The sequence below is a fragment of the Beta vulgaris genome, chromosome 3 (genome assembly GCF_026745355.1).
Source record: "Beta vulgaris subsp. vulgaris cultivar EL10 chromosome 3, EL10.2, whole genome shotgun sequence".
Classification (NCBI taxonomy): domain Eukaryota; kingdom Viridiplantae; phylum Streptophyta; class Magnoliopsida; order Caryophyllales; family Amaranthaceae; genus Beta; species Beta vulgaris.
The window spans coordinates 5,116,332-5,260,510 of NC_079204.1; the positions used below are offsets into that span (position 1 = coordinate 5,116,332).

The 144,179-nt window shown below is 33.3% G+C and overlaps 10 protein-coding genes across 12 annotated transcripts; 5 read left to right on the forward strand and 5 right to left on the reverse strand.

Annotated features, from left to right (window-relative positions):
• Positions 1–288: 288 nt before the first annotated feature.
• On the reverse strand, positions 289–4,530 carry LOC104888293 (transcription factor SPEECHLESS). The gene is made up of 3 exons (XM_010673214.4): positions 3,870–4,530; positions 2,145–2,675; positions 289–751 (listed from the first exon to the last, which is right to left on the reverse strand). The coding sequence occupies exons 1-3, from the start codon at positions 4,290–4,292 to the stop codon at positions 668–670; spliced, it is 1,038 nt and encodes a 345-aa protein (XP_010671516.2). The 5' UTR covers positions 4,293–4,530; the 3' UTR covers positions 289–667.
• A 23,398-nt stretch (positions 4,531–27,928) lies between these two features.
• Positions 27,929–35,143, reverse strand: LOC104888294 (dihydrofolate synthetase). Of its 3 annotated transcripts, none has more exons than XM_010673217.4 (11): positions 34,918–35,143; positions 33,785–34,262; positions 32,913–33,010; positions 32,451–32,601; positions 31,439–31,501; positions 31,178–31,339; positions 30,503–30,694; positions 30,297–30,396; positions 29,643–29,774; positions 29,102–29,233; positions 27,929–28,382 (listed from the first exon to the last, which is right to left on the reverse strand). In XM_010673217.4, the coding sequence occupies exons 2-11, from the start codon at positions 34,061–34,063 to the stop codon at positions 28,072–28,074; spliced, it is 1,620 nt and encodes a 539-aa protein (XP_010671519.1). In that variant the 5' UTR covers positions 34,064–34,262; positions 34,918–35,143; the 3' UTR covers positions 27,929–28,071. The 3 variants fall into 3 exon arrangements, with proteins under 3 accessions (XP_010671519.1, XP_010671517.1, XP_048496840.1); XM_010673215.3 differs by having other exon boundaries at positions 27,929–28,427; positions 34,918–35,142; XM_048640883.2 differs by lacking the exon at positions 34,918–35,143 and adding an exon at positions 33,173–33,259 and having other exon boundaries at positions 27,929–28,427; positions 33,785–33,926.
• A 2,400-nt stretch (positions 35,144–37,543) lies between these two features.
• On the forward strand, positions 37,544–40,932 carry LOC104888295 (hypothetical protein). The gene is made up of 4 exons (XM_010673218.4): positions 37,544–37,700; positions 37,881–38,591; positions 39,178–40,243; positions 40,383–40,932. The coding sequence occupies exons 2-4, from the start codon at positions 37,973–37,975 to the stop codon at positions 40,561–40,563; spliced, it is 1,866 nt and encodes a 621-aa protein (XP_010671520.2). The 5' UTR covers positions 37,544–37,700; positions 37,881–37,972; the 3' UTR covers positions 40,564–40,932.
• Positions 40,933–41,087: 155 nt separating this feature from the next.
• Positions 41,088–41,840, reverse strand: LOC104888588 (egg cell-secreted protein 1.1). The gene has a single exon (XM_010673611.3). The coding sequence runs from the start codon at positions 41,803–41,805 to the stop codon at positions 41,386–41,388; it is 420 nt and encodes a 139-aa protein (XP_010671913.3). The 5' UTR covers positions 41,806–41,840; the 3' UTR covers positions 41,088–41,385.
• A 1,453-nt stretch (positions 41,841–43,293) lies between these two features.
• Positions 43,294–45,555, forward strand: LOC104888296 (stress-response A/B barrel domain-containing protein HS1). Its single transcript, XM_010673221.3, has 3 exons — positions 43,294–43,471; positions 44,051–44,240; positions 45,358–45,555. Exons 1-2 carry the CDS (start codon positions 43,335–43,337, stop codon positions 44,229–44,231), a joined length of 318 nt encoding a protein of 105 aa, XP_010671523.1. The 5' UTR covers positions 43,294–43,334; the 3' UTR covers positions 44,232–44,240; positions 45,358–45,555.
• An 11,588-nt stretch (positions 45,556–57,143) lies between these two features.
• On the forward strand, positions 57,144–59,311 carry LOC104888297 (arabinogalactan protein 41). The gene is made up of 2 exons (XM_010673222.4): positions 57,144–57,663; positions 58,933–59,311. Exons 1-2 carry the CDS (start codon positions 57,558–57,560, stop codon positions 59,004–59,006), a joined length of 180 nt encoding a protein of 59 aa, XP_010671524.1. The 5' UTR covers positions 57,144–57,557; the 3' UTR covers positions 59,007–59,311.
• A 2,612-nt stretch (positions 59,312–61,923) lies between these two features.
• On the reverse strand, positions 61,924–66,552 carry LOC104888298 (mitochondrial carrier protein MTM1). The gene is made up of 11 exons (XM_048640884.2): positions 66,393–66,552; positions 65,803–66,122; positions 64,597–64,686; positions 64,352–64,480; positions 63,959–64,018; positions 63,707–63,877; positions 63,489–63,585; positions 63,105–63,196; positions 62,880–63,029; positions 62,643–62,701; positions 61,924–62,513 (listed from the first exon to the last, which is right to left on the reverse strand). The coding sequence occupies exons 2-11, from the start codon at positions 66,082–66,084 to the stop codon at positions 62,381–62,383; spliced, it is 1,263 nt and encodes a 420-aa protein (XP_048496841.1). The 5' UTR covers positions 66,085–66,122; positions 66,393–66,552; the 3' UTR covers positions 61,924–62,380.
• Positions 66,553–106,987: 40,435 nt separating this feature from the next.
• Positions 106,988–111,954, forward strand: LOC104888299 (plastid division protein PDV1). Its single transcript, XM_010673224.4, has 2 exons — positions 106,988–107,574; positions 111,116–111,954. Exons 1-2 carry the CDS (start codon positions 107,230–107,232, stop codon positions 111,611–111,613), a joined length of 843 nt encoding a protein of 280 aa, XP_010671526.1. The 5' UTR covers positions 106,988–107,229; the 3' UTR covers positions 111,614–111,954.
• A 680-nt stretch (positions 111,955–112,634) lies between these two features.
• LOC104888300 (lipoyl synthase 2, mitochondrial) lies at positions 112,635–117,934 on the forward strand. Its single transcript, XM_010673226.4, has 4 exons — positions 112,635–113,143; positions 115,618–115,829; positions 117,160–117,539; positions 117,623–117,934. Exons 1-4 carry the CDS (start codon positions 112,698–112,700, stop codon positions 117,743–117,745), a joined length of 1,161 nt encoding a protein of 386 aa, XP_010671528.1. The 5' UTR covers positions 112,635–112,697; the 3' UTR covers positions 117,746–117,934.
• Positions 117,935–135,675: 17,741 nt separating this feature from the next.
• Positions 135,676–137,655, reverse strand: LOC104888301 (ethylene-responsive transcription factor CRF4). Its single transcript, XM_010673227.4, has one exon. The coding sequence runs from the start codon at positions 137,222–137,224 to the stop codon at positions 136,049–136,051; it is 1,176 nt and encodes a 391-aa protein (XP_010671529.1). The 5' UTR covers positions 137,225–137,655; the 3' UTR covers positions 135,676–136,048.
• Positions 137,656–144,179: the final 6,524 nt, after the last annotated feature.

Sequence of the window (144,179 nt, forward strand, 5' to 3'; positions counted from 1 at the left end):
GAACGAGTTCGCGCGACCAAAGCACCCTCCGACGATAGGCCACCTGACGCTCTCGTGGTCCGTCGGGTTCTGCCGGGTCTGCTGTCCGTGGTCGATCTTCCACCGATCGACCTGTTTGTTCTCACTGTCATAAGGTTGGGCACGAGGTTTCTAAATGTTGGTCTCTTCGTGTTTGTGCTCATTGTAAAAAAACCGGGTCACGAAATCTCCAAATGCATATTGTAATTCGTTTCAGACATTCAGAATTATTTGAAAATGAAAAGTTCATTGTTGGATGTTGCCCAAAAGTAAAAAAAAGTTCATTGTTGGAATTCAAAACTTTAGCAACATGGTATCTGTACGTGTACCACAACTACTCAAGATTACACAAGGTTAAAAAAAAAAAAGGGTTACACTACTTTCTGTCAACAAACAATAATGACAACAAAAGTTACAGTTTTTACCCCAAAAAAAAACCAAATGAGAATGAAGAGAAATTAAAACTACAGTTACATGATCAGTAAATTAAATTATGAGACGGTAAATGCACTTGCTTCTCCCAAACTGTTTATTGTTGCAGAATCAGGTCAGAGAGCACGGTTATATTAATTATTATTTCAGTAATTTAATTTTTCATTGAAGTACATTTTTTTTTTTTGGAGGATATTGATTTTGTAGGGTTTATCAATTAATTTAAAAGTGGAAAAGAGCAGAATGTTTGTTGGATTTGGTGAGCAAGTTCTTCAGCACTGAGCTGACATTCAATTCCAATCTGCAAAAAAGACAAAAAAACAATTAACTTTGAATACTTTCAATTATTTAATGTAATTTTTTTGTAGGGAAACAATAGAAAAAGTGGTCAAATTTTAATTTGTTTTTTACAGCTTATGAGACTTGGCAGAGTACAGGAGTACTTGAAGAGTAGAGATGACAATACTCCATCAAAATTCAAAGCATGTGTAAGTCAACTATAATGATTTAAATGGTATGAAGTAACTTATGTGAAAGTCAAAATAGATTAAGATAATTGTTAATGATCACAAGTTTACTATAGTTTTAATTATAATTAACATTAAACGAACTATATGTTGTGTAAAGTAACTTATAATTGAATTAAATTGAATTGAAGTAAAATTACGAGAAAAAAGTAGCTGAATTGAACTGCAAAACTGTACCCAGAGTAACAGGACCAAGTACTATACTTTGTCATGCCAAAAACACTTTTGCCATTTTTTGGTTCAAATAATGACTTAACATACATGTCTAGGTATATTATTAAGGGGAGCAAGTTGTAGGGCAGTGGTAATTAAGCTTCTCGAATTATGACTTAACATCATATCATTTACTCCCTGAAGTTCGTTCTAATACTTCTAGTGGCACACTTTGAAGAGTTTTTGTTCATTTGATGGGATAATTGTCTTTAGACTTATATGATTTTGTCAAAAATAAAGAGAGATATGCTAACCATTTCCATGTAAGTATGTAACAAAAAAAGTTGTTGGAACCTAATAAATTTACCAAACAATACAAAATACTTATGTAGTTACATAAGCTAATGAATTTTCTTCTTATTATTTTTATAATCAATCACAATTGTTTTATCCCTTCAGATGAAAATAAAAAGTTAAAATGAAAATAAATTTTATGAAAATAAAGAATATATAGCACTAAATCATATGATGAGCTAGAAGTAGCCAATTTCATTTTGGGTTAGTCACTTAGGGGGAAAAAGAATTTTAACTTAAAATTACTGTGAGATCAGAAAAGAGAAAATTGTCAAACTTTTTTAACAATTCTACATTTCCTAAAGTAAAGTCTTAATTAACTTATATCGATACAAATATATTAAAAGGCGTGCGAAAACATGAAAAGTACATATACTAAAGTTTTAACCACTAGGCTAAGTTATATTTAGTGTTACTATAATAAAGTATTATATTAATAAATGAAATTTTTTCTTACCCGGGGCATACCCCGGGCCTAATAACTAGTTATTATTAAAAATGAGGGAGTAATTTAGAAAGATTGTTTCACATGAAATAATTGCTCTAGTTTATATTGAACTAATTAATTAATTAATAGGTCTTAGAAAAGGTAATATAACATGCAAAAAAGAAAAGAAAAGAAGGTGCACCATAAACTTATTAGCTTTGAGTTATATGTACCTTGATGGTAAAGGAGTTAAGCATAGTGTCTTCCATGGTGATAATGTTGATATCAAGAATCTCAAGGGATAGATCTTCAAGAGTGGAAATGATTTTCACAACTTGTCCTGGAATTCTTGGAGAAACCGTCTTAAGGAGGAGATTTGGGCCGGAAAACTTAACTTCTACCTCGGCCACCGGAGATCTAGAGTTAGCTACAAGCTCATTGGCAGAATCATTAAGGGAGGAGCTTGAAGAAGACGGCGTCGGCGAAAGGTCGATCGGAGTAGACATTGTAGGAGATATTAGCCTTGGTCTATAAGGGCTGCTTGGTTGAGGGGTTCTTGGACTAATTGGTAGGTTAAGTCTAGGGCTTAATGGTGGTTTTCTAGGGCTAAGTACTTGAGGTGAAGGTCTTGGACTTGAAATAACTCTAGGACTAAGTACATCACTATAAACTTTTCTTTGCTTCTTGGCTTCAAGTGATTGAAGAAGTTGTTGCAACTCATTGATATAATCCACAACTCCACCTATTATTGATGCTTGATCTCCCTAATAAGTTCAAAAACAAGCATGTTAATTATATATATATATTAGAGAATTAACTTGATTAATAAAATTACAATTAATACTTCCTCCATTTTGTATTACTCGAGATACTTCTCAAATCACAGAAACTTGAGCAATTTTTGGAGAAAAGAGAGGTAGAGAGTAAAAAGAAAAGGGACTGAGAGATATAGAGAGAGTTTATTGCTCAAAAAGGAAGTGTAGCAAATAATGTGATAATTTCCATAATGAAAAATGTAGCGAGTATTATGAAACGGAAGAAATATTATGAGTGTGCTCAATAATGTAAGTATCTAGCAATTAGCAACCTGTAAATGGTGAAATATGTCCCACCATGCATCGCATATTGGTAGAGTATAAACTAAAGTCGTACCAAACATAAATGTGCCATAGTTGGGTTACTATAGAGTATCATAAGAAAACAGGCAACACTTATTTTAAAAGGACCAAAAATCTAGCCTTGGATTTTTTTAATTTTTGCATTCAGGATAAAACAGTAGTACTTTTGATATCAAAAGCTACTAAATGCTTGTTTTACATGTTATTAGTTAGGCAGAATCAATAGTACTGAGAAGTAAAGAATATCATAGTTGGGTTGTTGTGTAATTAAGAAATCATAAAGTAAAACATTGTAATCTAATTTCTGCTCCTGTTAATAAATAAAAAAAAAAGTAAAACGTTGCAACAATATCGAAAAAAAAAAGTCCAAAGTACATAATTATGATATAGAAAATGCAAAACAAAAATATTTATAATTTGTAACCTCTGAAACCTAAATATGATTTTCTCAATTATGGACAATACTCCACTCTAAGATTATTCTCGTTTTTAAAACATTTCCATTTCCAAACACCCGGTCATTTCCTTGTTATATAACTAAAATTCACTATCGCATTATAAATTAGAAAATCTTAAGATGATAACACAATAATCATAGTAATCAAAGTTACTAGAAATCTCTATTATATAAGACAATGCATGGGAGACACCAACAAATCGAAAAAGGAAAAAAGAAAAGGTTAACAACCTGCTTTAATGGGAAAAAAAAAAAAACTAAGATAAAGATATCTCTATCACAACTATATATGAAATTTTTTATATGTTCTCGCAATCATAGCGTGCATATAAAACTAGTATTTACTAAGAGAGGAAACGAAAATCTTAGCTTAATTAACTTACTCTCTTGACATAGAAGCAAGGCATAAGAGAACGCAAGACAGAAAGATGATCATTCATTTGCTTCCTTCTATTCCTTTCAACTGTTATATGAGAAACCTTACTTCCTTCTTGTCCAATTTCTTTTTCTTCTGAAGTTGCTATTTTAGCCCTCTTACTCTTAGGTAGTAATTCATTATCACCTAACTCAGCTTCAAGTGCATCAAGCTCATCACTCTCACACAAATCTTGAAACATAAAACTCTTTCTTGTTGCATCTTCATCCCCACCACCGGAAGTTGTTGTTGTTGTCGTCGTCGTCGCATCTTTTAAACCTTCTAAGGCATCAAAGATGCTAAAGAGATCTTCCGGCGACGTCGGAAAGCCTGAGAAACTTGGATCTCTAAAGTCTTGATCTTCAAAAAAACTTGATATGCTATCATCCATGTTATTTTTCTTTCTTTTTTCTACTCGATCTTCTAGGGTTTTTTTGTTTGTTTTGTATTTTATCCTTCTCTTGGATATTGTTGGAAGAAGAAATGAATGAATCTTTCTAGGAAAACCTAGAGAGAAAAAATTTGGAAGATGAAATGAGAAGGAACATGTGTATTCTCACAAATGGGGGAAGAAAGACAAGATATGCTATTAGTAGTAATGGCATAGAGGACATTTCTGGGTCCACGCGATTTTCTTTCCATCTTCCTTTCAATTTATTTTTCTCTTCTTATTATTTTATGAAATATATTAAAAAGTGTATGTGATAATGTATACACGTCATGTGGCACCTCTGTTACTCTACTACCTCTTGCTATTATGCATGATACAGTTACCATCTCAACCAACTTTTAATAATGTTTTAAATATCCATATTATTATATTTGTATCTCTTAAACATTGAGTTTTCTTTAATATATTTTAACGGAAATGGAAAAAAATGCATATCAAGTTTGGAAAACAATATTAATACCAACTTGAGATAACGTCCGGAATTCATATACTAGTTATTTTTTAAAAATATGTAGGAGTAACTTTTTCTTGAGTTGGTAAGCATTTAATGTCTTCCTTAAAAAACTTACTATGTTTGTGGTACTATTTTCTTTTCTTGAGTATATAATTTTATAATATTGTGGTATTTTTTGTAGCTAGTTGATTTATCATTCTTAAGATTAAATGGCTATCTACAACAAAATAAGACAGTCAATAAAGATCTATTAGATCACTTGTAGTACTTTTAGCTCCCTCTGTTTCAAATTATAAGGCATTTAAGCTAAAAAATTTTGTTTCACAATATAAGGCGTTTTACATTACCAATGTAAAATTAAATGCAATTTTATACTATCAAGATAAGATTATAGGTTATTTTCTATTATCAACACAATATTTAATGTCAATTCTTATTACCTATGCAAATCTAACTAAAACTAACTAAATTCTTAATATGCGTAAAAGTGGTTTACATGCCTTATAATTTGAAACGGAGGGAGTATTTATTAGGTAGTGAACAATGCCTAAGTTATTATTAAATGTTTAAGTAGTTTAAATTTTTATTCAAAAAGTAAATTACTGAACGTTGAGTTTTTTGGTTTATACTTTGTTTTTTGAAATAAAATAATATCAAAAAGGAGTAATATTAGTATATATAAATTCAATTGTCACTAATTTTCAAATGGAGAGGATATTATTATAAGAGCATTTTTAATGATAGAACTAATAATATCCATATTCCATATATTAGCTTAGAGTGAAGCATAATATTCTCTAGCTAATTAATAAGTCCTTCCAAGCAAGAAACTATCCATGGTAAGCTAATATAATGTTTCTAATGCTCGCTATTTCTGACTTGGATAGGTTCTAATAAGGAAAAGTAGGTCGAGATTAATCTCCAAGAGTCAAAAAAATTAAAGCCTAACTAAATCACTAAACTAAACAGATCTAGTGTTGGCAAGTAAACTAAGAGTCATTCTTCCTCAAGAAATTGTATGATTGCTGTTGATTTAAACAATAAGTTAGACCGAAAAAATGTCGAAGATGTCAGCTACCATCTAAGGGCTATTAATCCAAACTAAGTACCAAAGATCAAACAAGATTAGGGAAAGGGGATCAAACACCAACATAATAATGATATAAGCAATTACAAGAGTGAAACATAAAGGAAAGAAAAACAAACAACTAACTCTCTCTCAAGGGCGCATAAATCCACCTAATTAAATCGAATAATTAAGTCATTCTCATGGTGTCAGCAAACATACAACTAATTAGGGAAAAAGCACAATGTATGTCAATCCATAAAACCCTTACTAAAATCTCAGTCTCATGATTCATGAATAATTAAGCAAGATAAAAGCGTAAATGTCAATCTTAATATCTAGTTATACACTTTTCTTTTTTCTGACACATATTTCAAATCCACCTAATTAAATCGAATAATTAAGTCATTCTCATGGTCTCAAACATACAACTAATTAGGGAAAAAGCACAATGTATGTCAATCCATAAAACCCTTACTAAAATCTCAGTCTCATGATTCATGAATAATTAAGCAAGATAAAAGCGTAAATGTCAATCTTAATCTCTAGTTACACACTTTTCTTTTTTTCTGACCCATATTTCAACTTTTCTTCACAGTATTTTTTGACTTGGCGAATCAGCTCTATAGAACAAATTAACTTGGCACAACCCAACTCAAAAAAGCATTTTAAAACTTAGAATAAAAGTAGCTAACAAGTCTATGGTCTTCCATTTGAGATGCTTGAAGTGGACATATTTTATGAATTGAAAGAAAAACAATGAAATTGCTTCTCTTATTAGGGGCTAGCTAGGGCTTAGGTTGAGAATGGAAAAAATATGAAAATGTTGGATAAGTTGTTGTTTGTAGTCATTTTTGGGAATCTTTTGTAATTTGTACGTACAATGGGTTTAGAGAGATAGAGAGAGAAAGCGAGGCCATTGAAGTGATGGTTGAAGCAGACCATAAATGTGACAAGATATCCTTTTTAGGGGCTGCAATGAATCAATAATGATTTCAACGGTCGGCCTTCAATTTCAACGTCTTTGCCTCTTGTCAGCTTATCAACCACATGCATGCAGTCTTTTTGGGGAACGAACTGAAAACTATGCACTGTAAATTTTTAGTGTGTATTACTGTAATTTATTTACTGTGTGTACGTTCATAGGTTATTCCATAATCATATGGAGTCCAGTACAGTATATAACTCTAATATGCTTATGATTACTATACATTATTAATTAGTCTTTAATGTATGAATATCATTGCACTTGAGTTGTTAATTTTAAGGTTTCAAAGGTTGTCTGATCAACTGCATACAATCATCATATCAAGATTTTCATGCTAGGTGTGCCATGTATGTCATTTCCTACTTTTTTTTTTTTGGTAAATTTCCGATCGGTTTAGATAGACCGCTTAGCCTCACTCATCTTCAACTTCAGAGTTGTAGTAAATTTTGAATATTGAATATGACCTTTGATGTGAAAAAAGTGCTCCCTTCGTTTTTTTTCTCTCTCCCCTTTTTAATATTTATGGTCAAATTAAACTTTTCTAACTTTGATGAAACATAAACACCAATATATAAGAAACGCGTTAAATAATGACTTTGTCAAATTCCGTCTCGATGTGTATTTTCAAAATACTGATTTTAAGAAATATTTTTTTGGTCTAACTTGTGTAAGAACAAACAAATGACGGCCAAACAAACAAAACAAAGAGTATATATCTTTATAATATTATAGTTATTCAACCAAAAAAAGGTCAGTTTCCATTCTCATGATCGATTGTCAAAAACAAAAATCATCCGTTTAAATTTGTCCCGGCCCGTAAACTTAGTAAGAACTGTCCAAGGCTATTATTCACAAAAATTATTGCCGGAGTTCCCTCCACGACCTCCTTAAACCTCCACAACCAGCTGTAATGGATCCACACTAGACTCATCGGGCCACCACTTGATGTAATCTTTAACTTATAAATGTTTTACCTAGCTAGCTAGTTCTATGATAGAAATTTACTACATATATTCCCTTTTGTCCTTTAAGATCAGAAGAGAAGCAATTGAACAGTTCTGTAGATATATGAAACACATTAAAGATGTCACGAGCCCCACTTGACAAGTACATATATGTATGTAATTTGCTTGTGATTGGAGACTTAGCTTCCACTTTGTTATGGGTTGCATGCAGTTTTATAATTTTATGGTTTCATGCATATAATCTACCTATATATATCCCCGCCAGCCACGTTCCTTTACGTTAGGCATATTGTTAATTAATATCATGCAAATTGTGATAGAGAGAAATTGTAGTAGGTTAGGTATTTCTTTTTAATTAAAAAAAAGAACAAATTATTAATTATGGTGTTGAGGAGTAGTTAGGGATGACAATCCAATTCGGATCTGGATTTAGTAAGCTCTGATTCAAAGGAAAAAGTTCGAGTTGACTCCGACAAAATAATAATTTGAATCCGACTTCGTTTAAAAAGTTCGACTCCGAGTCGTAGGAAGGTCGGAGGAGGATCCCACAAAAAATACGAAATCTGAATCCGACTCCGATTTTAAGGCAATTAATCCTTTTACGGTATGTTCTCCCCAACTTATTTTCAGTTCAGTTCAGGTTAGTTCACCGATTTTAAGGCAATTAATCCTTTTACGGTCTGTTCTCCCCAACTTGTTTTCAGTTCAGTTTAGTTCAACTCCAATCAGCATTTTGTCCTCACTCATGCGCACCCTGAGAAACTTCCTAGGAGGTCACCCATCCCTGGACTACTCCCAGCCAAGCACACTTAATTATGGAGTAACTAAGGAAATGAGTTCCCTAAAAGAAAGATGCATCTTGTTGGAATGAATAGCCTGCTAAATCACTTTAAAGCAATCATGAGGGGTATTACAAGTTCAGTTCAGCTCTATTCTTTTATAACCATTTTGTTAAATATTATTGTTATGTTGGTATAGTTTATTTTACTAATTATTATTATTATTCATTATTATTACTTATCATTATAATTATTATTTAATATTCATATTAATATTGTTTAAAATATTATTTATATATTTATTACATTCAATTTAATTTAATTCAATTCAATTCAATCAGTTCAGTTCAGTTCGGTTCAGCTCCAATAAGTTCAGCTTCAATAAGTTCAGTTCAGTTCAGCTCCAATAAGGTTAGTTCAGTTCAGCTATTTTATGCCGAAGAGAACGGACCCTTATTATATGTATTATGTATGTATAATCTGACTCTAACTTTAAAGCAATTGTACTCCTTCCATTTCAAAATAAAGGCATTCACATACACTTTACGAAAATTTGCTTTGATCACAAATATTGTCTCTCATAATATGATAAATAAAAATTATAAAAATTATACCGTTGGATCCATCTTGAAAAATACTATAATAACATTAAATTTTAGAATGAATTTATTATCCACATACGTTATTGAGAGTAATTGACGATCAAAGTTCGACTTCGAACATCGTGCGTGTCTTATATTTTAATTTGAAACAGAGGGATTATTATTTTAGTTTTTTCCGTTGAATAAATGATTGTTTAAATAATAGTAATACTTAGATTATTTGTACTATGTATGATTATCATTTGATTATTAAAAAAATAGTAATAGTTAGATTATTTGTATCATAGAAGAGTTTTCTATTAAAAAGTGGGGAGGAAAAAAGTCGGATCAGAGTCGGGTGTTGAGTATTTTGAAAATGGAAAAATAATTATAATTCCCATTACAGATGCATCCCCTAGCTATTAGAGATCAAAATTTTATTTTGATGGGTAGTTAATGGCCTAAACTTCAATAAAAACATTATTACACTCATTTCACAAAAAAACTATTTTACTGTCCAATATTTAAATGTTTGCTCTCATAATCATATTGAACAAGTTTTTAGGTCCGGGCAATTGCCCAGGTAATTATATCTTTTATTTATTTATATTTTTTAAAAAATTATAACATCAAACATTACTTGCTTTAGTGTTGGTTAAAACTTTAGTATATAAGATTAAAGTCATCGGATCAAATCTTATAACATGTATCTTTTAATTTCTTTTATTGCATGTGTGTTTAGTTGAAGTAAACACTCCAAGTAATGGAGCCACGTGTTACAATTTCTTGTTTAGAAATGTCTTTATTATATTTGTATAAATGGTGGTCACTGCATGTAAAGTTATCAATGAATTGAACCTTATTAAAAATGAAATATTATTAAAATCAATCATCCCAAAGTGAGTCTTTATAATCCATAATTATTGATAATACTAACACTTCATTATAAGTACTGATTCACTTGACCAGCGACGTACAGGTTCTTTCATATGACATGGGAAAATAGTTAAAAAGATAGAGAACTTAGATACAAGTTTCAAATTTTTATAGTAATAATTCTTAACATTGATGAATATGTAACTTGCACTATTGATAAAAGAATTCTTTTTGTATTTACCAAAATAAATTTCCTTTGCATTATTGATATGATAATTTTAATTTCCCTAGTGATTTACAGTAGGTTTATTGATGAACCTACAACTTACAATTTTATACACTTTTCAGTTTGTACAAGAGTTTCTTTAGTGAACCCTTTAGATAAATAATTTTATAAACAATATTTTTAATTCTCAAAAAGGTTATAGAATTGATTGCATTTAGTAATATAAATTCAAATGCTCAATAATGAACCTTAAACGTACGACATACATTCGTTATACTACAGATCAATACAATATATATTGATCTGGAAGTAGTTGTTGACTTGCGTAATGTCGCAGATCAATTACCAATATGAATTTGAAGTGTTAAATCAAACACTTGATAGAAGTGAAAAAAAGAATTATATACATTAGATTGTACTCGTGAAATAGTCTTCCAGATCCTTTTAATTTTTTTTTACATGGTAAATTATAATATTGTTCAATATAACTCTCGTTTTCAAGAGACTACATATATATAATTACAAAGAGTATAATACAATTTTATTTTTGAAATTTAGCTTAATGTGTAAGAATATAACCGGTGCAAATTAAATAAATAGTATTAGTGGTATTAATTTGGGAGGTTTTAAAAAATTCAATAGCTTTTCTTTTAATTTAATAATACTGAAAGTTTAGAACACGCTACCATTAGTATATGATTAATAAATTAATATATACATATGTTGGTTAGTGCATTTGTATTTCAAATTAGAGGTTATGGGTTAAGTCTTATTGCTCGCCTTTTTATTATTTATAACTACTATGTCGCATTTGATTGTGTGAGGTAAGAGGGAGTACATGTGACAATATTATAACATGTTTTTACCTTGGATTTTAGATATATATAAATAGATTTATTTTCATATGAATAGTAATTGGTAAGTTCATGAATGAGTCCCAATTATATTTATTTTCTCAATTATATTGATTGTGTGAGGTAAGAGGGAGTACACGTGACAACATTATAACATGTTTGTTATGCACATATTTCCTCCGTTTCATTTTAATGTACACACTTACACTTTTCACGCATGCCAATGCAAAATTTTGTGGAAATATATCTTTAGTTTTGTATTTGTAAAAATTATAAAAAGTACATATTAATAAAATACAGGTTATGATGAATCTAACAAGATTACACATGACTATGTTCTCATCCGTGTATAAATCACAGAGGATAGTCAAAGTGAAATATGTGATTAGTGTAAAATATCAAAGTGTAACAATTAAATGAAATGGAGGGAGTATGAGTTATCCCATATTAGAGAATGAAGTAGAAGAGAAAATAACTATCATCGTAACCAGCTTGAGAGCTCCTCGTCCAATTGTTAATTGATTTCAGGATGAATTAAGCTTATAATTGGTTCAAACTCTCCTTCTCGTCGGACATCGAGTCTCATTTCAATTATCCATTAAATTTAAGAGATCAAAAAAATAATTACAAAATGAGAAAAGTTGTATGTAAAACGAAAAGGAAATAGTTTGACATTAAAGAACAAAGTAGTCTAGGTGCATCCTTCAAGAACTCTCCTACGTCCTTGCTTTCAATGCGCAGACACGGCATCTTCGTGTCTACGATGATGATCCTGCGTTCGTTCACTCTAATTTCCTTCATTACTCGCTATTTAATGTGGCCAATTAGGTATTTCTTTTTCTTCTTTCTGTCGAGGAGTGATTGAGTGACGATAAAGGTTGTCAACCATTTCATTGTTGAATTTTCATTGGTTAGTAATATATTAAAACATTATTTTTATGCCACTTTTCTCTTCAATTTATTGCATATATATCAATATTTCATTCTAATGTGTCTAATAGGGTTGGCAACCCTAAAGGTTACTCAAACATTTTTCCTTTTTGAAGAGATTAAGAACTGAAAAAAGATTTTTTTTTGGTTGAACAAGGAATCAAATAACAATATTAATATAATCAGCACAAATCATAAATCCTTCATAGTGATCCGGGAAACACCTAGAACTATGTGCTCGATAAAGTTAACAATTTGGACGAAAGAGATCTCCCTCTGTCTGAAATTTACACACACAAAAATCAAAAGAAAGGTAATTATGCACGTATAACCATCAAAAAATAAGAAAAATTGGTTGTTCTGGTCTATGTATATTATAATGAGCTAATAAGTAGGTAATTATGGAATGTATTATGCAAACAGTACGTTAACTTTTTTATTATTAGGTAAAATTGGTCTCAACATCCTGAACTATATATCATGTACATGAAGGCACACAACCCCAAATACGGCTTATAGCCAGAACATCCCAAAGTACGGACCTAAGTACAGTCCATACTACATACAATAAATGATGTTTGTGCCCAGAATTCTCACTGGATTCTCTCCCCTTTCTTACTTTCTTCTTTTTTCACCCTAATTTTTTTTACTTAAACAAAAAAAGACACGTGTTTTCATTTTCTTCTTCCTCAACTGTACACAAAGACTTCTTCCGCAAACTCCCTCTCACTTCCCCCAAATTCCCTCTTTCTTCCCAAATGAACCCTAAATTCTGAAAGAGGAAAATTCGCATAACATCAATGAGCTCAACTTCATATTCAAGTTTCAAGAATAATTCAAATACCAGTTTAGGTAATGGTAGGCTGTCGACATTGATTGCATGCATTAGTCCAAACTACTTGAAAGTTCAAGCACAATCAAGGAAAACGCTTCTATAATTGCCCAATATCTAGCACTCGACTTATACCCGGTGAGAATTTCAGTCATCGACCTCATGTATGCTATGAACTGCACCCAGGTTTGTACTTTGCAATCTTTTGGCTATAAGTCATAGTTGGGGCTATTTGGTGCACCCGCGCTATAATTCAGTGTGTTGAGGCCAATTTTGCCTTGTTATTATTATTAATAAATAAGTTAGCATTTTTTCCATCCTACAAGAGTTTTTTTAATTTTATATCAATTTATCAACTATCCATATTTATTTAGGTGAAACCCTAGATAGTACACTGAAATAAGCAGACACTTAACAAAGACCCTACCTGAAATTAATTAAAGATGTGGTTGAAACCTAGTATAAGTGGACTAACAACATTCAAGTGATCAAAAACCATCTGAGTACACTAGCTGCTAGTGTTAGTTGACACCATTAATTTGAGTATCAGTACATGAGAAAACATGCATTAATATAACAAACAATCAAACATTACATACTTCATAGATGGCCCATTAAATAATTATTAAGGGACTTTATCCACTGTTTTTATCATTATATTCTATTATTCCATAGCTTACAAAAATATAAAGTGGTATTTTGTGATTATCGTTTTGAATTAATGCTACAGAATTTATGTCTTATTCGACTGTCGAACTACAGTTTTTTGTTATTATTAAATTGCATTATCACACCATATAGATATGCTGTTACGTGTACTATTATTTATACTCTTGAAAATTTTCCCAAATCTGTAAATAAAATTACAGTTTTTATCTTCTCTTATCCAAACTTTCCCTCCTACTTTACCCACCCCCAGACGCCCACACAAATGGATCTTCTTTAGTATTTGTAGGAATATATACAAGGAAAATCTTTAAGAAACGGAGAGAGTATAATTATGAATCGAGACTTGAGATGATGAGAACTGGCAGCGTTGAGTACTTGAGTTGGGAAAGAAAGAGGAGTGATGGCAACAAATTAGAGGCCCCGGAAAGACTGCACTTCATCAGTTTTAGGCTCTGTTTGGGGAAGCATTTCAGGTGACTTAAATGATAAGGTGCTACAATTTTAAGTCACCTTATATGATTAGTGGTGTTTGGTGGAGGAACTTAAATAAAATTTAAGTCCAAAATTTGACTGAAATTGAGTTGGAGTAAAATATAGCTTCTAAGATCAGGTGCTGAAATTTTATTATTATTATTATTTTCTGTTTATCTTTTTAAGCCTAAAAAGATATTTTCTTTTTTATGTTTTTAAATCTAAAAATAAATTTCAGCTACAGTCATAAATTATATTACCAAACATGTTATGCAATCAACTAGCTTATCAGTTTCAGCACCTTAACAGTTTCAGCTGCTACCTAATCAGTTTCAGTCACCTTATCAGTTTCAGCTCCATTTCAGTCAGTTTTGCCAAACATAACCTTAGTGAGTGCGGTTATTTAAAATATGCAACTCTTTAACAAAAACCTAATCCCCACCATCAAATAATAATCAAGAAAATATTGTCATTTGTATCATATTAACGAGTTCATTCATCATATATTCGGGTGTACTATGTATATGATACACTCACTGTTTAATTTCAAATTAGTAATGAGTAAAAAATAGCTTTTATAATACCATGCACATGGTACACCATGGTGTATGATAAAATTTATAAATACTAAAGTATTAATCAATTATTATTTATTTATTTATTTATATAACGTACATAGAAGAACTCTAAAATCTCTCAATCAATCATTGTTTATTGATCCATCATTTAAAGATGTACTCACTTATTAACATTCAAATAATCCAAGACTTCTCAAATTTAAGCTAAGATATGACTTTTACCAAATATGACCAAACGTTGCTTGGTAGTATACGTAGGCTATGGATGACAAAGGGTCGGATTTGGATTGGGTTCTCAAAGATCTAGATTCAAATCCGTTTCTAGAGACTTGATTAGAATCCGCCTCCGAATTCGACTGGTGTAGAAAACTAGGACCCGGATCACAATACTGCTAATCCTACAAATCCAAGTCCATAACAAATGTATGTGTTTTTGCATTATTTTGCCTACTCAACCGCAAAATCAAGCAGCTAAACCACAAATTCTACAAAATTTAAGCATATAAACCACAAAATCAATCATGAAATACAACAATAGTAGGACGAGTTCAATTACTTCCTCCGTTTTTTTTTTATTTGCAATACTTTTTTTTCATCAACTCCAATGCAAAATTTGGGTAGGAGAGAGGTAAAGAGGAAAAAAAAAGAGGGTTCCATGTGATTGGAGAGAGATAAAGAGAAAGGAAAAACAAAGTAGAAAGTGTTGCAAGTAATTAATTAATTATTTTCCTTTTTTAGAAAAGTGTTGCAAGTAAAAATAACGAAGAAAGTAAATAAATTCAGCAACAAAATGACATCCTATTAAAGCAAATTAGAAAAGGTAAATGAACAAAATTCACTTCTTCCTAACGTGAAAGTTGTTGTGGTGGCCAAAAATATAATGGTCGATGGCGTTGGGCGATGTCAGGTGGCTTTGGGTGTTGGTGGGTGGTCCGTGGGCTGGAGTCTGGAGAGAGAGAAGGGTGTGTGGTGGCGTTAGGAGTTTAGGGAGAGCGGGAGATAAGGGTGAAGCGTGATTGATTTTCGCCGTTACTTTTGGCTTTAACCCGTTAGAGTCGAGTTAAAGTCTTAGAGATAGAGAACTTGGAGCCCAACCCATCTATTTTTTTTTAAAAAAAAAAAACGGATATGTGGATAGATCCATATTCGGATCTTGGTTTAGATTTGGACCCGGATCCAAGGGGTGAAATTTTAGAATCCGGATTCGATAAAAAGGCTCCGAGTCGTGTTCTGGATCCATTACCATCCCCAACGTAGACCATTAATATGTTGCTTCGGATCCTTTGCCAATTAACATCCTTAGCAAGTTCAAATACATAAAGTATCCTTTTTTATCATAATTCTTTATCATAAGGTTGGGACGTCAAGTGTAATGTAATATCATTTAAGTTAGGTAAGATAAAAGATCATACTAAACTGATATTTCGCTCAGGTTTAACCAGTCAGGTTTGCATAGGCCAATAAGGAAAACCTCACACCCAAAGAACCCAACCCCTTAATGGGTTTGACCTCATTAGATTAAAGTAATTAATGATGCCAAACCTTTACCACTAAGAGGTCAAACCTTGCTTGGTACGTGGAGTATAATATGGCCAACTTGATTAAAGTTTATGTACATTTTTATTACTTATAAATTATAAGCATGGTAAAAATTCACATGCATATCAATATAAAACAACAAATATTGTATGTATTAGGTGTACGATAAATATATTGTGTGACTCGTTCATTTTTAGTCAGTATGGGTCAAGTTTTAAGTAAAACGGCTACTTTTAACTAATTAAAAGGGGATTCTTTTTTAAGTAAGATTTTCATCGCAGTCGTACCCTAGCCTCCTCTTCTTTCTTTTTCTCTCTAAAACCCTAGCCTTCCCTACTCCTTCTTCATTAGTTAGAGGCTGCCATGGATGATTTCATCCATGGTAAGCCCCCTTTTCCCTTTTATTTTCCGTTTTTAATTTATTTTCTTGTTTTGTTGAATAAATTAGTATCTCTTTATGAGATTTCTTCAAACCCTGTTATGGGGTTTTTAGTCTCTGTTGTGGAGATCTCCTTCTCCCCTATGGGAGTTATGAGTGTGGTTGTTTTGTTTTTAGGTATGAGAAATTGTTCTTATTGGTTGAAATTCAAGAGTCTACATGAAGGTATTGGAATCTCGGATGCAGTTAACATGGCTCGATCAAGAATGTTCTTCCCAAACTATGTCAGAATGATAGACTTCCTCATCAATAATTGTTTGATTCAGCAAATACAAGGGGGTTGCGCTGTATTGCTCGATCTGGTTCATTATAGTTTCTTCGAAGACGAATTTGATTTAACCTTGTTTAATTATATCTTGTTTTTCTTTATTATCTATTGTAGATGTCGTTTGGCCTTCAATCAATAAAATTTCTCTTTCAAAAAAAAAAACTAATTAAAAAGGTAACTTTCTTTAAATGTTTCATATCTCTATTATATAAGGGAAGGGGGGGAGCAATGGTGTCCTTTTTTGAAACGCCTATTTTGCCCTCCTTCTCTTTCTAAATTACAAAAGGAATGTCAAAATCAAAATACCGAATATAAATTTACAACACTCACTCACATATCACTTAAAAGAAGAAACTTTATAAATCACCCATAAAATTGAGAAAATCATGTTATAAAAATCACGCAAATCACTCAAATAATCAGGAAACTTTATTAAAACTTAAAAATTAATATACAAACTAAAACTAATAACATAGAACGTCAATACATACAAAAACATTTAAAAAAATTTACTTATAAATCACTATTCTCAAGAACCATTCACAATTAATGGTGGGTCATGATAAAAATTAGAGGTGTATTTGTAGTGAAATCAGAATTTAGAAATTAGACAAGGAAAAAAAGTATTTACTTTTTTATACGGTTTCCTATATATAATGAAACTTTTACATATATTTGGACGTATTTTTTTCTATTATATAATAGCGATAAATTATCAAGGTAAAAAGGTTTATATAAAATATCATTCAAGAATTAAAGTACAACATATCTCTATTATATAAGGGAAGGGGGAAACTATGGTGTTCCCGAATGAAGAGACTATCTTACCCCCTTCCCATGCTAAATTACAAATTCACTTACAAATCAAAGGGGGCTTCAAACAAAAATATCAAAAATATAATTATAATAATCACTCACAAGTCAATTAAAATCATAAAATTGCATAATTTACGTTATGCAAATCACTAAAATGAGAAAACTTTACAAAATTTCAAAATTTTACTTACAAACTACAAACTATGAAAAAATTGACTGGAAATCAAATTGTCTACTTTCTTTACAATTTATGAAGTACTGTACTTAATTCAAAAATCAACTTAAAAATTATAATATTAGAAATCATAAATAAATTCAAAAAAAATTCTATTTTTTTCATAGAATTTAACTTTGAAAAGTAAAAAAAAAAAAAAAAAAAAAAAAAAAAAAAAAAAAAAAAAAAAAAAACTGGTGAGAGACTTAAGTGACAGAAACTAAACCAATCAAATTTTGCAACTAATAATAATTATACTTCGTATGTCTAATGTTCAAATTTTAACTCTTATAACGAAGAAAATTGAGTTTCTGTTCGAAAAAATTCAAGCACGCATCGCGTGCAAAAAATTCTAATTTAAATAAATGAAAGTAGAATCGTACAGGACCCCCACCCAAAGGCCCATTACAAGCCAGACGCCCTCCAATCCCCTTCCCTTTTCAATCCCAAGCAAATGATTGGGTAGGAATTGAACCCTAAACCTCACTAGGAAAAATAGGAAGATGGGAAAACTGCCCACTTGAACCGATCCCAATTCCTCTTACCACTAGTAGCTTGCACCAAGAAAGAAAATGCAATTAAATATAGGACAAAAGTTTAATACACTAGTTTAATTATTTTAGTTTATTTATATATTTATTACAATTTGTTGCTGATTGGTAGGGTCTCTGGTTTCAGGCTTCAATAACTTCTTACATTTTCTGATACACAATTTATTAGCACCACGCAAATTTTGAGTGAGACATTACTCCACATTTAAACGTACCACCATTATGACTTTATTATTTAAAGAAAAGTGAAATATACAAAAAGAAAGAACAAGAAGGAGGGAGTGAAGGAAATAGAGGGTGAAAACTCCAGTTATGGAGCTATTTGGCAAAATTAGGTGTTTCAATATGACATATTTATTTGTAGATTTTACCTTTTCACTAGTTATTATTTATGCTTTCATCAGGATATATGATATTTTTTTATATCAAATTTAACTCATACTATCAAATTTAACTCATATATATGGCCTGTTTGGGAATAGTCATATCATTTGATTTGGAATCTAAAACTCTTAGATTTGGAATAGGGCCAATTTTATGGACTTATTAAAAACAGGCCATTATTGGAATTTCTAAATACCAACTAGAAACTTCGCAAATAAGTACATGTATGTACTTGGGGTTTTTTAGGGTTAATGACTAGCAGAGTTAACTGTCATTAGTTATTAAGTGGCATTCTAATATATTTTCAAGAAACTTAATGGTATATAGTGAATTTTGAAAAAAAGTAAAGATATTTAGTGAATAAAAAAATATGTTAGAAGTATATGGTGAAAAAACCAAATAAAACAAGATTTAAATTTACACTCATATTTACCTTTGGGTATCCACTATTATTAAGTAGTTAAAATATTTCTCTTTCAAAAAAAAAAAAATAAGTAGTTAAAATATAGCTTGTTACTCCACGAGGCGTGGACTTGGATAGTACCGAGTACTGACTGACATTGTCATTGAATAATTGTGGTATGTTTGTAATAGTGGGCCTAGCAATTGTTAAAACTCCTTCAACCTTTTTTGATTGTTTTTGTGATGAGTGGAAGTTATTGTGTGGGGATTATGTGCAAATAAGCTAAGAATATGAACTGTATATTTTGCAAATTTGTTGTTCATTCTTGTTTGAATTTTCATATCATATATTCTTATTTTAAGAACTTGTTATTTTTATTTTCAATTTTGACTTAAGAGAACAGACATAAATGATTTAGATCCGACAAACAAAAATGACTCATATCAAACTAAATTAAATAAAACTTTGAATCTTTTATACCATACCACCTTATTACAGAGGAATATGGCCTAATTTCGGTTGCAAACGATTATGAAAGAATATGCAAATTATTTCTGATGGAATGTTTTCACTTTAATACGTTGAATTTTTTTTATTTCATAGAAAGTGTAAACATTGATTATTAGCTATCAGAAAGGAGTGACTAGGATATCAGTTGTAACTATTTTTTTTTTGGTTTACATAGAACCACATGAACAAATAATGCAGACAAGATTTGATCTCAGGTCTTGAACACCACCTCTCAAGACTTTATCGGTTATTACTAACCTAAATATACTGTATTAGCTTTTTGAACCTTTTTATATTGCATTGGCTAAAAAAATATGTTTTCAGTAATAGTATACTTCTACTCCTACCAAGTACAAAGTAATTAAAAATTTCCGAGTGCAATAAATTTTAAACAGGTAGATAGTGTAAATAATCGAGGATGCAAATGTTCAAATAAAATGCCCGGATTCGGCTGAATCTGCAAATGGGCCCAATTGTAGTATGTGGGCCCCATATACTTGATTGCAATAGTCAGATAGAGAAAAGAGGCCCACAAAAAGAGTATAGTGTATTGTGAAAGCTGTTTATTGAAGCCCACAACACAATATCATCCATGTCTAGGGGTAAGGGTTTTCCATTTCATTAATTATACCATAATGATCAACAAATCAACAAAATCTGCTTCAAATCTTATTGAATTTAATGAAATAGACATAGTCGTTTGTACCATCACATTCACATTCACACCATATCATATCCCACTATCACGATATGGACTACGTTGACAATCATTAGTACCCTTCTTTTTATTGTTAAACAAATGAAATTCAAGTTTGTGCACAAAGCAAATTCAAACAACATAGCATACTGATTTAGGTAAGGTTAAGAGTGAGCAACTATGTCTAAACTTTTCCTCGGACTAGACCTGAGCATAGGTCGGGCCGGACTTGTTTATGGGCTCAGTTCGCGGGCTTGAGGTACCTGAGCCCATGAGTGGTGGTTTGTACCGGGCAAGCCCTGAAATTTTCAGGTTTTGACTACGGCCTAACCTGTGTTTTATGTTCTTTTTGGATTTTTAGCAACTTGAGACTAAAAACTAAATAGAATGGGCGTTCGGCTCACGGCGGGTCATATAGGTGAGGCCCGAAATATATATTTCTTGATCGTGGCAGTCCCAAGGCTCACGTAGGGGACAACGGGTCGGGCCTCAAGCAGGCTCAGGCGAGGATGGGCCCAAACCATAATGGGTGGGGTTGTCCCTCGGTCGGCCCAGCCCATGTCCACCTCTACTTTTCCATTGGTTTTTTCATCAAATACCACTGAGTATGTTTTTTTTCACCGAATACTCTCCAACCTTTGAATATTCGCCAATTATCTTTCAATTTTGTCAAAATTCACCATACATCCTACATTACTAATGACATTTGATGTTTCTAATCACTAAGAGACTAACCCCTAATTATATTACTAAATCCTAATTAATTCTTACTTGAATCATCTACCCTCATAGATCACCATTAAAATACCCCTACGACCAAAAAGGTGAAAAGATCGATAGTTACATAGGAAAAGAGAGAAAATGGGTCATAGATCAAGATGTTCAATGGTTGTCAATTAAGCTAAACAGGTCAAATATGGGTTAATTAGGATTTGATAGTAAAATTAGAAATTAATAACTTGAAAAAGTTAAAAGTCGTTAGTCATTAAGGACATATGAAGATAGAGCTAGCATCAATGACAATGTGCATTATTTAAGCATCACAACCATTTTAAATACACGATCAGTTTAGGGAAACAATTTTCTAAATTGTTTGATGGAGAAAGATAGTTAGAAATTTAAACTGACAATGTTATACGATTCTATTCAATTGTCAATTTTATTGGTCCATACTAACAATTCTCAGAAGAGAAAATGAAAAATTGATCAGTCATGAATGCATGGGGCTGTCCCCATTAGTTCTAGATGAGGCAGATTAATATTAGAAGACAAAAGTAGAAGAGCTTTTGCTGCTATATAACTGATGAACTTAAAAGTGTTGATGGTGACAATTGAGACACCATTTCTGTTGGGGGACAGAAATATATACTAAGTATATTTATTTTGCAAATGCCATGTTAACTTTACCACTAATTATCCTTCGAGGAATTTTATTATTGCTCCCAAAGAATGTTCCCCTTGAAAAAGATGATCTTGTTATATAGTGATAGAGCATAGATCTATTCGTGGGTCCTTAACCATTAGTTCAATTAAGCTTTTTGTTGAGGCCCTACGAATAGATCTATATTCTACTACCTCCGTTTTCTTTTAGTTGCAACATTTGACAAATTGCACTATTCATGTTCTCTTATTTGACCACATTTATTGATTTATATGTTAAACAAAATATAGTCATGTGAGGTCTTGTTTGATTCGTTTCGATGTAAGCTTTCATAATATCAAATTTTTATAATTTTTACTTACATACAGTTAGAGATAAAACGATTTGAAATTGTACATTGGTAAGCGTGAAAGTCAAAACGTTGCAACTAAATAAAAACAGAGGTAGTATTAACTTAAACTTTTGGTTGAGTTGGTCCCTTGACATGGTACCAGAGCTAGCGTGACAAAAAAGTCACAGGTTCGAATCTCATCCACCCAAGGCTGCATCCACACTTCAAGCCCAAAGGGCTCTTTCATTAGGAGGCGTGATAGGGTATAGATCTATTCGTGGGGCCTAAACCATCAGCTTAAGCTTTTGGATGAGTGATTCAAGTTTCATATCACTCTGACTGTAATCGTTATATACATTTCTTTCGAGAAACAAACAGAGCAGCATATTGATAGTTTGATACTACATATAATTTTTATTGGTTATCCTACTCAAATCCTCCGTCTTTTTATTAGTTTATCCCTATATACATTTTCAAGGTCAAAGCATAACTATCAAGTGAGATCTTATAAGACGTTTAAGTGTGTAGAGAAATTAAAAATCTAATCTTTGATAATTTTTATTAATACATACTAAGAAGTATTAATGATCGAAGATGTATCTTAGTAACCATATAACGACAGTGAAAGGGGGGCCAGCTTTATAAGATGAATGTTCTCGAGAAAAAGCTGTTTCAAAATCTGGCAATAAATCATTCATTCGCAACTGTTAAAAGTCCTGTACATACACACAACACACAAGAGTACAGCTCTATTCACTAAATTTCACAGTATCTGAGTAATGGCAGAATGTTAGTTAAGAAAACAGCATGCAGAAAGAGCACATAAAAATGGCAATGATGATGGTAAAAGACAGCTGCATTTAACTATGTTAGCCCCAAAAAAAGAGTATTAGGGTGACATGAAGGAGGAGGAGTTACTATCATGGTGGAAATTAAAGCAGCTTCCCTTACAATTTACTGCTACATCAAGTTATAGTAACTTATGATCGATTAACATCAAAGATGCAGACAGCAAATTTCGCCAGTGAAGGTGAAGTAGTGGTTGTATGTAATTAACATGAATGAATGTATACACAAATCTACTGCACTTTGATCAAATTGTGCGTGCACTCTTCCAACTACCCCAACTTTCAAAGGTATCATGTATGTATATATTTGTTTTGAAAGGTAAGAAAAGAACATTAGGCTACCCTGAACGTGAGGGGAAGACCTAACGTGTCGGATATAAGAATGAAAGTAAGAGAAGAGTTATTACAAGGAGAAATATCAAAACTATATATTACTAGGTGCCCTACATTGGATATATAATCAACAACGCGATTTGCTTCTTTGAATACATGTCTGACTTGGCAAGAGGCAAACTGAGTGAGCATGAGCTTACAATCAGCAATAATATTAGCAATCTTTCGAGGGGAGCAAATATTATTAGTGACGTTGATGACTAAGAGGTTATCCCCTTCAATGATGATGTTGTGAAGACCCGATTGTAGAGCTAACTTGATACATTGCTGCAGCGCAATGGCTTCGGCAATAAGGACCGAAGTGTGGCCAAGATTAAAGTCTTTGGTGTGAAGAAGATAGTCATCATGATTACAGATGATGACACCGGTAGCTGCATCCAAATCACGAACCGAACCATCGAAGTTTAATTTGTAGAATGAGTGAGATGGAGGATCCCAGGCTACAAGAGTAGATATAGATACATAAACTACTTCTATGGTTCTTTTTTATTTCTAACGCTTTGATTTCTGTACTACTTACGTGCTTTTTAACCATATAAAATACAATATATTTACATATACATATGTTGTCAAATTTGTTTCAATATATATTCAAAATCTGAGCTTAAAAAGTTATGATCTACTACTGTAAACTAGTCTAAATCTTTTTTTTGGCTCAATTGCCTTGTTAGACAAATAGCATTTGTCCCCTCTTTTTTGTTCTAAGGATCTTGTGTACATCATGCATAGGATTAGTTTCTTCAAATCACTTTAAAGTGGATGTCATAAAGGAGCCTTGCTTCATAGTTACAGACAATGCATATACTGTACCGTTGTATACAAGTTTTACATACGTTGTTGTGGCTTGTGGGAGTTTGATTAATAAGAAGCTTAAGCCACATGAATTACTTTGTAAGACTTTAACTGATTGATATAATTTCGGCTTTTTCCCGAGATTAACGTTATGTTTGGAACGAAAGGAATGTAATGGGTAGTGCTTATTACACGGTGTAACTGTTAGGAAATATTGTATAGAATATGTTTCCTTATGTATAGAGTCTTTTGTTTATATGGTTTCCTACTTTGATGTACTATATTATGATTAAGATCAACAAAAAAAGGCAAGCAATTAAACCCTAAACACTTCTTTACAGTATCCAAGAGCATAGAGATGTGTGAAACCATAAAACATGCACCCTATGCACGGGGGAGTGTACTGGTGCACTGGTGTACTGGTGCACTGGTGCTCATGTATGTGAATGCATACAGCTCCGCATACAAGTGCATGTATATTTGACCTCAAATATGGGGAAAGTAATAGCATAATTTATTCTCAGAACAAAATATAAAGGGAGCATACTCTCCTAAATATGGGGTAACTGGTTCCCCTTTGCGTCTTTGCCCTCTCAGAATTTAAACCCAAAATTCCTTCAGACATGTTACTACAACTAAACCTAACAAAGCTGACATGACTATCTACTCAACTTCAACCCAAAAATGTAAAATGAGAATAAACTCCAATCCCTTAACGGCTCGTTTGATAGTCGTTAATAAATTGCGATGATGGAAATGAAATATAAGTAAAATATTATTAGGAAAGCACTCTTAAAATCTTCATGGGGATGCATTTATTTTCTATGGGCAATCTATCTCACCCCTAAACTTGTGTTTTTGTCTCCAAGAGGAAGCAATTTTTATTACCCACTCATTACCACCTACAAGGTGGTATTAGATGGAAATGAAAATTCAAGAATGAAAGTGAACACTTTAAGATAAATTAACAGTACTATGGGAATGGACAATGATTCTTCACAAATTTACACATAAACTCATTCTTCTTACCACCATTTATATCCAACTACCAAACAGGCCATAATTGTCACTATTCAAGTCACTACTTCATATTCGGGTGGAATCTTGCAAATATATTGTATTATTCTATAAGTGTCATTATTCAAGTGTTTTTTACGTTCATTTATCAAAACTTCGATATCAATCTTTGAGCTTTGAGAGTCATTTTTCAAGTGTTAGTGTCATTTTTATACATGTCCTTAAAAGTTATGAATTATTTCTGTACGTATCAATTTTTCAATGTCATTTCTACAAAAGTACTACAATATCATTTTTCAATAAAGATGACGAACTCCCGAAAGGAGGATCATAATAGAAGAACCAGAAAAGGAACAGACCCAAACTCGACCCGAACAAGCCAATTGCCACTATTAACCACAGCCAACTCCATACATCTACTGCCTCCTGATTAATCCCATAACTAAAGAACTATCACTCGCTAACTGAATCTCTTTATTTCAAAGGTGGCTCATGCTGCTGAAGGAAGGGTGCATTTAGTATACAGTCCATACAATTCAAAAAAGACATGTATACATCATCTGCTATATCAATGTCAGAAATTGCAACATGACAATGTCACCACATTCAACTAGATAGTGACATCTGCTGCTGCAACTTGCGGCTGCCAAAAAATATTAACTTATGAAAACTGTGACTGCAATAACTAAACATCAATACTGGAGGGCTACATGGTTAAATGTGATTCAATACAAGACACTAGAAACAAAATTATAATCCTTTCACTCTTTTGCACCCCAAGTGGATATTAAAATTTGATTCATACAATAAATTCCCAGATATTAACACATACACATATGAGATATCACAATTACAACTATGGCAAATTTAAGGATCGCGTATAACGGTATTGGCCTCAAAGTTACAATGTGGCTACTTTCAGACAACCATGTTCTTGTTTCGGCTTAGTGCATGTTTGGTTCAAATCATGGAATGGAACGGGAAGAAACCTATAAACGAAATGAATGATAACATAACTTGTTATCTTCATATGGTATTTGGTTCCGTCGTGGAAAGGATATACTTGAAAGTATGTTGAAGAGGGTAATATAATGTGGGTTTGAGGAGAGTAATAACTGGTGGAAATAATGACCACCCATCAAACCAAACAACATGTAACATACTGGTTTCTTGTATTCGTTTCAAACAAGTAAATATATATCATACCAAACATGCATCAGTCCAAGGTGTCTAAGACTCTTTAACTTGATGCACAACCTACTCCACATCCACACCCAGACCCTCGATAAAAAGGGACCGACAGATGAAGCATCTGGCTGGGTGAACAACACAACGAAAAAGCTAGCCAATGAGCTCCATTTCCGATGACCCCGAGTTCAAACCCTAGAAGATCAGAATTTCTCCACTGTCTGGAGGTTTGAAAGAAATAAACCCAAGCAAGACAGTAAAATCTGTACTTGATACGTCATTTTTAATTAAAGGGTCTTGCACCAGCAAGTACTAATGACTGACAAAATGAATAGAAACACAGAAAAAGAGTAAGACAAACATGCAGTGAAAACAAATATGAAGTACAGTTGAACTCTCAAAGATTGAAATTGAATAGTATAAGAGTTTGTCGGAAAGTTAAATTTAAGTTTCTCTCCTCACTTTAAAAGGGCATCAAATGAGATAAATGAGAATACTGCAACTACTGATGTTAACACAGTGATAACAGAACCACCAATATCTTCTAAAACTAATTAGACAAAAGGGTGCAGTGACATATTAGTAGCTATAGAGGATCTAGGCCCCGTTCTTTTGGACGGAGAGAAAACTGAAGATGAGAGAATGTCTGAACTGAACTGAACTGAAATTGTAATGAAACTAAACTAACTAAACTGAAGTGAAAAAAAATAATAACAGGGGCCTAGTCAGACAAATTAAAGGCGTGCCTTGTAAAAAGTTAAAAACTCTTGTAAAAGAAAAAATATAGTATCCATGGAAATAAATTTTCCAACTATGAATCATACAAACTGCACTTAGCAATAATTGCACTCAGCAAATTCTGGGGAGCAGGACAACTTGTTTTAACATTATAGATCCTGAAATATTTTTAGTCCTTCCATGCTCTACAGTGCTGTATGATAAGGCAATCAAAACATCACAAGACCCAAACCCAAATGTTAAAAAATGAATGGAATCAGAGTATCAGACGCAGATCCTCGTTTCAAACCTTGCAAGTGTCCAACTGTCCAGCTAGACTATTTACTTTTATGATTTTCGCCCAAAATGACATGTCGAAGTGCCCATACCCATGTCAGAGTGTCAAGGATCTAACAAGGGTACTTGAGGTAAAACAAAGAGTTTACGTAGCATAGAAAATACTAGACTATCATCATGATCTAGCTCTAGTAAAAATAAATTACTTTTGAGCAAATTGCAATTCTGGCACTTTACCTCCATAGAAAATGTAGCCTAATGCCAAAACATGAAGACAAGTTTAATCTCAAAATATTGAAGATCTAACTAGATGTAAATAGCACAGTAACATCAGTAGCATTTGTCTCAAGATAAATCCTTATGTTAACTAATGTCTTAAATATAAACGTTTGAATATGAAGTACTTTTTATGGCCAGTGTTTCTGGATCAACGTCAATACAACTGCAATTGTAGTCTCTAAGGGGGAAATTTGAATAACTGAAGATCTTGTTAAAACAATTGTTCATTTCACAACTGTTCAATAAGCTGAAAAAAAGTAATTTATAGAGGTTTCAAGAATAATAATATAACATTAGTAGCATCTATTTAAACTTACAAAACAATTTAACATCGCATCACAGATTTGAAAAGGACAGCAAAATGAAGCTAATAAGATACCCATTCTTCATGGAAACTTAGCCTGAATAGTTGCTAACATAGACGAAACAATATGTAAAGATCCAGTAACTACAACTATACCTGGTTGTTCTCCAACTCTTGCTTTGAGAATTCTATTACCAGCCTTCAAGCAATTTGTTATTGAACTTTCAGCAGTGATGGTCATTTTGTTTGATTTTCCAATAGAATGAACCGATGCATCTAATTGTTTTAGATATTCAACACTATCTTTGTAAATATATTCGGTACCAAGTTCCTTGCATGTTTTTGTCCATACATCTTTCAAAAATAACGCAGATGCACTTCGGGATTTATCTCCTGCAATATCTACTTCTGTCAGGAAAACAGCTTCGAAATGTAGGCCTGAAACATAAAAATTGAGTAAGGCTAGATAGCTAACAATGTTATTATCCAACACTTAATTAGATCATCAAAAGGTAAGTCTTTTCTCTGTCCTTTGACCCTGCATTAGTATTTACTTAGTTTAGTGACAATTTTGTCAATTTACTAGGCCTTAGATATCAAACATGTAAAGGCTTGTTTGTTATCTCGTTTTGTTTCCAGTCTCTTTTTTTTTTAAAAAAAAAAAAACACAAGAACCGAAATATGAAAACCCGAAAATTTTGCCTGTTTCTAATATTACATGACTAGAATGAGCATCCCTACTTTTGAGTCAATTATATACTTTCTATTACATGACTCTTGAAATCTTAAAAGCAAAGATTCAAAACTTGCAATATACCTAACAGGCACTTAATTATTTGATAGTCCACTTTTGGGCCCTCCAGTAAGAATTTGAAAGTTGAACATGAACAGAAAACCACAGGCACAATAAAACCTTTAACAACATTGTCAGTTCCATTGAAAACAAAAAGAAACCTTCCCAGATAAATCCATCAGAATCTTAACTAATAATAAAACATAACCTGAATGCAAAAGCTTAAAAGATAAATAATTTGGCGTCCAACTTTCATTTGTAAGCCATCAATCTCAATCAAGTTGGAATCCATCCATCTACAGGGATATAAGAGACTAACCCATAAGGAGTTCCTTGGCAAAACCACTGTGATCTTTGTCACTTGCCATTGCAACCACAAGGACCAACCTAGAGTTTTGGCATACCGTAGAAATTGTATTTGCCAATGCTTTAGCAGATTCTTGGGTGTGGGCTGAATTCACAAACAAAAAAGAAAAAAATAAGTACACTGGAAGCTGTTAGTAAGATTATAGAACAATCTGAATGACCCTTAAACCAAGAAGTGGCTTCCAAGATAATAAGCTTAATTATCTTACTACATCAACTATGTCCAATATTCATTTCCACATTGGATACTGTTAGTAAGATCGTGTCATTTTTAATATTCATTACCAATGGAACTCCTTCATGCCATGTCTTTATGAATGCAAGTTCAGCAAGCTGCCATGCAGTTCTTGCTTCTCTTGGAAACCCTTAATCAGTAGCAAGGCATGGCAAACAGAACTTCCTGAACTCCACTAATGATAGAGTAATTCGAGTACTGCCTACAACTATTATTATTTCACAGACTTCATAAGCGGGGAAGACTACAACAAATAAACCTCCATCAAGCAATGCCATTGATCCAGGAAGTCCTAGCGCCTCAGTTTCCTCTTTCTTCAAAAACTGGCTTCTCCCAAGCAATTGTGTGCTCTCCAACCCACTACGAATGGATCCATCAGCAATTCTCCACCCTGACACAACAACAGATCTAATAAGGGTAAACAAAATTAAGTGGAAGAAAAGTGGCACTCCAACCACATACTAGATACATGACAGCATGAGGCAGAGATTCAAACCCCATTTGCAGAATGCTGCGCTCCTCTCTCCAGTACAACCCATCTCCCCCCCCCCCCCCCAATTCCAACCCCAAAAAATAAAATGCAGACAAGTAATAAGGCAAAAAGACAAAAGCAAGCAACACTAATCAAAATAGAAACTTTATAAACCTATAATCCAGAATATTTGGGATTTTGGGGTGATCTAAGTAACATGTTTGTGCAAGTCCTAGAGTAAATAGTTTGCAGGTACCAATACCACAAAAAAAGGGACATTTATTTACACCTTAGCAAAGATCTGACTAAGATATCATCAAACAAGATGATCTCTGACATACTTGAAAACAGAACTGTTGGCTACATAATTCATGTATAACTGAAACTACAGAAAGAAAGGAAAAGACAAGAAAAAATAGAAATATGAAAGTAAATTCTCACCCTGATTACGGAGGCATAATGCAGCACAAGTTGCAGTCACAGCATTCTGAAGTTGGTGATACCCAATCATAGATATATTCACATCCTTCAGATTAATGTACTACATGAAACAAACCATATGATTTAGTTAATAGACATAAACACTTAAAGAAGTACACACGCAACAGCGAAGATCAAGCACGGGCATCTGTCAGTGGAGTGCATACTAATGGCATGTCCTTCTCAATATGAAGCCGTATATCACAAGTTTGGTGTGGTTCACCATTGATGATGCCAAGACCATTCATGACGCTTCTGTTTCCAAAGTCACACGCAGATACCACCGGTGAACAATTTGATAGAGCTTTATCGCGCATAATTTGTTCAATGTGAGGAAGAAATGGCCCCCCAAGAATTACCTGAGAAGTTGAACCAAGTACTAGGTCAAGAACATAGCATAAACATTAGCAAACAGGTAAGAAACGAAGAGATCATCAGATAGCACAACAGCAATCTATAAACAAAGATCTTGCTTCTCAGATACTGAAGTCACACTCGTAAAAGCCAAATTTTGCAGCGCTTGGTAACAAGCTTATCATCTCTAAGATTTCCCACAGCCACTAGCATGCAAGATAACAAAGTCCGAAAAAGGCTCAAAAATATTGAGCACACATGCAGATAACATGGATGTTTAAAACTGCCAAGGACTGCCACAAACATCCCAAACTCATAACTAACTTCAGATCGAAGCTAAACTCCATTCTGCATTTTACAGAATCCAAATTGCACAGAAACATACTTTAGATCCTGGATTGATGCTTACTAATAAATACTAAAACATGTCACTAATCATGTTCATTCCTCTTGTATAGGTAAGTACAACGAAGGAAGAAGCGCTAAACTGGGCAGCCATGTTTGATGATCCCTGACTTTGCCAATGCTATGCTTTCCAAGGAACCCCCAAGAGCAGCCAGATGTTCCCTTCCTATAGTTGTTATCACCGCTGCAGCAAGCTCAGAACTTGATATTATGTTTGTAGCATCACGTGCTCCTCCTAAACCGGCCTGCCATTAGCCCACATAGTCAAGAAAAAAATACTTGCACAGGTAAACACGTTAAAATAAATAAATGTGTGCATGAAAACTGCAGAGCTAAGAAATTACCTCGATAACTGCAATGTCAACATTCTGATCAGCAAATAGAGTAAATGCTATAGCTGTAAGGACCTGTAAGTTTTTCAATACTCATTAGAGAGAAGAAAATTGTAATGCAACTCAAGCTTATTACAGCTGTACAAAAAGATAAAATGCCACATCCAAAATAATACAAGTACTTGTCAGTTGTCACTCTTAATGTCCATTTTCCTTATTAAACCTGTGTCATGGATAAAATATACAAGGCCAAAACACTAGGAAGATACCAAGTAATGCAGTGAAGAATGGTTTCTACAGCATGAGAAACAAGAATTAATAATAACTAAAGGAAATTCTAGTTTCTTAACCACACAATGAGTCATGGAGAATATGTCTTCAAGCAGCCAATCCACTCAAAGGATCAGCTTTTACACAATCCACCCTCCAAACCAAGGCAATAGACTGTTTTAGATGTCCCCAAGGGAGAAATGATAAAGTAGGTAAGGAGAGCCCTCACCCAGTCTCTAATAGGATGATATTTGCTTAGCCACAAAATAGGTCACTGAAAGGGTATGTCTTAAGGTGGACAATCCACTCAGATCTCAATGGATCAACTATTACACGATTGCCTCCAAAGTGCAAGAAACTGTTTCAGTCGAGCCTGGAGAGGGGAGGTGATAAGGTAGGTAAAGAGAGCCCTAACCCAGTCTTTACTACGGCAAAACAAGGGGTAACTACCTTGAACTACTGGGGCACACCAAATTTGTAAACCCAGCCTCATGGTGGAAGGCACGGAGCTCAAGTGCTCTACTGATTAGCTAAAATCTGATTACTGAAGGTAAAATTATTATAAGCATATTAATGTATATAGAGTTTCTAATATTAGCACGGTAGAAACAAAACTTATATCGAGAAAGACTTGAACATAAGTCTTACAATATTTATCCTATACTCAATCGCCACTGAAGAGAAATAGGTTCCTTCCCCACAAAAGTCTACCTTTTTCTAATAACTTTTGACATACTATAACACAAGTAAATACCTCAAAATGACTTAGCAGTCCAGACTCATGAGCGACGGCCTGGTCAAGGAACTTCCTGATCCTAAGAAAAAGAGAGTACAACATATCTGCTGGTACTGGCTCATTTTGTGTTCCCACAGACAAACGCTCCCTAATAGTTCGGATATGAGGGCTGTACAAACAGGGAGATCAATGGTGAGGAAAATTTAGCTAGAGATGGGGAACCTGAGCATAACTTGTGAAAATGTTAATTATTTGATCTCAACATATTTCACACAAAATTTGACATTATACGGATATCTTTGGAGCCTTAATAAAAAGTTATAATGCTTGATTCATATAAGATTGATATAAAAGAATTTTCAAGAAAAACTCTAAGTGCTACAATTGCTCGACTGAATGGGCTATGGTCTATCTACAAACAAAGAAATGCACTGGATTAAATAAATTCACCTAGATGCAACAGAAAACAATAAACCATACCTTGTATAGCAACCCACACGATATCCCTCTGCTCGCAAAATATTAGACAAGAATGCAGCAGTTGAGCCCTTGCCTTTGGTCCCAGCAACATGAACTATCTGAATCAAGTATTAGGCAGCCAAACCACATCTTTAGATCAGAAGGCAAATAAATCATGAGACCCACAAAAAGTAATAATTTCCATTTTGGGAAACTACAAAGACAGCAAAAGCCTGATGGTAGGAAAGTATGCTTTCGTCATCATATAGATCCATACACACCATAAATTCATATAATTTGCATTGATATCCATTTTTATCTTCAAAATCATTTTTAACGGCATGTCAGCAAATTTATGCACACCACGACTACAAAAAAAAAATGAAAATGTTAAGGTAACAATTTTAGATCATTATGAGTCTATGATGCTGGATGGGATTAAAAAAAATTAGAAAAAAAAACCCAACTAGTACTCTTTCCTAAAAAAAAAGCCTAATTTGATTATTGAGACTAGAAGCTGAATAAAAGATGTACCGATTCAGAAGATAATCACGAGAACATTGACAAGGAAGGTATGAGGCATGCCTCATAAAAAGATGTATTTTGAATCATCCACCTCTAGGATGCATTAAACAATTCGCCTTTGACAAGAAGTCGAATTTAAATCATGTATCTGTTCGTAAACTCTAATGCAGTGAACAACTCTGTGAACATTATGCTCTAGACACTAGTGCTAACTAATGAACGAAATGCTTTTATTACCCAAAAAAAGAAATAGCGAAAGAAGCATAATCGCTAATAAAGTAACAATATTCATGGTATTGTGAGATAAAGATCTACTACATCAATACATAACAAGTAACAACTGCTTAAAGATAGGCGGGAAAAAGAACCTTGTACTTTGATTGTGGATTTCCAAGGCGGTCCATCAAGCGCTTCATACGACCCAAATCAAAGCCATCATCAGTTTCAGTGCCAGCATTTTCTGGTACTCCTGATCTCTCAAAATTCTTTAGTCTATCCAAGTAATCTACCAACTCTTGCGTCTCTGAGCATATAGAGGTCAAACACAAAGTTCTACTGCACCCTGCATTTGGGATCATAGCAGAAAAATCCAAATTTGTGTGCCGGGACAGTATAGTACGTCTGTAAAATGAAGTAAATGCTTTCATTTTGCTATCCCCAATTACACCAAATAAGGAAAGATCTCATATCTAAGTGGTATGTTGAACACTAATGTTGCCTTGACTATAACGGTTTACAACGAAAAACTTCTGCTCAGGGATGATTATGCTATATCTAGCCTGAAATTCCGTTTTTCCCGTCTAAATTAGGGGAAATTCGCAGCCGATCATACTCAAGAATAAAGACCTGCCAAGCAAAAGATTATATCAACTTGTCAGGACAAATTCAGATTGAGCAATTATTTAAATTATGTTATCCCATTTTCATTGAAGCTCAGTTGGTGATGCATACATGGACAATGGAGCCAGATAAACAATAACTCCCAAATCCCATCATCTAAACAATAAAGCAATTCCTCAAGCTTTAACTCATTGCGGATTCGAGAAACTTTAAAATGGGGATTCAAAAATCAAAGCAAATAAATCGATTACATGAAACAAAAACACACCTAACATAGTCCAATTCGTAAATTACAATTTGCAATTCAATACAATCTCTTCTAATCATCTTCATCTTCCACACTCTAGCATTTCCCCACATCATAACAATAAATGTAAAAACGACCCACAAATAACTAAATAACTTGAATAATAACTTGAATAAGCATAATGTCAAAACAACAACAAAATGCAACATCACCAAATATTAGAGCAGGAAAATTAAATATAACAAACAAAGAAGACGCAGTAAAATTGAATTGAATCAAAGCTAAATTAGATAGTAAACCCAGAAAAATTTAACTGCAAAAGTAGAAAACATAAACTTCACAATAAAAAACCCAACTTTAGGCTTAATTAAAAAAATTAATTAGATATGAAGTTGTAGAATAAAATCAACTTACAATTGAGTGGATTGAGAAGAACAATCTACTAGCTGTGCTTCCACTGTATGATGGAAAACAGTTTCAGGTACTACGCAAAAATGGCGCTTTCGTAGTTTCGTTGCTTGGGTGTTATTGCAGTTTTATAATTCGACTTTGCCAGAGAGTGTGGGGGAGAGAGAGGAGAGCAAACATGTAAGAGGAAATAGTAGTTCGTCACCTTGTTCCTTGATGGATTGGTTGTGGCCTTGTGGGTTCGATCCTTAATATTTTGGAATGGAAAGAAGTTCTTGACCGGCCCTTTACCTTAAGTGGAGCATCTAGGGTTAGGAGATTAGATACGGCTATCAGTGATGGATACTTTGATTGTTAAAAAAAACATATAAGAAAAAATGCCGACTTATCCAGATTGTAGATGTAAAAACTTTCAACATTAAATATCATTTTTGTATATAAAATGTTATAAATATTAAGTTATATAGGTTAAATACTATATTGTGATTTTTTTAATAAATTTTTTAAAAAATGAAAATCACGACTTAATATGTAGTTCATAGTACGACTTAATGTTAGTAACATTTATTTACAATAATGACACTTGATGTATAAAGTTTGTACATTTCAGAAATGAACCGTCAACGGTGCTCCTACAAGATATCATCACCACAATGTGGAGAGTTTGGTGTCAATATAAGATACCTTTATTGCCTTTTAGAGAGTTTGGAAGACTTTTATTCATGTTTTTATAATTTGAAGCATGCATTGAATGTATTTATGTATTTGAATCTGATTTTTACGCCGCAAATTGTCTAATTTTATTTTCATTAGGTTATAGAGTACTTGAATCCATGGCCATAATTGATGAACTTATGTAACAAAGAAACATTTTTTTTGTCTTTGTTTTTTAGGTTAAACAAAAAAAAATGTATACCAGACACCTGAAAATCCAAAATTATTTGAATATACGTTCTAATTTTCATATAAAATTAGACAAATTCAAACTTTAATTTTTCTAACAAATCCAACCCATTTTACTCTAACCCAACACTATCCTAGTCATCTCATCTCTTCTCCTTTCTTTGTTTTCTTATTGATTCTCGAATTACAACATAATTTTTTAAAAAATATCTCGACTTTCTTATCGAACGGATTAAACTAGTTACTAAATGGGTTAAATAATGTCATTAGTCATTACTAGGGATGGCAACGGGTCGGACTTGGACCGTATTATGCATAATTCGACTCCGACCCTACAGGAAGTCGGATTTTAAATTTGAGTCCGACTCCGACATCCAACTCCGAAAATCCGACTCCGACATGACGTATAACCCGGGCATCCGACTCCGACTCCGAATCTGATCCGACTTATTTTTTACCCATTTTTTATAATAGAATAGTCTTCTATAATACAATAATTTAATCATTACAATTTATTCTAATAATCATATGGAAATCTTATATAGTACAAATAATCAAAATATTATTATTATTTTTAATTTCTTCAATGGGAAAATCATATATAATATAATTGGATGAAAGTCGAAGTCAGTTTATACATAAATAATACATTAACATAAATAAAAAAAAGGATTGATTGACTAAAAGTCGGAGTCGGATTATTTTTGAGATCTGACTCTGACCCTCCTCCGACTCGAAGTCGGACTTTTTAAACGGAGTCGGAGTCGGATTACTTTTTCGGAGTCAACTCGAATTTTTTCCTTCGGATCGGATCGGACTAGGGTCGGATTCGGACTGGATTGCCATCCCTAGTCATTACTGAATAGATTAAGCTGGTCATGAAATAGGTTAAACTAGTCCCTAAATAAATTAAACTAATCACTATATTAAAAAACGGTGACATATTCTCTTTTTAAAATTAAAAGTAGACATTCTTTTATAAGACCAACTCTATAAAAATTTACAAGTCTTAAGTGAAAAAGCAAAACTCCCACAATGGTTAGTCAATATACTTGTGTTTGAGTATGTCTCATTTAAAGTAAGATAGTAGTTTTTTTTAGAGAATAATATAAAAATTGTTCACCAAAATTCCCACAAGGACCCACAACTTTAGCTCAATCAAATTAGCTTAAATAAAGTACATTGGCTAGCAAATGAATTTTCGGCTACTCACTTCAATAATTGGGCTAATTGCTTAACTTTTTATTTATTTGCTAGCAAGAATCCTAATACTCATCATTGGAGTTGCTCTAAAGCATAAGAGCAACTCCAATGGTGCACATTAGGGACTTGCTAGCAAATAAATAAAAAGTTAAGCAATTAGCCCAACCATTGGAGTGAGTAGCTAAGAATTCATTTGCTAGCCAATGTAGCTTAACTAAGCCAATTGGCTTGAGCTAAAATTGTGGGCCCATGTGGGAATTTTGTGAATAATTTCTATACTTTTTTCTACATAAAAAAAATTATCTTACTTCAAGTGGGACCTAGTCATATTGGCTTACCATTAGGGGAGTTTTGGCTTAAAGTGAAATTTGCTAGAAAAATCTATGTGGCACTCTAAGCCAATTTTCATTTTGCTCTACCATTGGAGTTGCTCTAAAGTAGTTGTCTTTTTGAGTAATAACGGCAAAAGTAAGGATATAAATATAAATAATATGTAGATACCACGTACTAAAGTAGAAATATTTGGCAAATATTGGCATGTAGCAACTAGAAGAGGGACTAAAACCTCAATTTTCTAAAACCCAAACCCAAGAAGATTCTAAAAGCGAACTCTTTATTTAAGGAATCTGCAATATCTTTGTGAGTTTAGGCGTCAGCCGTGCTGGGGAAGCTGCAATATCTTTGTGAGTATTTTTTTTTTTTTTTATAAAAATGAATAGTTTCTGTCTTTTTTATAAATACCCTAATTAGGTTTTCGAATGTTTTCAAGTTTGATTACTTGAGAAGTTTCAACTATCAATTCAGTTGCATTTGTGAATACTATTAATATCCTAGGTATTAATTGTGATTTTTGGATGTTTTAGGTATTATCTGGGTTCAATTTGTGTGGTGTTTATGCTGTATGGGTAGAATTTAGAACTGAATTGTAGTGAATTTATCTGGGTTTTGATTAATTATGGATTTAAACGAAGTACCCAGTGATCAAATGGTAAACAGAGTGAAAATTGAGGAGAAAAAGGTGGTGAATTTTAATGGTGTAGTAAATAAAGAATTGCAAGATTCTAAAATCAAGCATACTGGGATAGAAGAGGAGATTTTCGCCTTTGAATTAGAAATTCAGAATAAAGCCGCGAATTTGGAAGCAATTGAGGGTAAAATTAGGGTTTTGGGAGGTGAGAAACTGAGAGTTGAAGAGGAAATAAAGGTATTGAGGAAGAAGAAGGCCGCGCTTGAAAGGGCGGTAGTGGATGGTGAGTTTTCCTTGGATGAGTGTAAGGTGGAGAGTGAGGAAGTGTTTAATGTTGGTGAATTGATGGTTGAGAATAAAGATTCGGAATGCGAGAAGAATGTCATTGTTCAGGAAGTGGAAGATTGGAAGCGGAAATGCAAGGAGTTGGAGTCACGCGTGCTTGAATTGGAGGGAAGGTTTGCGTGTGAAGTCAAAGATGGCATCTCGATTGGAATACAGGGAGCTACTTCCATGAATTGTGATGATGTTTGTGCTCCAAGATGTTTTGGTTCTTCATCTCGTTTACCGGGTGCAATACATGTAGATGTACTAAGGCCTATGGAAGGTAATGAATGAATATGTTACATTGCTTCTGCATTACTATTTGTTTGCTACAACGCTTATGTTTTTATTGTCTTCCTGGTGGGAATGTTTATGGTCTCTAATGCACGTCTTTGACCATTTATATATACGTGGGATTTCATAAGCTATTTTTTGTTGAAGTGTGGAGGTTATATTTTCAAAGTATCGAAAATGTATTGAGTTGTATGGTGAAGTTTAGAAGTTTTTTATTGAATATTGATGATGAATTTGGTTGACATTTGACATGTAAAATAAGCAAATTTCTTGAGAGGTTGACAGTATTTTGGTTTATGTCTGCTAGTGTTCATACCTGTATGGCTGTGCTGCTACGTACAGCAGATGTATAGTCAGTCATTGGGGTACTGCCGCTGTACAATTGTTCTCTATCTATCATTTGAGATTTCAGTGTTTTAATCTTTAGTTGAAAACTGGTATTGTATTTTGATAAGCTTATCTTGTTTTCACTACAATAGCTAAACCACAATTTTTTTTTTTTCTCATTTATTAGAGCAAGTATAATTAATTGTCGTCTCTGATAATATGTTGATTTTACTAATTACCTTTTGTAGACACACCACCAGACAAACAATCTGTACTTACTGAGGATATTCCAACTAATAAAGGGCATGTCAAGAGACGACTTGTTTATCAAATTGAGAGAACTTACAATGAGAAAATCGCTCCACTGACTCAGGCTGGACCAAGGCCTTCCTATTCTGCTGTTATTGATATAAATGACAGTGATAATGAGTGTGATGTCCAGGCTAGACACAGGCCTACTTCGCTGAGTGAGGGAATGCCTCGTATGATGTCGGATCATGGTGTTCACCTAACAGATGGAATCATGGATGGGGTTCACTATGGGGAAGAACAGAGTTGTGACAGGGGAAGTGCCCCTTCTAACATGACCCCAAAGACTAAGAGAAAGCGAGACCTTATGGTGTTTATGAGTGATGATGAGTGTGAGGATCACGATTGTATGCCCAGTAGACGAGCACTTAAATTAGAGAACAGTGACAATGAGGGTGAAGAAGTTGATATCACACCAATAAGGCGAGTTCCGAACAGGGTTACTAGTGATAGTGAGAATGACGATGATGATGATAATATTCCAATTAGTCAACTCAAGAGGATTGGTGTTCGAGGTTCTAATCAACCCGCTGGCGCTCTGAATTCAACTCGTCCAAGGAGACGTCTGGTTAAGTATGGACAAGGTGAACAAAAGAATCCTGATACCCTGACAACTGAAAAGGTTGCAGGCATTGATGAGTCATCAGAAGATGAGTCAGATAGTAGTGTTAAGAGCTTAAGTAGTTTTATTGTCGATGACTCTGATGAGGATGTGGAAGATGATGATATGTCGAAAGAAGATGATGGAGATGATTCTTATGATCCCGAAGACATGTCGGATAGTAATCTTGATTTTGAAGACATAATCTCTAGACTTCAGAGTAGAAGACATCCTGACTCTAAATGGGTTCTGGAAGCTGATATGCTCTCTGATTTTGGTAAAAATCCTGAATTATGCATGAGGGCTGTATGTGCTCTTTATCGCCAGCAAACAAATGAGGAAAAGGCATGCAAAGCAAGCCTCATCCCTAATGGACGAGGGTTTAGCAAATTTGATGCGACAAGGTAAATTTTATTAAAGATATTAGTCTCTTCACCTATCAATTTAAATGTTCGTTAGATTGCTTTTTTCTTTTTTTGTCCATCACTTTGGTGTTTGTCAAAGAGCTAATTCTACTAATTGAGCTGTTCATTCATGTGCTAGGGGATCGTTCTTAGGAGATTTTCTAACTGACGGAGATCCAAATGGCGATTTGGTGAAATCTGTAGAGGAGTTGCAAGAGCATGATCCTTATGGAGTTGAAGAATGCCGCAAATTAGCAACACACTATTCTAAGCAACTGTTCAATATCTATGAAAGTGGAGAAGATCCTTTTTTCCCATAATCCCTTCTACTTCAATCATCGGCATCTCTCTTATGGTTTCCAGTGCTTCGGCTGATTCTGTAGGTTTAAGTTTATCAGCTGTCTTAGAGATTGTGGATTTTGTACTCTTGATCCTTGCCAAACTGACCTAGTATTTTGCGGCTTTTGATCGTTGCCAACTGATCCTGTGTAAATCGGGAGATCTGATATTAGATATTAAGTTAAATCTGAACCAGTTAATGTTTTATAAGTATGACTAGGAGTAGTTTCATTTCCAGGGTAAACCTGTGTAAATCATGAGATTTAACAGTAGTACAATTCTGTGTATATTTTGGACGATGAAAATCCCCTGTACTATCTATATATTACTATACATAGGTTTTCTACGCACTTGATCGATCTTGTTAGTCTATGAGTACACGTGAATGTCAAACTGTTTGGTGGTGAACAAGGTTATGAAAGGACAATACTGAGCGTATCGATGTCTTTTCGTAACCTTGCTTAGCGCCTAACGGTTGCTGTTGCTCTGAAATTGAGAGCTACGGCTTGCTGTTCTGTTGTTCCTCTCAAATTCGGAGCTCTTTTCAGTGACATTTTGAAATATTTTCGAACTTACATTTTTTTTTTTTTTTTTGAAAAATCAGCCCTAGTGAAGATGAGTGAGATGTTTTTTGTTTGATCAATGCATTTTACTGAACAAAGGACAATACATTGAAGAAGACATCAGGTATATTTAGTACCACTAAAATTAAGCTTTCATTTGCCTTTTCTCAAACCTGAACATAAGAACATTACTCGTGGAATTTAAACCACTTATTCATTAATTACTAAGACCCTTGTCATTTAGTTCCCAGTTTGCTGATCTTCCTCAGAGTCACAGTAACCTTGAAGGATATCCCCTTCTTCAGAAGTGAACCCAAGAGTAATCAGCATGTTAGGCCAGCAATGGTGCTCAATGACTCGAATAGCACGACAACAACCCGGTCCAAGGTAAGTCTCACCATCATAGAAGAACTGGATCACCTCGCCAGTGCACGATTGTAGCTCGAACATTGAGGCCCAGCAGTTGACAGATGAAGTTGCTCCAGGTTCGTCGTTAAGCTTCAGCCTTTCGAACATCGAGTGGACATTCGAGGTTATGATGGTAGTAGTGTTTGATATTGGGATTGGCCTTGAAGATGTTGTGGTCATGTTGGTTGAGCATGTTAGGATGAGTACTAAGAGAAGATTGAACTTGGACGTGACCATAATGTAAGAAGCCATGATATATGATAAAATAAGTTATACAATGTAGAATAAGTGATCAAGTATGTGTGTATATATATAGGGAGGATGATAGAGAATAATAAGTGTTACACATTAAGTACATTTATAATGAGGGAGTTCAAGAGAGTGTAATATAACTTCAGTAATGACTAAGATGGATATGGAGAGACTAATGGGAGGTTTTGGTTTGTCTTCCCTGATTAAAGAAGAGAATGTAATAATAGATGATCTCTTTCATAATCAACGTAATTATAGTCTCGTCATGTTGCACCAATTATTGCAGCTAACATCGTTACATTCTAATTCTATCATAAGTTCATAACATATTCTGTAACGCTTGACTTCATCCAATTAAAATCTAGAAGAACATCATTCACAATTTGAGTATTGTTGGGTCTATGTGTGAGTGGCAATGTGCGAGGGCAATCCATTCAAACACACTCACTATATCATTCAAACACACATACTATATCATATAGAAACTCACTATATCATTCAGACACATGACTATATCATACGTAAACTGACTATATCATGCAGAAACTCACTATATCATTCAAACACACACTATATCAAGCAGAAACTCACTATATCATTCAGACACTTATTATATCATGCAGAAATTAAATCATTGCACATATTAGAAACATGTGTCATGATATATACTATGCAACTTAGATCTTCTTGTATGTTAAAACATTTTAATTAATTCATCTATTATATTGCATATAATTTCACATTATGTTTTTCGTTAATAAAATATATTATATTGTATAGTTCACTATATCTCTGTAGAATTCACTATATGAAGTTAATATCTTACCAACCCGGTGAACACTATGTTAGTGTGCACCGGGTCCATTTGAGTTTTTTTAGACCTAATAATCTTCGAATGATATAAATAAGCTCTTACATAGATTACACCATATATCTGGGTTTTCCCTAAACTAAAAGGGATTGTTTAGTTCAATTAAGTTAATATTCATAATAGCATATCCTATTATTAACACGATTATACCATTTCATTGCATCGGTTGTATTCTTACGTACACATCAACCTACGTTAAAAAAAATTGTATTATATCTTTTATATTTAATATATATGTGCTCTCTTAAAATCAAGGTTACATTGATAAATATTTCATATTATAATTTACAACGTAAATTTTAAAAAGAACTCGAAGATCATTTAATTTCCTAAGCATAATACAATGTGTATAACTCTTTTTCCACTTTTCTCACGTGTTTGATTTAAGAATTCAAATTCATATTGATAAATGATTAGGGATATTGCCCGAGCCAACAACTAGTTAGTAAAGTAAATCTCATTCCAACTAGAGAATATCAAGTAATCAATAATAAACCCATGTGAGAATCAATATTGTTACTCATCAAACACACCCGCGTCGTGTGTTGCGGTAACATGAATGCACGTCGAAGGCAGTCAACTATAATCGTTACTCCTACTACAAAAAAAACTTTCATCATCTAACTCCAAAATAAGAAGAGATTAGGAGAGGAGAGAAATGGAGGCAAAGCTAGTGGTAAAGCATGTATTGCTAGCAAAGTTCAAAGATGATGTCTCACTTGAGAAGATTGAGGAGCTCATTCAAGGCTATGCTAACCTCGTCAATTACATTGAACCCATGAAGGCCTTCCAGTGGTACGTACTCTTTGACCACTAATATCTATAATTATCTTTTATTTTTGTCGAGTATATATAAGGTATGAGTTGGACCATGGTAAGGTCCAAGCTAATTTTGAACTCTACTCGGGTCCTTTTCCCTCTTCGACTACAACCATCATAGAAAGTGCGACTTCCTAGGCTTGAACTCGGTTCTTTCCTCGGAAGAATAAAGAGTTCCACTAAAGCTAAGATTCTTTGGTATATCCAGTACAAATTATGCGAAATAGGTATATCAACGATGTACATTAAGACTGATACTAATAACATAATACTACTGTTTTTTCTCTTTAATCAATACAGTTTGACTTTCATGTTTGCTAACGCAAGAATTTAACCATCAATATCTTATTTACTATATATAAAGTTGGTATTTAGAAAATATATAAATTTAATATATGCTTAGATGAGTCTACCAAAATCTCAGAATATACTTTTGATTATATATAAATCACGTACAAATGATGGTTAAAGTGAAATTTGTAAATATTGTCAAAGTATAAAAGTATGTAGATTAAAAAGAACGAAGATATGTAAATGATGTATATGATGGTGCAGGGGCAAGGACGTGAGCATCGAGAACCTACATCAGGGTTTCACCCATATCTTTGAGTCCACGTTTGCGAGCACTGAAGGAATTGCAGAGTATATTTCACACCCAAAGCATGTTGAATTTGCAAATCTCTTCCTTGATCACTTGGACAAGGTCCTTATTATTGACTACAAACCCAATTGTTAGCTGTTGAATGTAAGCATTTGTGCAATTGAGGAATTTCACAGCTGCTGTATTATCTTCCTATATTTTTTTTAGAGTTTTTCTATGAGATATACCTGCATTATCTAATTCTACAATATATCTCTTATAAATTTTTATTCTACATAGTACGATTAGCTTTTTAAATTTTCTCTGTAATACTTCTCCAACAAGTCAACATTAAGTTCACACTTTCTCTTTATTTCCCAACAATTGAAGGGAAGATTTCCCACCAAAATTCGACCTATAGGTTCATTACTACTTTAAATCTGAGATCTTTGCAAAAATTTCTTTAGAAGATGAAAGGATTTGGAAGCAGAAGTTTGGTGTAATACCTCTCATGATTGCTTTAAGGGGATTTAGCAGGCTACTCATTCCAACAAGATGCATCTTTCTTTTAGGAAGCTTAATTCCTTAGTTACTCCGCAGTTAAGCGTGCTTGGCTGGGAATAGTCTTGGGACGGGTGACCTCCTGGGAAGTTTCTCAAGGTGGGCACGAGTGAGGACAAAATGCGTCGGAAGAACTTGGGTTGGTTATTGAGGACAGTTGTTGGCCCTGGATGCGCATTGGTGACAATATACTCGACTCGTATGGGTCGGGGTGTTACAAATGGTATCAGAACATGCCAACCACCTAGGTTGCGATTTAGGGGTATTACCTGGGTTAATTGTTGTCGTCCGAGAGGTTGGGAAGTACTGAGCTGGGTACTATCTTGCATCGGGAGTTTGGCCATTCTTAGACACAGGCAGTAGGGAACGTAACCCATAGGCTGTCTGGAGATTCCGATCTGACAAACCTTAGGAAGTGGGTTGCGATCCACTGGCGTTCTGTTCTTTCTCAAAAGCTATTTATATTATTTTGTTATATTATTATGGAGGCTTATATTATTGATCTTGTATGATTACATTAAGTTTACTATTCATGATTTACATTATTTAAGCATGTTAAACAGTCAGCCGTCGTTTTGTTGTTATTTGGTTCAGTTGATATTTTATGTTGATTGAGACTTATTTATTAATGCTTAATAACTCCTATGTGGATCCTAATTGAGCTGGGAGAGCTGTTAATTACTCTCCACTGATTGTGGATATTTGTTGTATATTTTTGCAGGTTATGTTGATGACAATCTTATTTGGTTTGGGCTCGGGTTGAGATGTGAGCATTAAAATGTTAAATGTTTTAGGTTTAACTCTTATATTAATTTAAGAGTTAGTTTTCTCTTTTGGTTGTCAATTTAATTTATTTATACTATTTATTATGTTGGTTTTATCACTTAGATATTTAAACGCATTTCTTGTAGTAGTGACATTCCCAGAAGAATGTTTCCGCCATCGTCCTATACTTCTATTATTATTATTATTTCTTTTGTTTTCTGCTTTTGAAATTCTGGGGTGTTACAGATGGTATCAGAGCAACCCTATGACCGCGTGTTGGGGCGACCCTAAGGCCGTCAGGCCGTAGGAGTCCTCGGATGCCTAGTGAGGGAGGATTTTGGGGCTGCATTGTCATTAGGAGCGACCCAGAGGTCGTCAGACCGAATATCTGGAGTTTCGGCGATCAATTTCCAGGCTGGGGCGACCAACAGGTCATTGTGGCCGAATATGTGGAGTCCTCCGGCGCAACGAAGGTGTTGTTGTTCTCAAATGGGGGTGTATGTAATACCCCTCATGATTGCTTTGAGAGGATTTAGCAGACTACTCATTCCAACAAGATGCATCTTTCTTTTAGGAAGCTTAATTCCTTAGTTACTCCGCAGTTAAGCGTGCTTGGTTGGGAGTAGTCTTGGGATGGGTGACCTCATGGGAAGTTTCTCAGGGTGCGCACAAGTGAGGACAAAATGCGTCGGAAGAACTTGTGTTAGTTATTGAGGACAGTTGGTTGCCCTGGATGTGCATTGGTGACAATATACTCGACTCCCTATGGGTCGGGGTGTTACATTCGTAATGAAGGATATATTAGAGGTATTGTCTAGTAAACCCAAGGACAAGGAAATTACTTGCTATAATCAAAGAGCAATAGTGAATTAAGATAAAATAAAATATTTAAGGTAGGACTATTTAATTCAAAAGCCCGAATTGGTCACCTATAAGTTTTATGTCAGTACTCAAATTTAATTGCATTTTGGTCTTACTTCTTATAAAGTTGAACCAATTTGAATATATTTTTTTTTTATTTAGAGATAATTTTGACTTCATTTTCACATCTCAAAATTACAATATACCAAAAACTTTCCTAAAACCCAATCATCAAATAAAAATTCCAAAACCCCTCCACGTGGACCAAAAACGACATATAAGCTCCACGCGTATCATAGCTTGCAGGACATTAATAACAACTATTGTACGCATTTTTTCTAGGCGCATGATAGCTTGCAACACAATGATTACAGCTATTGTACGCGTATCCTACGCGTATTATAGCTAGTATCACGATAATTCACTACGCTACCCGTTGACAGTTGGTTCAAAATCACATTAATAATGTCATTCAAATAACACATTTTAGACAAAATCACATACAAAATCCAATAAGTAAAAACAACCAAAAAGAGTATAATTTGATCATGAGAGTGAAATACCCTAATGACAATTAAAACCCCCAACAAAGACAAAAACAAAAACAAAAACAAAAAACTAGTAGGCAGTAAACCACCCAAGTAAGTTCATCAACCCAAAAAAATTGGAATTTCGGAAAATTATAAAAAAAAAGCTAAAACCATACATAACCCTGAATCATTTAATAAAAGTGGTAGAAGAACTCACAAAAAGTCTTGAATTTAGAAATCCAGAAAAATTTCCTCTTAGAATCAAAACTCAGAAATTTTTTTTGGAAGTTTGAGGAATAAACACAAAATTATTAGCGTGCGAATATATTAAGAAGGGTAAACACGTAGCGTAATGATATTAGCTATATTACGCGTAGGATGACGCGTAAATTAGATGTAATCAATCTGTTGCAATCTATCATGCGCGTAAAAAGATGCGTACAATAGCGGTTACTAATCTGCTGCATGCTATGATATGCGTGGAGGGGTTTTGGAATTTTTTTTATTTGATAATTGGGTTTTGGGAAAGTTTTTGATATATTGTAATTTTGAGATGTGAAAATGAAGTCAAGATTTTTTCTAAATAGAAAAAAATAGATTCAATTGGTTTAAGTTTATATGGAGGAAGACCAAAATGCAATTAAATTTGAGTAATGACATAAAATTTAGATCTATTCAATTCAGGCCCGATTCGATTTTTTTTGCTTTCAGACGGCATTTGGACAAGTTAAAAATGGCTTGTTAGTCTATTTTTTTGGCCCAAAATAGCGTGCTTTGGCCACAAAATGTTGACTCGACGCGACCAATAGGCAATTTTTTTAGCCGCGGCCCGACCCAGTCCATTATTACTTCTAATATAACATTATATTTGTAGACCAATAACATAAGTTATTGTTAATCGACACATAACACTCTACCGTAAAAACTTTAAATTAAATGATTTAATAAAGTAATCTAATACTATATGTTAGTGAGACGGAACATCATGCATTTGTTGTGTTTTGAGATCAGGGGTTCGATGACTATATGTTTCTTTGTTCACAATTTTGCAGATTTTTGATGCATTGCTGTCTTGGCATCTTGCTGAAATGCTACACAAATTCTTTTAATGAAACATGTTGTATGATCTTCTACTCTAGCTTTCTAATAGAAGGAAAGTATAGTTCATAACCATTTTTTCATAATATTTTTGATCAATTGTTGTATTGTCTAATTATTTCTTTCTATTACTTTATTAAAAAATTTAAAATTAGAAGTATTATTTACTGCAACAACAAAAAAATCATACTTATACTTCTTATATAATACATTATCTTCACCCTTTTATCACACGAGTTACGAGTCTTGTATAGTTTTGCATATTCTGCGAAAACATAATCATTAAACATATCTTTTAGCAATATAGTTTACTGATTGTTTTAAGTTAACAATTGTAACATAAAAATATAAACTGGCCATACAATTAAGAATTTACTTCTACTTGCTCCGTCTCATAATTTAGTTTTTGTTTCCTTTTTGGGTTTTTCAAAATATAATAATTGTTTCTATTTCTTATTATATATCTTTCCTTGATTTTTCTAGAAAAGCTTTGCCATCATCATTTATTTGCTTCTTGAAATAAGCTTTTTTTTTTCCATGACGTGATGGAGGGAGCATTATTTTTGTGCATCCTTGATTATATTGTGAGATGCATTAAAGCATATCCTTGTAAGGGTTACGAATTTATGATGAAATAACCTTTACGAGTTATTGATTTATTTATATTGGTAATAAATCTGTATCCCCATTACTCAGTTTCTGGGTCCGCCGCTGCCTCTCTCCTCGTCCACGTGTGAGTGTTGTGTGTGTCATGTCTTAGGGTGTTGAGAGTGCTGGAGTGAAGCGTCCTCGTGGTATGCAGTCTACAGTCAAGTTCTCATCGTCAAAGGTCCTATGTTGGTTAGGATATGTTTTTGTTTCAATATTAGTTTAGTTCTTTTCAGATCCAATTATCCTTGCCATGTACCATGATGGGCATGGTTGCGCTAGGGTGGTATTTAGTAAAGCTAGGTGGACAATAGGAGGATCTTGATTTCTTGTGACAAGGAATGATCTAGAAAATCCGATCCATTAAAAAGTGGCTCTTGGAGTTTGCTATTGTTTATATACGCAACTTTTGGAGTTCGAGTGTTGGGTAAGATGAGATGTGGCTCTCAAGTTAGGTCATAAACTATTTATGTTGTGGTTCGATCTTTTAGATTCAGGATTATTGCAGGATATGATCTTCAGATCCTCAAGATGGGTGAAGTAAATCAATTTCCTTCACCCTAATCGTATGTGACAACTTGTAGTATCATCACACTTCAAAATTGCATCTTGTACGAGGCCCTCCAATTTGATTTGGGGCAAGTTTTGACCTCCACACATTTTGAGTATCTGCGCTGTAAGGAAAAACTCTATATACCCTCACATCAAGGTTGAAAGTCACAAGTCACCAAAGGTTGTGACTTCATTATTTGATTGATCAATAGAATCCGAAGAAGATTTTTCTGCTCATGAACCTTGGTATTTATCAGCTTGTGAAAAAATGATTCTTCAAGATGAACAAAGACAATCTATTTATGAGGATCGTATGGGTTTAGCATCGGAATAGACCAACAACTTCCATCTCATTAAGTTGGTTTTTCTTTGTAGGGAATGTAAGAGCTAGTTAAGCTCACCTTAGTGTTTCTTTGCTTTCTTTTTCATGTTTGATTGTAATAGCTTTAGGTTGTAATTCCATTTTTTAGTTAATGCAAGTTTTAATGATATAAAAAGACACATCATTAGTTTGAACTAGTGATAAGAAAATCACTAGGGGAAAAAATAGAAAGGGCTGCGCTTTTCCTAAAAAAGCGCAGCCTTACATAGCAGAACGGCTGCGCTTTTTCCTAAAAGCGCAGCCCTTCACTTAGTAGGGTTGCGCTTTTTAAAAAAGCGCAGCCCTTCTGCTATGTAGGGCTACGCTTTTTAAAAAATGTACAGCCCTTCCTGAAAAAATTTGAAATAAAAAAGTTCGCGGGCTTCAAATATTAAGCGGGATTCGTCAAATATATTATCCCTCATTCTCTCTCCTCTCTCACGTCCCTCATTATTCCTTTCCTCCTTCTCTCTCATCCTCTCTTCTCTCTCATCCTCTCTTCTCTCTCAAAAACTCCCATAAACATTTGCGACAAAAACCCTGAAATGATTTGCACTAATCATGCCGACGGAGTCCGATTGCCTATTGTGATACCTTTTCGGAAGCGGAACGGGCTAACGAGTCAAACTCACCGTTATGCCGTGACGTTTAGGCTTTTTAAGCCATTCGAGTTCGTTTAAGCCTCCAAATAGCCATTTTAAGTTTTTCCAAATTTTTTTTCCTTAATTATGTATTAGGGTTTTGTTTTATGTATTTTAACATTATTAGGTTAATGTTTGGAGGTAGTTCTTGTATTTTCAGATCTATAATGTTCTTGTATACTTCTCTTTGTTTTGATTAATGTTCTTGCATTGTATACTTCTCTTTGTTTTGATTAATGTTCTTGTATACTTCTCTTTGTTTTGATTTAATGTTCTTGTATACTTCTCTTTGTTTTGATTAATGTTCTTGTATTTTCATCTTCGTTTTGATTAATGTTCTTGCATTGTATACTTCTCTTTGTTTTCATTTTCGTTTCGTTCTTTTTTTTTGTTTTGGGTTTATTTTCGTTTAGTTTATCTTCTCTTCTGTATAATTTCAGAAAATGTGAGATTATGAGTAAAAAATGTAAAAAAAAATAAAATAAAATAATTTGGTAGGAAGGGCTGCGCTTTTCTAGCGCAGCCCTACTTAAAATGTGAAGGGCTGCTATTGAAAGGGCTGCTGTCAAAAAGCGCCGCCCTACATGCCTTTTTCAGCACAGCCCTTCTTCATTTTTCCACTAGTGAATCGAAAATTATAATCAGGTCATTATTTTTTTTATTACCAAATAATGTAGTGAGGTCAGGTCGGACCATGGGCGGATCTAGAGGGGGTACAAGGGGTACAGCTGTACCCCCATTATTTATGGAAAATAATGAAAATAAATCAATAAGTTGAGGTTTGTCTTGTTGGTAGCAAAAGGGAAAAGAAAGATCCATGAATTTATGAGGAGGTCTTGAGTTCAAATCCCCACAAAGTTCTTTTTATGCTTTTAATTACTTACCCTTTGACTCATGTTTAATTTATCTTCAACACTTCTACTATATACTACTCTCTATGGGCCTATGACTATTAGTTATTTAAATACTATATACTTACCCTTTGAACAACTTATTTCTAAAGATCTTGTTATTTAAATTGAAACATTGAACACTTAAATAGTTAGCAATTATATCTAAGTTCTTACTTAAACTTAGGGAGAAAAAAAATGTTAACAAAGCTTTATTTTGAAAAAAAAAAATTAACGAGTCTAATTACTTACGTATTCGTACCCCCATGAGTAAATTCCTAGATACGCCACTGGGTCGGACCCTACTGACAGGTGAAACCCCCAACCCAACTAAATCCAAATCCCTTTTTATGTTTTCCCACTCCATCCTTATTGCTCTGAAGGATCAAATAAACAAGGTGTCGTCCTTAGAAGACAATAAGGGTACCACTAGAGCGAGGCTCGTGTGGTTATTACATTAGTCTTCTTGCTTATGCGAGGCAATTGATATGCACTAATAAGATTCTTGCATGTATCAAAGTACTTAATTCCTATATTGATCATTGAAGGTTTTTCGATTATAAAAAAGTTCGCATTTGCCTTTGCCCTTGTGAGGTTGATTGGTGAAATATTGGTATTACGAGAATAATTTTGCAAGAACCTACTCTTTCGAGGTATACAAAATTTCCTTATAATAGTTGGGGTCACTTAATTTATGTGCGTGTAGAACTTTGAGATGTCTTATTAATATGATTTACTAATCAGTATATATTGAATGGAAAGGGAAAGCTTTTTTCAAATCATTTTAAAATTAAATTATTAATAGATAAAAAATATAAGTACTCGGTGTATAACATGGACCTAGAAACTAATTAGAACTTAAAACTAGTTGTTGATTAATTTCTTTGGTCTGATATTCTATTTTATCTTAATTCTATTGCTTTATATACCATGTGGACTAAAAATTCGAGCTGAAACTTTTTTCTTCTATAAAAGTTCTTTGTTGTTGGGCCTATTTCCGGGCCTTTACATTTCAATCTCTACTGTCATTAAAAAAAAAAAGAAGAATTTGTAGTTGATTAGTAGGCCAATCCCGCAATTAGCCCAAGCTCTTGGTAAGACAAAGACACTGGGCCTATAATCAACCCAATGATTAAAGAGGAGGATGCCAGATGGGCCATAGAAGATCAGATGGAAGCGTGATTTAAGGGATTTGAAGAACATTTGAAAAACTTGTCATCAAAAGTAGACCTTGTCACTAAATAGGGAACATTGTTGTTTAGGCTATGTATCGACAAGTCACAAGATTTAGTTTAATATAAAAGTAGACCTTGTCACTAAATATATTAAACTAGTCATCAAAAGAACCTTACTGGGCTAATTCTCTTTTAATTACTGAGCTTACTATTGTCTAATTTAAATTTAAAAGTAGGCAGTCTTTTATAAAACAAACTCTATTAACTCATTAATTTTTTTTAAAAAATTATCGAAGAGAAAAAAAGGCAAAAGATTAATGACTGCAATAATGTTAGCATATTTCATGTATCCCTTGTCCAAAAAAAAACTCATGTAGCTAGAGTAATGTTAGGACGTTACAAGTTTTTTTAAAGGGAGTCGTTACACGAATTTTGACTTTTAAATTCAAAAAATCAAGTTTAAAACTTTGTAAGAGAGGGATTATGGAGTAGGTAACATATCAAGCTTGAATTTCTTCCAAAGGTAGCAATATTAATATTAATCATATAAGATCACGATGTTTCACTTTTTTAAAGTAGATATCCAAATCGTTTAAATGATTATTAATCTGATGTATAAAGTAGTAAGTGAAAAAAAAAAAGAGTTTAAAAAGTAATTTACAAAAGTCGAAACATAGTAAGTAGTTGTCAAAATTTTCTTTATATATTTATGATATGGTCTCAAAATATTAAAAATAAGGAGTATTAAATATGATATATAAGTCTTTCTAGCTAAAATATTGTCAATAAAGAATGTAAAAATTAAACTTATAAATAATAAATAATGCAAATTCAAATTATGAATTATATTTCAATTTTTAACGTTGCTCAACTTTTGACTTGGTTCCCAAGCTAAGAAGAGATTGTTGAAACCACTAATTTGAATTATGTGGATCAAACTTTTGATTCATAATTTCAAATTTTTCCTTTTGATTTTTTTTATTCATATAAGCCACGAAGGCAATACAAAGTACAAAGAAGGAAAAAGAAAATTTAAAACTGTAACTTATCGTTTACAACATCTCATTCTTAACCACTAGATCAAGACATCATTGATTTAAAATTTCGCCTTTGAGTTGTAAAATGGTCCAAATAAAGAAGGAATCCATCCTGGAGACAACAAAGCAAAAGAGAATTTAGTTAATTCTATGAAAGAGAGAGAAAAGGCCATTTAGCCGTTGCCAAAATAAAAAATCCAAAGAAAAACGTTAGCAATGGAAGGAAGGGTCACATGGCCCAAAGTCCTTATCACATGTCCTTGCAATTTGCTTCTGGCGATTCTTGCTTTTTTGCTTCTTTGGATACCACATGCCTCTCTCTCACCAATCATCATTAGTGGAGTATCTTAATTAATTTTTCTAGGTATAATTAGAGTTAGGTGTATCTATGGCATATTTTTAGTCATATGTTGGGATTGCTTCAAATGAGCAATATGGTTAAGCAAATATTTGGACTATGTTCGGCAATATTGGCTGAAATGGAGTTGAAATTGACAAGGTTACTGAAACTGATTAGGTAGCAGTTGAAACTGTTAAAGTGCTGAAACTGATAAGTTAGCTGATTACATAACCTGTTTGGTAAAATGACTGTAGTTGAAATATCTTTTTAGGTTTAAAAAGATAAAAAAGAAAATATATTTTTAGGCTTAAAAAGATAAAAAGAAAATAAAAAAATAAAAAATTTCAGCACCTGATCTCAAACGCTATATTTTACTCCAACTTGATTTCAGTCAAATTTTGGACCTAAATTTTATTTAAGTTCCTCTACCAAACATCACTAATCATATAAGGTGATTTAAAACTGTAGCACCTTATTAGTTAAGTAACCTACTATTAAAAAAAAAAAAAAGTAACCTGAAATATTTCCCCAAACAGAGCCTTTGTCTAATGTGAGTCTTGGACTAGTGTTAAGTTTTACCTACTTCCCGCGTACTGAAATAAATAAAACACTTACATTTTAGAACGTTTCAAAATAAATGAAACGTTAGTTCATTTGGTATTTACTTATCTTTATCTCTTTCAGACTTTCTTAATCATATGGGTCCCTTTTTTCTTTCTTTGTACCTCTCTTCACTCTGATAACTTAATTACGATAAGGAACACTATAACTTCAAAAAAAAAAATGTATTTAACTAGGCCATGGTGAGTCTGGAGAAGTTGTTTTTATAATATTTAAACTAATTATGAGTCGAAAGGTTGCCATTTAGGCCCTGCTAGCTTTATCCGAGAACGTAATAAATATGCTGCTAAAACTATGTCATGTCATCGTATTATGATTATTAACGGAAACAAAAAGAATTTGCATCTTATCAAAATAAATAAATAAAATTGCTAAAATATGGTTCATTTAACTATTGTATATAACATTATAGCGTTGAATCATTTGCCAAAGGAATGTATCACGTAGCGCTAAATCACTCGTAATGTGGAGATATGATGCGGCAAATTTTGTAAATTACATTATCTATGTATTTCCTTTACAAAAAATGAACTTCAACAAGTAACTTTTACTGTTTTATGACCTTATCAATGTATTTTGAGAGAAATTAAAACAACAATTAAGTTTTACATTATAGAAAATTCAAAGATATAAAGATTTAGAAATTGAGGTAGTGTCCCACAAAGTTCAGTATTGTGTTTGTGAGTTGTACATATACTTAGATAAGTGAAAGGAATCGGTTGCTTTACTGGCAAATGACAGAACTACAAAGGTTACCACTTTTTGGCATCCTTTCCCTCAAACACCTTGTCAATTGCTAGTCTTCTCAATGTTGAGGACATTCTTTTCTAACAATACGGTTCTTGGATTTTGGATACAAATCTAAAAAGTTTATTTGAGTTAGCCGGTAGCTGCAATGCGCAAATTAGATCCTGCACCGAGGTGTAGGATGAGCATCCTACACCTTGTCCATGTGGCTGACTTTTGGCAATATTTTTGAAAGTGGGTCAGCTCTTTCTCTCTCATCACGTGAAATAATTTTTTTAATGTACAAATGCATATGGTTTGGTGCACAATAATCTACGAGTGTACATTAAGGGATTTTCAGTGATCAAAGCAATGACCATCAATGTACATTGTGATTTTATTGAATTTCAGTATGAGAATGTAATTGTACATATTGAATTTCATTAGTGAACAAACATCAAACACACCAGTGTACAAAGAATAGAAATTACTCACTTGACATATTTCGGTATGGGACTGTAATTGTACATATTGAATTTCATTACTGAACAAATATCAACACACCCAGTGTACAAAGATTGCAAATTACTCACTTGACATCAACTTCATGAATTGGGTTACTTTCAGCTGGGGGATTGTCATTGTACATTTTGATTTTATTAATGAACAACCATAAAGCCAAGGATGTACAAGGAGGTTGAGTGTGGAAAAGAGAGAAGTGGTGAATTTCGGTATGAGACTGTAATTGTACATATTGAATTTCATTAGTGAACAAACATCAACACACCTAGTGTACAAAGATTGCAAATTACTCACTTAACATCAGCTTCAGGAATTGGGTTACTTTCAGCTGGGGGGCTGTCATTGTACATTTTGATTTTGTTAATGAACAACCACGAAGCCAAGAATGTACAAGGAGGTTGAGTGTGGAAAAAAGAGAAGTGGTGAACAGTATATGGGGGGACATCAAATCAGTTATTAAATGGTGAACAGTAAATGTCAAATCATTTACTTTTTGAATTTTCGATTTTGTACATTGGATGTAAGGGGAATGTACATTGGCTGTCAAATCAATTACTTTTTGCATGTTGAATTGTGTGTTTTATTCTTCTTGCCTTGCGTTTTGGACAAGGTGCAGGATGCTCATCCTACACCTTGGTGCACCATCTACGCATTGAGCTGCAATGTGGTCCATTATCATGAGTTTATCTTGTAAAAGACCGTTTATTTTTAAATCAAAATTAGACAATAGTAAGCTCAATATTTAAAACAGAATTAGTCTAATAGTGACTAGGTTAATTTATTTCGGTGACTAATTTAATCCATTTAATGACTAGGTCTACTTTTATATAGAAATTAGACCGTCTCTTTTAATAATTTTTGCGTTATCATATTTTTGGTGTTATAAGAAGTTCATTAAGAAAATAATTCAGTTTAGCAAAAAAAATTAGTATATAAAAATATTCGAGCTTGGCTATAATTAATTGAGGTAAACACAAAGCTTACTTGAAAAATCAATAGATACAAGTATGCAAAATATTACTCTAAGTCTTAATGCATGTAATATCAAGTTCATCCAAACTTGAATCCGACACACATCAGTCATCAAAGCTATATGCATTACACAGTCAAAGTGCTGTGAATAGGGATGTGCACAAACCGGTTCAGAGCGGAGGTTCCAATCCGATCACCGGTCCGCCGTTTAATCAGGAATCCGATCGATCGGTCCGGTCCAAACCCGAAAATTTTCAGTCCGAACTAGTTGGACCAGAATTTCGATTATTTTATTAAAAAAAAAGCTTATATGCTAGATAAAAATTAAAAGGTAGAAAGTTAGAAACTTAAAAACCTACTATTTATTCTTTTAGTATTATCCTTATTTAAATTATTAATGTTTAATATATATAATTTATAAATATATTTAAGTAAAATAAAAAAGTAAATCCGGTCCAAGAGGTCCCGGACCGGAAAAATTCCGATCCAGAATTATTTCGGTCCCAATCCAAGAAAATCCTGGATTCTGATCCACCCTTCTAGCCAGTTCTGATCCACCGTTCCAACCGATTTCGATCCGGTCCGGTGCATACTCCTAGCTGTGAACAATAGGTTACAGGTTTGACTTTCCCATTCCCTTCTTCATATTTCGTAGTGCTTTCATGACTCATATAGATAAAAAAAAATACTATATACCACCAAACCAAAAACCATGAAATAAAACTATTTATCTACAAATAGAAAGCATAGTGACACTATAAAATTTCCTAACCCATTGAAATAGCAATGGATCTCCACAAATTTCTCCCCTCTTGCCTCTCTTAACCCTCCAAATAAAATAAAAAAATACAAACATTTCTAAAATTTGAAAAAATATGATTAGTGGCCTCCCCGTAAAAAAGCCGACGCAACAACACAAGAGACAATTATAAGACCCCTCTACCATACACAGCACATGCTGCTCTGCCTCTTTCTTCATTGACGCATTTCATCAAACACTTTGTGTGCTTCTTTTTTCCTCCATTTTTTCTCCCTCTACATCCTCTCTCTCTCTGGGTCAGCTCTCTTTCTTTATTTTTTAAGAGAGAGAGAGGCTGTAGAGATCATCTTGCATAATTTTCAGCAATAGAGGGAAAAAAATCAAACAACAGAAAACAAAAAAAGTTTCAGAAATAAACAACAATGGAGGTTGTTAAAGCTTCATTCATTGTTTTAGTTGTTTTCTCTCTCATCTTTTCATTGGCTCAGGCTCAAGCTGCGGGTCCCGCACCTGCCCCAACTAGTGATGGTACTTTTTTTCTTTGGGTTTTTATTATTTTTTAAATTTATGTAAATTTGGTTGAGTTTTCAATGAATTTTGTTTGAATGAAAATGGGTATGTTTGGTTTTTGCATTTCCAAGAATTAGGGAGAAAATGCGATAATGGGTTGTTTTTAGATCCAAGAAATATTGTTGGTTTGCATTGAGGCATTTCATCATACATCTAGAATGCATTTACAAAAATTAAGCATTGTTGGTTAGTATTTTTCTAGATCTATGTCATTCTGGGTAAGACTTGGGAAAATGCCCAGAATTTGAATTTGTAGAAGGAAAGTTTTGATTTTTTTCCTCTTAAAAGATCAAAGTAATGATTTTTCTTGTGAAGCATAATGCAATAATAGGTATAGAATAAAGGGAAAGATTTGAAAAGGACAAAAGATATGGGTAATTTATGGAAAATCTTGACTCAAAAAGTTAAGTACTCCAATTGTTAGTGGAATCATAAAAAGTTCTTATTTTCTTTGTTTTGATTTGTTCCCAAAATATTGAAAAAAAGTTTCCCTGTTAGTAACTTATAATCCCAGGTTTTAGCTGCTGAAGATCATCTTGTATTATGTTACTATCTCTCTGCTAAACTTGTCTTATGCTATGTATTTGGTGATTGTTAGATTTTAATTTTTTGTATTCATTTGAGCCACAAAGGTCGTATAAAGTACAAAGAAGAAGTCATACAAAGTACAAAGAAGGGGAGGGGGATTCAAATATGTGAGCTATCGTTCACAGTATCTCAATTTTAACCACTAGGCTAAGACATTCTTGGTTGGTAATTGTTAGATTGATATAGACGTATATACTAATTTGAAGTAAAGTGTGTGGTTAGTATGTTATTCAAATTTTAGAGATTTAAGTAATGATGGTGAAGTAATTGATGGAATATCTGTCAAAGGTGGTTGATTTGGATAAGATCTATCTGCTTTATACCTTTGCTTAAATTGTTTCAACAAATGAAAATGACTATAATCATAGTGCTAATTCATAGTGTTACAGCTGCATTTTGCAATATTCTCACTCTTTCCAGGATGTGTTTACTCTTTACATTGTGTTGTTATATTCTAATGGAAATCAATCAAACATACTCAAATTACGCTTATCTTGTTCATTGGCTCATCATTCAACTTATTTCGACTTATCTGAACTTGTTCTCATTACTTGTTTAAACTTTTGTAGTTACGATTTGTGATTATTTACTTATTATACATAGATGATTGATCATTGTTCATCAATTGATGACTTTCAGGGACAAGTATTGATCAAGGGATAGCATATGTATTAATGCTGGTCGCCTTGGCGCTTACGTACCTCATCCATTAAGCAGAAGTGCAACAATGGAGGCCTCATCATCAACAACATCGCCGCACTTAAAACCAGAAAGTGCTCGTGATTTTTGGTGTCCTTTTTCTTTTAAATGATTATAATTGTGAGATCAGTGGATTAGTGTTACTATTCCCAATTTGCTTAATTGATGCTTAAAAGAGAGTATGATTGATTGTGATTGACTAGGAAGAGGTAAAATTTGAGCCCTTTTAGACATGGTGGTGTACATCTAATTTGTATTAGATGAGTTATCATGAGTTTTTTGCACATATATTTATCTCATCTAGTATTGTTGTGGCCTCGTATCGCTTTCCGTCTCTTTCTCTCCTCTGCCCTTTTCTCGTGGCTATACGTCGCATGTAATCACAAATCACGAGCATTTGTAAGATTTTAACGACTAAACTAGCTGAGAAATAACTTTATCTACTCGATGGTTGATAAAACACCATCAAAATGATGGAGACAGTCCTGAAGTACATTGTGTACTTCTTGACAAGAAGAGAATTAACTATGAAGGGTGATCTTTGTGCACCAACCCACTATTTATTACTCCTATCTGAATGAAAGGAGAACTTATTGTATTCCAATTTCTCAAGCATCCTTCCCTTTAGCTTCATCTGCGTGACTGCATTCAACAACCAACCGTTTAGAATGTTGGATGAAACTAATGCACTCAACAACCAAATGAGTAGAATGTTGGATGAAACTAATGGTTGGAACCCTAAAACTAGAGATATATATAGAAAAGCAGAACTACATAATCTACTAATTTTGACTTGGTTTGTTTGTTATTGGTTGAAAAGTTAATATATACTTAGTTTTCGTTCGACATTACTGTTAGTTTCCGATTTTTGGTTTTATGAACATAAATAGGATTCTTTGTAGGGAAGGACCAATTGAAATAGGGTTTTTGTGAGAAACACCACTTAAATTTTTTTGGAGGGAATGACCAATTAAAATACTTTTGTGGGTAATTTAACACCACATTACGATTTTCTGGTCAAATTGTTAACTTTCCGGTGTTGACTTATTTTTCCGTCCAAAACATCAACTTTTTGGTTTCTCATCTATGTCATCTCCTTCGACGCCGTTCTTTCAGGGAGGCAAAAGTTAATCTTGCGTTCTGAAAGGGGATAGATATTTCAAATATCAAATTAGGGCAAGTTTATCGCACAAGACCAATAGCATTTTGGCGATAAAGTAAGGTAAAGACTTGCAAAGTCTTGAAAAGAGTCTTTAAATACCGAAATCTACTCAAGACTATGGTATTGTTTCAAAGAAAATTTTACTTTTCTTTGCCCAACCAAAAAAAGTCACTCATCTCTTTATTTAATGTTAATGTAATGTGTAGTGAGGTCTAGAGAGAGTATGACCGATAAAGGCCTTGTTTGGTTGACAAAACAAATCATGGGAAGTGCAAATTCCTAGGAAGTAGAAGTATATGAAGTTGTTTGGTTGGCAAAACCATGGGAATTTGCACTTCCTAGGAAGTTCTAATTCCTCCAAAATGGAGGAAGTTACTTACCTAGGTCCCCCTAGGTAAGTAGAACTTTCCATAGGAAGTTCTACTTCTCATTATCAACCAAATACAATTTTACACTTCCTAGGAATTTCAAATACATGGAAAAAATAACTTCCTAGGAAGTATGACTTCCTATATACAACCAAACAAGGCCAAAGTACTTGAAATGAGTCTGAAGCGAGTTGGTAAAATTAAAATTTAGTAGAAAGCTAATGTGACATAGTCCGAACTTTTAGGTAATACGAGGGATAAACATAGGACTAAGGTCTAATAGCACACCTATACGTTTAACGTGACTTTTTCTAAAAAAAAAAAAAGGTCGCAATACATTATGGAAGTCCAAATCTAGAGAGGGAGGCGTGAACCAAGCCGATTAAACATCCTATAGGAAAATAAAACCACCATGAATCATTGCAACATTTCCAACACAGGACTCAGCAGTGACTTTGTTTTAGTTTATTTGGCTGTTTTCTTTTTATTCTCAAAGGATCAAAATGCTAACGTTTCTCAAAAGAACCTTAGGAAAAAGTATACATCAAGTTTCTTCGGCAACGATTTTTCCAAACAAGATGCAAGAGAGGCAATGAAATTGTCTCAGCACTTAGACATACTCTGCCATTATATAGAAGTAATACCGACTGGAGTTGATGTAACTACTGGTTAAGAACCTCTTGGCTCTTGCTTCTTAACCAAGGTCTCGAGTTCGAGCCTTGGGTATAAAAAAAAATCCCAACCAGGAGGGATGCTACCCTTTAAGGTACCCATGCAAACTCTCGTAGGAGATTAGTCCACTCGCCAAAAGCGATGAAAAACTCCACGTGGTAGGACATATATATATATATATATATATATATATATATAGTAACAAGTCAGCAAAGATATGAATTGTGAACATTAGACTTTTATGGAGTTCTCCTAAAGAATTTCTGTAAGACTTTAACCCTAGGTATCACACAAAAGCTATAATTTGGTAGAATATTCAAACCCCTACATGGATCACCCATGCTAAAGCTTGGGTCATTAGAAGAACTAGACATACTTAGGACACGTTTAATATAAAACAAGGGTGACTTTTGTAGAATTTGGATATATTAGGTCCCTTCTCTTTTTTTTTTTAGAGGAGAACATATTAGGTGACTTTTTCTAGTTTTTACTAAGAAATGAAGAGTATTTTCTATCTTATTAACATACCTTAAAGAAGAGACTGATCATTTCTCGTGTAATAAGTAATAACACACAAAGGCATCGACACGATCACTAGAACTAAAAATTATCACACCAAGACACCGAAAACAAACCGTTTTACAAGATTGAGAGTGGTGTTGTTGCATCCAAGGTTCGTATAATACACATACAACAAAATTAAGTGGTGTTAACAAGCCAAACCATGTCTGAGAATGCAATTGCTCAGCTCGAGTTAATAACACTTGTAAGCTTTCTCGAACTTGTCAAGTTAAAAAATTTCATGTTCAAGTTACTGTAAAGCTCAGATGGGCAGGGTAAACGAGCAACACAAAAAGGGTATGACTTACGACGGACAAAATGTACACGCAAAACTGAGACAAGCTCTCAGCAAAAAAAAAAAAGTTTTCATTGTTCTAAGAAGCTATACTTGGACAAAATTTTGCTCAACCTTGAGAAACAGAAGTAACCTGACCATAATCTAATCCTGCACCAACTCACCTCAAAAGATTATATTTCAAGGTGAGATTCATTAGCTATGTGCATTATTTATATAACTTAGAAGTTAGAAGATTGTAATCTTGGAACTTGGAAGCCAGGTCACCAAAAACTGTATTCATTTGATGAGCTCGATCTAAAACCTAGTTGTGTTAGCTGCCAACTAAAATCAAGGATTGGCAAACCTTGTATGAAGGACATATTTTACTACTTCGTAGAATGAAACCACAATCCCGACTGAAGGCCCGGCACGAGCAACACGAGGACCAACACCTGCAAAGAGGCCTCTAGTTCCTCCATCCCTATTTTGAATATAAGAACACATCCATGAGTAACTGCCGTAACATTGGTTTGAAATACACATTCGTTTATAGAAATATTACAGAAAGGAAAACAAGGAGAAGCATAAATGAAAAGGGCAGAGGAACTACCTCCAGATCTCAATTAGAGTCTTCCTTGTGGTCATCCTGAGTGCCTTGAGAGGATCTTTCTGGAGTTTCAGAAGAAATAGCATTGAGAAACTGATACGTTAAAAGAACATTAAACTATCCAAATACATACTACTAAAAATAAGAAACAACTTAGGGGAAGTCCACTGAAAAAGAGCCGATATAAACTGAAGTCTTAATACAGGTACATCCAATGGAGGAAAATTTAGCATCTCTCACCTCTATTTGTCTGCGTGTTCTAGCTACATCCAAGGGACAAGTAGCACCAGCAGCTAAACTTCCAGCCACAAACCCAGAAGCAAAATTTGACCCAAGAACAGTGATAGCACTTGCTTCATCTCCTGTAAGAGTACCAAGTTTCCTCCTCATCTGTTATGACAAGGTACACATTAGCAACAGGATACAGCTCAATTAAGCACTCTACAGAACAAAATAAGATCTTACAGGTTCCAGGGTTGCCCAACAGATTGCTGAAAAGGGAACGTCACGGGCAAGTTGTGCTCCAAGGCCAGTCCAGAGAGCACGACAACGTTGCACTGTCCACGGTAGTATATGTCACATACTCAAAAAACCACAAATTGATAAGCTGAACAAAAGAACAGCCACAGATTCTATGATCTAAGCTTCTTAATTCTTATTATAATATTATGTACAGGATACAAGTAAAATCCATAATCACCAGTATAAAATTTCAAACTATCATTGCAATTAGCAAGCAAGCATTTGATAACTTCGAGAAGAACTACAGAAAATCTACTAATTAGCAAGTAGAGCTTGTAAAAAGAGACCAAATTGATTATACGACAGCCAACAAAAGGATGAACTTACAGTTGCTTTGAAAGGTGGTGGTATTATTGGCATTTGAAACGATCCCAATTAGGGTCTTCAATACTCCAGGAGGCTTCTTCCCAGTCTCCTTGAATGCCTAACATAAAAGAAAACAGCAAATTCAGAATTGACAGCAGTCAACCTACAAGCAATACACAATAAATGCAACTAAAGATGAAAAAAGTTCCTAAACGAGCAAGACAGAGAAGGATAGGCACCTGCATTCGTGTTCGAGCAAGTTCAATAGGATAGCATGTAGTACAAGCCAGTGAGCGTGCCAAAGCACCAGCGACAAGTGGGACATATGGCTCTACACTTGGAGAATTTTCAGCTGCATACTCCTCCATGCGAATGCGGAATACATCGTAAAAGGGAAGATAAATTCCAACCTAAGATGCAGACCAGTACTTAAATTAATCAAATTACCCACTTAGGTTGGTAATTTGAAATCACTATTGCAAGAAGCTTACCATTGGTATAGCCAGTGCCAAGCCAGCATTTGTCCCTCTCCATAGTCTTGTGACTCCTTCCTGCATGTCACTTTATTGTTAAAATTCCCTACATTTAAACAATGTAGACGAGGAAAAATAGAAAAATACATTTATACCACACCCATTTCCTTAGCACTTATAAGTTTATAACTACGACGACTTGGGCAGACAGATCAAACACAGACAACTATTATCTCTGAAATGTTGTTCTATTGTTAGTTGTGACTTGTGACAAAAGATTGAAGTTTGAGCCCTGTTGAGATATGCAAATTAGAAGGACCATCACCAACTTCCAATGTCGTATTACATATTGAGTGGATAAATTGAAGACCAAATCCCTGTTATAAGATAGAATGAATTTAAAACACTGACCTGTCTGACAATTTTGTACATAACATCAAGCGTTCCTTTGTAATGAAAACAGTCAGGTGGACAAATTGATACTGTTCCCTGAATACCAGCCCGTGCACATGAGGGGGAACACCTCAAGTCTGCAAACATCTGCAATCAATATATACGATGAGGAAAGACTTCAGAAATTCAGCGAAAAAGCAAAATTGTTACATTACAAGACACTACATTTGCACTGTTAAGTCAGTTTGACTATGGACACATACCATATTTGGTCCAAATACGGCCATGCGACTAAGGGCATTACTCAATGGATGCGCATATGCAGCTCCTGCAGCTTGTGCTTGCAACCTTGTCTGCCAAACATGACCAATGCAAATGAGGACAATGTCACACTAATAAATTTCAACCAATTCAAAGACAATGTCACACATTCAAATTGACATTTCCCGGTACCAATAGAAATAATGTGCATCAATGGGACATGACACCAGGTCATTTATGGCATAAATGAAGATTATCAAGAAGTCTAATCCCATATCATGGTATCACCTCCTTCATATACAAAGAAAACTGATCAAGAGGTCCCCCCAATTAGAAATTGTATTCGCTTACCGGGAACAGTAGGCTAATATGTAAGACATTGACATATCTTGTCCGGCAAATCGACAATCTAAAACAGATGAATTCCTACATCTAAAGTATAGCAATCGAATACACGCCAGCTACAGTTATGCCTTACAGGTAAAGTGCCTGTAAAGCCTCCTTAAACCCCTACATGTGAAGTACATGTAACTCTGTAAGGCCTCTATGAACCCTAAATGCAAAGTGTCTGTAAAGTCTCTATAAACCCCTCCAGAAGCACTCACCAGTACACTCTCTAACCCTCATCTTACCTATTCATAAAGATACTGACTTGCGTATCAAATAAATATAATTGTTGAAGAGTCTGTACTTGGAAGAAGGTAAATATAACCCAAATCCAAACATAACTTTGAAGAGTCCTTGTACTACTTCTAAGCAATCTGCCAAGATGAACAACAACGATCATACTAGAGCAAATTCAGCCAAACCAAACTTGCTCCATTCTGAATCTAGGGGAACCTACATTGAGGCAAGGGGGTGTCGGTTAACACACCAACTTCGTCCACCTTTTCATTCGAACATTTATAAAATACTTCTTTCTTTTCAAAAAAAAGTTAGCTAGTCGATTTCACAACAAAATCCAAAGCAGCACCCCAAAACTAAAATCCTGGGTCCACCACTAGCTCCACTACTTGGTGTTGCCTTTGCCTACATGAATAACAGCTACAAATAACAGCAGCCAGCAATGATAAACCTAGGATGCTACCAAAAACATGACAATCTAATTGACTACAAACATCATATAAGATAACCAAAATCTACTATAATCCTAATAATTTCAATTCATACAAACATATAGGGGATTCAAAAAAAGAAAAAGAGCAAACCTTAGCAACATCAAGAGGGTTAACAATGATAGCAGACAGAAAAGCAGCACCAGCAGCCGAAAGCGCATTCGCAGCGAAACTAATTGCATTTGTATCACTTGAACATTTCTTCAAAGGTTGAGATTGTGATTGAGGCTTCAATAACATCTCATGAATCACAGGTTCTGACATCAAAAACCTATTAATTTCTTCCTGACTCAAAAACTCGTTTCCATCTTCATTTGATTCCTCAGGCCTCATCCAATGCTTATCATGGAGGTGGGTTTTATCAGATTCCACCATATATACAATATATGATATCAACCACTTCTAATTTTGTTCTACAATCCCAAAAACAGCAAATGGGTCACTCTCAATTCCGAAAATAATGACACCCAGAAAACTAAATTTCAGGGAGAATACATAAAGAAGAATAAAACTAATGGAATTTATGCAAAGGTTTGATATTTATAGAAATTTATGTAAAATTCATAAAAGAGATCACAACATATAACATATTATGATATTAACATGTACTAGTAATACAACTAATAATAACATTATTCGCAATCAATTGAAGAAATTAATACACGAAATAAAGGAGAAGTTACCAGAAGTAGGAGAGAGAAACGAAAAACCCTTCAAAGAAGGGATGGTCTCTGGTTTAGACTCTAGGGCAAAGCACTGTTTTTTTCTTTCTGCTATTGGCTTTTCCTTGGTTTCAAACTTTCTCCTATAATTTTGGGGAAAAGTCTTTTTTCTTTGGATTATTTTGAATAATAATGAAGTATGGAATACACCTTTTTTCAAGTTCACACATAATAAAGATATGATTAAAAATTAAATACACAAGTTGTTGATTGTTGTTGTAAATGAAGAAAATGTATGGTCCAAAAAGGAAGAGGTAAAGTGTGGATTTAAGGAGTCTTTTAGTTTTATTTATTTCCTTTTAAGTATTTTATTGTTTTTGTTAATTAAAATTGATTGAGTTGTTGTGAATTTAAATTTTGGTTCTACAAGTAACATAAGATATCGTAATGGTGGGTTTATGAAAGGGTTGATTTGTTATATCGCTTGTTTCTTAATAGATGCATTAAACTTCCTCCGTTTATAAATAGTTGCACCATTTTTAACTTTCACGCATGTCGATGCATGATTTCAACCATTGATATCTTTAATTACCAATAAGTAAAAGTTACAAAAGTTTATTTTAAAAAAATTCACATCGAGATAAATCTAACAAGACCCCACATGACTATGTTTTTCCTAAAAATATAAATCACCAAAGACAATCTAAGTATAAGATGTGAATAGTGTGATTTTTAGAGATTCCTCCTGCACTAACAGTCTGTAGGCATGAGATACAACGAGCTGAGGTTGCATCATTAGCAAACTACCTCGAACAACTTCATATCCATCATTCAATTTCATGAGAAACTGTATTAAACATCTGTCTTATTGAGATTTTAGTAATTTTCTTGTATTTGTGCATCGACAATTGCCACAATCACAAGTTGAAAGAGGATCCACTTCATCAAGATTGTCCCAAATTCTCTTGATATTGGTTAAAAACATAGAAATGATATCATTACCTTGTTTCATTTCATCAAGATATTGTAGTAATGCATATAAAACAGTTCCAGAAGATGCACCAAACCTTTTTTCAAGATTCAACCAAATTTCACGAGCAGTGTGAAAATACAACACACTTCTAGCTATAGATTTTGATCCAGAACTCCAAGAATCCATGAAATCATCATGGAATTACACCTCTCCCAATAATCTCGCAACTCCTTTGTGCCTGATGTTGGCTTGTGAACAGTTCCATCCACAAATCCGAGCTTGTTTTTCGCAGATAAACTTATCATCATTGAACGTTTCCAGTCAGTGTAAGCTTCGCCATTAAACTTCTCAGAAACAAGTTTAATACCTGGATTATCAGAAGGATGAAGGTATATGGAGATGTAGGATCCTGAGAAGGATCAATTGTTTGTTCAAATATAGTTTCACTGTTTTCTGCCATTTTTCTTGTGAGAAATTCTTGAGAAATTTTAGAAACTCAAATCAAGAATTTGAAATTGAACAAATAAAGATTATGATCTAGAAACAAATTGAGGAAAGATCGAACTACAAGAATCAGAGAGAAATTTCGAGAAAAGAAGGTGCGAGAAATTTCGAGTAATTCCGAGAAAGGAGAAATTCAATTGGAACGAATTGAATTAATGAGAAAACAAAGATCAATTGAGAAATAAGAATTTCGAGAAAAGTTCTGAGAAATTTCTTACAGAATTTCGAGCTGATCTGAGAAATTTCGAGAAATCAAAGAAAATTAAACCTTCAATTTGAAGCGAAGAAGATCCAGGATTGAACCTGGCTGCTCTGATACCATGTGATTTGTAGAGAAACAAAAAGACTGGAGAGGTAGCTTTATTCATGATAAGAGAATTTTACAAAGAGAAAATTCTTACAGAGGAAGAGAGAATTTAGAAATGACTAACTCACTAACAAGAATTATTACAAGGATATTTATACTAATAACAGATTAGTAACTAACTAAATGAGGTTTGTTAGCTGAGGTTTTATCAGGTTATACGCATATATCAATCTTGAGATATATTGTTATCTTCATCTGAGTCAGCAACTATATTAGGAGTCTCATCAAATAGTGTACAAAATAGAAATGGTGCAACTATTCTAAACGGATGAAGTATTGGTTAAGCAACTCCACTTCCAACTCCTCGAAAAACGACGATCGTCAATATGTTTTTCTTCTTTCTTCCTCCTCCTCTCTAATCCTACCATTACCTTCACCGCATGGTTGGTCACTGATCTCAAATCCACAATACAATTTCGATTACAATTTCCCAACATCAAACTTGGGGAGGATGAAGTAAAATAGGTTAATTTTCAAAACTTTTGTTTGTGGTGCACTGGTGGTGCTTTTTAGTGGTTCGCGAAGAGATAGAGAGAGACATCAGGAGTGCAACGAGGTAGTGAGAGGTAATGAGATGAAAGAGAAAGGAGTGGATGGGATGGTGGTGGTTACAATGGATCCATTAAAGAGATCAAAAGGATGTGCGAGGAGATGTAATGAAAGGGTAGAGAGAAAAAGGAGTCGATATGTAGACTGATAAGATATGTGTTTAAACTGGTAAAATGCATCTATAAACTGATGAATAATATCTATAGGTTGATACTTTGTGCCATAAATTGAAAAACAATATTCATAATTTGATATAAAATACACATAAATTGATCAATATATGGCTTAAACTAATACTCCATTTTTTTTTAATCTTTATCACTTAGAATCTTGACACTATTCCCAATAGAGAAAATCTTTTAGATTTTTCTCAGTATATAAGAAAAAATATAGTCATGTGAGGTCTAATTTGATTCGTCTGAATGAGTACTCCCTCCGTTTCCTAAAGATCTTCCTTGTTACTATTCCTACAGATACCAAGGAGAATCCATTTGTGTGGGTTGTGGGGTGGGTAAAGTATAAGAGAGAGATCAGGGGTTAAGATAAATAAACATATAAAAAGGGGTTAAAGTAGGAGAGAGAAAGGGAGTAAAATTGAATTAATAATGTAATGTTGGACTATATGATAGGGACATGAGAGGGTAAAAAGGGGAAAAATAATTCCAAATAAGGAATAAAGTAAAAGAGGAAAGATCTTTTGGAAACGCACTTAAACGAAAAGAGGGAAGATCTTTAGGAAACAGAGGGAGTACTTTATTAATATTCAATTATTATATTTTTTTACTAATATGTAATGAAAGATATTTAATGTAGAATAAACACATTGGAAAACGTGCAAAGTCAAAGTATGAAAGATAAAAAATACAGAGGAAGTATAATGTAATAATGTCATAAAGTGAAACTCGTCTAAGTTATAAACAAAATAATGTTTTGAAAATATACACGAGATTAATTCAATAACAATTGTAACCACATCTAGTTTTGCATATTAATAATTTAATATGTTGAAATTCAATACTAAAGTCAATATGATGTATTCATTAGTGAAGGAGAGAAATATTTTGAAGGTTTGCGAACAAGTCTTTATTTTTGAAAAATGTTACAATGCAAATTATTACAATATTTTATAAAAGCTTATGTAAATGGATTTTTGATAATGAGTCTTACAACATAAATTGGTTAAAAGGTTTTTCTATTATTTTTTTATGCAAAAAAGGTTTTTTTTCCTATTATTATCGTGAAGAATTGTTTTGTTAGAGGTTCATATTTGTATGATGTGGTATAGAAATAGACCTCAAAGAATTCTATTTCAATACTTTTATAATTACTTTAATTGCATGATTTATAGGCCGGAGAGTATAATATTAATAAACTAATATATACATACACATCCTTATTTGACTCCTTGGCTTCTATATTAATGTACTTCAACGATCGTCATTCGTATGATCTTATCTATGTTTTTTTTTTTTGGTTGGCATGATTATCTATGTATAATTAGGATGGTGAAAAATTGACCCAATCCGTTTATCGGATCTGAACCTGACCTAAAATAAGCGGATTTAGATTGAGATTTTTAACTTATTTACTCGACATACCCATTTAATTAAATGGGTTAGGTTAATGTTGACATTTTCAACCCAAAATTAACATGCTTTGACCTGATTAACTTATTAAAATCTAAATTTCCTAAAAAGTTTTTGTTAAAGTTGGTGAAATTTTTAAAAATCTATTATTGTAGAACACAAATACTGAAAAGAAAATCTAATCCTGCATACTTTTATGTAAATTTATTGTTAAAAACTAATAAATTTTAATAAAAAATTAAAATAAATATATAAATGGGTTAAACGAGTTATACGGGCGACCTGTTTAATAAACAGGGCCGGGTCAAGGTTGAGTTTTTTTAACCCGTTTATTAAATAAGTTCAGTTTGAGTTGGGATATATTCAACCCGATTATTATTAAACCGAACTCAAACACGACCCGACCTGATATGTTAATGATCGCTTTCAGTATAATATATTTGAATATGATGGATGTGAATCAGTGAATGGCAGAATGGGTAAGCAAAACAAGACCTGAAAGTCAGTATTACGTGTCTTGGTCTCAAGCTGTATTTAGGACTTAACCTTTTGAGGTGGACAATCAATCTTGTAGCTATGTCTACGTGTGAAATGCCATGAGCCAATGAATTCGGAATTAAAAATCTGATATCATTGGATGTAGACTGACGATTGTTGTTACGTCGACCATGCTAAACGATTCTAGAAGGCCACATCCACCATAATGCAAAGTCTTTCTTGCCTTGGTAACATATTTGTGGCATGTTACTAGGCCAAAACCCCTTTGTCTCTTAAGTTATAGCCTACAAAGCATCAATAAAGAACATAATAGGATAGTTTCTCGAATATTAACCGTCTGTAATGCACAGCTTTGCACTTCTTAAATGGACTACTTACAATATATTTGATTTATTCTTTACCAATAGCAAGAATCCTGTAGTGTGGTCTCTATGTGATGGCACTTGCCTCCCACTGGAAATTACAAGCTAAATTCTGATGCCTGCGTTATTTCCTATCATGTATTTGCGGGGGAATATGATTAGAAACTACTTGGGCCATTTAGTCGCTTCTCAAGCCTATCGGGTTGGTCATACTTCCCTTGGCGCTCGATAATGTCTCCAAATGGTGGTTTAGAACAGTATTCAAGACCTCCTTATTGAAGGCGACAATCAAGTACTAATTTGAATTTTGCAAGGTCCTTGTTACTCTTGGTCATGTTGTATTTCTACTTCAATTGACGATCTTTTACGTCAATTCAACACAAGTGCCATTATGCATATATTCAGAGAAACAAATAGGGCAACATATTTTCTCTATAGATGCCACTATATCTCTCGCTGAATGTTGATCTAGATTAAGAACCGACTTCATCTCATTTACTATCTCTAATTATTTTGTTTAGCTTTTTAACAAGTAAACACACATGAGCGCAATCAATTATCTCAAATTATTTACTAGTAAAAATTATTATTGAAAGATAATATTTTGAAAGTACATATCGAGACAAATCTAACAAGATTCTATATTGACTATTTTTTTTCTTACGTTTAAATAACAAAAGATGGTCAACGAAGAGCATGTGAACAGATCAAAAGTCCAAATGATGCAATAGAAAGAAATAAAGATAATATCACTTGAGATTCTATTTGACTTTTATCAGTGTATTTTCTATATATTTGTATAACTCATAAGTTAAACTTGTTAATGATTAAAGATATACTTAAATTTCGTAAAATAGAAAGTCTTATATTTGAAATAAGAGAAAGAGGCAATTGGCTAAGCCACAACAGAAACAGTGCTGGGGATGATTGGGCCTTTAAGCAGCAATACATATTTGCATCTCAAGCAGAAGAAGACCCAACAATGGGTAACAATATAAAGCAGGCTATCTAACGGATCTTTCAGCCCATTGACTTCAAGCTATATTATACTTCATCCGTTCACAAATAATTATTACACCTATACTTTTCACACATTTAAATGCAAAACTTTGAGAATTAATTACCTCTAATTTTGTACAGGTAAAACTTACAAAAAATACATATTAATAAAATAAATGATAAGAAGAATCCAACAAGATCCTATATAATGACTATGTTTTTATTCACATATAAATCATAAACGATGGTCAAAGTGAAATTTGTAAATAATGTAAATCGTCAAAGTGTGACAATGAAAAAAACAGAGGTAGTAGATTCACTAAGACAAACCAAATTTCTATTATATAAGCCAAGGGAGGAGGTGTGGCGTCCCCATTTAAAATGAATAGAATACCCTTTAATAAATTAAAACAACGTTTTTTTATAATAAATTTAAAAATGAGAGAATCAATGTAAATTGCCATATGAAATAAGTCAAAAATGGAATATGTAATCACCATTAATAACTTAACTAGATTGACACAATCAATTCACGAAATTAATTAGAATCTTCAAGTTAAAAAAAAGTTAGTGATATATCTTGACAATATAATACTTCGTATTTACAAAGTTCAAACAATATGAATTATTAACATTTACAATCGTTAAAGAACTATACTAAAGCCGCTGACAAAGAATTATTATTAAATCTCGACCAAAATTTTCTAACAGTTAAAAAATCGGTCACCTTTAGTTCAAAAAGATAATAAAATCTAAAAAAACCTACAAAAAAAACCTCAATAGTTTAAATCACTACAAAGATAATTTTAGATTGAAAAATATATACCTATTCGTACATAAGATTGTCGACGCACGCGTCACGTGTATATACGGCTAATAAATATAGATCTGACCTATTGCCTAGCAGCGAGCCTGAAATATAAGAGCCAAAACACAAAGATAAAGGAAATACAAGAAACTATCACTAAACTTATTTCCAAATGGAAAAAGAAACTGTTACAAACTTAGGGTTCCGAATCATGAGTACGTTAATGTGTTTGGAGTATGATGCTTTGCCTAATCTAAAAAGGTAAAAATCGACCGGAAATGTCTGTAATGAGAAATAGGATTTAGTGTTTGACGACACCGATCTTACTCAAATAAACCAAATTATAAAGAGTTAGAAAGGAAAAAAGAAATCGCTATCTCATTTTTTCAGTATGTGTTTGAATTTCTTCACCTCATATAACCCTATTATTCATTTTTTTGACTGGATCTGTATTTTTAGAAAGTACGACTAAACAATTAATTTTACATTACTATACAAAACTATATGATCTATGAACCATGATTATATCTATAAACTTTTTTTAAGAAATAAATATACTATTCCATCCATCTCAAAATATAGTTTCCATTTCTATTTTGGGAGTCAAATTTTAAAAACTTTGACCAAATATTCTTACTAATATGAATAAATTCGTAATATCAACTTTTTATATTTTTTACTAATAAGAAATAGAAGATATCGTAAGTTAAAAGTATGTCTTGGAGACTGTGCAAAATGAAATGGGAATTTTATTTTGGGACGGAGGGAGTAGGATGTAAGTCATGTAATAAATTACTTACAAGCTACTATACAAGAGTGTCACATCTAAATACTATACACTCAATATAGTGATTACATGCAACTTCTCTAACAGTGTTCTCATATAAGAGAATTGGGGGTTGAGAGAAAAGAGAAGATTGAAAAGTTCATTGCATCTTATTTGGATGTGGAATACTGGAGAAGATAATGAAAGGGATTCATAGGTTCCATTTCCCACCATGCATTTAGTAAACTAAAGATGTTATATTGAAGGAGTACTACTGAAAAGACAATGCAAGCCTAAATCTTCCCTCTACCTTTAGTGCTAACTAATTTAACACATAGTAAACATTGTTTTTCTAAAAACCTTCGCGTGTGTATTTGTATTTAGGTAGGGGCGAAATCAGAAAAATATTTTCGAGGTGGCCAAAATATAATTTGTATTTTTAGAGGGGACCAAATATAAAAATTAAGCTATTTTATTTTTTTAAAAATTACATTTTCAACCTTAATTTTTAGGAAAATTCAAAAGTTGGTCGGGATTGCGACTCCCGCTGATCCCCGTGATGCTCCGCCCCTGAAAACCCTCTAACATGATCTTAGCAAGAAACAATAAGTAGAAAGGGAAAAATTCAAAAGTTGGTCGGGATCGCGACTCCCGCTGATCCCTGTGATGCTCCGCCCCTGAAAACCCTCTAACATGATCTTATAGCAAGAAACAATAAGTAGAAAGGGAAAAGCCTAGCATGAAAGTAAAGAGTATGTCAAGATAGCCAAGGAGACTGCCTGACTAGTGTTTTTGAAAGCTTTAATCAGCCAAAACACATACAAATAACTTTCACAAAAAAAAGCAGGCAAGTCATCCTTGGCTACTAAACCATGACTCTTACCCTTCATGTAAGGCATTCCTCTTCTTTGCATATATAACTCTTTGCTAAAGCTAAATGCCCTTAATTCATTTGGATGTACTACAATTTTCTGCATCTCCCTCTTTATATAGCCAAATGATATAGCAAGTGTGCATGTCAGATTCTCAGTTGCCCATATTTTTACTTTTTTTAAGTCCCATTCTTCAATAATATCCCTCCCCCACCCATATCTTCTTTAAATTTATGCCCTCTCCCCTTAATTTAGCATTGTCTTTGAAAAAGTCAAAAAAGATAAGATACGGTAACGTGGACGTGTGTAAATTAAATACGCAAAAACGTAAAATAAGCAAAATCTGAAAGGAGCAAAAACGTTGTGAAATGAGCCAAATCTTCGTAAAATAAAGAAAAATAAGTGGTTATCAACATAAGGGTGGTTCTCATATGAACTTACACATATACATATATTATTGGCTTTTCTTAGGAGTAACATATGAAGCTTTTGAATTTCACGTGGTACCCCTCACTTATTAACATTTCTATATGATACCATCTCAACTAATTACACCGCCACTGAAACTAATCTCTTATATGAGTTATATCTACCACCACTGTTGTCACCAAGGAGACCTACAATGCCCCTCCGTGAGCATCGATTTAACTCATCCATCATTATCGTATAATTTTGGTGTAAGTATGACAATTGTTTAATAATTGAGAGAAATCACATAGAGTTCAAAAGTTTATGATGGTATCATATAAAAGAGTCAATAGTACAAGCGTATCATACATAAAACTTCACACTGAATGTTGGTAAATGTTACGTTATTGTAGTATATGTATGGCTAGCCTCGATCTATTTGTACTAATTAATTGCATAAATACTAAGATTATAGTGTAATTTAGTGTTTATGCCAAAAATCGCCAAGGTGACAATCTTTGGTCGGGACGACGACGACTAGATTAGATAAGAAAAATAGATAGCATAATTTAAAGGGAAGAAATAAAGAGAGAAGAGACACAAGAAAATGGTGACGCGGAAAACCCATGAAAAAGGGATAAAACCGCGGGCGGCAATGAGTCCACCAATCCACTATAATTTGGGCGTTAAAGCCTTTGAATACAAGTATAATATTTTTAGTATATGAATGAAAGATAGCTGAATTTATCTAAGTATGACTATGAAAGTGTAAGTAAATAACATAGGTCATATCTCCTCCTTTTGGTTTTGCTTACGAGCCACTATTTATAATAGTAGGGCTGGTGGAGATAGCCTTAAACAACTCCCTACAAATGAGGAATTAGTTGCTAGAATCTTGGACTCCACTTCTGGCAGCAGTTACTGGCTATGTGAATTGGTCTTCCTACTTTTTAGGCACGTAAAGAGTGATGCTTGAGCATACTTCTCTTTAGACTTAGTCTCCTTGATTTTAGGAACCGATTTCCTTGACTTTAGCTGAGATATTTTACCTTCTACTGCTGTACTATTGTCGTCACCTGGTAGCTGGTAGCTGCTAGCTGCTAGCTGCATACTACTGCTATAGCTGGGCGCGTCTTGGCTAGCTGTTTCTGCTTAAAGAATCTGATTAACCATAGCTGCTTATAAGCTGGTGTTGCCTACTGAAGATGTATTGAGTGCTTAGGAAATAGAGCCATAACAATAGCCCCCATTTTTCTAATCGAAGCTTGTCGTAGACTAGGAAAATGAACTACAGCTTCGCATCATGTCAATTGCTCTTTTCATGCCTGCTTGCTTTGCAACTAGTGTCTTGCTTGGTCGCTATACATGGCTTTGTCTCTAGATAGCTTAGCTATCACCTCCGTGCTGACACCTTGATTGTCTTTGATAAACCTGCACTTAGCTTAGGTGGCTTCGAAAACATTCAATATGTAACACACAGCTTGAGAACAATTTCGAGTAATTCTTTGAAAACTTATGATAATACTTTGACAACTTGAGATAGTACTTTGAAAACTTAGGATGTACAATAAACTTAAGATATACAATACTATGGTAGCTACGCACTTCAACAGCTCATTGCTTTGCTTTTGTGCTTTTTCAGCGCTTCATAGCTTGGTTGGCTCGCAACAGGTTGCGGGTAGCCATTAACATTTGAAACTTTAGACAATTCATACGATTGTAGCTAGCTAGATGACTATCTAGCCGGCTGGCTAGCTAGCACCAACGCTTAGGCCCTTTAGAAGTAACTTTGTATCTATAACTCAAGAGGACTTGTGTGTTAGTTTCATGCAGCCAATCATCCATTGAATTCACGTTTATGCTGTCTTGCGTCTTTGCACGTCGTCCTTAACTTACTTTGTTTGCTTAAGTTGCTCTGACTCTTTGAACTTTGCTTTTGATCTTTGGATCTTTTGAACTTTTGACTTTTGATCTTTGGATCTTTTGAACTTTTGACTTTTGATTTTAAGAAACATCTCTTTTGTATGCACGCTTATATTTGCTAGCTTTGGTGATGTTCTTACTTGGTGTACTCGAGTTTTCCTTTGGTTGGGCCCGTTTCCTTGGTGCTACGACCATATAGCTAAACTCAGGTGCTTCGACCTTTAGCTTGTGACTAGGCGCTTCGACCTTTATCTGAGACTAGGCGCTTCGACCTTTAGCTCGCGACTAGGTGCTGCGACCCTCTTGCGTTACCTGGTGAACCAATGTGGTTACCTTTGTTTGGTATTCTGGCGTTTGCACCCGGTAGACAACATGGTTCTTAACCTAGGTTAAAAATAATACAACTTGAGATGCGAAGCGTTCTAGCTTCTAGGTACGACTTTTCCTTCCTTGGTAACTAGGCAATACGCACCTTTTCCAACCACTCGTTCAATTAGACAAGGACCCTCCCAGCTACTCTCTAGCTTGCCAGCATTCAGCTCTTGGGTGCTCTGGAATACCTTCCTAATAACCTAGTCTCTTACCTTAAACACTTTGGCTTTTACATTTTGATGTGTAGGTCACTTAGATAATGAGATTCTGGCTGATTTAATTAACTTGGCAATTGAATTGGTTTTTTCAAGCCGGCACCTAGGCCATATAATTCGTAAGCTGGCACCTAGACCATTTCATAGGCTGGCGCTTGAGCCATTTCGTTTTTGCTTTGATTTGTTTCGGATTTGCCTTGTGCTTCTGGCATGTGGGCCTTTAGTTATTTGTCAATTTGAACTTAGTGTTAGGACCACCTTTGAGTAGCTGGCGACAGACAGGACCCTTTTGTAAGCTGGCGTCAGGGGCACGTATGTAAGCTGGCGTCAGGGCCGCATTTGCAAGCTGACGCTAGACCATATTGTAAGTTACCATTCAGCGATTTCACCTTGTTATAACTTGGTGAAGATATAATGTCATAGAATATAAAGCAAGTATGCATATCTTTGTACAAGTAGACACTTCGAGAGTTTGATCATGTGTGTCCTAACTTAGGTGAATGAATAGATAAACATAAGTGAACATTATGTGCACATTAAGCTTAGAAGTCTTGGTAAATGATGTATTTTTAAATTTGGGAGTATATACCTTTGTACGTTGATATGTTACAATAGTAAACAATGCCTATCAACGCCAACTAGTGTTACTTACTTGACGTGTTGCTCATCATTACGAAGCTTTGTATTCCTGATCTTTGCGAACTTAAGATGTTGTGAGCACTGTGCACTTGCGACTTCTCCAATTAGCAAGATAACGGTCATATTCGCCAATGTTACGCCTTATGATGGACATTTGATGGATAGCTCGTGTATTCGATGCTCAGCAGCTTACTTGTGATGTTCTACGGCTTGCGCTAGTGGTCAATAGGTTACCTATGTTCTGGACAGCTTGTGCTAGACACTCGGCAGCTTGCTTTCGCACTTGTCAGCTTGCATTGAACATGTAACAGCTTACACCTTACACAAAAGAACATGCATGCGTACAACTTAATTTTGTTAGAATAATTCTTATAAGCCCAAACATCACGAATGCAATTGTTGTATGATTGACTTGTGAAGAAAAAGCATGAAACAAAGTTTGATGTTTGCAATGTATATGTTGGACTTGATAAGAAAGTCATTATGCATAAGCGCATATTTTGAACGAATAGATAGTAATAATTGTTAGCTATGCTGGCTATGTGGATGAGAAGTTGAATAAACAATATAGGTTAGAAGTCACTTAGCATTTTAGTTAACTCCTTGGCTTCCACTCTGGTCTTATGGTGTTAGGAACTTGACAACTGTTGTCAGCTACCCTTGTTGTGGTTGTAGGACACGTTGTAACTTGATGTAGCTTCGGCGTGTCATGTTATCTTCAGCTTACACATTGGTATCAATCTTGTTTTCATGTTGTAGGTCACGTTAGTGTACGAAGAAGTAATAATAAATGTATTTGCTTCTCATTGACATGGAAGGTTGATAATTAGCTTCATGGAAATAGCGATGACTACTAGTGTATATTATTCGAGGTCAAGTGTAAAAAATTTAGCTACTAAGTGTATACTCTACGTCATGTTAACTGCGATAATAGTTAGAGAAATGAATCTTCGAAAGAGTATTAGAGCGTACCTATGAATCATATTGACAACAATAATCTAGAGCTTACTTGCCATGACTTGTGGTTGAAGATAACTCATTGTGCAAACCAGATAAGCTGGTGTCAGCTTCTCATGCTGTCTCCGCTTTTTATTGTTGGTTTTAACGTGTATGACAATAAACTTGTTTCTTTTATTTATTTTATACGTCTCATATAAATTCCTGCAAATGACTTAGAAAGTAAGATGTTACCAAAGACAAGTAATGTAGCTGATACTAAGGTTACCTTCTTTGCCTTTTTACTTAGACATATTCATGTTGCTAAGAATTTCAACCGGTGATATCTTCCACTTATCTTCATGTATAGTCAACTTCCTCACTTTAAAGGTTGCTAGTAGCACCGAGGTTTGTATAATTTTTTAAGCCCCTTGAGATCTCCAACTCCTTTCAGATTGTGTTGACATTAAGCCCCCAGGATGCTTTAGTTTTGACTAGCATTGTTCCTGTATTCACATGCTACATACTTGTTATGTATTTTTGAAAATACAACAATAAAAAGCCTTGTGTAATCATAACAGGAGTCGCATTATTAAAGTCACAATATATAAGCCATATACTCTTGCCCCCTTGTGGCTACTTCAGGAAAAAAAGTTAGAGTTCACTTATCTGACTGGATGCTTTTCTTCCATAAGATGTCGACTCCTTTAGCTACTAGAAGCAGCTGGGTTGTGTGCCAATTCTTGTCATATTGACATCTTAGACTTTTGACTGAAGTTAGCCACAAAAATCGATGAATTTGTGACTTTAATGTTGCCCTTTGATAAAAACGGATGCTGCATGATAGCTTAATCTATACACACTACACTCAAGTTATCTCAAAACAAAGTTGAGAGTGTTGTTAACCATTATCAGTTGCTAAAATTTTGAAATGACAAGAGAAAGTCGATTGTAACTAGTAAGCTAACTCAAGTAATCTTAAAGAAGGTTACCTGGTTATTTGCGTCTACTAAAAGACTTACGTAGTATATGTGTGAAGATTGCTAGTAATGTGAGGTGGCTAACACATAGGCGACGCTGGTAGCACACTTGACGGTTAATGAAGGCGTTGACAGGTTCCGGAAGGTGTTGATGGGTTACTGGCGGTGTCTACAGGTTACAGAAGACGTCTACAGCTTGCTGAAAGCGTCTACAAGTTGTTGATGGTGTCGACAGGTTCTAGATGGCGTCTGAGACGCTGAGGTGATTCTGCTACTGTAAGTGTTTGCTTTAGCTGTGACGGCATTGAGATTTGTACCTGAAACATCTTCCACGAAACTGAACAGAATAGTTTAGATTTAAAAACTTAAAGACACTGCCGCATGTTTGTCGTAGCTGATAAATCATTTACGTATCTCCATCTTCTGTTTCAGTTTGTAGGATTTTATTTCATCAATTTGTTAGCCAGCACTATCTACACCTTGTGCCAAGTATGCTTTGGCCGTACCTACAATCAAAGTCTCACACTTTGCTTCATTGTTAGTAATTTCAGAATTACAAGTAATAAAGAACCGTATTATCATGTCTCTGTGGTGACTTTGGCGCTATACTGAGATAAGCTCCCCGAAATTAGAAGAGTCGTGAACGTACAGCTTGCATACACCCTTACCTGTTACACGGTTTACCTGTTGAATTTCTCCTTCTTATGCCATAGTTGCTGTGGCAAATTATCATTTTTCAATTCGTCCTGAAATTCCTAGTTCCTTAGAACAAACTTAATAAAATAGTTAGTCATAAGAGTAGTAAGACTTATTTCAAGGTAATGTCTCGACTTTTTAGATGTTGTAAACTTGTAACTAGTGCTACAACAAGTTTTTAAAAAGAAATGTATCTAGTTTCAATAACTAGGAAGGACTTCTTGGTCTTATAAGTAGGTACCTGTGAGCTTTCAGCTTCCATAGCTAATATAAAATAAAAACTTGTTGCTTACAGCTAAGTATAAATATAAAATCTTACTTGGTCTCGACTTCGACAAGGGAAGGTGTCGATAATAGTTCAGCTCTTGAAGAGCAACTTCATGATCATCAGTACATTCATTTAATTATACTTAAAACATCATAAAAAGATGACACTTATCTGATGATGTCGAAGTGAAACAGTTTGAAGCAGCTGCCATTTCCTGTCAGCTTTTAAACCTCCTTCAGGTTTACAGATTGGATGCTTGGATGCTGGTGACACCCGTAACCTGATTTGGGTATTCTTCTACTCCTCGCTGTATTACTAGATAGCCCAGGTTCTTACCTGACAATCCAAAGGTGTGGACACCTTGCAAGCTGCTCCAACAACCGAAAGAGACTGCTATAACAGACCACATGAGGGTGGATTGATTTTTTTTTTGTCAAAGGGGGGATTTTGCGGATATGTGTTTAGATGGAGGATCTAGCCATCGGCCCCACGGTGGGCGCCAAACTGTTTATGCCAAAAATCGCCAAGGTGACAATCTTTGGTCGGGACGACGACGACTAGATTAGATAAGAAAAATAGATAGCATAATTTAAAGGGAAGAAATAAAGAGAGAAGAGACACAAGAAAATGGTGACGCGGAAAACCCATGAAAAAGGGATAAAACCGCGGGCGGCAATGAGTCCACCAATCCACTATAATTTGGGCGTTAAAGCCTTTGAATACAAGTATAATATTTTAGTATATGAATGAAAGATAGCTGAATTTATCTAAGTATGACTATGAAAGTGTAAGTAAATAACATAGGTCATATCTCCTCCTTTTGGTTTGCTTACGAGCCACTATTTATAATAGTAGGGCTGGTGGAGATAGCCTTAAACAACTCCACAAATGAGGAATTAGTTGCTAGAATCTTGGACTCCACTTCTGGCAGCAGTTACTGGCTATGTGAATTGGTCTTCCTACTTTTTAGGCACGTAAAGAGTGATGCTTGAGCATACTTCTCTTTAGACTTAGTCTCCTTGATTTTAGGAACCGATTTCCTTGACTTTAGCTGAGATATTTTACCTTCTACTGCTGTACTATTGTCGTCACCTGGTAGCTGGTAGCTGCTAGCTGCTAGCTGCATACTACTGCTATAGCTGGGCGCGTCTTGGCTAGCTGTTCCTGCTTAAAGAATCTGATTAACCATAGCTGCTTATAAGCTGGTGTTGCCTACTGAAGATGTATTGAGTGCTTAGGAAATAGAGCCATAACATTTAGTATTTAATATTTTTCTCACGAAATTATTAAATTTTTCATCCTACAAAATCACAATTTTCATTCGGCATCTAGTTGTAATTTTAAATCTTATAAAACTCTCGTGTGAAAAATACATGAGGGTGAATGTGAGGAGCCGTTAAATTACAATCTTGATATACACTAGTGATAAGTCAAATTCTTCCCATAAAACTCTCAACTTCACTATCCCATAATATATAATTGTAAAAGTTTATTATATATAAAATAAATATTATTATGTAAAACGTTGTTGGATTAATCTCACGTATTTTCTAAAAATCAACTTTTTAATTTTCTTATAGTAAAACTAGATTATTGGTGATATTAATGATCAAATTTAACTTTTGATAAACTTAAAATTCAGGCCTCGTTCGGTATTCATGTGGTTTTCTATTTTTTGATTTTCAAAGTCATATTATATATGCCCTATAATTAAAAAAAATTAATCAAATTTATTGGGAATATGATGATTTTGAAAACTGACAACTAAAAAGTAAAAACTACTTTTTTCTGGTTTTCTATTTTTTGTTTTTAGTTTTCAAAAAAACTGAAAACTGAAAACAAAAAGCGATAACGAACGGACCCTCAATTGCTGCAATTATTTTGAGAACAAAAATTGCTATAAGCAACTCTTGTTTTAGGGATCAATGATCAAGCTCTATGTATTATCTTTCATGATTGTTGACTTATAATTGATTCAAATAACTTTTTATATGAAAAGAATATGTTAGAGAATTTGTATCTTTAAAATTTGTTCCTTTTTATCTTAATATTTTTTTTTTTCCTGTTCCACCTCTCTCCTCTACAAATCATATCCCAATGTAGTAATGCCTAATATAGAATATATTCCCTTTTGGGGCAATGTCAGACTAAAGGGATGGCCTGAGATTGTGGATTAGGATCTTCAGCAAGGTGGACAGTTGACACAGAACACAGTGGGTTGTGAAGCTTTTGCTGTAAAAAAGAAATGCATGAACTTGTATGTATATGTATATGTAATATTTTTTATGATTCATTTTCTTTGCTTATAACAACAATCGAGCACTACATTGCAACTAAATTTGGACCACTCTTAGGGCGGTACTAGATATCATTGGACCTTTAGGTTCCTCTAGATCTCCAATATATTTGCAGTTATCTCAATCAACTCATTTTTTTATTTTAGGGGAACAAATAACTTTTTGTAAATTTCATGGGAATAATTATTCTAAATACTCCCCCCATTTCAATATAAAAATCACGCACGATATTCGAGCGAGATCGAATTTTAACCGTTAATTACTCTCAGTTTACTTGGATAAAGACTTAAAAAATTAATGTTATTATAGTATATTTTAGGACGAATCTAACGGTATAATTTTTATTTATCATTTTATGAGAGATATTTATGATCAAAGTAAATTTTCGTAAAGCGCAAATGCCTTATATTTTGAAACAAAGGAAGTAGTTATTTTGATCCCATTTCTAAATAAATAGATGTGAACATATTGTATGTAGATCTCAACCAACTAACTTAATTAGAAGGTCTTTGGTAATGTGTCCTCTTGAGGGTTCCTATCAAAAAAAAAAAAAAAATAAAGGTCTTGGTAATGTGAAACTAAGTATCAGGGTTCAAAACATGACTACTACTTTTCGTTATGTAAGAGCTTTTTGATTTGGTTTTTGTTAGGATAGATGTAGGATCTATCTATTTAATTTAAAAGTGTTTACCTAGCTAGACATATATATCTAAAAGTGTTTATTTAGAGATAATTATATTTTATTAGTATTATATTTAGTTTAGAATATATTTTCCTATTTCTACTAATTAAGTTAGGTCAGGCTGCCTTCGCACAGTGCCCCCACCTAGAGGCCCATTACAAGCCAGACACCCCCAACCCCCATCCTTCCTTAAATCCCAAGCAAATGTGTGGGGTAAGAATTGATCCATGGACCTTACCAGGGAAGATGGAAAAGCTCACCACTTGAGCCAACCCCAATTCCCTTAAGTTATTAGGTTTGATATGATGTACTATAAGTACCCTTTTGGGTTAATAATAATACGAACCTTTTTCCTTCAATCTATTTTGTCATGGTATCAAGAGCCAATTGAGATTTTGGGTCAAAACTCTAAAATATTATTCTCTCATGCCAGTGTGTTTGAATTTCAAACCCAATGGCCAAATACATTTTCATAAAGTTGAGATTTTTTTATGAGGGTTTTTTTAGCCCACCACGGCACCACCATTGCGATTAACATAAAATTAAAAAACACATGATTCAAGGAGAGGTCTTGAACCGCGAGAGGAAAACAAAATTAAAGTGACAGAAAGAGATAAACCATGAATTATGACCAAGTCACCCTCCATGAGAGTTCATGATAGGAAGATTGAAGAAAAATGAAAGAAAAACATTATGAAATTAACCTTATTCATCAGTAGGAAAACATATATACATATCATAAACTAAATATAATACTAATAAATATTATCTTTGAATGAGAAGGATGACGAAAATTGAACCAAACTTAACATGGTATCAAAGCCCTAACATATCTGATCTCTAAATAAACACTTTTATATAGATATATAGATACTAAATCTATCCTAACAGTTTTCAAGCTAACATGCACCCATGTCAGTAACTTCTTATATATATATCTTGAAAACTCTAGGAGGGTGTTTGCTATAGAAAAATTTGATGTAGGTAACGGATTCAAATAAATGTTTCCATTTATAATTGTTTGGTATGAGTGTTAAGTAGCAAATTAAATATCGTTTTCGGAGGGAAACACAATCCCCCCATTTGTCACCCTTATCAAATTAAACTATTGGAAACAAATCACGTTTCCTTCCTCAATCATAAAACTCTCAATTGTTTCCATTCCACAAGAATACCAAACAAATGAAAGGTCTATTATTTCCATTTCCCCTCCTTATCCAAATTCTTTCCATTTAATTTTCATTGATCAAACCAAACACTCCCTAAATAACTAACTCTCGACACTAATCACTTATTTCAGTTGTCGTTTAACCTTACTGGTGATAGTCTAATGATCACTTCAATATTGAAGTGTGTACGATTTTGACCCTTAAGAATTAGAATTTGGTGTCAGCACTATACGCATTAATACGAATATTAAGGTTATCTTCGTAGTTAAGTTACTCAATTTCATTATATCAGAAATTATCACAATTGGAAACTCAACATAGTATATATTACTACTGTACTCTTGTCAAAAATCTTTTTTTCTTCTTCGTTGGACGCATTAGAGGGGAAGTAGGAACCATCATAATCGGCACAAGATAAGGTAGAATTAGGTCTAAAATAGAAGAAAATAAGAAGCGGAGTGTAGTCAGTGTACATGCATTGATGCATGCATGATACATGCCTTTTATTATTGGCTTATAAGGCATGTAATGTGAATTCTCAGTCCGGGAGATTATATAACTTCATCATTAAGTTGTTTAACAGATGCATTATATCGACCGAACACGCTTACCGACGTATAATTTTGATTATCAATATTTTTAATTTTATATTATTAAAGAGTATAACTTTGAAAATATACATTGAGATTTAATCCAATAACGAATAAAAATATTGCTATTTATATTTACAAAATAGTACTTAAATATGGTCAAATTAAAATTAGTATCCAAATAGTGTCAAAAGTTAATATGATGCATGTGTTAGAAACGGAGGAAGTATATATATTCTTTGATAGAGCTTATTTACATCAAAATTATTGATTTCTTTCATTCGTCAATCAAAATCACTCAAGTACGTAGGTGTTGTTATCTACAACTGAAAAAAAATAATATTCATATGTAGTAACCATTTAACCAATAATCATTTCTAATTGGTAAAATCCATTTGATCAGTAAAATCAAACTTTTTTTTTTTTTTGAAAGGAAAATCAAACTTATTAAGAAGAAAATTAGTTTTGTTCGGTAATATAGATCAGCAATTATCTCATTTAACAAATTAAATACAAATGACGCTGAATCAGTAAAAACTAGTTTTAGATAGTAAAAGCTGTTATTATATGTAAATATTCATTATAATATTCTAATTTCTACATATAACAAAATTAGTACAATCAATTATAATCAGTAAATTAATCTAAGTTCAGTAAAAAGGTTTAGAGAAATGCACTATTATTCAGAGATGCATTTCGTAGTTGCACCCGGCCCGCACTTTAATTTCATTCAACAATTTGAATCGCTTTACAATAGTTAGTTTGTTCCTACTAGTAATTGATGCATGGCATAATATTAAAGAGAGAGGGGATTGAGGAAATACGTGAATAAACCTAGAGATTAGAGAATATATGAATTTTATTCATTGAAAGGGTAAGATTCTAATATTCCTCCGTTTCATATTACTCGCTACACTTTTCAATTCACGATTCCTAGACTATATTTGGAGAAGAGAGAGATAGAAAGCAAAAAGATAAGGGATCCATGAGAGAGGAGAGAGATAAAGAGAGTTTATTGCCTAAAAAGAAAGTGTAGCAAGTAGCCAAGTAATGTAAAACTTCTCACAATGAAAAGTATAGCGAGTATTATGAAACAGAGGAAGTAGTAGCAAGCAATACATATATAGTCTTATATTTCAAATAGCTTTCCACATTTGTGAAAAATACTTACCTAGCTCAAAAGCCTTGATCAAACTCATAGAATCCATGGAAGAGGAAAGCCTAGCATGAAAAATGAGAGTTTGTCAAGATAGCCAAGGAGACTGCCTGGCACACACCAAATTGAGGACTCGAAGTTCTTACTCCCTTTGTCCCATATTAATAGTCGCATTAATAATAATAATGCGACGAGTAATTTGGAACAGAAGTAATATACTAAGACCCACCCTCAATGTAAATGAGGCAGGCAAGTCATCCTTGGCTACTAAACAATAATACTCTCAACTTCATGTAAGGCCTCTCTTCCTCTCAATAGTATACCTTTTGCTTGAGTAGCTTACTCAACTCCATGACAAGCTCTTTATTTCTAATCTCTATATATAGCAAAAAAAGTTCATAAATATGACTTTGCTGCATCTTATCCTAATTTTCCACCAGCTAGCATTTTCCATATTGGGATATATTCTTTCATAATATTGTCGAGAGACCAAAACTTTGACTATATAAAATCATTGATAATATTGACAGCTGATTTGGAATAAATTAAAGCAAACAAAAATGTCAACTGGGCATGCAATTTTATATGTATGGAATATAATCCCAACTTTAATTTCAATTTTGTAGATGTATATAGGAGTACTAGCTACCTAGCAATTCACTTCGTAAAATGTATGTCATTTTACTTTGTTAAGAAACCAACTTGACAATATGACGTAGGAAGGCTGGATAATGATTTGCGAAAAAAAAGCCTGAAATGATTTGCACTAATCGGGCCGACGGAGTCCGATTGCTTATTGTGATACCTTTTCGGAAGCGGAACAGCCCAACGAGTCAAACTCACCGCTACACCATGACATATAGGCTTTTTAAGCCATCCGAGTTCGTTTAAGGCCCGAAATCAGCCTTTTAATTATTTCCGAATTTTATTATTTCCTTAATTTCGTATTAGGGTTTTATTTTACGTATTTAAACATTATTAGGTCAATGTTTGGAGGCAGTTTTTGACTTTTAATAGTATCACAGAGTTCATACTCTTTCTGGTGGATTCCGGAGCTTTTACAGATTTATCGCTTGTAAATCTGTCTGTTCTTAATCGAGATTAGTGCTTGCTTTTCTCCATAATTTCCGACTGCGTCACAATATAAGGCTGAAAGTTGCCCACAATTATGGTTGTTAAGGCATTGTTTTCCTCAACTTATTTTCAGTTCAGTTTAGTTCAATTCAGTTCAATTCAGTTCAGTTCAGTTGTTTTATGCCGAAGAGAACATACCCTTAGTGTTACTTAAGGGCCTGTTCTCTTCGGCATAAAACAGCTGAACTGAACTGATCTGATCTGAACTGAACTGAATTGAACTGAACTGAAATGAATAGTGATATGTGAGAGTAAAAATATTGTCAAGAGCTGAACTGAACTGAACTGGTCTGAACTGAATTGAATTGAACTGAACTGAAAATAAGCTGGGGAGAACAGGCCCTAAGTGAAATAATGCTAATGTAGTTGAGAGTATTGCTGGTAAAATGAAATATTAATTTTCTGTATTATTAGTAGTAATAGTAATCTTCTACGTAAAAAATTGACGTTCATGCACTATTCATTTAAGTTAATGTTCTCAAATTGCTACAAAAATATGTTTACGTATGAGTATATTGAGTAAATCAAAGTGATTAAGTGAAGTTGGAATTATTATTAATATTATTCAAGAGAATCTCGAAACTATAATCATGATTTGAGTAAAGAAATCTTTTGTAAAGCAAATTTCCAATGAGATTTCAGACATGATAGTATTTGTGAGGTGAGTTACTCTACTTTTTTTTTTTTTTTTTTTTTTTTGTTGAACAAGGATAATTTCAAGATAAATTAAGTGTTTTGGCCAAAAAGCTTAATACAATCCGAGGCGATAAAGTTTTGACAATAACTAGGTGGATTGGGAAAATGCCTAATTACATTAAGGGTGTTCGACCCATGCCTACTTTTTCTAGCTAATGCATCCGCTACTTGGTTATCTGGACCATAGACTTCTTTTCCAAGAAACATTAAATGTCAAGCAAAGTGAAAACCTAAGTTTGTACCTTGGAATGCCTCTCACTCATAAAAGACCTAAAAGAAGTGATGTGCAATTTGTTGTTGATAAGGTTCGGAGTTACTCTATATTGGTAATAAGATTTTACTCAGTTTTTGAATGATTATTGCTCTTATAAGTTAGAATCTATCTCGTGGTTAAACATAGTCTAGAGTTCAAATGTGTTCAGGTCCGTAGAAGATTCTAGTTGAGTAGAAGTTGTTATGCTCGTATGTTAGAGGCTAGGACAGTACTTGATCTTTAGATAGCTAGCTAAGATCACTTGATTATATTTCCTCTGTTCTATTTTAAATGAAACATTTGCTTTTTCACGCAAACCAACACACTTTTTTAATCATTAATATCTTAGTTGTGCACACGTAAAAAATATAAGAAAGTTATAATTTGATAATATGCATCGGGACAAATCTAACAAGCTAAGATCCCACTTGACTATATTTTTCTTTATGTAATGGCGATAAATTGGAGTCAAAATTGATCAATGAATAGTGTCATTTCACTCAATGTTTCAATTAAAACAAAACAGAAGAAGTATGTAAAGTTTTTAGATCGATAAATCATAATCAAAGTTCAAATTAGTTATGGGTTTGAAATAGATACTCTCCGGTCTTCAATTTATTTCGTGAATATCATGGTAACTTGGTTTTATTGTCGATTAAGGGTATGTTCTCTCCAACTTATTTTCAGTTCAATTCAGTTCAGTTCAGTTCAGCTTTGGACAATACTTTTACTCTCACATATCACTATTCATTTCAGTTCAATTCCGTTCAGTTCAGTTCAGCTGTTTTATGCCGAAGAGAACATGCCTAACTACGAAAACCCCTTTAAGAAATTTAAACAAATTCTATTAACTACAAAACTTTTGAGGAAGTCTTCCTGCAATTAGTTTCTCCGATCCATGTCTGTTAAGGTTTTAACCTACATGTGAGCTTGTCACACCTTGAAGAAAAAAAAAGTGAGGATGACTAATATATAAACTTATTAGACTACTCCTCTCATGCCAATTGATTTTAGTATGAAACCTCATTTGGATTGTGGGTGGTCACTTTGTCATCAGTATGGGGTTGTGTACAGACCCAATGATGTATTCGTTGATTAATTGGTTAATTCGTTTAATTTATTCATCCTTTTGGGCGAAGTATTTGTATAAGTTTTTTGAATTGATTTGTGTATCCTACTATTTAAATTTCAAACTTTTTTTATCCGTCTAAAATTCCGACTCTAAATAGTTTTTTTTTTGGTGTGCTTGTGTCAATAAAATCCCAAGAGGGAATCCAGAAAGAGAAGGTGAAAACCAAAACTTTTCCGGATTAGTAACAAGTTGAGCTTGAGCATGCATGCATGGTCATGCTTTCTCCATGATGCTTCAAAAGTTAGGGTTTGTGAACCAAACAAACAGTATCATTGAAAATTATCGTCTCCTACAAGTTGAGCCAGATTAAAAGACTCAAAATCATGAAACATAATTTTGATTTCTAATTCAATTTATCTTATTACCTGGCACGTTATAAAAGCTTGCAAACCTTTCCAATTAATTAAGTAGCAGGCTAGTCATCCTTAGCTACTAAACCACATAACTCTCAACTTTATGTGAGGCCTCTCTTTCTCTTTAAACATGAGCAACTACGATGCACATATGCCGGCTTGAGTTGCTCATCATAAATTCATAACCATGGAGATGGAGCGCGACGCACTACATAATACTTCCTCCATTTAGAAATAGTTGCACTATCTGTATAGTGTTTACTATTTACATCGTTACACTTTGATTGTCTTTGGTAATTTATATTTTAAGAATAACATAGTCATATGAGATCTTGTTAGATTCATCTCAATGTATATTATTTTAATATCAACTTTTTATAATTTTTACTTATTGATAATTGGAGATATTAATGTTTGAAATAATGCATTGACAAACGTGAATAACATGAAATGGTGTAGCTATTTCTAAAAGGAGGAGTATAAACTAATTAAGCCTCTCATGATACTGTGATCACATGTTCATATCTCCCCCGGTCCATATACTCAAAGTGTCCCATATAATATATTGCTTGTTTCTTTTTTACACGTTTTCCAAAACACACCTTTGACCTTCAATATCTTCGATTTCTTATTTAATAAAAATAAAAAAAATTGATATTATGAAAGCACACATTAAGGCGAATATAACAAGATCGATTCCACATGAATATGTTTTTTTATATATACAAATGAGAATATTTGGTCAAAGATTTTAAAGTTTGACCTTAAGATAGAGGAACAAGCCCTATATTATGAAACGGAGGGAGTAGTATATATGACTTTGCTGCATTATTTTATCCTTATTCTTTACAGTAACTGCTCATGAGTCATGTGTTGGGATATATTCTTTCATATTATAAGGAACAAAATTGTGACACAAAAATCGTTGGATCTGGATGATCTTGACAGAATCCTTTTTATGGAGAGCAAATCAAATATTGTCAACTCGGGAAGCAATTGTATATTTCTGCTGATATCGCATGGAATACAATCCCAGCTTTTGTGTTAGTGTGTACTACACCGTGCATGCATGCAATTGACTCTGCAAAAATAATATATCCTGTCAAATTATTTCATGCCACAAGAAAAAAAAAAAAAAAAAGGTTCCTTTTCATCTAATGGCTAATGCGTATTCAGTTTTGAAACTTTGTGGCAACTGATCTTAGTCTTACCATGCATGGCCATGAATTGGTATGTATACTTTTTGTCATTCTGCTTCATAGCTGGTACATTATGTATCATTCAATCTAATAATTGGTATCAAACTGATGTATGTGAGAGATGGTTCATTTCCTACAATCCTAGTTAGCTGTTAGGATTCTTTATGTAGTTCCTAATACTTCTATTAGGAAATTATGTATTTTATTTACTTTAAAACTCTTACTTAGGTGTTTGCTTGATAAAGGAATCCTATTATATTTAGGAGCGAGTCTAATGCCCTTTAATCATTGGAGTCTTGTTAGTGTTTGAGTTTGCTTAGAAGTCTTTAAATTATATCCTAGGTTAGGCATGTGATAATAAGGCTGGTTGTTAAGTTGCTTGGCATGGTTAGGAGTTCGAACTTAGATGAGTTTATTCATACTTATCTTGTTTAGGTGTGTGATGCTTAGTTAACTTAACGAGGAGTTTTTGTTATTTCTCTTCTTAGTTATTGGTTGTTAGGACTTTGTTTTAGGCGTGTAGTATGTAATACACGTTCATGCTTAATAAAATTCAGTTGTTGTTTTGAATTAAGAAAACGTGTGAAGCTTGTTTGGTTGCATATAATAAGGACCGAGTGTTCTAATTACACAAAATGAAATTTATGTGATCTTGGGGCCGAGACTCAGAGACCCTCTTAAACCTAGATTTAAGAGCCTATCCATCTTTATTTTCATTGTTATTCGTCCACAAATTCGTAAACCACAAAAACATTGAAACTCGCCAACAAAAATCACATCATAATAAACATAAATCTAACTGTGATTTAATGTGGTTATATCTATAAATTATGTATATTTAAAGGAGGAGTCGTATGAGGTGAAAATTTCACGTACGTTTTCCGGAATTCTTTTAATCGAATTACGATCGTAACGGATGTCACCTTGATTTGAACGAAATTATTATGCGGAAGCTTTACATAATTATTATGAAGCTCTGCGACTAGAAATCAATCCATACGATCGAAAGTTATATACTCTATAATCAAGCAAGCCCTACGGCCAATTAGGCGACAATAACAAAAGCGGCAGAATAAGATTATTCCATGACTATGTTTGTCCGTGCTTAATAGTTAAAAGTATATAACTTAATCCTGTAAACAATTTCTGCTTAAAGTAACAAAATCATGGGAGGGGAATAAGAAGCTGTTCGAGCTAATAAAGTACTCAAAACTCAAAAGCTATTTATTTATGTAGTTATTATGTATCAATAATTAAACGAGGGAAGGAAATGTGAAATATGTTTGATTTTTAGAGTGAAAATGCAGTAACAATAGACTCATGATAGATGGTGGTAGAGGATATATATATATATATATGTGTGTGTGTTTTTTTGTTTTCTTGTTCTATTCTTTGTATTATCTTATTATATCCCCACTATGACAATTTCTTAATTAATCGAAAAATTTTAGGTGTCATGAAAGTCATTTGCATAGGAGGGGAAAGATGCTAATCACATCTAATTTGGTCAAAACTCAATTTGAGTTAGACTCAAATCAAAATTCAAAACTTAACTTGAGTTGACTCGAATCAAACTAGCTAGAAGTAATTGACTTAATTTTCACTTTACTCGAAATAGAATCGAATCGAGCTAAGATATTGATCCAATTGGTTTTGATAATACAAACTAAAGTAATTAACTAACTTTTTTAAGTTTTATGTATGCAAGATTCATATATTAATAATGGTATCAAAATAAAGGAAATTCCTAATGGAAATTCCAAGAAGAGTTGAAATTCCTAAATTTGAACTCCAAATTAGAAGAGGAGAAGTTCCTGAGGAGGAACTGATCCAGAAGAGAAGAAGTCTATGTATATGAGTTTATGCTTTTATGGTTAGGCTTAATTCATATATAATTATTGTAAGGAACAAGCATGCAACATCACCTGAACAAGAAAATGCATTTTGTTCTAAAGGTGATCATAGGCCGAGTCGGGGTTGGGCTGGGGTCAAAAAAAATGCCAATTGGTCGGGCCGAGCCAAAATTTGGGCCAAATTTTTGTGCTCAAAGCTCACTAATTCAAGCCAAAAATAGTGGACTTTTCGGGCCAAATTGAGTCGGGTTGAAATTTAAACTAAAAAGTTATTTTCAATTTGTCCAAGCCAAAAGAGTTTGGGTTGCGCCGAAGCCCAAGAAAAATTCAAATCGGACCAGACTTATTTGATCAGCTATGTTCGTTGAGTTGAGGAACATAGCAGTTTCTTAGATCAAGAAACAAGAACAACAAACTTTTGGGAACTGGACAGGCACGAGTAGGGTTCTAACTTCTAAGTGAAATAACAGAGGGGCAACTCGACTCTATAAAATTGTGAGGAACTTTGACTTGATGAATGAGTCACAGTCCCACTAACACATTACATATATAATAAACCAATACTATTTGGTTGTGCATAATATAAGAAATGTTCTACATAAAAATAGTATTTTTACATGCAATAAAATCTTCTATGTAAAATTACTATTTTTTTAAACGGAAAATAAATTTTAGATTTTTTAATACATTGATAAATAATCGTATAAGAATATAGTTCAAAATATTCAAATTAAATTTTTCAAAATTTACCTAATATATTTCATTTGTTTCAAAAATACATGACCCGGCCCGTTTTGACTTTTGAACTATTTACACTCTTCTTTGATCATTTTTTAAGAATTTTACGTAAGGAAAAATAGATATAGTCATGTGGGATCTTGTTAGATTCGTATTGATACATACTTTCAGAATATCAACTTTTATAATTTTTGCATACGAAGAATCAGAAATATTAATACTTCCTTCGTTCTTTTTACATGTTATACTTTGACATTTTACACTATCACAATTCACTTTGACCATCGTTTGTGATTTATACATGAATAAAAATATAGTCATCATGTGGGATCTTGTTAGATTCGTCTATATGTATTTTCAAATATGTACTTTTTATCATTTTTTCAAATACAAAATTAGAGATATATATATGATATCAAAATTTTATATTGACATGCGTAAAAAGTGAAAATATAACATATAAAAAAAATGGAGAAACTAATTAAAATTATGCATGTTCAAACAAGTTTGCTTAAATATCTTTAAGCAGAGAGAATATTATATATACCGAGCTAAACTCGGGCCAAACCTCCCAAGCATATTAAAATATCATCCGAAGTCCAAACCTCCCACGTGTAAGTGCTTAAATCTCTTTAATCATTTGGAATATATGGTAGACAATTAGACATGACTAAAGTATGTTTTGTACTTTCCTATCAATTTTCACTACAAAAACCTAAAATCCATGCATATATAAAAAGCCAATGAAGTCAAAGTTTAGTCAAGATTTTGTAGTAATGTTGGTTATTCCTAAATTCACCCTTTCTATAATCATTCATTTTTTTTTTTTTTGAGGTGGCCCTTAACTTATCCTTGAAGTTAAAGTTTAGTGTGTCTAGGACTGTTTGTTAGTGGTACATCATAGTTTTTGTTTGGTCTCCCATGCAATTAACTTAAAAGACAATGGAGAATAATACATCAGATATTATAAAAGTATATGTCAAAACGAATTTAATAATATCACATATGCATGGTTATATTTTGCTTTACGTAAAATTCACAAGACACAATCAAAGAAGAATATATGAATAGTGAAAAAGTCAAATCCTGTCAAGTATTTAGATACGAAAAAAGCATGAGATTTATGGATCGTGTGACTTGTGTCCATATAAGAAATTATACATAGTAATTATTGGTATAGTCTTTTTGACATAGTGGGTCTAATGCAAAGAGATGGATAATATGAGAATAATGAAAAACACTACAATCTTAACATATGCAATGCACGTTTTAATTTAAAGTTCTAGTAATAATTAAGAAATACATCAAAGAAGCAACATACTTTATATTATAATTACGAGTACGTAGAACCATATCGTAAAATGTACGCTATTTTATACGATTATTTGCTTTTATTTAAAATCATCCAAATGAGCAGATATTAAGTTGAAAAGAGAACTCCCATTCGCCAAATATTTGCACAAAGGAAAGAGATACCAAAATTAAAGATTGGTAGAAAATGAAAGATTTTGCACTTCAAACTACTACTTTACCTCACACCCCAAAAAAGACGTGTTAATCATTATTCCAAGGAAGAAGAGAAAGGCCTAGCATGAAAGAAGAGAGCTTGTCAAGATAGCCAAGGATACTGCCTACCACCTTTGTATTTTTGATTAAGAGTGTAATTAATTACTCTTAATCAAAATCTTATTACTAATCAAGAGGTAGGCAAGTCATCCTTGGCTACCAAACAATTATATAACTCTCAACTTCATGTAAGGCCTCTCTTCCTCTCAACGTATCATATTGCTTGAGATGCTCACTCCATAGCTTGCAGGTTCTCTCTATATATAGCTAAAGAAGATCATATTATATTCTCAAATATATGGTGTGTAATAAAGTATTGACTTTGCTAGATCTTATCTTTACTTTTAACGATCATGCATGGATCATACTATATATATTTCTATATATACCTTTTATTAATGTGTTTTGAATCTTACTTTATCACGTAACTCACGCGAGAGTCTATTGGACTTGAAGTGTGGATGCAGCACATATAAGTCTTTTTCATACTTGGCTAAATATTCCACTTAGAAAGTAGGGGATGGATGAGATTTGAATCCATGACCTTTATATCATGCTAGCTCTGATACCATGTCGAAGGATTAACTCAACCAAAAATTTAAGCCAATAATTAGAGTCCCAGAAATAATACTCTATCATAATCACATTTTTTTTATCTTGACAACTGTATAGTTATATATGGAATTTTAAAAATGGAAACCAAAGTAGCAAACCCCAAATTTCAACGGGGCAAGCATTTTTGTATTTATCAACATGCAATACATGCATATGTAACTTTTATTATCTAATTTGATAATACAAAGAGCTTTTTTTTTCCATAAAATTATTAAAAAAGACGGTCTAATTTTAATATAAAAGTAGACCTAGTCACTAAATGGATTAAACTAATCACCTAAAAAAAATTAACATAGTCATTATTGGGCTAATTCTCTTTTTAATATTAGGCTTATCATTGTTTAATTTTAATTTGAAAGTAGACAGTCTCACAAATTCATGAATTTCAGTCATAAATATTCGAGTCCGTAGATGCCAACTAGCTTAGTTGATTAGAGTTTTGGAGTTGTGTCCAAAACCTGAGATCAAATCCCGTCTACATCATTTGCCCTATAACTCTATTTATATTAAAAAAATTTATTGAGATCTTGTTTACTTTGTAAATAAAAAATGTTGACCTAATTCTTTTTTTTTTTAATGAAATCGGCAAAAGAAAAAAAAAAAAGGGAAAGGACCAAAGGATGAAAAGGAGGGACATTGATTCTCATTATTAGTGTACCCGACTACCTTTTTGAGCATCAATTTCATTAAAAAAAGTAATTAGGGATCTAAATCTTGAGTTTGACTCGATAATAATTGAAATTTAAAGGAATCCAAACTGTCTTAATCCGATGAGTAATATAGAACATAGTTCAAGAGCTTCTTTCTTAAAATTAAGATGGTTGTTCTCGATATGAAAACTTAGACCAACCACGTGTAGGAGGTGGAATCTTTCTTCTATTGTCAAGATTATATGCAAATCAATCAGACTAGAACATACGAGTTCATTCTACTTTCATATTAATTTTACCACAAAAACCAACATTCCTTTCATGAGAAAGTGCTCAAGGAACAGGGTTCAAATTCTTAATTGACACTTGCCATTTTCAATTACAATCCCGCTAACCAACGTCCGAAACGTTAGATAAGAAATATATTACTTGTGTTTATACAAAATAATAGAATTATATATAATTTCAATGCAAAGCATTTAATGTTTCTAAAAAAAAATATTTAATTTCAATGCAAAGAATTTAAATGTATTGCATTGGAATTATATATTATTATATTATTTTATATAAATATGAGTAATTAAGCAGAACAATATATTTCTTATCTAGCGCCCCGGGGAATCCGTTAGCTTTTGCCTTTCAACTATTTTAACTTCAAAAATGTTTAAATATATACTACATCCGGTCTTTATTAGTTTATCCGTATTTGTTTTTGGGATGTCCCTTATTAGGTTGCTCATTTCTTTTGTTTCTATTTTTGGAATGAGACTACTAAATAATAGTTTCCCTCTCCTTTTTTTTTTTTTTTTTTGAGGGGATAGTTTCTCTTTCCTTCTATATCCCACAACAATTGTTTCTTCTAAAACTCTATGCACAGAAACATATAAACTAATAAAAATCGGAAGAAGTATGATACTCCGGTCTAGTGTGTACCATCTAAATTTCGATTTTGGAACCAAAAGAATATATAAGTGTTGACTTTACCAGATCTTATCCTATCATTTTCATCCGTTATCATGCATGCATCATTTATCTTGCCGATAAGTATATAGGATATATTCCTTATTAGTGTAGTACATAGACCAATATTTTGACCCAAAAAAATTAATTGATTCCGACATCTGAACATTTGGAATAATAGAAAGAAGATCTTCAACTTTCAAGGGGGCAAGCATTTCAATATTTGTTGATGTGCATGCAATAATCCATCCAACTTTTACTATACATATGCATATATGCAAGCATATTGACATTAATTTTATGGGTGTCAGTCAAATTAATTTGCAAGGATGCGATAATAGTACTACGTAGGAAACATATAATACAGTGTAAGGAAATCATATTTTCAAAAATTCTCCTCTAATTTTCCATCATTATTATATCAGTGAAATTTCCTTCTATTTTTCGTGCATGGAAAATTGGCAAACCATGCATTATATCATATGAGATGGACAGCTTGATGACAATGAATCTCTCTTCTTGATTACAGTGATACTTCTAATTAAGAAAGAGGGAGAGGAATTACGCACTAGCCCTAGTTTGTATAAGATCATTGTACAAGTGTGGGAAATAATTGTGTTAACCTGATGTAGGTTAACCCTGGCATTTAATATATATAGATTTACAATACAGACCTATGACTAGTAAAGTACCATTCTACCCTTTATATATAATATTATCTAATCATAAGTTGACTTTTGAGATTGATTTCATCAATCTTGTAGCAGTGTGAAGAATGTTCCTGAGTTGCTTTGCAATTTTGTTATGTATGGTACAAATTTTGGACAACTGTTGTATACAACCGATTCTGCAAACTAGCATTTTTCTGCACGCTATGCATGTATGTTATATTAACTTCTTTTTTTCTCAATTAGATATTTATGAGTGTTACAAAAAAATTGATTCGAACCGACATCTATAATTATTTATATATATATTTTTATTAAATTAATGTTTCGTTGGTATTTAATTTTTAGTTATTTGTTCACTATTATTCAAATATAGTATTGACATAAGAAAATATAAAGCAGGAGAAAGCTTGTGCTGAAATAATAAAGTGGAAGAATTAATGAATCATGTTCGATCATTGAATATTAATAAAGTGGAAGAGAATGATTTATATAATAGAGATCACCGAATAATAATCAACATTTAGGTTTTAAAATAGTTTCAGTATAATTATTTATATGAAATTCAAGTTTTTATTTTTTCTTCTGATTGTGTAAATCAAGTTATATTGTCAATTTAATTTTTTAACAGAGTTTTTCATAAATATGTAAGAAAATAAAATCATTCTCCTTTATTTAATATTTAATTGAAATTTCAAGTTCAAATCCATTGTTAATTTGTTCAATATATATGGCAAGTAGGAAAAAGAAAATATTATTTAATATATATAATAATTTAAATTCATTAAGGGTATATCAGACCTTTTGTAAGGAGGATGTCATCTTCCTCCCCCTTTTACTTATACAATAGAGATATAGAAGATTAATTAGAAGCTCCTTGTAATGAATTAGAAATTAAATCCTATATAAGTACTCCATCTGTCTACATTTACTTGCTAAATTGTTGTGGACTTTTAAGGAAAGGTAAAAACAAATATGGTGAGGACTATAAGTTTATAAGAAAATGACAAATTTTTTAGAGTTATATAGGTAGGAAGATGGCAAAAATAAAAGAGAATTAGGTACTCCTTCCGTTTCCTAAAGATCTTCCCACTTACTGTTCCTACAGATACCAAGGAAGATCAAGTTGTGTGGGGCATGGTGTGAGTAAAGTAGGAGAGAGAAAGGGGCTAAGATAAATAAACAAATAAAAGGGGTTAAAGTAGGAGAGAGAAAGGGAAAAATTGAATCAATAATGTAATAGTGGACCATATGATAGTGACATGAGAGGGTAAATAGGGAAATTTGTTTTGCCAAATAAGGAATAAAGCAAAAGAGGGAAGATCTTTTGGAAACAACCTTAAACGGAAAGAGGGAAGATCTTTAGGAAACGGAGGGAGTACTTTTTGGTGAGACACAATTACCTACAAAAGAAATAATATAGAAAATAACAAAGATATATCCATCTATATATGAAAAATGTTGTGGGTAAATACAGACCGAGGAAGTAGTTTAAAAGTAAGAATTTTTTTCCTGAAAAGACGTAATATGCTTGGAATTTTTATTCTTTCTAAAATGACAAAATATTGACATACACGCACACATACATACATGTACGCACACAAGTAACTGTCGAATCAAGTTAAAAGCCAGATCCATATCCTCTAAAACAAATATTGATTCAAAAATTTGGGGTGGGCTGAAATTTCCATCGCTTACAAATAAGTTATTATTAACAGTAAATTTCTAACAGTCACTTTCAGAAGAAAAAAAACGTGAGTAGATTTTAAGACAAACGATCGAGGAGTAAAACCTATTATCATATTGATAGAATATGAAACCAAACTTGGGCACCAACCATCAGATTAAGTGTTTGGTTGAGTTGGTTAATTATCTGACGTGGTATCAGAGCAGCATGATAAGAAGGTTACAGGTTCAAATTTCATCCACCTTTCCTTTTCAAAGTGGAATTAATTCATAGAGCTAGGTGTAACGGGCCCAATGTTGCATCCACTTTTCAAGTTCAACGGGCTCTCACATGTGAGTGGCTTAATAGAATATAAAATTAATTGGTCTAGGGGCTCTAACCATCAGTCTACGGTTGAGTTGTCTAACACATACTCCCTCTGTTTCTCTTTCATCCACATTCTCCTTTTTGGTTCATTTCCTTTTAATCTACCCATTGTTGATTTATCTTTCTATTCTTAGTTTTATGTTCTATCTACTTTAATTTATCCTCTTCCCACCGTTGTCATTCACTTTTTAATTTGTTTACCATCTTTTTAGTTTTCCTATCTCGCTTTTAGTCTTTCTCTCCACCTTTTCAGTATCATGCTTCTTTTACTTGCTTTTCGGTTCTCCCTCAAATTAAAATGTATAAACTAAAAAGATATGGAGAGAGTATAATATTATTGTCAAAGGACCAACTCAACCAAAAGTTTGAGTTGATGGTTGAGGCCCCAAGAATAGATCTATACTCTATCATGCCCCCTCACACAAGAGCCCTTTGGGCTTGAAGTGTGGATGCAACACAGGCTGCCCTCATACCTGGCGCTAAATATTCCACCGAGAAAGGAGGGGTGGATGAGATTCGAACCCGTGGCCTTTTTGTCACGCTGGCTCTTTACACCTTGTTAAAGGACCAACTCATCCAAAAGTTTAAGCTGATGGTTAAGGCCCTAGGAATAGATTTATACTCTATCAAATGACTCTAAGGGTTGCCAACCCTCTCATTATTGAATTTTTCATTGGTCAAAAATACATTAAAATATTATTTTTACATCATGTTTTCCCTCATTTATTATATATATATTAATATTTTATTCTAATGTGTCTAAGAGGGTTGACAATCCTAAAAATTGCTCAAACATTTTCCCTGGCCGGTTGGTGGAGTCATCAATCATCATGTTGGTTATGCCATGCACGATATGGCCTGGAGAAAAATTCATCTTCGACTTTTAAGTGTACTATCTTCCTTTAAATAAATTACGAAGTAAAAGACTCCCTTGACAAGGATGTCCTAACTTTATATCATAAACCAATTTTTTTTTTAAAAAAGTTACAAAGTAAAAGAAAATATGTTTACCCTACAAATTCTCAAATAAGACTAGTGTTCCATAAATTATTGTGAGACTCGAGTAACTTTTTGTCTTAAATGGATCACTTTTACATAAACGACCCTCTTCAGATATAAAATTCTTCATCAGATGGGTTTTTTTTTAAATCTAAATGGGTCACTTTATATATAAAGAGTAATCAATTTAAGGTTAGAAGTCACTCTTTATTTCAAAAGGACCCATTTTAACTTATAAAGTGACCCATATAAACTTAATAGAGACCCATTTTGGCTAAAAGTGAAGTTTGTTTGGCCACCAATTTATATTGTTGTACACCCAATGGACAAAATAATTAAAGTGACCCATATAATCTTCAGTTTCTACGTTATATCCCAACTTTTTCAAAATTCTTCATACCACTCTTAAATTTACTTTTTTAATGCATAATACCCGCCGTTAACTAGACGTTATTAATTTCGTTTATTTTTTTATAAATATTGGAATTAATTAATTAAATTATAAAGGTTTCCTCTAAAAGTTAAACTATGTAAAAATTGAATTAGTTCCAACAGAGTAAATGAAATAATGACATCTATTTAATGGCGGGCTGGGCCATTGGACATACATTAGGAAATGTAAGTTTAAGGATACTATGTAGAATTCTGAGAAAGTTGGGATACAACGTGGAAGCTGAAGAAATACAAATATATAACATAAAAAAAAACCCAAATTTTAAACAATAATAATTAATTGGAGCAATCTGTTTTAGGACTTGTTCTCTTTGGCATAAAACAGTTGAACTGAACTGAACTGAAATGAATAGTGATATGTGAGAGTAAAAGTATTGTCAAGAGCTGAACTGAATAATATTTTGAGACTAAAAATATTATAATAAATTTTGATTATACTTCAATTGTATGTTTTCTAGTTGTAAAAAAAAATATATGAGAAACTATATAATTCATTAATGCAAAATAAAATCAAATTTGTACTCCATTATTCTTTGTGTGCCTCATCATATCATCGATTTGAGCACTATTTTTCCTAGCATGTGATCAAAAAATAAACAAATGAATGGCTGAATTAGAAGAAAGTAAGACACATACAATAATAAAATATAGTACTATAAGATAAGACATATGATTCTTATGCTTATATTACCTTAAAAAAGACAAGAGAATATATGATATACCTTAAGTTGAAGTATAATTTGGCTATTAGAAGAAAGAAGAGTCAAAAGGGCTAGCATGAAAGATATGAGAGACAGTTAAAATAGCCAAGGAGACTGCCTGGCACCTCTTAGAGAGCATGAATAGACAGACCACTCACCACTCTCTTTAAACAAAGAAGCAGGCAAGTCATCCTTGGCTACTCAACTTATGACTCTCATTTTCATGTAAGCCTTCTTCTCTTTATTGTTTTTTTTTGTAAGTAAATTGATTGCAAATTTGCAATGTGAATTGTAATGTATGTATGTATATTTCAAAATCTGTTAATGTATCACACCTATATATATAGATCACAGAAAATATTACAAGGAGCAAATCGAATATGATGTTATTCCAGCTGTATTATATATTTGCATATATAGTACTATACACTATCTAGCTTGCATTTCCTTCTATAAAACAGAATATATTCTTGTAGACTTATAGTAGTATTACTTGGAAGCTACCCTTTAAAACCAAAAAGAGGAAAGGTAAAACACCCTTAAATGGCCAAATGGGTAGTACTAAATATTGTTCACTCAAAAGTCCAAAGGACCAAAACTCATGTGACATGTGTGTACTGTATTATTGCTTTCCTAATATTTTTGCTAGATTTTCTTTTATTTTAGAAACACTAGATAAAGTAGATTATTTTATTTGTCAAAATAGTTCATGAGAAATTCATTATTATCATAACTGATCAAGATTAGCCCGGTCCGGCCGAAATTGGGCGGATTTTGGGCACAAATTTTTGGCCCGCGGTCGGACCAGATCTAAAATGGCCCGAAATACTGGACTTCGGCGCGGATTTTTTTACCTGAACCTTGGACCGGATCGGAAAGTGGCTTTGGCCCGAGATGGACCACTTTTTTTAGGCCAAAGCCCGACCTTATTCGGCCCATGATCACCTCTATTATAATTGTATCGTAACTACCGTTGTCGATCAGATTTGATAGTTCAGCTTTTTACTTTGAGACCTCTGCCGATCAAGTCCTTGCATATAATTGCTTTCGTTTCTCAACTATTTAATTGAGTTCCTTTTAGGTGATGCATGTTTGCTAAAAGAGAATAAAAACATGTAATAAGCATGTCTAAATAAATAATACAACATTATCTTAATACATCCAAATAAATTATTATTATTGCAAACGTACACAGATCAAGCAATATACATATTCATAGATTATTCATGATACACCATCTACGTAACTGCATGCATGTGTGTTGAATTTGATAAAAGAATGTAGATTTAGGGTTAGTAAAAAAAAAAATCATTCCAAAAATGTCAAGAGTTAAAACTTATTACCTAACAACTTCTCGGTAGTTTAGAAAATTCCTTAGCTAATGCAAGATTCAAGAACTATTGGTTCTCACACCCACTTAATTATTGGTTGTTGGGTTTTGCCTGGTTTAGTTGGCTTGTTTGACTGGCTAGAAATATCGGCTGTATGTATTGGCTTTTTAAGCCAGCTGTTTGCAAAAGTGTTTGACAAAATAAATTGTGGTTGTTGGCTATTTATTAGAGTGTTTGTGGGCCAACAAGCCAAAAGCCAATCCAAAAAGCTGCTCTAGACAGCTTTTTGATTTTGGCTTAAAAGCCAGTTTTTCAACCAACAATAAAACCAATAACCAAACACTTTTTTTGGCTGTTTGACCAAATTGAAAAGCCAAAATTGCCAGTTACCAAACATGACCTTTGTCTAAGTTTAATTGCCTCGTTCCAATCTTGAAAATGATGACTCTATCATTAAGAAAATAAGGTGTGGTCATAAAAAAAACAGTATATTTTTTATAATTAGCAAAAAAAAAGAAGTATATCAACCTATAAAACCAGGAGATATATCATATATGGACTTAATCACTAAATACATATATATGGTGGAAAATGCCCACTAATGGATGCTAAATATAAGGTGCACAGAGAATGGACAAAAAAAGGGAAAGAAAAAAAGACTTGACTCTTTTAAAGGATTGTACTACTTAGTGGTAATGCTCAAGTATATGTAGGGCTGCCTACTCTTTGTTGCATTGCGAGGATGATTATTTTACACAACAAAGAACAAATCTTGAGGAACATAAAAGATTTTGTCCTCAAAAAAGCACACGAGGAATTGAGGATGCAATGCATAGACAATGATAGTGTCACAAACTTTTCTTTATTAGAATTTTCGTATCAACCATCTCATTTCAATCAATCAACTTCTAACATTGGTAGTTTCACTAAATTTCTAAAGTCACAATTATGTGCTTGAAATATTTGTAAGTTCATTCATAATCACTGAAATATTCTTTATAATTTACTCACTTTACTTTAAGGGAGAGCAAAGGAGGAAATACAAAAGTATAAGAAAGAAACTAAAAAGTGAGCGGAAAAAACTAATAAATAGGTTAAAATATTAAAAAGTGGGTGACATGGGTGAAAAAAGAGGAAAAAGTAAATGAGACATATTACTAAGAATAGAAAAAAGTAACAGTGTGTAGATAAAAAAACAAACGGGTGAAAAAAAAGTGTATATCTTAAAAAGTAATGGACGGGGTCGGGAGTACTTTGAATACAAATGCAATGTCAATTTTCTTTAGTGCGTGTATGCATGACTATGGGAAAACTTACGAATTAACTTACACAAGATTAAAATAATCCAAGTATCACACCTTTAAAATATTCTAGAAGAATTTAAAATCGTGTTTGATTGTTATATATGCCATTAACTTAGTGGAAAAAACTATGATATGTTCACATTTGGATGTGTTATTACATGCACGTTGATACTTGTAAGTTGCGACGAACGTAGTGAAAGTTTGGATCTCCCACCATGAATTAAGTTAGGGTTTAAACAAACACTATGCTGAGTAAGAAAAGTTATATTGAATCAAAGTCAAAGATCAAATTGAATAAATTACGAGTAATAATTCTCATATGGCATACTTTAGTTTAGACTTTAGAGGACTTGTTATTGTGGTCGCCTTATTTCGTAAAGAGAGGTTTGTGTACAAGTGTGAAGAATAATTGTGTTATATAAAAAATAGAATGGTCTTTTAATAGTTTGGGGTAAAATTAGAGTTTTGAGCTCATATTAAAGGATTTAACTAGTCAATCCTTTAATTTGAGTGTTTGGTGAAAAGATGTTTCAATTAGCTTATCGAGTCTAAAAAACTCTTTATGAAAAAGTTGGGTGAGGATTTTTTGACATTAGAGTTTTGTGATCGAGTGGGCATACATTACATTTATGTTCTAAAGTTGTTAAAAAATTCATTAATAAGTTTTTTTTTTTTTATCCATATGAGCCACGAAGGCGGTACATCATTAATAAGTAATATAATGTACAATTGTTCTCTTCAAAAAAGTTGCTAAAATTAAGTTAATTGAATACTTCAATCCATAGAGCTCTCAAGATACCGATTTCTTAGCTATCCAAAAATTAAAACAATTGTTCTCTAACTATGTAAACACATAAAATAACATAAAGGTAATAAAACAACCACTCACACAACACCTATCATATTTTCACAACAAGAGCAAACAATATAAACGAAATTCAATCCCAAATCGTAAAAAGCTACTCGCAAAGACTTTATCCAACTAAACTAATATTCTTTTGTAGGTAAAGAGAAGACGCCCTAACCAGACCGTGACCTCGCACATGTCAACCCGACCCGAGTTTACAGGCAAAATCCCTTAAAAATAGGGAAAATAATAAGAGAAAATCTCCACCCTCAAAGTGCCACCATATCCGACTAAACTAATTAACGCCCACCACCCTTCATGATGTGTAAGTTTACACAATTTCAACATCTCACATAAAAGAACAAAAGCTCCATAAAACTCTACATGGCCACCCCAAGTGAAAAAAGCCCACATATAGATATCAATATGTCCAAATATTTTTTTGTGGCAAACACTCACTTATGACTTTAAAGTTTAAACTATACTTTCATACACACAAAGAGGTCCAAAATTCCAAACGTGCTTAACATTACCACCTAAAAATAACCATTCAAAAATCAAAACTCAAAAACTTTCTTCTTCTTCATTTTTTTCTCTCTCTCTCTCCTACTTTACCAGCTATCTGGGGTTGCTTTCTTTCTCTTTTTCTCTCCCTCATTCCCCAACAACAAGCAATCTTCCCCCCCTAAAAAATACCAATTTTATTTCCCTCCAATTTTCACTTCACAAACCCTAGAAATGAAATGGGAAATTGAGATGGAAGAAGTTGAAGCTGTTCTTGAGAAGATTTGGGATTTACACGACAAACTTAGCGATGCAATTCACTCAATTTCTCGTACCCATTTCGTTAATTCCACTAAATCTCTCAAAAATAATAGCTCCCCTGATAGTAATAATAATTTCAAGAACAGCAAAAATCAAGGGCATTTTTTTGATCATGATGTTAAGAATTACAACAATAATGTTAATGGGTTTGTTTTTTTTAAGGATTTTGATAAGGATTCCGCCATTGCTGAAGCTAAGAGTCTTAATTCAATTCGTTCTGCGCTTGAAAATCTCGAAGAACAACTCGGATTTTTTAATGTTAGTTTTCCTTTTCATGCTTATAATTTGTTTATGTTTTTCTGGGTTTTTTGAATAATTGCGAGAAAAATTAAGGGTAAATTGATTCATTGCCTTTTCTTTCAAAAAATAATAGTTGTTGATTTATTATTTCAGCTGCATTGATAGTAAAGTTTTTATAATTTTAAGGGATTTCTGGGTTTATAGTTGGTTTGACAGAAATTAATTGTTGAAATTTCCAGGTGAATAATTATGTAGGGTTTTGGATTATTTTCCCAGGAGAATTATTTACAATTTGTCATAATAATTAGTCAGTCTGAATTATTTATGGGGTATTATAATGCCATGAATCTAACCAAGGTGATGCAGCCACCAAATTAATGCTGGATTTATTTGTCATCTGGTTGTTATGATTGTCTTTTTCCTTCTTAAAGTGAACTTATGTATGAAATTATTGTTATGGGTATTATTAAGCTATAGTTGGGATTTTTATTTGACTTAGATGTATTATCTTTATTTGATAATGGGTTTAGTTAATTGTTTGGTTTTGGTTTGGCGTTTACTTATAATTGTTACAGTAAAGACCCAGGTTGTGGTTCTTGGATTTTGTTAGGTGATTGATAAGATTATTATATGATGAAGTGGTTGGATAGATTTTTTTAGGAACATATTTAGTAGTAGATAAATGAAAATAGTTATGGGTAAGATTCACGGTTATCAATCTAAATAGCGGGGAGATGTCGTTGTGTGTGGAGAGGGGGTTGTGCCATCTGCGGCCAGTTAAGGAAAACAGTCAGTGGATGTATTGGACAGTAGACTAGTAGTGCATTTTGCGTGTGTCGTGCTGCTTCAGTTTGTGTATAAGGGCTTCTCAGAAAGGGCTTCAGTTGTATGAACTTGTATGCTTCAAAGTGTGTTTATGGGTTTGATTATGGATTATAGATGTTAATGAGTATTTGGATAGGTGGAGATGGGATAGATGGAGATGAAAACTCGTCTCAGAACGTTCATTGAGACTATTCAGTGAGGGGTTTGATGGGAATGCTACTGCAATTTGCGCCATAGGCAATCATGTATGAAATAACTTGGTGATACAATGGCATATTAGCATGAGTAGGATTGAGGTGATATTGAATGATGAGTTATTGACTCATTGTAATAAAAATGTCAAGGTCTCAAGGATAATGAGCTACGGAAGTCTTACACTGAGCACGTTGAGAAGAACTAGAATTCTTTCACCACTTGTTTGATATGAATAAAGTAGCTGATTCCACACTTTCCATGCTGATTTTCATTGATATGTAGTTATATGATAATTAAATGAGGAAACCTGGAAAGTAGACTATCTATAGATGGATAATGGGTTATTGAACTGAATTGAGAAGCAAACAAGGGTAAGTCATTTTACAATTGTCTTCTTATCCTGATAAATTGGGCGGAAATTGCAACCTTGCAGGTGCAATATTCCACGAGTCGTGGTACGCTGCCAAAGATGCTGTTCTTTCCTTTTGCTAGGCTTGGCTGTTAATTACTAGATGTCATTGGTCATTCTCTGCTCGTTTGAGACGTTTTCATGAAAAGATTTCGAGTGTACTAACACAAGGCAACTGAAGCCATTTTTATTTATGAAAGAATATATAGGGGATTAGATTTGTGACTCACTGACTATCTTCTGGACAGTCGGTCTTTATTTTCTATATTACACTAGAGTTGGATTTGGATCTAACTAATATATGTTGCTGACACTTGAAAAGTCTAATGACAGCTGCAGTTTGCGTTTGTTTTGAATGCATGGATTTCTGTGTGGCCAGTTTTCTTCCCCAACCCCTCCCCTATTCATTTTTTAGGGGCCAAAAGGGAGGTTGGGTATCTTCTTCACTTCAAACGTGTTTTTGGACTGTAATGGAGGACTAAAATAGAATAGCTCATGGCTTTTCCTATACTTGATTTGTATAAAAATTTGAGGTAGCAGATGGCCATTGTCATGGGATTATGGTTCAATTGGAAAAAACCTCTCCAATTCTGTAGCAGAGCCTTGTACTTTGGGCTCTATACATCAGACTCATCTTATCTCAACCAAGGCGGAAGTGTCTTTAGAGGTATTGGGGATAAATGGATAATGTTGATGCAACGTGTGTGGATTTAGGCTTATGTTGATTTGTGAAGTATGTTTTGTTGCTGTAGAGACTGAGCATTTCCTCACCGTATTCTCCTAAGTCCTAACAGATGCGTGAATCTTTCAGATAGTTCATTGACTTGCATTCACCCTCTTGTTTGTGGTGCCTTATCTATGATGCAAATGTAGCAGAACTTTCTACAAACCCTCTCATGGAAAGCTGGCCAGCTCAGTTCTTGAGTTTTAAACTTTCGATCCACCAAAATCGCTAGTGAACACCCTAGGAGGGTGCCTCCATAAGTTCTGAGAACAGAATTTGTCTGTGATTTCCACGTAACTGTTAGTTTGTACAAATGCAGCACATTTTCCTGAATTTTGATCTAAACAGCCAATAGCCGTAGACACTATCTAATGACATTTGATTACTCTGGCATATTCTTTAATGAAATTGCTGATATCCTTAAACGGCGCAGTATTACCTTTGTAGAGAGGTTTGCCTTATTTTCCCGACCTGCTTCTCTTTGTCCTCTCTTTTTTTTTTTTTAATATGCCACAGATGTTCATAAGTATAGGGGTTGGGGGAAATATGCTAAGATAAATGCATGGGGAGGAGACATTTGAAGGGGAGGACTAGAAGTATGCCTATAATAGACTGATTTTTGTTTTCCTGGGGCATCTGACAGAATCTCATGTTAGATTGTTAACCAAGGATAACATGATGACTTTTTGTTGACAAAGGGTGACCTGAGAGATCTAGGAATCAATGGGTCTGGAAAATTTGCAGGCTTCTGATTTATGGTTGAAGCATGTAGACTTAAACTCGATGTTTCCCCATAATTCAACTCTACTGAAAGACTTCTTGTCTTTCTATGGTGAACGGGGTTAGAGAGAGAGACATTTAACATATTTCTCTCATTTTTCACCAAGGATTGAGGAAGAGGTACTAGCAGGTTTTGGTAATGACTTAAAAAGCTCTTGTGTGATTTTAATGTCAGATCAAGGAGCCTTATATACAATTTAACTTGTAATCTTCTCAAAATATCTGACTCTTGTGTCTCGAGGAAAATTATTGATGTGTGTTGTAGTTTAGGATCGGAAAGTTTGCCAATGGGATTAAAAATGAAGTATGAGCATCCAATTCAGAATGGCTTTGTGCTCCTACTTATGTTGGCTTCAGTCCCATTTCAATAAAATTATCAATTAGCAAGTGCGTATGTTGGCTGTGTAGGGTAGTGTGGGCTTGGCTTACCCCATCCCCAACAAAAAAAAATGAACCTTTTTTGTTTCAATGGATGGGCAGATGTGCTAATGTGGAATCAGGTCGATGCAGTATTTGCTGATAGGCAATTATTTATCCGTCCATGAACTCTATGGTGTGCTCTATGTCAGTATTTAGCTGTTGAACATACATCTCATGGGACTAATTTTTTCTGTTAATGCTGTCAGACTCTGCAAATCCAGCAGCGTGCAGAAAGGGATGCTGCACTTGCACGTTTAGAGCAAAGCCGCATCATTCTTGCATTCAGATTGGCTGAACACCATGGGAAAAGATACAAAGTAATAGATGAAGCTATGGATTTTGTGGGAACTGTAAGAGATGCCAGTTGCTTTGTCGCGCCTGAGAATTTCTCTAATCCTCCTGCAAGTGCACCTGCTGAACAAAAAGGGGTGAACCCAAACATCTTTGTAAGAGTTTTATTCTCTGGGTTAGATTCTGCTAAAAAGACACTTCAGCTTGACAAATTAGGGGGAGTTCTGGGGAATGCTGCTCTTTTTGCACTTAGCATGCTTGCGTTGCTTCATCTACAACAAGTAACTTACAAGGATAACGAGGTGTTAGACATCGGGCTCAACCAAAATAGAACGGCTAAGAAACTATCGCAACGTGGTGGTTCTTCCATCGGGGAATTGAGTTCATTGGATGTACGGTTGGCAAGAGGTTAAAATTTAACAATGAGTTTCAATGGTTCTTTACGGGTTTTGTAGGTAATAGCTGTTTCATCAGTGTCTTCTGTAGTGTGGAAAGAAAATGCTGGTAATATGTAGGGTTTTGTAGCTCTGGATTCTTTGAATTGCTTGTATATATCAGGCTATCCAGTATATTTTAGCTTAGTGGGGTTTTTTAGTATACTCTGAAGTTGTGTCTTTCCCTGATTTTGTTGTGCAAGGGTGATTTTGTGAGTGTTTTCTGAAAGTTGAGGAAAAGTTGTGAAACTGCTTGTTTCCATTTTGAAGTGAAATGTATGGTTGATGAGGATTTGAGAAATATACTACTATAATATCTACTTTTGGCTTATTCATTTCAGTTTATTTGTAAGATTATATGGTAAAAAGTACATATATAACTAACTTTTTAGGGTAAAGTTTAGTCGGACTCATTTAATTTCCGCAAGGAAATTGAACGGGCGACGGATGGTGCTAGACCAAATCTTAATAAATTTCGATTTGAATTAGAGGTTTTGAATTCATGACATACATAAAATAAAAATAAGAAGTAAAAATATGGTCATCACAACTCATAAGCCTTTGAGTATCATCACCAAATATTTACCCATTCATCCCATGAAATTTTACTCTATTCAAATTCGAATTCAAATATATTGCAATATAACTTTGAAAAGCTAAATAAATAAAGGACTCAACATATTTGCTACAAAATCTATCTATTGTTTTACATTATCGATAATTGTTGCTAGCAATAACTCTGGTTCTTATGATTGAACATACATCAACTGCTCTTCAATGAACCTGTGAAACTACTGTAAATTAATTATTTCTATGTTTCTTAGTTTGTTTATTGGAGATGTTTCTTTGTGCATTGTATTTTTCTTATTGTTCATTGCTGATTTAGATGTTCATTGAGTCTCGTGTGTTGTTCTTTTGTTCTTTGCTTAGTTTGTTGATTGAAAATGTTGTTTTATTCATTTACCTGATTCATCAGTTTTTAGTCCATATTTCCCTCGTAAATAAAAACAGAAAAACATAAAACAGAGGAGAGAGAGAAAAACAAAATCCCCCCAAAACAAAAATGCATCCTCGACTAACACCACTCATCCGCCATCTCCACCATCGCAACAACCCTCCTTCTTCAATTTTCTCTCTCCTCCAACTCCGCCCTAAATCCACTCTCTCTCCTCCCGAACCTCAATCGCAAACCCTAGAATCACTCCGCCAACGCTTATCCAAAGAATCCCCAAATTTAGGCGATTTCATCCGATTACAGCGAAATGATGATTACTCTGTTGAAGTCGGAACGAAGAAGAATCCTCTTCCGAAACCTAAATGGATGAAGGAATCGATTCCTGGAGGTGATAAATACACTAAAATTAAGAAGAAATTGAGGGAATTGAAGTTACATACTGTTTGTGAAGAAGCTCGTTGCCCTAATTTAGGTGAATGTTGGTCTGGTGGTGAAACTGGTACTGCTACTGCTACTATTATGATCTTGGGCGATACTTGTACTCGCGGTTGTAGGTACTCTTATCCTATTTCTTGTCGATTTCATGTTGTTGTATTTTTTTTCAATCAGATGATGAATTACTTGTTTTCAACTGATAGGAAAGATTGGAATTCTTATGAGTGTATTATGATAACTGGGAATTGAAGAAGCTAATGTGTCGAATTTATGATGCTGTTGTGATTATGATGCATTGGTGGGATTATGGCTCTGTTGGGCAATTAGCGGATAGCAGTTAGCTTATTGTATTAGCTGATTGTATTAGTTGTTTGTATAAGTGTTTGGTAATTAGCTGATTGTTACATAATTCTCTAAAATGACCAATAAAGATATGTGCATAATCTATTGTTGTACCTTTTATTGTTTATTAGTGTAATTTTCAACAACTTTAGGACATATATGTAATTAACCTTCTCAATCCCAAACCTCTAATGTCAAAAAGTTCCTCCCCTAGCTTTTTCAAAAAGAGCTTTTTGAGCACATTAAGCTAATTGAAACCTCTCTCTGCCAAACACTTAAGTTAGAGGATTGACTAGTCAAATTCTCTAATATGAGTTCAAACCTCTAATTTTACCCTAAACCTCTCTTTACCAAACAAGCCTATGTGTAGGGATGATTAGAATATAGTTGTTGTGAAGTATTATGTTGATTGTTTAAGTAATAGCGTGCTGGAGTTTCGTTTATGTGGTTGGTTGTTGACGACGAGGTTCGACTTGTGCTTGCGTTTGGTGATTGAAATATGTGATCGTAGGGGATATATGCGGACTGTAGTTGTAGGAGTAAAAGAAAGTACACATCATACGTTAGCTCCGCGTAATAGGACCTATATGTCGTCTGATGTGTGTTATTACCTACATGTCGTAGTTGACAAGATAAATACCAATGTGGCAAAGGTATGTTAACTTAGATACCTATTTGGCTAATTGGCCTAATGATGTGGGATTATTATTGAATAAAATTCCTGGTTTAGGCATTGCTCACTTTAGTGGATTATCTAACCCTTTATGGTTCTTATCATGGGAAACTAGAATGTAAGGACATTTCTCAGTACAGATCTCAAGTGCTTGTGAAGAATGCTATTTTTTTTGTTCTGGGTTTGGTGGAAATGAGCTTGTAAAGAGTCTTTTCAATGTTTAGTTAGCCAATGAAGTGCAAAGAGCATGTGTGGGCCCAAGACATCAGCAAAATGTTTGCTCCATTTATCATTTACTTGATTACATGAATTTTTGGTGCTGCTGATGGAGGGAAACATAATGCCTTTAATTGTAGGATTTTCTTGGCTAATGGTAACTACTAAGTACTAACTAGCATGTGAGTATATGGTGAATTCCATAACGTACTTCTAGTGAACTGATATATTCATTAGTATATTATGTCTATCATAATCAAAATTTCTATTGGTAATTATGTGGTATTGAAGTGAGATAGTCATTAAGATTGCTAATGAAATTTGTTGTGAAATATGCCAAAGCAACTTTTTTATACTTCCGAGACGTGTGTACGGGCATGTAATTTGTATTTGGAGGATGTATTTGAAGATCTATAATCAAGCTACTTGAGAAGAGCAGCTATGTGTTTGCTATCAGGTATCCTCCATTTCTAATTTAGAAGATTCTGCAGCTTTGGAGGGTGAAAGGAGCATGCGGTCATCAGTGAGGGCACTGTTTTCGCTTAGTGTTATGTTGCATCTAGATTCTATCCCGTATACGTGAAAGATAGTTCTATAGTGTGAAATATATTTGATTTTTGCAGTGAGTTGTGCTGTTTGGGGTAATTAATATATAAAACATGGTATCATAGTTTTAATAGTAAAAATTGAGCAAAGATGGTAATTAAGATCCCCTCTTAATTATTTGCTAGAAGATCAGGCTGCTTGTTGCACCTTTCATGGGTTTAAGCCTTACATGTTGGTGGTCATCCTCCCTAGGTTAAGCCTTGACGGCTCGTTTGGTAGTCGTTAATAAATGATGGTAATGGGAATGAATTTTAATTGTAATGTTACAAGTGAAGCTCCCTTGAAATTTCCATGGGGAGGCAAGTTCAACCCCCAAGTTTTTGTTCTTTTCTCCATGGGAAAGCAACTTCAACCTTAAGCTTGTGTTTTTTTCTCCAAGGGGAAGCAATTTTCATTACTTACTCATTACCACCTTCTAGGTGGTATTAGATGAGAATGAAAATTTAAGAAGAAATATAGACACTTTAGGATAAATTAGCATTAACATGGGAATGAACAATGATTTTCCTTACAAATTTACATACAAATTCATTCCCATTACCATTACCATTACCATTACCACCATTTATAACCAACTACCAAATGGGCCGTGAAGGTAATGATTGTTTTCTATTACTTGCAATGAGGTTATATTTGTTTCAGTTTGTGCACAATTTGTGTTAGTCTTTATCCTACATCCTACTGAACAATTTGCTTGCTTTTTTGTTAGTGAGAATTCCGACCATTCTTTAGAGATTACAATATATTGATTCGCAGGTTCTGTAATGTCAAGACATCCAGAACTCCTCCCCCACCAGATCCAAATGAACCAACCAATGTTGCGGAGGCTATTGCATCCTGGGGCCTTGATTATGTAGTAATTACAAGTGTTGATCGTGATGATTTACCTGATCAGGGTAGTGGTCACTTTGCTGAAACTGTGCAGAAACTGAAAACTTTAAAGCCAACTATGCTGATAGAGGCCCTCGGTAATATTAACTTCTTTACGCTTTTAAATTTTTGAAATGCTGTCTATATGAGATTTTGTGCATGAATATCCCCTTAATATGCACCAAAAACAAGGGACTATAGTGTCTTAGTTCTTGGTCACAATTTCATGTACTCTACCAGTGTCATGAATCTTCATCATGCTTCTATCTGGTATATGAGTACTCAATTCCCATATTCTTCAAAGAACTGTCTTCGAGAGTAAACAATGACACCTGTAAAAGGGAAGTTATTTGATTGTTTCCTTGTTTTGGAATTGGTTTGTGTCAAAGTGGTTGTGATGCTGAAAAAACTCATTAACACTGTTTGGATAGCTATCATGGAGGGAAAGGTAGGGGAAGGAGGGAGAGAAGCTGTGGGGTGGGGGGTGGGGGGAGGAAATGAAGGAGAGGGAAGAGTGAGCTTGCATTCTTGTTTTCCCCTTCCAAATCTTTTCAACATTGAAAGGTTTGGTTTATAAAGAGGGGAATAAATCAATTCTTCCGATTCCCTTTCCTTTCCTCCTCCCATGCTATATCCAAACAAGGGATATTCATGCCTTTTTCTCCAAATTCCTCAATCTAAAGTTCTAAACACACTCAACAATTTATTTGGATAGCGATCATGGAGGGGATGGTAGGGGAGGGAAGGGAAGTAAGGGAAAGGAAGAGTGAGCTTGCTTTTTTCTTCTAAATCGTTTTAACATTAGAAAGATTCGATTTTTTTAAGAGGGGAAATGAATTCTTTTAATTCCTTTCCACAGTGTTATATCCAAAAAAGGGGAAAATGACACCTATCTAAACATCGTGTTTTTTGTCATTGAAGGTGGAAATTTGGTAGGGTTGCTTATGTGAAAAACTTGATGTTGCTTACTTGATCGAACAAGCTTCTTTTGTGTCATTGTGTTTGCGGCCCATTTAATAGGCAGTGGTAATTGATGTTGATGACAATGAATCAGTTAACATGTGAAGAGTCCGTGCCTCTACTGCGATGCTTATCTATCCTTAATACATTTGTATGTAAACTTCCTTGCCATCTATTACCACTTCAGAGGTGGTATTGAGTAGTAATGGGTTTTTGTGAAGAAATTACACATGTTTGGGAATAAAGTTCAATTACCATTAAATTTACGTGTAAAATAACATTACTACTACGATAATTTATAACGGCTATCAGACGAGCCAGCAGAATACATCAGAACAGACTCGGACATTCCTCTGTTGTATTTACCTCTTAAATCCTATGAGCATTTTCTGTATAAATCTTCATCTAGGTTTTGTTATCTCATTATTCACCTTTTTTCCGATTCTCAAAATTTTGCAACTTTTGCAGTTCCGGATTTCCGTGGAGATCAATCATGTGTCGAGAAAGTTTCTGTGTCTGGATTAGATGTGTTTGCTCACAATATTGAGACAGTTGAAGAGCTTCAGAGTGTAGTTAGAGATCGTCGTGCTAATTTCAAGCAATCTATAGATGTTTTAAAGTTGGCTAAAGAATATGCACCTGCTGGTACTCTAACAAAGACATCAATAATGTTGGGCTGTGGAGAAACACCTGACCAAGTGGTGAGTACTATGGAAAAGGTGAGAGCTGCTGGTGTTGATGTGATGACCTTTGGTCAGTACATGAGACCTTCAAAGCGCCACATGCCAGTGTCCGAGTATATAACCCCAGAGGCTTTTGACAAGTATAGAGTTCTTGGAATGGAAATGGTATAGAATTGGATACATGTTGCAATTGTTTAATCTTTCGAGGGAATCAAGAATTCATCTTTAACGTTTTGAATTTCTTGCAGGGATTTCGGTACGTAGCATCTGGTCCCATGGTGCGATCTTCATATAAGGCTGGTGAATATTACATTAAGTCGATGATAGATGCAGATCGAGCAAGCTCATCTTCTGCTGCATTGAAGGCATAGAGCTCCTGTGTCCTGATTCTTTGGAATTACACTTTGATTAAAGGGTAACTCAGTTAATGCATTTGTATGATTTCGTTGTATATTAATTAATGTGATTATTATTTGTTACCTGTTGAATATTTTCACAAAGTTCTAACCTCCTACACAAGGAATAAAGTTTCTTCTGAGTGGCTCTACTTTGAATTTTCAGTCATGATTTGTGCCTCTTTTTCGTGTTTCTTCCATTTTAACGTGGGTAGAATTTCCTTTTTTTTTGGAATTTATAGTCTGTGCAACCTCACTTCAAAGTAAATATCCCACTTAATCATAGAATGCAATTGTCAGAAAATTTTGCTAGAAGAGGAGAGTTTAACTCTTATTTCAGAAAGTATAAGTTCAGAGAAGGCTTAACAAGATTCAGAAAGTTCACAACTCCGAGGAGTTCAGACTAACTAAACTAAGTTTAAAATTTCTAGTAGTTGTCGGGTTGGTCAAATTCTAGTGTTATAGACTGGTTGCGCTAGAGGCTCGGCCAAGAACAACCCTGCACAGCATGAAAAATTGCTACTCGTGCACGTGTTAGTGCAAGGCCAGCCTGCGCCAAAACAAGGGTTAGGCAAGACTCTGCCCACCGGCCTGTCATGCTGGGTCATAGTACTCATAGTACTGTGCCTTCATGTTTAGGTTTAAAATTTGTGACTTTGTCGTGCCTTTTGGTGCCGAAGGTTGTGTGATCTATGTCACGCCGTGCTTTCCCTTTATAAATGTGGCACAAGCATACGACCTGACGATGCACTCTTAGGGTGTTTTAGGACATGCAATTCATATTACACCTGTATTTCTTTTCTTATATGTGAAAATATGCTGAAGTACAGAACCATGTTGGATAAAGAAATCCATGACAAAGGCCACAAAACGGTGAATCAAGTATAAAAGTCAAAGGTGTAAGTAAATATCATGTAGTACTTGGTGTAGTGTTTTGGTTTGTATTTCATGGTCAAATCTCACTAGAGACACTTTGGGTGAGGATTTCCCCTTACCATTCCTCCCTACTTCCAAAGGGCCTTGCTTGCAAAACCGGATCAGGTTGACCTGTGCGAGGTTTCAGTCCGATAAGGGCGCCTTCTCCTTACCTTAAAAAAAAAATAATAACTCTACTGTATCCAACCCGTGAAAGGTCCTCTATCGCAAACAAGACAGATTGGGGCTCCATGAGTTGAATCCGATTCATATTTAGCAGCCTTTACAGCTTTGAGAGCAGAAGTGTTTCCTTCAATTATCTATTCTACTATCCCCCACAAAAAACATAACATTTACATTTCTTAAAGAAAACAAAGATGGAAAATAAAGAAAAGAGAATTATTTTGTCGGAAAAATCCGCCTTTTTATTTTGTGGCACTTCATTCTCATGTAGATGACTTTGACATTTTTGAAAATTAGCCAATTTTTTTAGAGTGAAACATCAAATATAGATGCAATTATTCTCTTCATTCAAGTGTAAACATCATGACAATTACAGTTTCTTTGACTTGCCATTGGATCCTACATTCCAATCAAATTGGCATATACAACTCTTTCTTTTTCTCAAAGGGTAGAAATTTTTCCGATGTCAAAAAAAAAACGAAGAATTTTTATTATTAGTAGGCAACAAAGCAACAACATCTTTACTACTTTTTTTCTTCCTTGTCTACCTTTTTATTCTTCATGTTTTATCATCTCATCATTTGTATCCAATCAAATCTTAAACTTTTGCTACCTTTGATCTTGTAATATATCTTGAATCTCTTATCATTTCGGTGCCGAATAAGAATATCAATCAGATAAAGTCAAATGCTTAAAAATGAACTTTCACATTTGATCTGTGATAGTATCAATGTATCATGTAGTGTGAAATTACATGTGTTTTTCATGTCTGCATATAGTATATTGTAATGTAGTGCCACTACTTTTGAAATTCTTTGTTAGATTTGTAACTAGTCTAGATTTATATGGTAAACTAAAAGTAAGATCGCTTGTTTATGTACTTATCATTGTTGAATTTTTATATCAGAATTTGAAAGTTTTCACTTAGGTCTCCATACTAAGGCTCAAGTCAATCAAGTTCGTAGCGTCTATTGATTTGAATTGTTAGTTCCATTATTCATGTTGTACAATTTTCTAGTTGTTTCCTTTGTAAAATCTCTATGTAATAACATAGATATATACCAGAATTGCGACTCTCAACCAATTAAAGTTTAAATGGATCAAATAAGGAAAAATCAATATTATTGTACTCATGTTTAGTAGGTGCTTAAAATTAAGATGTAATATTTAAAAAATAAGTTTAATGTACGTAGGATAATCGTATAAACAAAAGATGGGAATATAAATCGGATACCTTATACTATATCCAATGGTGTTAATTACATTTTAATGTTCATATTCATTGTGGTACTATAAAGGTGAGATTAAAGATACATTTAGTCAGCTATCATGGTGGAATTTGGATGTGATTCCAACAAAAGAAAAACCCAATTCTCCATTGATGATTCGAAGAGTAAAACTTTTAGAGGCATAACATAGACAACAACAGCAAGAATTTACTGTAACAAGGTCCCATAAAGAATTGTGAGCAATGAGGGGTAAAATTGACAATTTACTATTATTGGGCAGGTTAAATGGGTGGGCCAAATTGAGCCCACCTTCCATCGCCGCCCCATAAGAAAACCTTAAAGCATAAGAAGCCTATGATTCTAGCTGGGCCAAAAGTTGACTAGCTTATGATTGGCCCAATTTAAGTCTTGCATGGACTTTGTTTTTTTCTTTCTTTTCACATGTGGTAGTGCCACGTGGAAAAGAAAATTCACAGGTGGAACCCTCAAGCACCATTAAAAAAAATTCAACACAAAGGCTATGACCAATTCCATAATTAGGTAACCAAAAGATTGATTTGTGGGGTACGAGGTATCTACAAATGTTCTTACTTGAGCTGGAAATTCCTCAAATTCAATTCCACTCCCAAAAAAAAAAAATTACACCTGAAATTGGATAGATCAATACTAGTTGTCATATTCATTTTTCAATAATTATTACTCCCTTCGATCTTTATTAGTTTACCCGTTTCTTTTGTACAAAATTTTAGTAGAAACAATGTTGTGAGACATAAAAGGAAAGATAAACTATTATTTTATGTAAAGTTGAATGTATGTGTGATGGAAAGTTAGTGGTCCCATTTCAAAAATAGAAATAAAAGAAATGAGTAAACTAATAAAGAACATCCCAAAAAAAATACGGAAAGACCGAAGGTAGTATTTTTGGCATGGATTAAAATCATTTTTGAGATCCTAATTCAAAATTTGTATTTGCAATCGAAGTTCTGGTATATAGAGTTGATTAAATTGAGAATTTAATGGAGATGAAATAATGTATTTTTCGTCCATAATTTTTGAATTTGAAGAAAAAAGGAAATAAAATCGTGTGAAGAATTCAGTAACAACAATATAAGAGTATATTATTTTCATTGTGCCTAATGACTGAACAAAATTATGCATATTATGTTTGCACATTGCAATAATATTCCAAGAAAATTCTAAATGTTTTTGTTAACTCTAATATATCGATTATCGAGTGTAAGAAACTATAAATAAGTAGTTAGAATAGATTATGATAATTATTAAATTTTCGATTTTTTGGAAGGTTCAAAGTGCTTGAAATACCACTTCAAAATTATCCACAACTTCATTGTCCAAATGTAAGGATCAAATCTCATAGCATGGTTACACGAGATTGAAGATACGGAGTATCTTACTTGTTTGTCAACTACTCTTGTAGAGTTGTAGTCCTACTCATTAAGAGAGTGATTTCATTTTACATGATTGTGATTTTTTAGAGGTAAATTGAATATAGTTGGGTTAAAAAGTTAAAAAGGTCAAAAAGTGGACCAGTTAGAACCAATGAAGACAGCCTTACAGATATGCAAATTTATGATTCTAAACTCTATATGTATATCAGTATATATATAATCTGCTCCCACAAACACCAAACAACTCCCACCTACAAAATCTCTTCTACAATAAAAGGTATTCCCTCTGTTTTTTTTTTATCTTTCTCACTTGGAATCTTGACACTATTCATGCATAGAGAGAATCTTCTCAAATGTTATCAATTTATAAGAAAAAACATAGTCATGTGGGGTCTTGTTTGATTCGTCTCAATTAGTACTTTATTAATATTCAATCGTTATCATTTTTACCAATATATAATGAAAGATATTTAAGTTTTAAAACGTGCATTGGAAGACGCGCACACAAAAGTAAGAAGGATAAAAAAAACAGAGGGAGTATTAATTTAAATACTTCATCGGTTGTAAAATAAATGAAACACTTCTCATTTCAGGTTGTTATATAATAAATAAAACGTTAATTTATTTGATATTGAGTTCTCTATATCTCTCTCGTTATCACATGGGTACATCTTTTTCTTTTTCTCTATCTCACTGCTCTCCTAAATCTCGTGTTAATACCCTACGTTTAATTTAAAACAAAATGGAGGGAGCTCTTTTACTTTTTACTTTAAAATAAAAAAGTCATATGAGATTTGGTTAATCTGTTTTTATGTAGTACATTTTAAAAATATCAACTTTTTATTAAATTATACGTATTAAAAACTATATTTTAATAATTATAGAAACTATGTACTTATTAAGAAGCTTGACTAGAAAAAAAACAGGTCAATCAAGAAGAAATTAATTAATATATACTCTATTATATAAGGGAAGGGGGGACAATGGTGTCCTTCTTTGAAATACTTATTTTGCCCCCCTTTCCTTTCTAAATTACAAAAGGAATGTCAAAATCAAAATCGACACTCAAAGAAAACTATCGAAAATTAATTTACAACACTCACTCACAAATCACTTAAAAGAAGAAACTTTACAAATAACTCATACAATTGAGAAAATCACGTTATAAAAATCACGCAAATCACTCAAATAATCGGGAAACTTTATTAAAACTTAAAATTAACATACAAACTAAAACTAATAACCTAAAACGTCAATACATACAAAAACATTAACAAAAATTTACTTACAAATCACTATTCTCAAGAACCATTCACAATTAATGGTGGGTCATGATAAAAATAAAGGTGTATTTGTAGTGAAATCAGAATTTAGAAGTTAGACAAGGAAAAAAAATTATTTACTTTTTTATAGTGTTTAGAATTTAGAAGTTAGTTATTGTACTTAATTCAAAAATCAACTAAAAAATTATAATATTAGAAATCATAAATAAATTCAATAAAATTTCTATTTTGTTCATAGAATTTAACTTTGAAAAGTAAAAAAAAAAAAAAAAAGATAAAAATAATGGTGAAAGACTTAAGTGACAGAAACTAAACCAATCAAATTTTGCAACTAAAAACAATTATACTTCATATGTCTAATGTTCAAATTTTGACTCTTATGCCGAAAAAAATCGAGTTTTCGTTTCGAAAAAAATTCAAGCACGCATCGCGTGCAAAAAATTCTAGTACTAATATATTAAAAGGCGTCTTAAACAAGGAACTATGACATGTCGCGCTATCATTTAAAGTGTTGGCTTCATGTACTCTACATTCAATAAAAAAATTAGAAAATGCGTCGTATAAAATTTGATCCAGGTCATGACATCAAGCTTGTATACTAAAGTTTTAACCACTAAACTAAGTCATCTTTGGTGTTATACTTTCAATATAAAATGCTAATAAATGAAAATTATAAGTATACGGGGCATTACCCGAACCTAAAAACAAATTAAGTATGTAAAGGCTGGAAAAATGAAAAAAAAAAAAAAGAAAAAGAAGGGGGCAAGCAACTAAGCAAAATGTTTCAATATAAACCGCCCATAAGAGCTTATGAAAGATGGAAGACAGTACGGATGATAATTTTGAGGGGACCAAATTTCGGCCTTATATGTTTCTGTTATTTATGTCCTGTCCCTTTTAACATTAATATTGGATTGCAATTTCTGCAGAAATTTGCAAGTTGTACATAACTTCTCTTCTCTTCTCTTTTTACCATGTTCCTGATATCCTCTCAGAGTTTCAATACATACTCTTAGCTAAGATCTTAAGGCTGCAATCTTGTGATTGATATGTGTCTTTATTTTGAATTTGGCTGTTGGATATGGATTCAGTTTGTTATATATTTTGGCCTTTACTAAGGTAAATCAACTGTTGATTGTTGCCTATTCATTGATATACTAGACACTTGTTTGACCAATTGATTGTTTTTGCCATACATGTATTGGTTGTTTTGATTGATTAATAGAATCATAGTTGGTTGTTGGGTGTTATTTGTTAGTAAAATTTATAGTTATAAGTACTCCTATTAAGCTAACTTTCATAGCTAGAGTTAGTTGTTACTTGTTAGTATTGAAAGTTTATTATATAAATATTAAGTTGAACTTCGCAGTTGAATTTTAATTGTTATTTGTTACTCATTTTGAGCGTGAGAGAGGTACTTCTAAACCTTTATAGAAAGTAGAGATCAAATCATACCTATTATAATAGTTGTGTAGTTATGACAGAGTGTCAATCTTGGCTATCGGGTGGGTCTGGGTTGGACTGCGCTAGGTTTGATGTGTTTGAGTTAGGTCGCACCGAATCAAACCTTTTTCTCGAATCGAGTATGAGTTGGGTTGGAGCCACTTAGGTCAGATCAAGATCGACCTACGTATACTCGGGTGTGGGTTAGGTATGAGTTCGCACCGTTTTGCCTCGGCTCAAATCGTTTTTGGGTAGACACAAATTGCATTCTGAATGGGTCCGTGCAATCAAGTTGGATTTGGATGGACTTGGATCGGCTCTGGTCGTATTCAGATGGACTTGGATCAGCTCTGGTCGTGTTCAGATGGACTTTGGTCGGCTCAAGTCATGTTCAAATGGATGTTGGAATGATTTATTATATCATGTTTCAGTCAGTTCATTTCTAATCATTATCGATATCGATGACATTATTGCGGGTCAATACACGCATATTTGTGTGTGTGATAAAGCGAGAAATACCTAAATGAACAAAGTAATAAACTTGGCCAATGTTAACTATAATCATATTATCAAATATATTTAGAGATTTTATTAATTACAAATCATATGCGGGTGGACTCGTGGACCGGGTCTGTTTGACATCCCTAAATTATGCTAGATGTGTAGTTGTGTAAGACTAGTTTTAGAGTTGAAAATTCTTTTTACTTCTATTAATTACTTTGAATTACAAAAAGAATGATTAACTTCTACTGAGTGAAATTTTAATTATTATGTAAAATAACCCAACCTCCTATTCAATAAACAAAAATGTAAAAGCCAACTACTACCAAAGACAAAAGTTATTCTAACTAGTTTTTCTGATTTGCTATATATAAAAGCCAGCTTTCTAGCTTAAGACCTAAAATAAAAGTTATCTTTGTTTGTTCATGTTAATCTCACTTCCTTTTGTAGAGATGTATTATTTTTCCCATTTTTAAATATTTGCACACACTTTTTTATACTTCCTTTCTTAACTTTTTTTTATCGACATATAAAAAACAAATGTCAATATGTTCAATTTATTGACTTTATTTACATCATAGTATATGTGATGATTATAAGGGGTGATTATAAGCTTTTTTACCAATTAGCTAATACTCTTGACATGCCTAGAATGTTTTTGGAATATATTCACCTTGAAAAATATTATAGATTTATAGTGAGAACTTCAATCTACTACTACTTCAATAATATAGAACTACACGAGTAAATTGCACGAGTAGTTCGTAAATTAACTAATTAACTTTACCCTTAATTACCTTAATCCACTTTAACTTTACATGAATCTTGAAGATCTCAAATGAAGCAATACGATGCAATTCATTTTTTGTTTCTTTTTGTTCTTTTGAGCGAGGTGAGCAAAAGGATGCACATAAAAGAGAATCAGAACAGAAAAGATAGTTTGTGTTGGTAACAACGTTTAACAAAAGAAAAAAAAAGAGTATGCATTAATGCTTTGGCTTTCATAAAGTTAAAGCGTATTCTTTTCACCTTGTAATTTTGTATAAACTGAACTTATATGAACTAAATTTTTTGAAACATATTGTACTCTATTTTATAGGGTGTTGAAATTTATTATAAATTTGTAACTCATTAAAATTTATTTTACAAAATGTTTAGAAATTTATTGGAGCTTTGTCGAACTCAATGAAGCTTTTTTGAACTTAATTTATTTTTGAAAATATGGCCTATGTTCAAGGGAAATACGAAAAATTATATTGGACTGGATTTGGACTTGAAGGAAAATATGGAATAAATGATAGTACACTCATGATTCATGAAAAGTTCATGAGACTGGACTTAGACTCAATTTTTGGAGTCCAAAAATCTTTAGATTTGACAAAGTCCAATCTCAATTTATACTCCTATAATTAAACCTGAAATTTAGACCACCTAAATAAGATAATTGGTTGTTTAGAAGTCACTCGTGCATTTCCCAAAAAAAAAAAAAGAAAGTTATATTGTTATGCCGGTACTCCAAGTAATTAACAAGTAAATTGTATAGTATTTTAGATTTGATAGTAGCTATTAAGATTCTAATTTACAGATTATATAGCATAAACACATATAATTAATCAAGTTGACTAACAACATTGACCAAAATCTAGCCGCCTCTCTCTTCCTCCCTTCTCCCCTTAAAAAGCTCTGGTCTTTTTTAGCTAATTTGAGACTGCCACCATACTTTCCGATGGTAATAACTAGGCCTTAATTATCTCTATGTTTATGTACTTGTTTTTCTAATTTTCGTTAATAATAAATTTCATTTCTCTCATTATTATAGACTTTTTACTCAATTATTAGGTACTTTATTTCCATTAACAGGAGTTGGGAGTTTATATTTTTAGTTTCCCCTTGTGGGATTACAAAGTTTGGTTTTTATGGTTTCTTCCAAACATGTAATTCATTGATGGTTCGTTGTACAAATTTGTAACCGTAATGGATTTTCATATGCTATTTATGTGGTCTTGTTTTTTAGTTTTATTTCCACAACTGCGTGAGAATGATATATGCTCTCATAGAAGAAAAATGTTTCAAAGAACAAACGAGAATTTTGATTAATGTTTTATTATCATTATAGTTATATCGTAAAAGAACTTCATCTAATCAAATTAGGTTGTGTTTCTTTTTTCTTTAATACAGTGTTACTCCGACACCTTCATTTACCTCAAAAATGGGATGTCGTGTCGACACTTTATTACTTAGATACTTCATTTTAAACTAAAAACTTGACTTCTTTCTACAAAATAACCGAGTCGAATACTTAGACGCTCGTATCAGAGTATACACTCAATCCGTATCTGAGTAACATAGCTTAAATATCGATCAGAAATGCCGTATGACTTTTAATTATATATTTATGTTTACCCTTAACAAAATTAATCAAGTTGACTAGTTTAGGAGTATTAATCAACCACTTAAAATCTAATATTACTACCAAAATCAAACCGTCAAATCACCATCCACGGAAAGCAATAAAGCTCTTAAAAAAACACTTTTTTTTGGGCAAATACACCCTCCCTCGTTTAATTTCTACAAAGTAGTAAATGAAAGTCTGAATTGAAAATTAAAGCTGAAAGTTCCCATTCCACGTGCATGTGATACGGTTTAGTAATTAGGAGTAGTATAGATACAGATAACTGATATTTTCTAAAAGAAAATTCTACTGTATAATATAAAAAATATATAGTATATATAAAATATGTAAGTATAAAAAGAAATAATCAGGTATTTTTTAAATCAATAAGTTATACTTTTAAGGTCATAGGAAGATAACTTATAAAATGTAACACTTAATTGTGCAATCATATTGTGATTATGATGATGATTTTATACAAGATCATAGTGTCTTACCATGCCATTACAATCTCTGGACTTATGCTCAGATTTTGTATTGTATACTATTGCAAAACCATAACTTTATGTAATTATATTATCTTCAAAAAGTGGTGTAATGATTTATAAGGGAGCTTATGTTTTTATAAGCGATGTTTGTAAGAGATCTATACTGCCCTCTTGAACTGATCATCTTGGTCGCTATTTTTATTTCTTTCCATATACAGCAATGGATCTAGAAATGATATGCAATGAGATCACTTATCATAAGTACTCGAAATAAGTATCCGAAACAGTGTTGAATGGAGTCTCATCTACTACTAAATAATACTATTATCTACATTTATACAATAAGGGACTGTTCTCCCTAACTTATTTTCAATTTAGTTCAGTTCAATTCAGTTCAGATCAATTCAGCTCAGTTCAGTTCAGTTCTGGACAATACTTCTACTCTCACATATCACTATTCATTTCAGTTCAATTCAGCTCATTTGTTTTATGCCGAAGAGAACAGTCCCTAAAAATTAGATTTATTCTCAGGACTCCACTTCTATCAACAAGCATCCGCCATTGCCCATATAAGTGGGCTCCTATGATATATTCTCCCCTTTTCATGTACATAAACCTTATTCTTTTGAACTTATCTTTAGTTCAGTTCAATTCCGTTTCGTTTATCTTTGCCCGTTCAGTTTCTTGACATTTACAACATAAATGACCATAAGTTTGGGGGCTAATGAGCTGGTGTAAGTTGTAACCTATCACATTCAACAACACTGATAAATCATAATCTCACTTCATAGTTCCTATGGAGTGTAAATGAAGGAAACAATCAACCATATATGAGCGCCACATTTTCCACATGAGGCTGCAAAATTTTGACTTCACAGTATTAACATGTTGCCAATTAATGTAACTTCATCTTCATTTCCCACATTTATGGGACCCTAATTAATTCTTAATAATGGGAAATTTTGTTGGAAAATCTCTCTTTTTTTTCTTTAATTATTAATTTAGTACTAATATATTATTTGATAGAGACACTTCTTTTGGTTATTCTTATTCTTACTTTTCTTGCTAACCTTTTAAGCCGACCAGCAACCACTATCATATGGAACAAGGGACCAGCAAAGACGCACACGTACTTTTGATTTTTACATACTTTTTTTTCCCACTTTCTAATTAATATATATGATTAATGTCTAATCACTATACAATTTTCTCATCTAATATTACGACTACTGTAGAATTAGTAAATGGGAAGACGTTCTCATGAAAATAAGGGTGTCACTTGCATCACAAAATGGCTTTTTGGAGACAATTACGCTGTTTACTATTGATTAATTAGTTGGTTTAGCCAAACCCAAAACTACGGAACAAAAAAAGTTAGTGATGAGGTGATCAAATCACATAACTGATCCTATTGATCATACATAATATATGTCTATAACACTATTGTATTTGTATCAAGGATGTCTTGACCGGCTTAGTGGTTAAAAACTTAAAATTGAGGTGCAGTGAACGATATATCACAAGTTTTGTACTTTGTACTACTTTCGTGACTCGTATGAATAAAAAAAAAACACACTATAGTATTTGTTTTAAATTTTTATAATTGTTGTGTCACATAACTGATCCTATATGAAACAAATAATGAAAGTTAATTTGGAGACGACCAAAATATTTTATTTGGCTAATGAAAATTCATTCGGCGTATTTTGTTTCTTATATATTGAGTAGAATAAGAGTCTATAATCTTGATTTTTACACACCAAGATTATGTTTTTTTTACTGATAAGAGTAGATTCTACTAAGACTATTACAAACAAATATTAAAATGTATAATGAGGTTAAATATTGATAAGAAATTCACAAAATATTAATCCTTAAAAATAATAATTATTCAAAGATAATTAATATTCCTTCTGTAAACTTTTTTAGGGAACCTTCTATAAAAATTTTACTTTACACTTTTAATTAATCTCCATATATTTATTAGAATATTATGATATAATTGGATTCTAATACTAGATATACATAAAAATAAATATTATACAATCAAGCCTGATAATACTTTCCTTCTACAACGTGTATTGACAAGCATGCATTGGAGAAATGGAAAAACTACTGACAAATGGAATATTATATAATTATTAAATACAATCAAAGTTTCCAATTTTGACATTCACCATCCAAGTTAGGAATGACAACCCAGTCTGGATCCGACCATAGTCCGCTCCGATCCGAAGGAAAAAAATTTGAGTCGACTCCGACAAAAAAAAGTAAACCGACTTCGACTCTGAGTCGCTGGAGACTCAGAGTCGGATCTCATGAAATAATCCGACACCGACTTTGAGTCAACCAATCCTTTTTTCTTATTTATGTTAATGTATTATTTATGTATAACCAGACTTCGACTTTCAACCAATTATATTATATAGGATTTTGCCATTGAAGAAAATGATTGTTAAAGATAATAGTAATATTTAGGTTATTGTACTATATAAGATTTCCATATGATTATTAGAATAAATTGTAATGATAAATTATTGTATTGTAGAAGACTATTCAATTATAAAAAATGGGTAGAAAAATAAGCTGAATCGAGTTCGGAGTCGGGTGTTCGTATTTTAAGTCGGGTGTTCGAATTTTAAGTCAGATCAGATTCAAAGTCGGATGCTCGAATTGAATTTTAAATCGGGTCGGGTTCGAATTTTAAATCGATTCGGATTCGGATTTTCGGGGTCGGGACCGGATTTAAAATCCGACTTCTTATAGAATCGGAATCGGAATATGCATAATTCGGTCTAAGTCCGACCCGTTGTTATCCCTAATCCAAGTAGGTAAATAGAAAAATACAAAGTACTAACTAACTCAAACCAACATGACAACATCTGCAATCCCCTCCCTACGATCTACGTACATACTACTCATCAATGCCACATATTAAACCTTAACTACACGAACCAGCCTGCTTAAGTAGGCACGCTGTTTACGTAAAGTAAAGTTATAATATGCTAAATATAGTTTTAACAAAAATCTTAGGCTAATGGAAGGTATAATTAAGTCAAAATGTTTGCGTGGTATAAAGTAAAATACGAACATAATTATTATGGAATGTTCTTATATTCTGAAAATACTTGCTAGTGCATGTGCTGAAAGCGTGACCATAATCTATAGTAGTACTATTTCTGAGTTCTCAGTGGAATAGTGTTCCATGCCCTACAATTACTACAAATACAAATTAAATTGATAGAAAAACTACGTTATCTTTTTCTGTTGTTTTTAGACATAATAATTATAAAGAGGGACAAATATTTCATGCCATGCAACTTTGAGTGATATATAAGCAAACAAAGAGTAAGAACGTGTCTTAGATTATGCACAAACACTTGTTCTCAATGTCAGATCAAATTGTAGATCTTTCTTTGTTCTAATTCAAGATATGAAATTTTGGTCCCATTTTTAATGTAACTAATTTAATCATCTGTTAACATCTTAGATCACATTCTTTATCACATAAATGAGTGAGCCAGTGAGGTAGGGTTTCGAAATTATAATCCATGTACTCACATAAGCGTGGAATTCATCAACATAAAGACAATAATAATGATCATTAAAATAAAGATCCACAAATACATAATAATATTGATCATATATACTAATTTTTATTCTTCTCTACTAGAGTAGAATTATAGGTATCGTGGATGCAGTTGTTTATGCTTTTTTTTTTGGTATTCCTTCAGTCTCAAATGCTTGGTTTTGATTCTAAATGTTCAAAATATAGTTATTGTTAGGGCAAAAATCTGACCCAACTCGTTTATCGAACCCGAACCTAATCTGAAATAATAAGTGAATTGGGTTGAGATTTTTGACTCATTTAAGTAAATGGAAAACTATCAAAAAAAAAAGCAAATGGAATGACACGAGTTACCCATTTAGTTAAATGGGTTAGGTTATGGTTGACATTTTCAATCAGAAATTAACCTACTTTGACATGTTTAACTCATTAAAATATAAATTTCATAAAAAGTTGTGTTTAAGTTGGTGAAAATTTTAAAAACACTAATTGTAGAACACAAATATTGAAAAGAAAATCTAATCATTCATACTTTTATGTGAATTTATTGATGAAAACTTATAAATTTTAATAAAAATTTAATAGTAATAAATGTGTAAATGGATTATATATACAACCAGTTTAATTAGAGGTGGGCATGGGTCACGTCAGCATGCATGCCAGCCCACCCCAACACGATTTGGGTCCGACCTGGCCCGACCCAACACGATTTGGGCCAGATCCATTGTCTGATACGTGGGCCGCGGGCCTGTCGTGGTCAAGAAATTTTATTTCAGGCCCGCACCGGCACGAGCCCGCGTAGATGGCCCACGGGACGAACGTTTTTTTCCTTTGTTTTTCAGCCTAAAACTGTCAAAAATCCAAAAAACAACATAAAACACGGACCCGTGGACAAAATCTGGAAATTTCAGGTCTAGTCCGCCATTTCCCTAAGCACGCGGGCCGAGCCTATGAACAGACCAGGCCCATGCCCAGGCCTACGTTTAATAAACTGGTCGGGTCAAGGTTGAAGTTTTTCAACCCGTTTAATAAACTGGTTCGATTTTAATTGGGACATATTTAACCCATTTATTATTAATACGAACCCGACCCGACCTGATATGTTAATGAGCCCTAGTTATTGTTTCTAATATGTAATGTCTAACTCCGATTTGAGATGATCATTAAAATATGATCAACCGAAGAGATGGTACATGTCTTGTCGAAGTAACGTAATTGATGGCGAAACACCATTTCTCTACTATAAACTCCAAAAAATTAGGATTAAAAAGGGGTACGGTACAGTATATGTACTATGTCAACATATTATGTGAATTCATCAAGAACTTTAGTTGATAAATGTTGATTTAAATGGGTCAAGATCTACATATATGAGGCGAATGAAATCATACAAAATGGAGAAAAATGAAATTAAGAAATGGAATTGACTTTTGACTAATGACGTTTGTTAATATAAACATTATGTAGCTAGTATTAGACCGACAAGTTTATTATAAAAGGCTAAGAAATTATATATACTATATGGGTCAAACATAATCAACTTTTTATTGCATGTTAATTAGTCACATTGACATAAACGCCAAATTTACATACTTCTTCCATTTCAGTATATTACTCGCTACACTTCGCAATTCACGGACTTCTAAGCAATTTTAATTTTTGAGAAGAAAGAGGTAGAGAGTAAAAATGTGAGAGGAGAGATAGAGAGAGTTTATTGCCCAAGAAAAAAATATAACAAATGATGTGAAACTTCCTACAATAAAAAGTGTAGCGAGTATCATGAAACAGAAAAAGTATATACATTATATAAACTAGCTAGCTAATATTGCTAGCATATCTTTCGCCTTTTTGAGCTAAGCAATACAGTATTTTGCTCCTTTTATCTCTTAAATTTGTCGTTATACTTGTTATTGGCTGACCAATGAGAACTGAAATTCTTCACTCATTAGCACAATATGGCAGACAATAAGAGAACTTTAAACAGGAAATTGGGTTAGTTACTATATCGATTATGCTAAACAAGCATACTTATTCCTATAATACTACTACTAGTCTTATGCATAATGCATTCCATCTATGCAAATTAACTTTACAGACTTATGTTTATATACTTAAAACTTTAATGACAATTATGTTAGATATTTATCTTTCATCCCCCAATTAAGCTAGCCTATTCGAACTCAAGCCTTTATTATTAACTATCGTGGCATCTTCAAGATAGTAGTGTAGACGTATGCCACTAAAATTATGGGATGCTCTCTTGTTGGTTCGTTTAGGTATAGATAATCCGATTCTATCTTAAACATATGACATACTATTAACAAAAATATTTAGAATTGAGACTATTTTTCTCTGAAAAGAAATTAAAATAAAACCCCCAATTTTTCATCAAGTAATGCAATTAACCACTCTACACTCTAAAGCTACTTAAAAAGTTTGTGCCGAATACGCCATTAAGATTCATTGAAAGATATCACAGATCGAGTTAAATAGACTCGTTATCGGAATATAATTATAGTTTTCACGCGATCACATACATTACCATATAGCGAAACTATACTTGATTAGGGCTAGGTTCAGTTCACCTTATTTTTGTTTATTTCAGATCTAATCAGATCAGAAAAAATAAGTTCAGATCAAATCATGCTTATATTTAAAAATCATTATTACTATTAAATATCTTTCATTACATATTAGTAAAAATTATAATAATTGAATATTAACAAAGTACTCATTGAGACGAATCAAACAATATCCCACATGACTATATTTTTTCTTATATATTGAGAAAAATCTAAAAAATAAGATCTTGTAATCAGATCAGATCAGATCAGAAAAAATAAGTTCAGATCAGATAAGTTTATATCAGAAAATTTCAGATCAACTAAACATAGCCTAGATTGTGATCATACTATCAACGTCTTTTTCGTGCAAAAGAACAAAGATAAACTTATGCTTAAATCTAGATTTATGTGAAACTAAAAGTTCAAACAATTAAAGTGTTGAGTTATTCAAAACAAAAAAAAAAAACCAAACCAAAAACAAAGAAAACCAAACGAGGCAAAATAGGCAATTGAAAGTTGAAAGGTGAGGGTCAAACAAACGGCCAAAAAAGCGGAAATTGCGCCTACTCGTGTGGGTTGGAGCGGCAAAAAGAATGCCACATTGGCATCCCCACTCTCCCAACAGTCCACACTCCTCATTTTTTTGTTTCAGCTTTTTTTCCTCTCTTTTTCTTTTTTTATTTTTATTTTTATTTTTTTAGCAAAGTTAATAAAAAATCTCCAACCCACGTGCTTACACTATTACAACGACACAAGAGGGACAGTATCCTCAGTAAATTAATTAAAATAAATACACAACCAACGACAATATTTTTTTTTAATTTTTTTGACTTTAAATTAACATTTATAATGGAGTAAATTAATTGAGTAATAGGTGGTAGCTCAATATATACCACCTTTGTATCCTCATCCCAACAATATATCGAGGTATTTACTTCTGGGTTGTTTCGCGTTTTACCCAGTTATAAATAGCTTACTCTATAGACTGCAAGCTAGTATTCTAACAAGGGTTGATGTTCGGACCAGTTATCTTTCTTTACAAAAAATAAAAATAAGGTGAATTAATTATTTCTGTGTACACCTCCATCTATTTAAAAACTACACTAATGGGTACAAGTTGGACATCAAGTTGGGTCCAGAAACATATTTTTACAGTTATGCATGAAAATTTGTTACCTAAAATATAATTATAGTACTAAGGTAGTACACCTAAATATGTGTATTCGTGACTAAGAAGTGGAATTATATTCAAAAGACAAAGAAGATCTTGTTCATTCTAGAGTCAAATGTTACCTCGCTTGTAAGATCCCTTTAGTATCTTAGCTGCCAATCCCACGTCCTTGCCATATTCTTCATTTACATATTTTTTATTTATAGATATTTTTGTTGTTAAATTACTTTTTGATTTTTCTACTATTTTACTAAATTATTTGTCATTGTATAATTTATACTATTTTGTAGTATTTACAAACTTTTTATTTTCAATCCCCTCTTGTTATTAATATTTGTATTAATCAATTGTTTTGGCGCTAATTTCTTCAACTTGTAAAGTTTTGATGAGTAAAGAGTAATATAAAATTTACACGTTTCAATCTGAAGAAATTGGTTTAATCTATAAAAAACAAAATATGGTGTCAAATGAAGACAACGAAAGAACATATTATGTGATAAATTTGACTTTCATACTTCATATAAAGGTAGAATGTCACTTATAGTGTAATAAGTCACAAAGAGTAACGATATAATCAAACGAGAAAAACACCTCTTGATGATATAAAGACGAGGTGATGTAAAACATGAATAACTTTTTTTTTTGTTTACATAAAAATCACCAATGAGCAATGGTACATGAATATTAAGGCAAATAATGAGTCAAAAAGAAACAAAACCAAAGATGGTAAAAAATCAAGCAAAAACTCTAAAGAAATTAGTGAATAATAGGAAACAAATTGAAATCGGCAATTCCTTTTTTTCAACCAAAATTGAATTATTGTGTACAACTCATCATCAAAAAAAAAAAAATCAAAAGCCTAAATAATTACTCCATAACTTATTATTATTCCTCTAACACTCAAATTCCCCGCTATATTTTCCAACAGAGAATATTACTACTACTTACTAATCAACCACTTAACAAAAATTTATATATATATTATATATAAAATAATAATAAAATAAAAACTACTACTATTACTTGCCGCCGGTACAAAACTTGCCGATTGATTAATCGGTCGGAAAAAGATGAGTTTTCTCAATCTCTGTCCTCATTCTATCTTTTTCGATTTTTTTGTTGTTCTTTTTGAACTACAACGCTACAAGAGGATCAGATGCAAAAATATCGTTGATATCTTGAAAATAATCATCTACTTGTAACAAATTTGACGATGAATAATTGTTGTTACTATTATCCATCGTATTAAAATCTAAATCATCGATAAACGAATCAACGAACATATCTCCAAAATCATCAAACTGATGTTGAAGAAGTTGATCATTTTCATCGTAGATTGTAAACAGATTTTCCATTGGTTTAGAATCTTCAAAGATCATCGGCTCAGGTGACTCAAAGTTAAAGAAATCATTCAAAAACGGCGTATCTAGGAAATCACCAATTGTTGACGAAGATTCACCTTGACATTCTTCCAAACCAGAACTACTACTGCTATTACTGATAATACTATTGCTCACACTCAAGCTAGATTCTTGAATCGGAGGAGGAAGGCTTTCATTGTCATCTTGTTTGAACCGGAATGTATCCTCGTCTGTCGAACCACCACGAAAGTGGAGAACAGAGGTAGGAGAGCAGAGGATGTTGTGAGAAACGGACTCGTCACCAGATTCATAACCACCAGAGGTTGATGGTGCGTGTGGTTCAACAACCACCGGAGGAGGTGGTTCACGCGGTGGAGGAGTGGCGAAGTTGGTAAGCGCATCAGGACCACGGAGTTTAATAGCGGCGTTGTCGTAAACCATTGCAGCTTCTTCAGCGGTGTCGTAAGTACCAAGCCAGAGACGTACTCGTCTCGCAGGGTCTCGAATCTCAGCCGCCCATTTTCCCCACGGCCGTTGACGAACTCCTCTAAACTTCCTGACTCCACCTGTGGTGGTCAGTGTGGCTCCTTGTGTTGCAGTTCCTGTATTTGTCGACTTCTTTTTTGAACCGCCCTTCTTAGCATTACAAGAAGGGGTCACAACAGCTTGTGCGAGTGTTGGAGGTGGTGTTGCAGCAGTAGCTGATAAAGCCGGTTCGATGACTATCTCGTTCAAATACCTCCGCACTCGATGGCGGCCAAAAAGCTCTGACTCTTCATCACTCGATGAGTCAGTAGCATCGTTGTCCACCACCGAGACACGGACCACTCTCGGTGGTTTAGTACATGATGATGATTTTTTCAATGCTTTGACAGAGTTGTGCTTTTTAGTTACTCTACGATGCTCGGTATATTTCACCGGACATAACATATTTGTATAATCCATCATTCTTAATTGTTTTTTTTTTCTCACTGATTTTCTCTTCTTCGCATTAAGATTATTGATTGATTAAAAGATGGATATATGGAAGGAGAGGTTGTGAACCAAAGATTGTTCAAACAATCTTCGTTTGTTTATGAAACTTTTTTTTCAGGAGGAAGCAAGTGTGGAAAAATAAGAAGGGGGTGGTTGAGGTGTTGAAATATGGCGTATATTAATACAGGGCTCCAAAATCTCAGAAAAAGGGAAGTGAATAAGGTTGAAAGATTCAATGGACGAAGAAAAAAAAAATGGGTTTAAAGAAGGAAGTATAAAGAAAGATGTAATTTTCCAAATGACTTTGTTAAACCCCAACAAATTTTTAGGAAAGAGCAACAACTAACTATTCAATGAGAGAGAAAATAATGAGCAACAACAATAAGAGGAGGTAAGCAAGTCACACTTAACTTGGGTTTTATATAGGATCCCATCAGCCGAAATTGGAAAACGCAAATTACTAGAATCCTAATTTTTTATTTATTACCTTTTTTTTTAATTGGGTGAACAAGGGAGGCAAAAAAATATCTAATCTAATTTAAGAAAGTATTTTGTTAAAATAAGCAAGGGAGGAGAGAAGCTACAGTCACATAGCGGTGACGGGGAGGCGAAGATCACGGTGAAGTAAATAAAGGAATACAATACGAACCGCCGCATAGAACAAATGAATGGACATGATTTGGACACGTGTCAGATGATGGAAAGAGAGATCCAATAAGAGAAGGTCCAAAGTCTACAACTGGGTAGTGAAGAGGTTGATAGTTACAGCTGAGTCAGCTAAAACATTTAATGTTAATTTTTTGTGTTTTTTTTTTGTGTGTGTGTGTTTTTTTTGTTTACATTGGTTTATGTGTTGCCCTATCACGTGAGGCCCAAGATGCCCGGCCTTCTTCGTTTTAACTTGTCGGTCAAAAATTCTCATCACTCTTCACTCATAACTCATTACTTCCCTTCTCATGTAGTAGGATGAATATTCAATTAGTAAAAATTTAATACTTCAATGCAAAGGGTTAATTTAATTAGTTTTGATGGCTAATTAGCAAGATTTATGATGTGGAGGGGTTATCACTTGCTAGTGGCTTCATCCTTGGTTAGTTGGTTAATATGTGATTGTCGTGTTGAATTGTGGGAAAAAAAAATTGTATAGTTATTGGATAGATAGACTACTCACAATTAATAAAGACTGTTAAATGTCGTGACAATGGAATTTAGCTGTTTATATAATTAATAATTTTTAATATTTTATTAGTTTTGAGTAGTCTATTCAGTGGGTAGGTGTAACAATGTACTGAATTGTAGCTTTGCACGAATTTATTTGGCTGATCATTTATCCTTTTTTAGTAGGTACTTAATTATTGAACCTTTATGCTATATGAAATGAATAATTAGGTATGTTGATTTGATTCATACGAAAGTTGATTTAAGTTATGTTGGATCAAGTCTTGGGAGGTGGTATCTAATACATGGGATTGAATGTTGTCTAAATCGCTTGTCTTTGTGGCTCTATCTACACACAAAAAGAAGTTGAATTAGGTTGAATAATAATAAGACAATATAAATGACATTTTAGGAATGAAATTAGACTAATATGTTAGGAAATCGAGCTAATAATTGTTTTGTTTAGGTTCTTTTTAAAAGGAAAAAAGGCACTGTCTTGTTTCCTTAAGAAACCACAATGTGAAAACGTACAAATACAAGTTGTAACTGAACCTCGACGATTCAATTTGGTTGATTGAGAGATTAATAAACTAAAGGTCTATTCTCTCTAACTTATTTTTAGTTCAATTTAGCTCAATTCAGTTCAATTTATTTTAGTTCAGTTTAATTCAATTCAGTTCAGTTCAGTTGTTTTATGCCGGAGAAAACAGGCCCTAAAGCAACTAAAAAAATCAATTCAACAAAATAAAAAATTAATACTCTTGATCATAAAAGGGGTATTTATGAATGAGAATTTACTTATAAATCATATGTATACTAAAATCTTAGTGTTTCACAAAGCAAATATCAAAAGATTTTATGATTCTACCTTGTAAGAGTCAAAATTACACTCTCAATAATTGATAAATAATTCATACATTCAAATTTAGTTATAGCGACAAATTAAAATTAAATGAATAGCTATCAAACCATGCAATTTATATTCACACAATATTGCACAAAAAAAAAAAAAGGAGTTCACATAATAGCATTACAACTCTTGTTACGATTACTTGAGCATATAATTGATGATGATTTTCGTTGTAGATATATGATAATTTAAATTGGAGAAAAAATTGATTTTAAACCAGTGCATTTTTTGCTGGCTAAACCCATAAAGAAAATTATGAATATTTAACTTTTTACAGCTAGAACTAACGTGGCGGGCAACCTAGAATTTACCGCCATTTATAATTCGGTTTGAAATGTACGGCCTTTCTGTATTTCTTGTTTTCCACTAAGACGTTACATTTAAATCTGCCTGATATTCACGCTCATCAACCAACGGTTGTAGGATTTTATTGAGGTGCTAGGCTGCTAGCGCGTGTGAAATTTCAAAATGGGTGGACCAACCTACGTATTCGTATATTTTTTTTTATACTCCATCCGTTCCAAAATATAGTTTCCATTTCTATTTTGGGAGTCAAATTTTAAAAACTTTGACCAAATTTTCTTACTAATGTATACAAAAAAAATATATTCATGAGGGGTCTTGTTAGCTTCTTTTCAATGTGTAAATTCGTAATATCAACTTTTTATATTTTTTATTAATAAAAAAAGAAGATATCGTAGGTCAAAGGTACGTCTTGGAGACTATGCAAAATAAAACAGGAACTATATTTTGGGACGGAGCGAGTACAAAGAAATTGGTAAGATAAAAAAAAATTAAGAGACCTTTTGCTCGATTGGAACATTTAATGTATCTGTTACAAGAATTCTAGAAAGAGATGGAGCATTACAAAGATTTATAGTAAAAGGAGACTGAACAAGGTGGCCAACATTCGTCATCCAATCAGTCGCTCTATTAGCTTCTCGAAAAACATGGGCGATCTGGCAGGAGTGGAATCGTTGGAGAAGAAGTTGGATATCTCTGATGATCATCTGGATTTGTCACGGTGCTTCCCAGGTGTCTTTGATAGCGTTGATGACAAGTAGATTATCTCCTTTGATCATTAGATTGTCGATGTCAAGATTGATAGCAAAAATGAGGCCATGGTGAGGGGTCGAAGCTTCGGCGACAAAGACTAGGGCTTCGTCGTCCACCCTATCTCGAGGTCCTGGGACAAAAACATGATTGAACAACTATTTCTATCTTTCGAACAAAAACGAATATTAATTAAACATCCCACTAAGTACAATAATTCTCCCCTGATTGACTTTTTTGGGATCTAGACAAGAAGGGCGATTACACGATTAAGTCTGCATATAGAGCCTTTTTTTATTAATTAATTTATTTTCCTATGCAAGAGCTTGTGGCCAATATATTGAGATGGATGAAGAACGATTAATAGTTTTCTTCAAATTTTCACTACTGAGTACTGAGGTCACTTAGGAGTTATGACATTACGCAACTCATGAATAAGGCAAAAGGCCGCAAGAGGCAAGTTGAGGAAGTGTCTCATGTGTATGGACATGGGTGTTCTGAACGAGAAAGCTACAATTTTTGGACCAAATGATAAGTAATTGCTAACACCAAGGTTTTGTTTTCTTATTTTACTTTTTGTGTGTGTTTTTATATGATCATTTTTTTTTTACTTGGGGCTCAAGGCTTAAGTCATTAGCCTAGGAGTTTGGAGAAAGAACAATTATTTTTAATTAATATTTTTTTCTTGCTTAATAGTCCCCTACAAGTAGATTTTTTTTTTTTGTATATTTGTTTAGTACACAAGAAAAAAAAGGGTATGTACGTAAAAGGAGGATAAATTTGAAACATGTTGCTATAAAAAAGCTGCATGTATTTGGGCAAAAAATCAACACAACTTATCAGTAAAAATAGTCTCAACACAACAAACTATGGTACTTGTGCACCCAACACCTTGAATTTTGACTAGTAGTCGAAACACCATCAATTATCAGTTTAGGTGCAACGCATATCATAAATAAAGTCGAAGCACCATTTTCTCAGACGGTGAATCCTCATTATTTTATTGTTTTTTTCAACAAATTATGACTTGGGTGCGTGTAGTACCACAAACTTTGGCTTAATAGCCAAAATATCATGAACTATCGGACTTGGTACAATGCATATCAAAATGACATCGGAAGTAAGTTTTTTTTTTGTCTTTCTTTGCTGCTTCAAGCTCCTATTTTAACTTTTAGGGCCTTTATTTCCATTTCAAGTTCCATATTTTTCGTATAAACGCTACTATGAGCTACGATTTGGCTAATAGTCGGTCAAAACACTTACATTAGGTATCATTAATAACACGCGTTGCACCAAGTTCAATAGTTCGTGATATTTTGACTACTAGTCAAAGTTTGTGGTCCTATGTGTACCCATGTCGTAGTTTGGGGGTGTTCAGGCTAAGAAAAATAGAGAAATTGGGAAAAATTAATAAATTAATGAGGATTCATCGTCTCCAGCGTCGTTTATGATACGCGTTGCACACAAGCCTATAAACGGTGGTGTTTTGGCTACTAGTCAAAGTTCGTTGTTAGGTGCAAATGCACCATAGTTTGTGGTTTTGAGGTCAATTTTGCCTTTTTTTAAAGGTAGGTTGAAGACTCTTGTAAGTAAATGGAGTTTGGGATCCCTCTTATAAGGATGAGACTCGATCCGATGGCCTCAATGATCAAAGGTGATACTAACACTACTATATATACTATCCTATATTGCTCGGGGGAAAATCTAAGATACGACGTAGGTAAAACTTATAGATATATATACTTACATAAGCATTGAAATATACAAATAAAAATATTATATATATCCATTAGACTATTCTTGTAGTTTATTGGTTATAGGATGAGAAATCAGTGCCCTTATGCATGAATTATTCTCTATATTATTCTCTCTTCTACAATAGAGTGATATTTTTGCTGATCTTTCATGTCCTTAGATAGCTTTAATTTCCACGATATGAGTACAAAATTTATGTTGAAATTTTTATTGCTTAAAGGGGATATTAGAGCAATTGTGATGTTAGTTATTCTACTTATTACCAAAGAACATTGAGATCGACTAACATGCATGTAAGCTAGTGGCTGCTCCACTTATTACCTTTAATTATTTCAGGTTGGAAACTCATAACTAGGGATGATAACAGTTTGGATTTGGAGTAGGGTTAATAATGACTCGGATCCAGTTTCAGTTTCGGACGTTGGATCCATATCTGGCCTGGATCCAACGTGTCTGGAAAAATAGGACCTGGATCCAGATAATTCGTATCCTACAAATTCATGTCCAAAACGGGTCCATTTGAAAAATTCTGATGCTTTGTAAGGCGAACACTCCACATATCCATTCTCCTGACTCTGATCCATAATTCACGCTTTGAACTATTATCTTACTCATTCTCTTCCACAAAAAATCCAACCTTCCATGTCTTAACTTTTTTACTTCTTCCACCAAACATTGTCATTTTTTTTTTCATAATTATCAAAATTAAAGCTAATCCATCAATTTAGTATTGATTCTTTCTATCTATACAAATATATTAAAAAGCGTGCGAAAGAAAGTATATGTGCCATGTGTCACTCTCCTCAAATTTCTAACGCAAATGCTTTATGTTCATGTGTACTCCTCACTTTTAAAAAAATGTGTAAGCGCAAGATATCAAACACATGACATTTGAAATGAAAAATAAGAGCTTAACCATCAATACACTATGACTTTGTTGTTTAATGTTTCAAGTAAAATATGATAAAGTCTTGTAATAATTGTAGTTAACTAAAAAGACTTAGGCCTTGTTTGGTTGTATATAGGAAGTCATACTTCCTAGGAAGTTATTTTTTCCATGTATTTGAAATTCCTAGGAAGTGTAAAATTGTGTTTGGTTGATAATGGGAGTAGAACTTCCTATGGGAAGCTCTACTTACCTAGGGACCTAAGTAAGTAACTTCCTCCATTTTGGAGGAAGTAGAACTTCCTAGGAAGTGCAAATTCCCATGGTTTTGCCAACCAAACAACTTCATATACTTCTACTTCCTGGGAATTTGCACTTCCCATGATTTGTTTTGTCAACCAAACAAGGCCTTAACAAGTATATATACTCCCTCCATTTTTTTTATGGCTACATTGTTGTATGCACAATAATTTATGCAATGTCACTTCAAACTTTTTGGAGTGTACTTTTTGATCCATTTAATTTAAAATAATAAATTTTTTTGAAAAAGTAGTATTCTTGGGTGGAAAAAGGAGAAACAAATATAAAAATATTACTTTATGGTGGACAAGTACCCCAAATAAGGAAAATATAGCAATTAAAAAGAAACAACCATTTAAGAAAATATAGCAATTAAAAAAAACAGAGTGAGTACATCTCTACCACTCTTATTATGTAACTTACAAGAGAATATTGATTTAAGGTATTGTTTTCAAACTCGAAGCTTTAAAAAAAAATTACTTATCACGTCGTGATGTGAATTCTTCATTTTTTAATGACTAAAAAATACGAAAAGTAGGAAAATAAATGATGAAATAAAAAAATAATAACATATTTGTTTATTGTAACTGACCTGAGGCATCGTCCGGGCCAAAAAAACTAGTTCTCTATGAAAACTTATGGTCTTTTTTCTCATTAATAAACTAGGAAGAAAGAGCCCAATTTTTATTTTTGATTAGGGCCTATAAATCTCCACAATGGCCCTAGAACATACTTCCTCTGTTTCTTTTTACTTGCAACAATTTGACTTTCACGCTTGCCAATGCATAATTTCAACCATCAATAAATTTAATTACCGATAAATAAAAATTATAAAAAGTATACATTCAGAAAATATACATTCAAAC

What these genes read in the sequence shown, in the direction of transcription:
- LOC104888299 (XM_010673224.4), top strand. Translation starts at nt 107,230, where the DNA reads ATGAAATGGGAAATTGAGATGGAAGAAGTTGAAGCTGTTCTTGAGAAG. An exon ending in AACAACTCGGATTTTTTAAT is followed by an intron (nt 107,575 to 111,115) that starts GTTAGTTTTCCT and finishes TAATGCTGTCAG; the next exon opens with ACTCTGCAAATCCAGCAGCG.
- LOC104888293 (XM_010673214.4), bottom strand. Translation starts at nt 4,292, where the DNA reads ATGGATGATAGCATATCAAGTTTTTTTGAAGATCAAGACTTTAGAGAT. An exon ending in CTTGCTTCTATGTCAAGAGA is followed by an intron (nt 2,676 to 3,869) that starts GTAAGTTAATTA and finishes TGAACTTATTAG; the next exon opens with GGAGATCAAGCATCAATAAT. An exon ending in TTAACTCCTTTACCATCAAG is followed by an intron (nt 752 to 2,144) that starts GTACATATAACT and finishes TCTTTTTTGCAG; the next exon opens with ATTGGAATTGAATGTCAGCT.
- LOC104888297 (XM_010673222.4), top strand. Translation starts at nt 57,558, where the DNA reads ATGGAGGTTGTTAAAGCTTCATTCATTGTTTTAGTTGTTTTCTCTCTC. An exon ending in ACCTGCCCCAACTAGTGATG is followed by an intron (nt 57,664 to 58,932) that starts GTACTTTTTTTC and finishes GATGACTTTCAG; the next exon opens with GGACAAGTATTGATCAAGGG.
- LOC104888300 (XM_010673226.4), top strand. Translation starts at nt 112,698, where the DNA reads ATGCATCCTCGACTAACACCACTCATCCGCCATCTCCACCATCGCAAC. An exon ending in TATGCTGATAGAGGCCCTCG is followed by an intron (nt 115,830 to 117,159) that starts GTAATATTAACT and finishes CAACTTTTGCAG; the next exon opens with TTCCGGATTTCCGTGGAGAT. An exon ending in GAGTTCTTGGAATGGAAATG is followed by an intron (nt 117,540 to 117,622) that starts GTATAGAATTGG and finishes AATTTCTTGCAG; the next exon opens with GGATTTCGGTACGTAGCATC.
- LOC104888295 (XM_010673218.4), top strand. Translation starts at nt 37,973, where the DNA reads ATGGATTTAAACGAAGTACCCAGTGATCAAATGGTAAACAGAGTGAAA. An exon ending in TGTACTAAGGCCTATGGAAG is followed by an intron (nt 38,592 to 39,177) that starts GTAATGAATGAA and finishes TACCTTTTGTAG; the next exon opens with ACACACCACCAGACAAACAA. An exon ending in AGCAAATTTGATGCGACAAG is followed by an intron (nt 40,244 to 40,382) that starts GTAAATTTTATT and finishes TTCATGTGCTAG; the next exon opens with GGGATCGTTCTTAGGAGATT.
- LOC104888588 (XM_010673611.3), bottom strand. Translation starts at nt 41,805, where the DNA reads ATGGCTTCTTACATTATGGTCACGTCCAAGTTCAATCTTCTCTTAGTA.
- LOC104888294 (XM_010673215.3), bottom strand. Translation starts at nt 34,063, where the DNA reads ATGAAAGCATTTACTTCATTTTACAGACGTACTATACTGTCCCGGCAC. An exon ending in CGTGTGGGTTGCTATACAAG is followed by an intron (nt 32,602 to 32,912) that starts GTATGGTTTATT and finishes CTGTTTGTACAG; the next exon opens with CCCTCATATCCGAACTATTA. An exon ending in TCATCAAACATGGCTGCCCA is followed by an intron (nt 30,695 to 31,177) that starts GTTTAGCGCTTC and finishes TCAACTTCTCAG; the next exon opens with GTAATTCTTGGGGGGCCATT.
- LOC104888296 (XM_010673221.3), top strand. Translation starts at nt 43,335, where the DNA reads ATGGAGGCAAAGCTAGTGGTAAAGCATGTATTGCTAGCAAAGTTCAAA. An exon ending in CCCATGAAGGCCTTCCAGTG is followed by an intron (nt 43,472 to 44,050) that starts GTACGTACTCTT and finishes ATGATGGTGCAG; the next exon opens with GGGCAAGGACGTGAGCATCG.
- LOC104888298 (XM_048640884.2), bottom strand. Translation starts at nt 66,084, where the DNA reads ATGGTGGAATCTGATAAAACCCACCTCCATGATAAGCATTGGATGAGG. An exon ending in ACCCTCTTGATGTTGCTAAG is followed by an intron (nt 64,687 to 65,802) that starts GTTTGCTCTTTT and finishes CATGTTTGGCAG; the next exon opens with ACAAGGTTGCAAGCACAAGC. An exon ending in GTTGGGCAACCCTGGAACCT is followed by an intron (nt 63,030 to 63,104) that starts GTAAGATCTTAT and finishes TTGTCATAACAG; the next exon opens with ATGAGGAGGAAACTTGGTAC.
- LOC104888301 (XM_010673227.4), bottom strand. Translation starts at nt 137,224, where the DNA reads ATGATGGATTATACAAATATGTTATGTCCGGTGAAATATACCGAGCAT.